This window comes from Tasmannia lanceolata, unplaced genomic scaffold (genome assembly GCF_043159265.1).
Source record: "Tasmannia lanceolata isolate RefF3 unplaced genomic scaffold, GAP_Taslan_0.1 ptg000015l, whole genome shotgun sequence".
Classification (NCBI taxonomy): Eukaryota; Viridiplantae; Streptophyta; class Magnoliopsida; order Canellales; family Winteraceae; genus Tasmannia; species Tasmannia lanceolata.
Window position 1 is genome coordinate 35,030,722 of NW_027518692.1, and position 144,179 is coordinate 35,174,900.

Genomic DNA, 144,179 nt, shown 5'->3' on the forward strand with positions numbered 1-144,179 from the left:
CAAAAAGAGGATTTCTATCCCCATGGAGAATAGCCCAAAGGCCCTACTCGAAAAGAGGATATGACATCCAGCAAAGATATCACAATCCACATTTTCTATCAGTTTCAAGCCGAACGGCATGTTGCCGCCACTTCAGGGAAGGTTTCTGGGCATCTTATCCCCCACCTGGGAGGGCTGTCTGTTTCCACAGAAAAATAAATAAATAAAAATTGATGAATAAATTCCGATTATTATACCATGTTTGCATACTAAAATAAATAAAATTGTCAATGTAATTAGAGGAAAAGTGCCTAGGATAAATGTCGAAAGCCTCGCTCCCCAAATATATAAACAAAAGGATCACACTCTTTGCCATTGCCTCGCTTTGCCTGCTTGAAAGTTGTATGCATTTGGTTTCACTCCACACGCCAAACGCTCAAATGCACCTGACTGATTTAAAAAAAGAAATTAGGAAAAACTTGAAAACTTACGCCATGTTTGCCAGCCATGTTAATATTTTCCATGGAATATTAATTTATCCAGTGGTGAGAGATGGGCATAGAGGGTGGGGGAGGGGGAGAATTGGCTGAAAACACAGGAAAAAGAAAAACTCTACTCAAAATGGATTTGTTTTCCTATTTTTCAGCCACTTTGGACCATCACCGGGCTCCTGTTTTCTCCCACTCTCTCTAAAACTCTCTCACTACTCGTTAAACTAATATTCCATGGAAAAGAATTTCATGGTTGTCAAACATGGCCTTAAACAGAGATATTATCCGCCAAGGAACTGGATTCAATAAAGAATATGCAAGAAGGCGTATGCGAACAAAAACTCACAGTCGTTCTGCGCTCGCTGCCCTCTTTATCTCCTTCACTCTCTCATCCTCTCCCTCTGAGATGAGTGAGGCCTTTAATCTGAAGTACCCAGAGCCGCTGTTTTACAAAACGGGCATATATTCTTCTGCATTAGCCATTGTTTAATACAGGCGGCATGGAAGTCATGGCCGCAGTCCAGCTTTCCAAGCTCGTCCCCTTCGACATATTCCTCCTGGGAAACATATTGTACGAAAAATGGGCATAGGTTTCAAAATGGTTAGAGTAAAAAACATCAAGAAGCGAACATATTCCTCCGGGAAAACAGATTGTACGAAAAATGGGCTTAGATTTGAAAATGGTGAGAATATAAAACATCAAGCAGCGAAAATATTCGAGCGACTTACTTGACAAATACAGCATGGTTCAACCTCTGGTGGTGCTTCTACTGCAATTGGCACATACTTACCCTGTTTCAGGCACTTCAGAACAGTTTCTTCATTCAATCCCGTGCTTACGTTTCCTATTTGTTCTTCCAGTGCCAATAATTCCTGAAAATTCAATCATCAAGAATGCTCAATACGTATGAATCTTTCATAGCACAACCATGTGATGGCTTCTTGTCCTTACCTCCATAGTACCGAATATTTGTCTCTGGAATTTCTCGGGAGGAGTGTATCTCGGTATATTTTAATTTTTTTTGTTATTTTCGGGTTTATATCAGGAAAATTGGGGAAACAAAACATTTATAAACACAATAATTTAAGGAAAAAGAAATAGGACAACAAACAATAATGTGAATTTATCGAGATTTTTTGGGGATATTTTTGTGCTAAAAATAAAACATGAAGATATCTCGGTATTTTTCAGAATCTTGGTAAATTTTTGGGATTTTTTCATTTTATCAAAAAATAAAATGCAGAATATCATGACATTTTCAAAAATAAAGGAGATATTTCTGACTATGCTTACCTCATAAGACATATTATCAACATCAAGCCGCATGTCTCTATGCCGGTCATGTCCGTCAGCGGTCCCAACAAATACTGACCGGTCAAGGATCAGAATATCCTGGCAAAACACCATCAGGACATAGGATTTCAGATGTGGATATATTTCCAGAACATGGAGTTTGATGTTAGTATGTCATTAGTTTCGCACTTATGATTCAAGTAAACAATAAATAAAATAGATTTGATTGGGTTAAATAGATGAGTTCTATACAGAACATAATAAGTTAAATAACTAAAGTACTAAGGCTATTCATATAAAGCAAGAAATAAAATATATAGGCTGGCTATAAGCGAGGGGCATGCAAAACATAGACGTTGAAATAACTAACCTCAAATCTTAAATTCTCTCCTCTGCGGATGAGATCCAATGCATTCCGTACCTGCTGTAGAAGAGGAAACTGAATTGTAAGCGCAAAAAGACCTCCAGAGTAACAAGAGTGCTAAACAAACAAAAAAAAATTAAAAAAATTGAAAAGATCAAATGTCAACATTGCAAACTTGAAATGGCAGGATACTAAACAATAAATTAAAATAGCTCAACAATTCAACTCAACTGAGCCTTTGTCCCAAACTAGTTGGGGTAGGCTAATGAATCCTTTAGAAAATTTTCATGAAGAAGGTGAAAGGATCTACGCTGCTAAAATGACTAGTGAATTAAAATAGCTATGATTTGCAAATATGCCGTGCAAATAGAACAAACAACTCAAAAGAATTAAGAGAAAAGTGTAAATTCATACCAAAATGCATTTGTGTAACTACTACATTTTCTCAGAAGATATGAATTAGAAGAACAAACTGTCAAACCCTCAACATTCTGATCTTCCAATAGAGCATTGTGCAACATGGCCTTCAGGACAATGGGCAGTATGATTAGTGTGTGCTCACTCATGGTATGTAATGTAAAATGGAATTAGCATTTGAATAAGTGTGATAATGAGCAGCTCTGCCTTCTGCTAAAATATATTGAACTTCATTAGAAACTATTCATGAAAGTCAGCTACATATCGAAACTCAAGTCTCACTAAACTTGTCTTCCTAAGTGATGAATTCGTTCGAGCCATGAGAGGGAGTTGGTCATTTGTCCAAGAGGCACTCATCCCTATTCAAGTAGATCAGTTGGTTGTTTCTCGTGGGTTTAGGCTCTCTGCCATCTCTTGATGAGGTGTTTTCCTGTGTACAGAGATCTATAAGGACAGATGGGTCTGGTGATTCCCCTGATGATCATTATGCGCTTGTTTCTCAGTTGGGAGCCGATCGTATTGGTAGTGGTGGACAACCTGGCTGTGGTTGAGGCCGTTGTGGCCATGGAGGTAGTCGCGATTCAGGAGGAGGCCGAGGCAGTGTTGGTAGTGGGACTCGCTTCTGCACGCGCTGCCTTATGGAGGGCCATTCAGTTGACTATTGATACAACTTACATTCAGAGTTACGGCCTTCCCATTATGCCAACCATGCCTTAGCAGGTGTGCCTGAGAGCTCAGCACTGCTTTCATCTGGTCAAGTCGAGAAAAATGATTCTATGATGGTGTGCTGAGATTCAAATGATGAGTTTATGCACATGCGAGACAAAGGCAAGCAACCAACATTCTAGGTCCTGGCTCATTGATTCAGGAGCCTCCAATCATATGACTGGTAAATCCAACATTCTTTCTTCTTTTCAGTCATACTCGTCACTAAGTCATAGCGTTACTTTAGCTGATGGGGCTGCATCCCCTGTTTCAAGGGCTGGTGTAGTCTCTCGTCACTCGGGCCTCATTTGTCTTCTGTTCTTTGTGTCCCGAAGTTCCCTTTTAATTTGCTCTCTGTTAGTCAGTTGACCAAATATCTAAACTATTATGTCTCCTTTTTCCCTTACTGTGTTTTTCAGGATCTGAAGACTGGGAGGAAGATTGGTTCGGGTAATGAGATAGATGGCCTTTATTATCTTGATCAGGGTAGTGATGGTACAACATTACGGAGTATTGTTGACTCATTTTATTGGCACTGCCGTTTGGGCCACCCCTCAGCTGAGAAGCTTCAAAAGACTGATTTCGTGTCTAGTCCAGTTCAGTCTTTTCAATGCGAGTTATGTGAGTTAACATCATCGTGTATATTTTTCCTATAGAGATGTTAATCGTGTTTCTCGTCCGTTTGAGTTAGTACTCTAATGTATGGGGTCCTTGCGTACCGATAATGCCAGAGATTATTTCTCTCTGTGTAATGGATTCCAGGACTTCTTGGATTCTCATGGCATCCTTCATTAGTCTTCTTGTCCCTATACCTCCCAGCAAAATGGTGTAGCTGAGAGAAAAATCAAATATCTTTTTGATATGGCTCGGACCATTATGATTCAGAAGAAAGTTCCCAGACTTTATTGGGGTGATGATGTTCTCACAGCGTGCTTCTTAGGGAAAAGTCTCCCTTCTTCTGTCTAAGTTGATCGGACTGCACTCTCTGTGTTATACCCTTCTAGTAATCTGTTTTCCTTGATACCACGAGTCTTTGGTTGTAAGTTAGCCCCTGGCGTTGACAAGTTAGATAAGTGCTACAGCCTCTCTTAAGGAGGACATCCATTTCAACTGATGTTACTTTCTTCGAGTCTACTACTTATTTTTCTGACTGTGACTGACTTTGTATGTGACTCTGGACTTCCTCTTCCTCTTCCGTTGGTTCCTTTAGATGCTCCCACTTCTAAGCTGCATGTTTACACTCGTGGCTCTCGTCGGATTGTGTAGCCTACTCTGAAACATCTTCTCCACCCGACTATTTGACTCTCCAGTCTGACAAATCATCTTTAGGTAACCAGCTAACAAACGCTACTTCTAGTTCTGTTCTTCCTAATTCTCCAATTGCTTTGCGTACTCATTCCAGCACATCCTTTTTCTCATTTTGTTTCTTATGACCGTATCTCACCCTGCTATCGTTCATTTCTACATAGACTGTCTTCTATTACTGTGCCTAAGTCTGTTACGATTGCTTAAGCTCATCCTGGTTGGTGTGCTGCCATGGATTCTCTCCACTCAAATGGCACTTGGGAATTGGTCTCTCTTCCTTCTGGTGCAGGCTGTCGTTGGGTGTTCATGATTAAGTATCTGCCTTATGGGACAGTCGAGAGCACCTGAAGGAGCGGCTTGTTGTGAAGGGATACACTCATACTTTTGGTGTGGACTATACTGAAACTTTTTCTCCTGTGGCAGAAATATAACCGGTTGGAGTTCTCATTTCTTTAGCTGTCAACCGGGGTTGGCCATTATATCAGTTGGATGTCAAAAATGCATTTTTGAATGGTGATCTTACTAAGGAGGCGTATATGGGGCAACCTCCTGGTTATGTTGCTCAAGGGAGATACGATCATCATTGTGTTGTTTTCGTAAAGCTATTTATGGGCTGAAACAATCTCCTCGAGCATGGTTTGGGAGATTCAGTGAGATAGTTTTGAGCTTCGGTATGAAGCAATGTGCAGTTGATCACTCCGTCTTTAGTTACCAGTCTCATACCGATACATTTTCTTGATAGTGTATGTGGACGATATTGTCATTACCGGGAATGACATGATAGGCATACAAAAACTAAAACTTTCCTTCAGAAAAAATTTTGCACCAAAGACCTAGGTCATCTTCGGTACTTCCTTGGGATTGAGAAAGCTTATTCTCTTGGTGGACTTTCATTGTCCTAGAAAAAATATTTGCTAGACATATTAGAAGAGACAGGTGCCTTATGCTCTGTTTGGATGCCGGGTTTTTTTTTTACCTGGGATTTATGTGGGTAAAGGTAGGAGACAAAAGAGGGGACAAGCATTAATTAGAGAAAGATATTATGATGAGTGGAGAGAGAGGGTAGAGAGAGAAAGAGAGAACACCATTTTCAAGAGAAGATTTTGCTGATGTCAGCAAGAAAAAGCTGATGTGACCACTAAAACTTTACCCACATAAATCCTGGGAACAAAAAAAACCTAGCATCCAAACAGAGCATTAGGGGTGAAACATGCTGCCATGCCTATGGACCCAAATGTAAATCTCTACCCAGATTAGGGAGAGATATTAGAAGATCATGACAGATACAGAAGACTAGTTGGAAAATTAATCTACTTGACTATCACTTGTCCTGATATTTCCTTTGCGGTAGGCTTGGTCTGTCAATTCATGAGCTCACCACGCACTTCTCATTGGGCTGCAGAGATTCAGATAATAAAGTACTTGAAGAGTGCCCCAGCGAAATCTATCATTGTCTCCAGTATTGTTATATATATTTTTTGAACGGCAGTCCACTTCATCGTCTCCTCTCCAGTATTGTTATATTGTGACAATAAAGCTGAAGTCCACATTGCCTCACCTCCAGTATTGCATGAGTGAACTAAACACATTGAAGTGGACTGCCACTTTATTCGTCAGAAGTTTAGAAAATGTGACATGCGACTGTGTTTACCGGATCAGGAGAGCTAGCCAATGTGTTTACCAAACCATTAGGAAAGACAAAGTTGAATGATATTTGTAACAAGCTGGGAATGTATGACATATACAGTCCAGGTCATGGGGAGTGCTGGATTTATCAGATTATACTGAGGGTATATTGGTCATTTCACGGGTATAACCCTAACTATGTACTCTCTCTCTCTCTCTCTCTCTCTCTCTCTCTCTCTCTCTCTCTCTCTCTCTCTCTCTCGCCAAGTCAACAGATACAATTGCCCATTCATTAGTATTTTTTTGTAGCACTAGTAGCCAAATATAGAGGTGGAGTGGCAATATCAGGGCCATGTCATTTTGGGCACCTTTTGATATGTGTGTGTGAGTAGTGCGAGAGAGAAACAGAGAAAACAAACGGGGGGTACAAAGAATTTGCAATGCCCCAAAATAATGTGCATAAGTTGAGATGGGTTTTGATATATGAGAAAATAAAACTCTTCGGTGCAGAAAATCTAAGCAAGTTTAGCAGATTCAATTTCTTAGGAAATTTCATGATTTATCAAACCAAGCATCATGTTTCAAAAAAAAAAATCACAATGGATAAATCAGATAGAAATCATACAAGTCAATTACCAGTGTAACGGCAACAATTATTTCAGGAACAAACCTCAGTTGATAGCCTCCTCCTCGCTACTGGGGCTGGCAGACTACGCAATGACGAGGGAACTCCCGGTACACCATCACCTTGTCTATCCATTGAGAACTCTGGCCTATATGGAGGATGCCCCTGATTGCCAGGATGACTAACTCCAGATGGAAGAACCATCATCTGTGAGGAAGTGGAAGCAACTGAACGCAGTAGAGGAAAAGCATTGCTCTGAGCTGGAGACTCAGTTCCAGTAGTTGGAAACATGGACCGTCGAACAACCTCTGGTAACCTGCGCGGATGCTGGCCTGGAGGACCTGGATTAGGTACCCAGGTAGAACCCAGTGAAGGACGGAATACAGAACTAGAGCCAATACGAGAAGAAGAAGCAATGTTTTCAGGTACACTTATATTCCTGTTGACCTGACTCCATTGTATTGGATCTTGCGTCAAATTTCTCATCGCAGTTGCCGGCACATACATTGGATGCTCCGAGACGCTTCTCGGCATGCTTCTCAAGTTTGGTTCCTCTCGTAAAGCAGACAGTCTTTCTCCTACAATGACAGGAGAATTTGAAGAAGTAATATTTGGCACAAGAGAATGGTGTGGATTAGGACCCCCAAAATATGGGTAAGGGTTCTCAGTACATCCAGGAAAATTAGGAATATGTGGCACAAGAGAATGGTGTTGAGGATAACTTGGAATGTTTGTTGTTGACCTCAAATCCAAGGACCGATGAAATGAGAGAAGCTGAGAAGGAGAATAAACAGGTGGCCAAACATCAGAACGCCTAACAGCATTTCCTGGGGGCTGTAGATTAAGTGTGGCAGAATCTTGTTGATGTGGAGGATTAATCCTCATTCGAAAATTCCTGTGCAAATTTTCTGCATTCCCAGCTGTACTACTTGAACCGTGATGATAGTCAGAAGTCATTCCTGCCCCATTGACACCAAATCTTGTGTTTAACTGCCCTTCATTGACACCAGAAAGATGCCCTGCAGGACTAGATATACTTGAACTGCTAGCAGCATCATGCTGTGCAGGAATGCCATGCCATACACTGTTCTCAGCTATACTTGAACTTCCACCTAAAGAGGGCTGCCCAGAAACTTCCTCAACGGCCTTCCTTTTGCAGGATAAACGCTGACCATCCGGTGAACAACCAAGTCTACCATCTCCATTTTCAGCAGAATAATCAACAGTTCCAGAGGCAGTCACAAGAGGGACAGTAGAACCACTAGCAGATGGAATCTGCTCAGTTTCTGATCCCATGACCTGGCCATCATTCCCAACAAATCCTGAATTGAGGTTCCGACTCTGAGGAATATCATCAGAATTAGAGTTTTGTAATAGCAATGGTTCATTCGCAGCTTGATTGCTATCAATGTTTATATTCTCACTTTCCAAGGAAACAATGTTGGCTTCATCATTGCCGGGCTGGCTTGATGTGTGATCACCAGAGCTTGATCCACCAAGATTCCAGTTATTCAAGTTCCCACTATCATGATTAACAGCATTCACATATGAAATATTTGTATCAGGAGAGAGAGGATAATCTACTAAACCCCGTCCGTCTACTGGATTTAGCAGGTTATTCCAATAGAGTTCCAGATCCATGTCAGCGTTATTTGAGGTAGACCCAAATTCAAATGTCTCCGGTAAGGACTGAACCGTACTCCTTTGCCCTTGCATCAGGGCTAGTATGTTTTCCCCTTGAAAACTGCATAAAAGGTAGTAGTGGGTCATGTATAACACTTCTTCTGTAGAAATCTAATTATGCAAACTGTGAAAAAGGAATAGTTGAGAAGCTCAGGAGGGTAGCACACAACACATAAACCAAAACCAAAACCAAAACATAGATGTAAAATGCTATGCAATTTGGAAACAGAGTATTTATGAGAAACCATAAGCCCCCAGGTAGGCAGGAAACAGGAAGGGAATTAGAAGGATTAGAAGCATATCTTTAGAAGTATACAAAAGAATGTGAACTTTAAAAATAAAAAATATGTTGGAGAACAACTGAACAAAAGAATGTGCTATTTATAAATGTGAAGCAGAAATCACAGGATGAAAATACTTGCAGGCTCACAGCTTTTTCAAACTTCAATTTTCAGGATTGAATATAAAATGCTCAAGTCACATGCGAGAATTTAGGTCATCCTGAACTAGAACTCATGTCCTCCATCAGTCCAAAGAAGTAAATAACAAATACATCAAAAACAATATCACGTCGGGTGCATGGAATGACGCCAAACACATGATATGCCATCACACTCCCTGATTAATCTGTAGTGATTTGCTTTTTGGCAACAACTTGCTGTGATCCATCCATAATGGTAAGCTTGCGGAATGCATATTCGAGAGTCATATACGGGAAAACCCATCTTGCAAATTTGTCAAAATTGTTTCCCTTGTTGATTTTCACATCTTCTTTGTTGGTTGAGATGTAAGGGTGTTCTTTATACAGATCTTTCAAAGCTTTTAAACCCACGACTTCTGCATATAGGAGCCCAAAGGAGTCATAAGCTGAACCGATGTATCTGCCACTAGATTATGAGAAGCAGACTTGTGTTTGAGCACGCAGAAGGTGAAGAGAGAATGGTACAAGACAGACAGAGAGGCCGCCAGAGAGATAGCATGACAGAGGCAAGGCATCGAAGAAGATATTACAGAAACCGCGTTGAAGGTAGCAAAGGAAAACCCGGACTTGTGGATCTCATCAAGCTTGGAGAGAGAGAGAGAGAGAAGGGGTTTCGGAGAATGGAGTTCGAGTTTTCGGAGTCCCTCGCGATGGAGAAATGCAGAATCGAAATTCCGGAAGTCAAGGAGGCCGAGAGATCCAAAGGAGCACAAAGGAGAAGAGATTAGAAAGGTTGCTAGCAGAAGAAAGGAGGGGAAGCTGGGAGATTGGAGGTGTTCCCGGTGCCATTTTATCAATTTCAGAAGACAGCTGGAGTGCCTGACGTGCTGGAAGATATGGACCGGATTCAACACCAACATCCCAGTGTCAAGGGCTAGCCAAAGAAGAGAAGATACCCTTGGTGAAGCTAAAAGGATTCAACTAGAACAGGATCATGATGGAACAGAAGAAATAGGGGAGCCAATAGAGCCTCTACTTCAAGAAGAGGAGCTACCTAGAGCTCCAGAAGATATTTGGGTAGACCAGATAAGAATACATCCCTGTTTTGGTGTTGAAAGTAGCATTTGGGGAAAACTAAAATCATAAATCCTTGGGGATGTACACGGGATACATCGTTGGCTGAAAAACCCTTGTTCGGCCCTAGGACGGATTGTCGCACACCGAATTGCGCGGGAGAAATAGTTATAACCCCCCCCCCCCCCCCCCCCCTTCGGTAGCAAATTCCGGCCAATGTAAGGAGTGGATCGAGGCGAGAGATAGTCCATTCTGCGAGATGGAGGAGTGGCACCAGAAGTTTAACAGAACGCTAAAAGATTAGTGGTGATCGGTGGAGGGTGTCCCACCTCAAGCTTCATTGGTAGAAAATTTCCAGAAGACTGGATGTCGAGTTGGTAGAATACTCGCCACAGATGGGTCGTGCGAATCAGGAAGCAGGTATGGGGAAGCTAAGGTTCTACTAATGAATTCTTCAGATGCGCCGGAATGCATTAAGATGCCGATTTCCATCGACAAGACAGTCTATTGAACGTTAGTGAAGAGATTAGAGAGCCCTCATAATCTTTCAAACATTCGGGAGTCCGAGATTCGAGTTCGCATGCCTCGTGTGCAGGAATCGGAAATCGGGAATACAATGGCGAGGTGGAGAAGATGATGGCGCAGGATAGTCCTGTGGCGCAAGTTAGCAATGATGTTGAATTGCTAACTTGCTCTAATTCTAACCCTTTGGTAGCATCACACGTGGAAAGCCTTCTCGAAGACAGTGTGGCGCAGGAGGGAGGTAGCGTGCTGGTTACATTGCAACGCATCTCGAGGAGGTCGCGGATAGCTATGTCACAAATATCTCCGATATTTTCAAACTATAGTGTTTTTATCGCGAGATTTTGATAAACGACAAAATCCCGAACTAATCCTCAGATTTTAAAAATATAGCGATATTTTCATTTTAATCATAAAAACATCCCGATAATATCACAATATTATACCGATATTTTTATGATATTTTTATTTTATATTTTTTTCTTAAATTTAATATTTTTTATATATTTTAAATAATTTTATTTTTACCGTTTATTTCCTGATATAAACCAGAAAAAAATAATAAAAAATAATATATCCAGAGCTTTACCCCTGCCAAGAAATTCCTGAGAACGACATTTGTGACATAGGCGGATAGCTCAAAGCATGCATATCGAGATACGTGTCCCTTAGAGATGTTCTTAGCTCGGCCTACTGGAAAATGGGCTGACTCTAGATTTGTTTATTGGGGCTTTCTTGAAGGGTTTGAGGCAGGCCCACTTCGAAAACCAATATACCCATCCCTCGAGCCCATTATCCCCTTTAATTTCTTTTTCCCCGTCGACTCCAAAAGCTAGTTTGGGGCTCTCTCGCACGAGTACGAATCAAGCAAGTAACAGAAGGTCATTGGTTGGATCACGATATACAAAATCGTCTGAGATCATAAAATCTCTCAATTTTCTGGATATAGAGGTCCATAACCCTCCTTTCTTTGAGTCCATCAGCGAATTCAGAGGTTTTCTCGAGGAGCCTGCATATCAGAAAGTCAGGGTTGCGATGGCTTCGAAAGAGGGGCCTAGATATGAGTTCTCGGATTATTCAGAAAATTCCCTCAGATCATCCCGAGAACTGTCGAAGGGTTGGGTCGAAGCATCTCAGATCTCAGAAAGTCAGGGTACGAGTTCTCGGAATATGCAGAAAATTCCCTCAGATCATCCCGAGAGTTGTCGCAGAGGGGCGGCTGGAAGCATCTTATTGCCCACGAATCACCTCAGACGGCAAAGTGGGTGGATTCAAGCGCTCACCAGAAGCTATATCACCGACAGATTCTTCCTCCGCCAGGTATTTTGAATTTGTCAAATAATGGTTCTCTTGGATTTTGTGCTCCCTTGTCTGAAATGCAGTTACAGTTAGAGGCACTCCTCCATTATCATCTGAGTTAAGAAGTGAGTCGGTAGATTATCCAGATCCTTATCCCCCCCCCCCCCCGCCGCCAGAAAAAAAAAAAAAAAAAAAAAAACCCTCAGGTAATCCAGGCTTTCAGTTTAGCCCTGGAGGATGTTGGAGTCAGGAAAGCGAGAAGCACTGATCTGAGTTATACGGAATCCATGGAAGCAAACCTGCTAGCAGTAATACCACATCGGGAGGAAGAAATCTTGCCCATAACATGGCAAGGTGCAAGGGAGGAGATTGTGGAAATATTTGTCACTCACTCACTACGAGTAAAAGGTTGGGGCTATCATGCATAGGTTTTGAAGAAAACTTACGGGCTTTATTTAGGAAAGCCGAGGAAAGGGAATTCAGCAATCGGGACACAGCAGATTCACAGGCCTTGGAGTCAACAAGAAGAACACTTCGAGAATTAGCTCAGTTAAAATCCCGAATTAATTATGACGTGTGCAGACTTGTGTTTAAGCACAAAAACCAAGTAGGCATGAAGTGCTCGGCAAAAGCAGTTTTTTTCTAACATGAAGAGCTTGGCTAACCTTGACCTTGGATGCTCCAAAATCTGGATTGACGGCGACTATTATCAATATCAATTGACTATACAATTCTCTGGCAGTTAATCCAATTGAGAACGATTTTCTTATGCGCTTTTCTATTTCTTTTTTTACGTTTTTACTTTCTTTGTTTTTTGGCTACCTTTAGGGGCCGTTTGGACACGCAGATTTTAGAAACTAGGTTTTGGGTTGAAAACAGTGTAAAAGAGAGTTCATGATCAAGCTGCTGCATGCTGTGCTGACAGCGTTTCTTGGATTTTAAGTAAGAAAACCAGGTTTTAGAAATCTCTCCTGCATCCTAAGATTTCTAAAACCTGGAAACATGGAGTGATCTGCTACTCTCTTGCTGCTAGAAAGAAGGGCAAGAAATCAAAAAATGACGGCTGGTCTCTTTCTTTTCTCGTTTCCCATGTACAATTTTGAGGAAATCCAGGTTTCTAAAATCCGACAAACGGCCCCTTAGCTTTGGTATTTCGTTTGTGTTCTCGCTTCTGAATTAATAAATTGTAAGTTCTAAGAGAGAGAGAGAGAGAGAGAGAGGGGGGGGGGGTTTGGGTAAGCTGGAATCGAACCTCCGACCTGTAGGTTCAAGAAAAAAAACTTTAACTACATACTTCTTCATCTTCTTCTTAAAATTAATCAATTAAAAAATTAACAACGGCGATAAATAAATATCTATGATTTGATAAACAATTGAAGATTAAAAAACAAGATAGGATAAAATGAAAAAGAAATAGGAAAAAAAAGGAAATAGAAGATACAAAAGAAAGTTCGATAGAATTTTCATAAAAAAAAAAAAAAAAAGTTCGTTAGATGTGTCAAGGATAATAAAAAAGTAAAACTATTGAAAGAAACTCTGATTCATATGGCCTAATCGATTATATGGACTGACTCCCTAGTCACCCCTGAACGTGCAAGAGCATCGGCCTCAGAATTAGCTGATCACCAAACATGAGTCAGCTCGACTCTATGACCCTCTAAAATGTTCTCTATCTCCTCTATGGCATCTGTAAATCTCCACGGCTATATAGTGTCGTCTCTCAACCACTTAATCACATTGAGAGTCTCCCTAATCATTTGATCTAACTGTGAATGCTCCAAAAGCTTAACTCCGCATAGATACTTCATGGCTACCAATACTTTCTTCCACATAGATACTTCTTCCACCTCTTCTTCCACAAATACTTCTTTTCAAACCTTTTAAACACCAGCTACCATAATGTTTTTCGTGGCTACCAACACAACGATTGAAACCCAACCCAACTACTACCAAATATCCCTAAAATCTCTATTGGGTCACAAAGTTTACCCTTTGCCTCAACGCCACCTCAAAACACCATAGGATTGCCTTCAAGTTAAATGCATACTCCAAAATTTCATTGCAAAAAGGTAAAATATCAACCGCAAACAGTAAGTGGAAACCTGCAGCTTAGACTCATCTACTTTTGAATCATTAATGAGCCTTCACAAACCTACTATGAGGCTCTACCAATAAAGCGAATAGAAGAGAGGTTAGAGGATCACTTTGCCTTAATTATATTGATCCCTTAAAAGAAACCATTGAGGGAAACATCTACTAGTATGGAGAACCATGCCATTAACATGCGCTCCCTCATCCAACTCCTCCATTTACCACCAAAGATCATTCCGCCTAACAAGTAACTTACAAATTGTTGATCATATGATTTCTCCATGTTTTTTTACAAACAAAGCATGCATGCATGAGCAATAGAGAAGAAATAACAAACAACACTCCAACAAGAATACTACCTTTACAGCTTCAATACAATACGAAATCCTACAACTTTCACCCAGCAAACAACCCCATCCCTTCATCACATGTCAACGATGTGATTTAATCTAAGCTACAAATAGAAATAAACTATTAGAGCTAAACTTTTCTCATCGGCAATGACAATCTATATACCGTGTGAACAGAGCATGAATGCATGAGCTATAGTTGCCACCAATAACAAACAACAATCCAACAAGTTTGTTAATGCTACCTTTTCAGCTTCAATACAACACAATACGGAATCGTACAACTTTCACCTGCAAACAACCCCATCACTTCATCAGATTGTCATCAGTGTGATCTAATCTAAGCTACAAACAGAAGAAGAAAAAAACTATTAAAAGCTAAACTTTTCTACGGCAGTGACAACCTAAATGCGGTCCGAACTGAGCATGCATACATGAGCAATAGTACCCACCGGATTCAACTTCAATACAATACAGAATTCAACAACTTTCACCCCTCAACCTGGATGAGCAAAAACCAAACTTCAATCACTATTAAACATGCAAAAAAAACCCCAAATAACAGAAAAAAATCCAACAAGTTTGATAATACTACCTTTTCAACTCTCACCCTCAACCCCAGCCTGAAAAACCAAACTTCAATGGCTGCAAACAACTCCACGACTTCATTAGATGTCATGCGATCAAATATAAGCTACAAAATATGCATGATCAATAGTAGCCACAAGATCAAAGCCACCAAAATCATCAGAACCTAATCATTTACATCTAGAATAAAACAGAAAATTAAAATAAAATAAAAAAATCAAAATGTGCAGCATTCATATTATCCATCCACATATGATATTCAAATGATCCGAGCTATACTCAGGAGATTTCAAGACAATCGGACAGTCATCAGAATTACCTTTCCTTAATCCTTACACAAAATCATCGATGTTGATGATGCTTAGATGCTAAGAAAAGCAAAGCGAGAGAGAAAATCAACAGATCAAAACATCAAACCCTAGAGATTGAGAGAGATACGGGAGAGAGAAAGAGAGAGATTCTGCATGCAGCATATATCTCAAGGACGGAAAAAATGAGAGAAGAAAGTGGGGTTAAAAAGGTAGAAATGAGCAGAGATGGGTACGCATCTGTCATGGGGGTGCATTTACCAATTAGAGATGACAAAATTTAAGTCGAACACCTCCCCTTGCCCGCTAAAATATCGCTCGCCCCCCCCACGCCAAATACCTGCTTGCGTCCTTTCGTTCCCGGCTGTCACTCTGTGTGTTCATCTTCGGCTACCAAGCTTCGCGATTGGACTTACAAATGCCCATCACACGCCATCCTACTTTCATTTCAAAACTATACAGGTGATCTAACGGTTAATCTTGTGGACCACCCAATGTATAAATCTTTGAGTGCACTGTTACCAACACTTGAGCAGTAGGTTTTATAAATGGGAGTTTTTATATGGTGCAAATGGAAGGTTAAAAAACAAGGTGAAGGAAAATAAATAATAAAGGAAAATAGTTTAAGGCCGACGGACGGCCGGGGAGCGAACGGAGAAGGAAGAATATGGATACAAAAATCTTAGGGCGGAGCTCAAATTTTAATATCCCCTCCACCCTCCCTGCGGGACTGCAAACTGACGAGTATCTGGGTAACCGTCGAGAAGGAGATTTTTTTTGTTTATTCTATCTTTTAACCCTCTCCGTGAACGCCTCTCTGCGAAACTAGCAATAATCTAGCTATCCCTAGATTCTCGGTTGTCGGTGCAACATCGCCGTACTGATATGGTCAGTGCAATTAGCGGCACGCTTCTGACATGTACTGGTTGAACCGATCATTAAATGTGCATAGCATGGTACAATAATTAGTATGGGTGTGTTCGAAAAGCTTCTGATTTTCTCCTAACTAAAATTGGTAAAAATGAATTAATGAGAATCTTCGGTGCCAAGAGAATCTTCTCTGGGTAACCGTTGAAAAGGAGATTCTTTTTGTTTATTTTATCTTGTTTTTAACCGTCTCCGTGAACGCCTCTCTGCGAAACTAGCAGTAATCCAGCTATCCCTAGATTCTCGGTTGTCAGTGAAACTGTTATTTGCGCCACTGTACTGATATGGTCGGTGCAATTAGCGGCACGCTCTTTTCATGTACTAGTTGAACCGATCATTAAATGTGCATAGCATGCTACAATAATTAGTATGTGTGTGTTCGGAAAGCTTCTGATTTTCTCCCAGCTAAAATGGGTAGAAATGAATTAATGAAAATCTTCGGTACCTAGAGAATCTTCTCTACGTAACCTTTGAGAAGGAGATTTTTTTTTTTGCTTATTCTATCTTGTTTTTAACCCTCTCCGTGAATGCCTATCTGCAAAACTAGCAATAATCTAGCTATCCCTAGATTCTCGGTTGTCGGTGCAACAGCTATTTGCGTCACCGTACTGATATGGTCTGTGCAATTAATAGCACGCTCTTGACATGTACTAGTTGAACCAATCACTAAATGTGCATAGCATGGTACAATAATTAGTATGGGTGTGTTGGGGAAGCTTCTGATTTTCTCCCAACTAAAATGGGTAGAAATGAATTAATGAGAATCTTCTCTGGGTAACCGTCGAAAAGGAGATTTTTTTTGTTTATTCTATCTTGTTTTTAACCCTCTCTGTGAACGCCTCTTTGCGAAACTAGCAATAATCCAGCTATCCCTAGATTCCCGGTTGTCAGTGAAACAACTATTTGCGCCGCCGTACTGATATGGTCGGTGCAATTAGCGGCACGCTCTTTTCATGTACTAGTTCAACCGATCATTAAATGTGCATAGCGTACAATAATTAGTATGTGTGTTCGGAAAGCTTCTGATTTTCTCCCAGCTAAAATGGGTAGAAATGAATTAATGAGAATCTTCGGTACCCAGAGAATCTTCTCTAGGTAACCGTTGAGAAGGAGATTTTTTTTGTTTATTCTATCTTGTTTTTAACCCTCTCCGTGAATGCCTATCTGCGAAACTAGCAATAATCCAGCTATCCCTAGATTCTCGGATGTCGGTGCAACAGCTATTTGTGCCGCCGTACTAATATGGTCGGTGCAGTTAGCAGCACGTTCTTGACATGTACTAGTTGAACCGACCGATCATTAAATGTGCATAGCATGGTACAATAATTAGTATGGGTGTTTTCGGGAAACTTATGATTTTCTCCCAACTAAAATGGGTAGAAATGAATTAATGAGAATCTTCGGTAGCGAATCTTACTTCCGTGAATAATCTCATAATCTTCGGTAGCGAATATGACTTCCGTGAATAATCTCATTTTTAAGCACATTAAAGGCAAAAGATGGAGAAAAGGCTTTTTTCGGGTAGGAGTTGCTACATAAATTTTTTTATTTTATTTTTTGCTTTTCTCATTCGTTGCAACTAGAAAAGCATGAGAAGCCTTTTTAAAGAATGATTACAAAAAACTGACGAGTCCCTACGTAACTGCTAAGAAGGGATTTTTTATTATTATTATGCATTGTTTTTCACCATCTTCATGATCGCCGCGTGTATGCCAAACCAGCAATAATCCAACTATCCCTGGATTCTCAAATGCACGATGCTGATATGGTCGGTGTAGGTAGTGGGCTCACTCTGGAGTTGTAAGAGTGAGGCTATACTAATTGCGCCAATAATTAGATGTGTGTAACATAGTATGATTTGCAAGTTGGAATAACAATTAATAATATAGAACAATAATTAGTACGAATGTGTTCAGCTAGGCTTTGAATTGTCTCTCGACTAAAATCGGTAGAAACAGATTAATGAGAATCTTCGGAAGCGACTCTGATTTCCCGCGAAGAATCCCATTTTCTAAGCACATAAATTGCAAAAAAAAAGAAGGGAAATGGGCTTGAATGGTAGAAGTTGTTGAACAGATTTTTTTTGCCTCTTCTCATTTATTGTGCCTAAAAATGTGGAGAAAGCATTTTTAAGAATGGTTGCTAAAAACAGTAACTACTGAGAAGGAGGACATTCATTTATTTATCATGCACTATGTTCACCCTCTTCGCAAACGTCGCCTCTATGCAAAACTAGCAATAATCCAACTATCCCTAGATTCTTGAATGCCAGTGCAATAGCCATTGTGTCACCGTACTGATATCATCAGTGTAGTTAGTGGGGCTCACTCTTGACTCCCACTCTTGGCAGAGCTAAGATTCAGTCCCTGGAGACGCTTTCCCATAGAATTGTCAGCACAGGCAATAGATCCAAAATCCCCGCCTCGCCTATAGCAAGTTTTGTTCATGCCGGATCTAGTACCTCAGCAGCCGTTGTGTAAGCTTTGATACTGCTTTCAACCCCCTAGGCATAGTCGGGGTACCATTATCTTTCATTATTGATTGTACCAATCAAGAAAGCAATCAAGTGCGTCCTTTTATACCAATGCTCAATAATGATAAAGAAAAGGAAGAGAATTCCAACTTCATAGCATCAATTCACAATGACTAGAGGAACTTGCAAACGAGATGAGATTGAGAAGGGGAAAGAGCCTGAGGCAACTACCTACTCTTCAGCAAAAAACTTGAAACTTGGAGAAGAGGAGATAGAAGAGCGAGCTAAGAAAGGATGCTCAGTTGACCCAGATTCTTCGGTTGGTTCAGCCCATTATGTCGATCCAACAGCTGTACAGCAGCAACGGGTAGTCGCAGCAACGGGTAGTCGTTCCACAGCCTGCTTCTGCCGCAGGGTCAGAACTAGCCACTTAGTGAGCTCCCCCACCACTACAATAGCAACCTTATCCTCCTCAAATTTTTATGGTAGCGATTCTGTGCTTTTTATGCAAATCGGCAGTTATTCCGCATCCTCCCCTTAATAGGCATACTAATAGGAGGAGGTGATCGACATTGGCAAGAGAAAGTGTTTTCCCTTTCGAGGTACAGGGCAGAAGAAGAATGGAACAACGAGAAAGAAGAGAACAGTTTTAGGAGAAACTAATGCACCTTCCTCAAAGAGGCAGGGAAGTAGCCAATATTTTTATCCAGTCCGTAGGAATCAATAGAAAAGGCATTTCTTGGTAGAGTGAAGAGATCTGCCATTTCTTGAAACCTCTCTTCTGATCTGGCTTCTTCTTGCTTATCATTCAAATCCCATAAGATCATTCTAAGCCATGCGGCTTGACACACAGGCAGCAATGTATTCTTATCAAAACTTGACTGATCTTCATTATAGATGAACATTATCAGTTTTGTGTTAGAGAGATGCATTAGAATCATACAAAAGTTTCTACTAGACAAAAATAAAGCAAAGCCCAAGCATCTCCTGTGTAAGCTGGGAATGGAAAAAAAAGAAGTGAATATTCTGAAATCTGAAGCTGTGCAGAACGGAATCACAGGGAGGGACTCCTCTTCATTATGAAAAAAGTTCTCTCAGGAGCTTTTCTTAGAGATATGCAGAAACGGGCAGAACGGGTCACGTTAAAGAACACCATTCTCCCTATTTTTTAACCTTTTCGTTCTCCACAACATAGAAAAAAACACAGAAATGCTGCCGAGAAAGGTTAACGACCGTAACCCGAGTTGCTTGTCATGATTATAACGAAGCATGAGGTTTTATTGTTCATGAAAACTACATTCGTAGCCGTGCTTGAGAGTTGTATTCATCCATTTAGACTCAGTTAGGCCCTTGGGTAGGAAAACCCGGTGATCCGACATTGTGAAAGAAAAGAAAAGAAAAAAAATAAAAGTCGAGGCAGACCATGAAGACAAGTTTAATTATCCAAAGCTTCGTGTCTAGACATCATCTCTCCATCTAATCTGAGGAGATCCGATGCTGAGGCAGACCTCAGATTGAGACCAAATCGGTATGGTTACTGTCGACTTCTTCGTCATCGTTGGTGTTTATTTTGGAGGTCAATTATCCAAAGCTTAGAGTCTATACATCATCTCTACATCTAATCTGCAGAGATCAGAAGCAATGGAGGCAAGTTCTTAATGTTCTAGCTAGCCCAAGGATGGCACTTTGTTCTGGGTGACGCTCTCTTTAGGCTCCTATCATGCCTGCTTGGCTTTACAATGAAGGACGCTGTGCTCTCTGTACTGCTACCCATCTCTTGGCTGTGGGAGCTCGACTCACCCTTCTCTTTCTCCTGCAACAAAAATTACAGAAGATTAAATTATCTTCTATGGATCAATCATACCTCGATTTTTTACATTAAACCAAATGGAATGCACCATAAGTGTAAATTCTGTACTATGTTGCATGGGTGTGGATATGTGTGTCGGAATCTGACAAGGGTCGACTAACCTAAAAAGAAGAATTCATGGATTCAGATAGTTTTGAATCATTTAGAAATGCCTTCTGCGATGGTCACTAGCAAATGCCTTGTAAATTTGTTGTAGAATTTATTAAAAAGAAGAAGATTAAAGACATCTAGAAGTGTCACAGTGAATCCTAAAGTATTGAAATCCAATAAGTTTCCGACACGAGTACTTAACCGATTCAGAAGAATCCATGTAACATAGATTATGTATTCTTGTCTTCCTAATATCTGGCAGACACAACAGATGAGAATACTAGTATGTCGGGAAAGCGATGAAAAGACAAAATAGTGTGCGTGCGTGCGTGTGTGTATGTGTGTTCATATATAATATATGAGAATTTATATGGTGGCCGACCGTGAAGTCCCGTCAAGGTGGTACATCAAACGTACCTCCCTTGATATTTGATCCAACAGCATCATCTTAAAAAGTGCGCTGTTGTTGGATTAAATATCAAGGGCGGTACCGTTTTGACGGATGGACACCATATAAAAACTCAATATATATATATACAGAGAGAGAGAGAGAGAGAGAGAGAGAGAGAGAGAGAGAGAGAGAGAGAGAGAGAGAGAGAGAGAGAGAGAGAGAGAGAGAGAGAGAGAGAGAGAGAGAGAGAGAAGAGTTCTTGCTAACGTTAGCAGCTAAGTTAAACAAGGGTGGGCCACATTGTTGGGGTGATCCTAAGCATTCATTTGAAAGGCCCCATCATGGATGGGGTGTGTACCAAAAATCAGCTTCATTGGATCATCATAGGATGTCCATTTGTTAGGGTGAAAATTGACAGATACTGTTTGTCCACTAATCTGCCCATTTTTTCACCCTACAAATGGACACCCTAAGATGATCCAATGGAGCTGATTTTTTGTGGACACCAAAAGGCCTTCCAAATGAATGCTTTGGATCCCCCAACAATGTGAGCCCACCTTGTTTTACGCTAACGTTAGCAGGTAAGCTTACATGCTAACGTTAGCAGAAACCCTTTCCTCTGCGATATATTCGGATGTTACACTAACGGAGGTTGGGTTGAGTTAGAATTGGTGATTTGAGGCGGGATTCTTTAACCGGTATATGATTTTATGGGCTGCCTAAAGAGGGTTGGTGGTTACTAGGATCCAAGGTAATGGAATTTGGAGTTTTCCAAACAGTGGGGATATCAGAGTCCATATATGTCTTCCATACCCGCACAGGTAAAAGAAATCAATTCAGAAAAAGAGAGGCAATGATCCAAATTATTGCATATGCACCAAACACTCAGGAGCATGTGCAATCACCATCTGAATACAATTGCCTGAAAGTTGAGCACCAAAGATTGGAGTACAGCTGGAAGTAGAGGATTAACAGTTACAACCTTCAACTCAAGGACTACTTTTCCTCTTACTCAAAAAAATCTAACCAGAGACAATCATTACAGAAAGAAATCCAGCAATTGCCTGAAATCATTCAAGAACGTCAAAGAGTGTGTTTGGATACACACCCAAGTTGCAATTGGGTACAATTTAGACCTTTCAAGATAGTGACTTGTGTGCTGCAAACTAAAAAGGCACAAATTGAAACCTCGAAACTCATAGTAAGGCTCTCAACCTTTTTAAGGGGACCAAAGCCAACTGCCCTAAAACACCATCTGTTATTCATATCGACTTATGTCTAAAGGCTTCCACGCCCAAAAAAATATTACAAGAGAATATGCATCAGGTTCACAATCTTTTCTTCTGTCGCAGAATTGCTAATCTCATGCCTTTAACTACTGTTTTGTCCAAATGCAGGAACCTTTAGCAAGCTTCATAACAGCTGCCTGAAATCAAACAGAGAAGAAAATCATGAAAATCATTGACACTAACTTACAACACAATCCAAGCAATGTAATGTAGGAACCAAAAACTCACATGAAATATGAAACCAATGCTGTCATTGCACTCCAGAAACTTTCTTCCACTGCCTCGCAATACTCATCTTCAAAGAAAATAAAAAAATTACACACTGTTCAAACAAGGAATGCGACCAATGGGATAAAGGACCTAGTAAGAACAATGTTCTATAACAAACGGATTACACACTTTTATCAGTAAGAAAACGTATAACTAACATTTCTAACTGCCAATGGTCCATAACAAATAGGTTACACTTATATCAAGTTAGGGAATATATGAACGAGATTTGGAATGTATTGACAAAAAATAAAAAGCTTGAGGAAGTTACCTCACAAGAAAGCACCTCACGAAGCAATATCTTCATCTTCATCTTCCTCTTGCTCTTCCTCTTGCTCTTCCATTATGTCTTGCACCTCCTCCACCACCACCTCTTACACCTATTAACACAAATAAATATTAATTGTGTTGGAACAAATATCTAGGGATGCTTAAGCTTAAAGAAAAACAGGATATTACAAACCTTTTGTTTCTTGCGTTTGTTTTCATTATTCGGGCAAGTCGTCGTATAATGTCCCTTTTTCCCGCAAAACGAGCACGTCCGTTGCTTTGGTTGTTCTTGGGTGATTTCTACCGAAGATTTGATCCGTGAAGCGACCCTTGGGCGGCCCTTGTCTTCACAACTTGTGGGTTTCGAATAGTTATCTCCGGTATTTGAGTGCACACAACGTTTGACAGCACATTGCTGCCAATGTTTGGCATTTGAATTTGCTTATCTTTCTTCTTTCGATCGACTTCCGCCAACAAGATGTTGGAAATTTCATTCAACTTGTTGAAAAGATCCTCATCATCAATAGACTCATCTTCCAGTCTTCGTAATTTTGCCTTATGGCACCACCTCCTAAACGGAGTAACACAATCCTGACGTGCTTCGTTTGTAGGAACTCTACCCGACACAATCCTGACGTGCACACAGCCTTGTTATGCTTTCCCACCAATTTCATCCATTCCTCCTCGCATTCATATATTTCAGTCGTTCTATATCAATGATCGTAATCCTTTGGAAAGTCACTGCCTAAAGTTCGCATGCCTGCCACATTCTCAACTAAGTGCTTACTAATGTGCCAGGAACAAAATCGGTGGTTAGTATTTGGGAAGACAGTCCTAATAGCATTCCCCATCGCAAGGTCCACATCGGTAATGATAGCCCCTGGAGCTCTCCCATGCATACATATCAACCACTGCTCAAATAACCAGGTGAAGGTATCCTCCTTCTCATCGGCTAGGAGTGCACAACCTAACAGGGTAGACTGCTTATGATGATTAACTCATGTAAATGGTGCGAAGGGGATCAAATACCTATTGGTCCTATACGTCATGTCAAATACGATAACATCACTGAAAAGAGCGTAGGCATCTCTAGCCCTCGAATCAGCCCAAAACATCTATCTCAAACAACCACTCGTATCCAACTCCAGAGCAAAAAAGAAGTCTGGGCCTTCTGCTCGTTTCTGTTGGAGTTGGTTGGCCATTATGTAAGTGTCTTCGCCCATATTGTTCTTCCTCTTCGCTTTCAAACAAGATTTCACTTGGTCTGCTGACAACAGACCGGATGCTCCATCAGATAGAACATTAACCATTTTTACAATACCAGCAATCCGCATCCCCATGGTATTAAAAGTATCTATCAAATTCCTACCGCTTCTAGTCTTATGGAGTTGATTGTGTGAGCGATGCATGCGTCTTCTAAGTAGGGAAGTAAGGTCATGGGAATGTATGTCCTGAAACGCTGTCACTTTCCACTTCCCATCTCTCACTTTTATCAATATCTTCGCTTCACAATCCACTCTCACAATGCGCCGCTCTTTCACTTCCTTACCATCCTGTCGCTTGTCATTAGGGTCTTTCTTTCCTTCCTTAGCGCATACAAAGGTCCTAGATATGACTTCTCATTTTTTCGACCTGGCTGTGGTGTGTTCTTATTCCAAAATCTTGAACCAAACCATAAGCATTATAAAAGTCATATGCATCCTCACTTCTTTCGAACTCTTGGCCAACAAATGGCTTATTCTCTATACCTTCCTCCACATTCACATCATCACCAACCTCTACAAAATTACTTTCATTTAGATCTTCCCCCTCGTCACCCACAATTAACCCATCCGCATCTACATCATTGATTGTCATGTCGAAATATTGCGACCTAGCATCATCATCAAACCCTGACGACTGTCCAACAGCATCTTCGACAGGAAACCTACAACCTTGAAATGAAGAATCATCCATTTACAGTATCTTCAAAAAAAAAAAAAAAAAAACATCCATCAACAAGGAAAAAGTGAAGGGAAAAATACACTTAGACCCCCTATGGTTTCTGACACATTCAACCTAACCCCTAATGTTTAAAAAGTTACATGTAGACCCCCTGTGGTTTCAATTTGTGTAAAGTAGACCCCTTCAGTTGACGGTCCGTCCACAGATTGAACGGTTAGGATGATCCTACGGAGCTGATTTTTTGGGCACACCCTATCTATGTCAAGGCCCATCAAATGAACGCTTTGGATCATCCAAAGAATGTGGGCCCACTATGTTTTTGGTAGTGTTTGGATTCGGCTATGGGGTTTGGAGGGGTGTATGTGGGGTCTTCATTAGCCTTGATAGTGTTTCAAAAGAGGGGGCCTACCTTACAAAAGAGGGGGCCTACCTTACACAAATTGAAACCACATGGGGTCTACTTGTAACTTTTTAAACATTAGGGGTTAAGTTGAATGTGTCAGAAACCAGAGGGGCTCTAAGTGTATTTTTCCCAAAACTAAATTTAAAATGCTCAAAAAGGGTTCGAACTACCAGCAACAGACCAAAAAAAGAAGGGACAAAACAAATATTAATTCAATGTATCGTCTGCAATCAGCCATCAGAACACATTATGCCCCAACTTACATGACATTTAATCCAATTCAGCAAAAATTACACACATACAAAATCAACAAAGCAACAAAAGAGCAGGTCAAATGAGAATGGAATTGCTAAGTTTGTTCTACTCTGAACATCAATGTCATTACAATCTGATCAATTGTATAATCTCAAACTTCAACTGCCAGTCAGCATGACATACATATGTATATGAATGTGCTATGTGTACGTATGTATGTATGCATGCGTGTAGGTATGTATATTTGTGGGAAATCCACACAGACCTTCTAATCGATGAAAGAATGGAATAAAAAACACTCAACAGTCATACACCGATCTAATAGAAATCAGCATCATAGACCTAAATCATACATCGATAAGTCAATATCTACAAAAGAAAATTTTCAGAGAAGCAGACAAAACATGGAAACAAAATAAGCATAAGAGAGAGGGGGAAATTATGTAATAAATTCAGTCATATAAGGACACATGGATGGATGAGCATATTCCTCATCATCTCCAAGATCTCAAACCAGATTTGCAAAACATCAATAGGCGTTGGGGAGAAGAAGGGAAAAGAGAAGAAAAATCAGCATAAAAAAAAAAGAGCATCACACCACATACCTTTGGAACCTTAGAAGGCGTCTGAAGATTGGAGGAAGAGGCGTTTTTTTCGCTTTTTTTTCTCTGTGTGAAACCCTAGATGGAGACGGAGAAGAGAGCTGGAGAAATTTTAGGCGTTTTTTGCTTTGAGAAAATTTAGGCGTTTTTGGTTTTACTCGTAAACCCTTCTCCGTAACGTATGTGGGGCCCCACTCGACGAACCAATAAGCGTGTATATAATGAGACGTCCGCAGAGAAGTTATCTGCTAACGTTAGCAGAAACACTTCTCTCATACACACACACACACACACACAGGGTTCTGTGCTAACCAGGGGGGGTGGGGGATCCTAAGCATTCATTTGGAAGGCTCCATCATCAATGGGGTGCCAACCAAAAATCAGCTCCATTGGATCACCATAGGGTGTCTATTTGTGGGGCCAAAAATGGACAGATACTGTTTGTCCACTATCTGCCCATTTTTTTGGCCCACAAATGGACACCCTAAGGTGAACCAATGGAGCTGATTTTTGGTGGACACCCTATCCATGAAAGGGCCCATCAAATGAATGCTTTGGATCACCCAAACAATGTGGGCTCCCACTGGCCACTGTATTTTAAGCTAGTATGTAGATAACTTTTCTACACTTGTGTGTAGAAACTGTTTTCTCATATATATATATATATATATATATATATATATATATATATATATATATATATACTAGTAAAAAACCCCATGCGATGCATGGGCAAATAAAGAACTGTACGGACCACATCATAGGTTGATCCAAACCGTCCATGTGATGAACACAACATCAATAGGTTGTGCCCATAAAATCATTTCCATAGGCTGATCCTAGCCCTTCAATCTGTAGAAGTTTCCATAATTAAAAAAGCATAGAGTGGGGTAGGATTGGAATTATGTGGCTTTCATGGGTGCCTTTGTTAAAAAGCATAAAGGAGGGGATAGGATTGAAAATATGTGGGTTGAATGGGTGCCTTTGTTAAAAAAAGTAAAAAAAAGTGATGTGTAATTCTCATAGAATTTTGGGAGAAATTCAAATAATTCTCTCCTTTTCTCTTTTGCTATATATATATATATATATATATATATATATATAAGAACAATATCTGTCCATTTTCATCCCAACAAATGGACACCCTATGGTGATCCAATGAAGCTGATTTTTGGTACACACCCCATCCATTATGGAAGCTTCCAAATGAATGCTTAGGATCACCCCCCAATGTGGCCCCACCCCTGTTTCCTGCACTCGAGCGTAGGAACCCTTTTCTCATATGTATGTGTGTGTGTGTGTGTCTATATATATACTAGTAAAAAAACCCGTGCGATGCACGGGCTTACAAAGAATTGTACGGACCACATCATAGGTTGATCCAAACCATCCATGTGATGGAACACAACATCAATAAGTTGTGCTCGTAAAATCATTTCCATAGGCTGATCCTAGCCCTCCAATCTATACAGGTTTCCATAATTAAAAAAGCATAAAGGAGGGGGTACGATTGAAAATATGTGAGTTGAATGGGTGCCTTTGTTAAAAGAAGTAAAAAAAAAGTGATGTGTAATTCTCATAGAATTTTGGGAGAAATTCAAATAATTCTCTCCATTTCTCTTTTGCTATATAGTAGTAGATATATATATGGAAAACGGTTTGTGCGCTCCAGCGCATACAGCTTATATTTATATATATATATGCGCTCAAGTGCACAAAAGAGGGTGGGCCACATTTTTGTGGTGATCGAAACCATTCATTTGAAAGGCCCTTACCTAGATAGGGTGTCCACAAAAAATCAGATCCTATGGATCATCCTAACCCCTTCAAAAGTGGAGGAAAAATGGGCAAATTTATGGACAAACAATGTCTGTCCATTTTCCCCTCCACTTTTGGAGGGGTTAGGATGATCCTATGGATCTGATTTTTGGTACACACCCTATCTATGGGAGGGCCTTCCAAATGAATGCTTTAGATCACCCTAAAAATGTGGGCCCTCACATGAGTTTTGTGCACTCGAGCGCATATAAGCTATATGCGCTCGAGCGCACAAACTGTTTTCCCTATATATATATATATATATATATATATATATATATATATATATATGAGAATAGTGTTTCTGAGCTAGAGCTCAGATAAGCTTATCTGAGCTCGAGCTCAGAAACAGGTGTGGGCCTGATGATGCCGAAATCTGCTCGTATGATGTAGCAGTGATAAAGATGATCCTGCAAGAACACTACACTCACAGAAAAAGTGTTATCGGGCCCGGAGTTGTGGCTCCGGAGGGCCACTTCGACACTCAAGTCAGAACTCAGTATCACAGGGAAAGTGAAGCGAAAGAGACAAAGCTTAGAAACGTTACCAACTCAGAAATCTGCTATGAGTGTGAGGGTCCCTTTTTATAGAGAGGAATCCATAACGCAGTAGGAAACATATTGTTTTAGGAGTCTTGCCTAATTGGTAGACTTCGCTGGGAGATAAGTTAATATCTATTCTTGATAGATATCCTATTTCCCTGAACAAGTAGGTTTCTTTTAGTGGGAATCCGTATAGGAGAGAAACTTTCCACCTCTCTCAAGAATTCCTTCCTGGGATAGTTTCCCTTACGGAGACGTTACTATTTTTAAGGAATAGGGAAGTATATCTCGAGATCTTTCCTTTTATCTCAACTGAGTTGGTTTCTAATTACATGAAGTGCCACGTGTTGTCTATCAGCGGAAGATACTGATTTTACCCCCAACAGGGCCCACATTGTTGTGGGATCCAAAGCATTCATTTGGAAGCCACTATCATGGATAGGGTGTCCACAAAAAATCAGCTCCATTGGATCATCCTAACCCTTCGATTTGTGGAGGGAGAAATGGGCAGATTTGTGGAGAAACAATATATGTCCATTTTCCCCTCCACAAATGGAAGGGTTAGGATGATACTATGAACCTGATTTTTGGTACACCCCCTATCCACGGTAGGGCCTTTTAAATGTGCTTTGGATTCCCCTTAAAAAAATGGACCCACATGAGTTTTTGACGCTCGAGCTCAAATAAGCTATCTGAGCTCAAGCTCAGAAACGCTATTCTCTCTCTCTCTCTCTCTCTCTCTATATATATATATATATATGTATATATAGAGGAAAGTGTTCTTCAGCTATAGCTTATCTAAGCTATAGCTCAAAAACACATGTGGCCCCACATTTTTTGGGGGATCCAAAGCATTCATTTGGAAGGCCCTTCCATGGATAGGGTGTGTACAAAAAATCAGCCCTATAGGATCATCCTAACCCAATCAAAGGAGGAGTGGAAAATGGACAGACACTGTGTGTCCATGTTGCTGCCCATTTTTCCTCTCAACAGATGGCAGGGTTAGGATGATCCTAGAGGGCTGATTTTGGGTACACACCCTATCCATTAATGGGCTTTCCAAATGAATGCTTTGGATCCCCAAAAAATGTGGGGCCACATGTGTTTTTGAGCTATAGCTTAGATAAGCTTATCTAAGCTATAGCTTAGGAACACTTTCCTCATATATATATATATATATATATGAGAAATTATATCATGCCAGATTAGGCATGACCTTGAAAAAAGCACCACCCTTGATATTTGATCCAACAGCAGCCCCTTAAAAGGACGAAAAAGGGGGCTGCTGTTGGATCAAATATCAAGGGCGGTGCTTTTTTCAAGGGCATGCCCGATCAGGCATCATATAAAAACTCTCTCTCTCTCTCTCTCTCTCTCTCTCTCTCTCTCTCTCTCTCTCTCTCTCTCTCTTATATATATATATATAGGGATTTGCTAGGGATCATCGCAGAAGCCAGCTACCACAGATGAATTAAATGAATAACACAAAATCTGTTGAAAAGTTAGCCTATGTGGCTGACATTTTTTTTTTTTGGATAGGTAAGCTGGGGTTAGGCAAGACCCCTACCAGATTTCATTAATAGAAGAGGAAAAGATATACATGAAGCTTGAACTCAACCCCTATGGGGAACAAAGAACCACAATACGAAAAACAAAAAATCAAAAATACAAGAAATGAACAAAAAACAGAAACACAAGAGCTCAAGAGAATCGCTGCCCCAATTCAAGATACAAAACAGAACACCAAGAAGCCAAAATAAAAAACAAACTACCAAAGAGCAAGACAGAAGAAGGCTCTGCCATACCTAGAAATGAATTCCTTAAGATTTTCTAGAAGTGAAGGACAGTTTGCAAGATGGAGAGGCTAGAATGAGAAGGGAGGGTGATTTGTCCTTTCTCTTTTGAACCGTTTTCCAAGATCCTAGGTCAGGATCCTGGATTGGAGTTAATCCATTCCCTGAATGGGTTTCCTCTTGATGGATGGAGGGACATTCCCTGCTCGATGAATTGCAAGTTTGATCATCAAGGACTGAGAATCTGTTTTCCCGCCTTTTACTTTGTGGAGAATGAAATCTGGCATCCCGGGGAGTTACCATAGGACTAACACTGCCGCATGGACGGAGATCCCTCTGAACAATTATGGGAATATGGCTAATTTTATCATCTTCAACCTTAGCTTTTTGGACAGGCCTCCAAACTTTTTTCACTTGCTCAATGACTGGAGTTGTATTGTGATCACAATTTTTTGAGGTATGGCTAAAATCATTGCAGCTGGAGCAGGCTCTAGGTTTCCATTCATATATAATTTATTGTATTTGTTCTCCCTTTGAGGTTTTGAGCTTTATGGAATCTGGAAAGTGCTGGGCGGCCTTGATTTGGATGCATAATCTCGCGAAGTTGAGCCTATGTGGCTGGCATTATCGTTAAGGAACTGGGAATACTGTTTGAGGAAAATGAAAACCAAACACGGCTGATGATTCAAGATGTAGACTCAAGAGAGAAGAATGGAACTACATCAACAAAACAAAAACAGAAGCGACTCAGGGAGCTGTGGGCATGTAGTTGATTTAGGAGGGGATACCACTGTGTTATTCAAAATGGAGATAATTTTTCAGGAATATATGGGGACCAGGGTCCATAGATAAGAGTCAAGCAGTGAGAATCATCATAGGGAAAGGGTGGCTGACATTATGGTTCACTTGTTCATTAGCATCAGTGATTCTAGTAATATGAATATGCCATCATTAATTCAAGTGGGAATGGATCTTAGAGTTGGCGGGGTCATCATTTCAGCCCTCTAAATTTGGTGTTATTTAATTTTCTGAAGAAGTATGTTCAATCAGCATGTGTGAAAATAGTACAGGACTATTTCTCTCCTGCTTCCATGGTAGGTTGAGGTCTGTTGAGAAGGGCAGGAGTGAGGCAGTTCCATCTCTCCATAGTAGTAGAAGTTCTACAGGGATAGGATCGCTGCCCCTGTTCAATTACTGGGGTTTTTGTTGTTGCGTCTATGGGTTGTAGCTGTATTGTGTTTGAATGTGGGGGACTCCCTGTTCCTATGTTGTAATCCGTTTACAGTTATTAATAAATTTGTTATCTTTCAAAAACTATATATGAATCAAGACAGTCCCAAACACAAGTTCTAGGTGGTTGTGCTGATCTTTCATTGTATCTCCCAGTGTCCTCACCCCCTGAGAACCAATCATTAATTGCCTTCTATTGTGTGATTCTCAATATCACCAAGCTCCTACGGAAGTATCACATAAAAGAAAAAAGGACTTTACAACCAAATGGGTTGCCTTGACCTTTATATTTATAAGGCACTCGAACTAAAACATGATAACAACAAATTGTGACCCTTAAAAATCAGGAACCAAATTAATTATTCCCAAGTTCAACAGCATGCATTAGGTTGTGAACCATTGGCTAGAACAAATCTTGATGGCTACTCGAATTTATCAATGATAAACCTCATCAAATCAAGCAAATAAAAAATCCATATAAAATATAACCAATACAAAAATTTTCAACTGTAAATGCATTTCTATTGACAATAAAACTTTAACTTGATTTAAGGTAAGATTTGCACCTCTTTTGAAGATTCAGAATCTCCTTTGGCCTTTTCATTAGCTAGATCCTTTATTTGTGGACCCTCTCGATGCGCACGAGACCGTTGCTTCATTTTTGAAGTTCTGTGCCTATATAGGGGGAAAACATTCAGATATACTAATATAAAATAAACATTAGCAAACCCAATTATTTCAGCACAGGATTTGCTCACAAAGATAGAATAAGATAGCAAATTATTAAATTAAGTTGACTATAATAACTGAGATCATACATGTGCTTATTGCATTCAATAGTGCTTGATATTCATGTATTAACTCAGTGGCAGTACTGCAACAATGTTAATAATACAGGCTAGTTCTGACAGGACTCAGTTGTTAGATTCTATTGATTAACTGCATTTTCAATGTTTCGGATATATTTATGGGGCCAACTCTTTTCTGAGTTTCACAAACTAAGGAAGATAGATAGGGGTTCTATCATGAACAAAGACCTTTGCACCACAGATTCATGCCACAAAAGTGAGGCTAAGGTCTTTGGCCCCATTGATAGTTTGGAGGAGAGAAGTGGTATGCTGAAAACATGACACAGCCTAATTATAATAGTTCTACAATCAAAGTTCCATTCTCTTAGGGATCTATAAATTCATCCCTTAGATCAACACAAGATCCTAACCAATTAATCTTAATAAAACTTATCAATCTTATTTTAGTTCTCTCTAATCACATAAATAAATAATACTCAAAGTTCTTACCCGGATTAGCAGACAAAGGCTCCGCGATCAATTCTCCGAGGTTGTTCGCACGTATCTCTCTTTCTTCTATGGCTGCAGAAACAATTAGGGTTGAGTTATGTTCCCAAATCCCTGCTAGTTTCTACTGAGTTTCGAACCATCAAATTTAGTCGTGCCGTTTCGGGGAGGTTCCGAACTTCTGATCCTGATTCCAAACCTTTCAAAGTCAATCTATTTCCAACATCAATTTCCTCAGGCACAACATTCTTATCGCAGATTTCCCCAGAAACCACGGAAACTACAGAAGGGTTTGGATTGAGATGCACTTCAGGGGTAGTGCCGGATTCTTCCAGATTAAAGCTCACACTTGCACCTGGAACCTGCACACCACCAAAGAGAAGATGCAAACCAAAATCCGAAACAAAATAATCAGCCGGCATACCTGCGAGAAACGCATCCTCCGAGCCACACCATGGACTGGGAACTGCTTTGATCTCCCAAGGGAAAGACCTGGTCTCTGTGCTGCCGCCTCCAGACTCCACCTCAACTTCCCATCTCTTAAAATGGACCAACTCATTCTCCCCCAAATCCAAAGCATCATTGACAACATTCTGTGTATCCCACTGTAGTACATTAAAGGATAAGTCTCCTTGGCCCCAAGATAAGACAGAACTAAAGGGAGCTTTCTTAGAGGCCTGCAAAGCTCGGGATGGCTGGCAACTGAAGTGCGAGCAAAACAAAGGAAGAACCATGTCCTTCGGATCCAAAAAATGATCCAGACCCTTAGCTATGACTTGCTTTCTGCCTCTGGGCCTCGCGAAGATCGGATCCAGACTGTTAACCCAAAGATCTACCCAGGCTCACTGAAAAAAGGCCCACTTACATAAGTCCACATGCACTGGAACATCATTCACCAAGATCTGTTTTGGTACAGTACTCTTTTGGTATGGTACTCTGGATAGTGACCGATTATCACCTTTCACTATAACGTTAATCTCATATCCCAGGCCATGTTGCACGACTGTCCTCAAGGATTGAATCATCCACACCATACAATTTCGAGAGCTCTGGACAACACATCCCCACCCTTGATTCTCTTGAAAGTTTTGAATGTCCATGCGACAGTTGTACCTCACTTCCCAAAAACCAGCTAAAGATGGTTGGGGGAAACACTCCACCTCTTCAGAGACCAATGGGGTATCGCATGCTCCAGACGCGTGATCGATAGCTATCATTTCCCTGGACTGACATTCTGCCAGGTTCTCCGTCCTACTCTGTATACTGGCACCGGCGCATGATAACCCACTTAATTTGAAATTGCTGGCGCATGGATTGCTAACCTGCGCCTCCTTCGTCCCGGCGCTATAGCCTGAGACTGTCACGAGCACTCCTTGCCACCACGCCTTACCTCCAATAAAACTGGATTCTTCAAAACCCTCCTCGAAACTTCTTCCAATGCTGTTTGGGTTCACTTTCACATTAATGGCCGTAATCCAAAAGCCAAACTCGTACACAAAAACAGGAAATCTGACTTTATTTGGGGCATTGCCGGACGACTATAATAATACTAAACCCCTGCAGTACGTTTTCATGGCGGAACATGAGGTGTCAACCGCTAAAACTTTTCCTAAACGACATCATACTAAACTGAAGTTGGATTCGCACCACGCTTGCAGAGGGATACCAGAGATCTCCCACCACGATGCCGAAGAGAGTTCCTGAAACTTAGAGTACCAAGGCTTTAATTCCTCAAAGGGAGAGGTTTCTACAGCCAACCAATTTCTGTACAGAGCTTCCGAGATACATCCATCCAAGGGTACAATCAGGATTTCCTTTGTATCCAGCTGATATAATGACATATCCTTCTCAACGTCCCCATTACTTTGAAGCCAGACCTTCATACAAGACAGAGAGATAGATTCCTTCTCCTTAAGTAAACCCCAGATGCCTCTCTTTGCTTCAGGAATTGACCACAGAGAGATTACATTCACCTACAGTATTTCTGGGATAGGATCTGACAACTCCGATTCAAATGTCTCGATTCCACAGCTACTAGATTGTTTTTCAACCATCTCCTGCATCGTCGTTTCCGTTTCCTTTTCTGCTACCTGAGAGATACTCCGCATTCGTCTCACTTCCTTCGTCTGTGAGTTACCCAGCGTCTGGTCACCGTTCGTCCATATTTTGCGACACTTCCAGCAACATGGTCTTCTTCGGAAGTTTATGAGCTCGCGTCTGGAACAGAGCCAATCCCCCAGTCTCCTCTCCTTTCTCACCCGTGCAGCTGTTTAGATTCTCTTGTTCCTTCTAGACTTCACTCCCTCCCAACTTTCAATCCTTGTTTGATCAGCTTGGAAGATCTTCAGAGGCTGTTTTGGTCTTTACCAAATCTCTCCACCCACCATTGATTCCTACCAAAACTAGAAAACCACCTGATGTTTCTTTCCCCCATCAAGGATACAACAAGAGAAACTACTTGCAAGTACCATACTATGGCTCAATTATAAGGTCTGATTGATTGGGTGCTCTACATTGATGGGGACCCTCCCTCACCCTTAGCAAAACATGTTACTCATAATATAGAATAAAAACTTACTTTCTCTTTGATTAATTCTCTTCTTCATCTTGGTAAATTACAGGTAGGCCTGATAGGTTTTCATACCAATGGGCTTGCACTGAAGAACTGTAAGGAAAAAAAATTACTTTAGAATACAATTAAAAACACTTCATTTCCACCATAAATTATGGAAATATGATTCATATATATAGCAATGCGCAAGTTTGTATAGTTCGGTTATCATATATGACAGAAAATAAAGATATGCTCATACAAAAGCATATTAGTAATTAGTCACATAATGTATGAAGATTAGCCTATAATCTATCCTTCTCTTGTTCAATTGCAAATGGAAATCATCATTAAATTTAGTAGTAATGTTATCTGAATTCCTTAGATGTTGACTGATGACATGCCAACAAATCAAAAAGCCCATTGAAATCTTAAAAGTTTGAGTTACTTTAAATAAAGCAAGGTTCCATGAAGTTTATGAATAGATTTTGCTTACGATCAGACAAAGTTTTTCATTGCTCAAACACCCTAGTGCAAATTGATATGTTGAGATTTAAAAAGGAAAAGAGAAAAAGGTCACAGAAACAAAAAAGTTGGCTTTATGAGAGGACAAAGTACAAACCAATCAAAATGAGGTCTTGATGAGAAAAGAAATTATGGAGAAAGAAGATGACTACGATTTTGGAAAATTATATATTTGACATAAAGAACAAATGGAAAAGTCGAGATTTTTAAAGAATTTAGAGCCTGAAGAGATAAAGAAGGAAGATGGAAATGTAAGAACTTGAAAAAATGATAAATACATATCCTCCCTTGCTCAAACCACTCTGATACCATGAAACTTTTTTGAGTCCACGAGGAAGAGATAGAGGACACCAAGAATAATACATTGGTGAAGATAATGTGTATATTGGCGAATACTACATATGATAGAGAAAAGAGTACCTACGTAATACCCGACCCCGCCAAGGGTCGATAATATAAATAAAGGGTTAAATAAAAAGAATAATGGCTGAATTTCGGGGACGAAATTCCCTTTAAGGGGGGTAGAATGTAAAGACCAGACCCTACTTGGGTCTTTTTTTTTTTGGTGTGTGTTTGGTTCAATGATCTGACCATAAATCTCTCGATCTATGGTCTTGATCATTAGTCTTGTGACCTTGGGTCACTCGGTTTAACGATTGCTTTTATTTAGGATCAATTTCTCTTTATCGACAGTCCCTCAAGTCCGATCTTAATTAGGAGCCTTTTTGGACCGTCGGATCAAGTGTTGGATCACTTGGATCAGTGATTTATCCTGAGTACATATCTCATCCTACTCTTTGAATAAAACTATTTCTTGATCATTTAAGATCAAGGAGTATGGAGATCAAGGCTCTCTTTGTTTCCCCTTTTTTTTCAAAAGAAAAAATCACAAGTATGCTATTTACATATAAAATCTTCCTTGGAATTTATGTTTTCCAACAAATCTAGTGGGCCACTTGGTTGACGAATTTCCCTTGGAGGGAAAAAGTGAATCACAATGTCTGACTTCTTTTCATCATTCAAAAAAAAAATTTGACTTCTTTTCCCTCCCATATTTGATTATATAATTCCTTCCAAGATTTGTTGGATACTCAATATTCCCTTTATCCAATCTTGTATTATCTAAAAAGAAAGAAAGAATATTTGATTGATATCTTGGGAGAGATCTTGTGAATAAAAAAAGGGAAGACTTGCTCACAAAGTTTCTTTCTCCCCCCCTTTGGACGAGTTTTCCTTATTAAAATAATGTACTTTATTATTTGAATCCGACGAGATTTGATTTGATTGGATCTTTAATATCTTGCCATGTTGGAAAGTTGACTTACTAATCTCTTTTGTAGCCAGATTTTATTCATTATCTTCCATTTTTAGTAATTGCTCATAATTCAAAAGGCTAGCTTTTAAGAGGGAAAATTCTCATGGAATCTTTACGTTTTGGTAGCTCTAATTAGGCAAGCACACATGTCAAAGGAATAAAATTGGAAAGAGTTTGGTAGCTATCCTTTTTGGTGGTGAGTTTCTTTTAAATAGAGAGGGAGCTCTCTCCATAGAAAAAGAAAATTCGTGTGGAGAGAGAGAGAGAGAGAGAGAGAGAGAGAGAGAGAGAGAGAGAGAAAAGAAGAGAGAGAGAAAAGAAAGAGTGAGCAGAGGAAGAAAGGGATGATCAGAGGAGAACCTCGCATTTTCCGGCCTTCCAGGTAAGTACGAATCCAAGGACCCTACTCCATCTTTCTAGAAATCCACCAAACACTTTTATTCTATTTAAAGAATCTGTTTTCCTGGAAACCAGAAATCCAGAAAAAACAGATTTCCAGAATCTGTTTCCTGGAATCCTGAACCCAGAAAACAGGTTTTCAGAACCTGTTCCTCTGGAAATCTCGATCTGGAAAACAGATTTCCAGAATATGTTCCTGGAAGACAGAATCCAGAAAACATTTTTTCTTAAAAAAAGTTTTAAACTTTTAGAATCTGTTTTAGTGAAAAATCTGCTATGATTTGGCCGACACTTCGAATTTATTGCTGACACACGTGTCCTGCCGTGTCCGACACGACACGCGTGTCGACCCGTGTCGACACTCCTTTGGACACTTTTATATTACTGCTATAAGTGTTGGAGTTAATGTGGGCGTGTGGTCACATTTTTTTGTCGTTTCAAGCGTGACATTCTGATCTATTGTTGCATATTGTGTTTACCTCTTTTATTATTAATTGTTCTTTTATTATAAACTCTTTTTTAGCTCTTCTATAACTAATATTTGTTGTTGTATCATATATATACACTTTCTATTTTAGCGGTGTCCCCGTTTCTAAATTTTGGGAGTTCGTCGTGTCCGACACTCCGTCTCCGTGTCGACACGTGACACCCGTGTCCATGTCCACAAATCATAGAAAATCTGTGTTTGTATGCTACAAACCTTGTATGTAAGAATCAAATTTTGAGGTACTGTCTTGAGGGTAAAAATCCATGTTGTATGTTATTAATCTCTTCTGTAAAAATCAGATTTTTGGGACTGTTTTGAGGGTAAAAATCCATATTGTATGTTATTAATCTCTTATGTAAAAATCAAATTTTTGGGACTGCTTTGAGGCTAAAAATCCATGTTGTACGTTTTTAATCGCACATGTAAAGATCGATTTTTTTTTGGGTCTAATCTGAGTAGGTATTCTCATTTTTATGTAAGATCGGTTTTAGAATTGTTTGTCCGTGTGTTTATGGATCTGGGACTGTTTATATATTCAAATACAATTCGGACTAGATTTGGAACCATTTGTGCGGTCTGTCTTCGAGTACAATTTGGGTCAGATTTGTAACTGTTTGTGCGAGTAGTATGAGTTTAAAAACTGGAGAGCAATCACACTGTTCGTGTGCTTTATCTTGGGAGCACAAATCTGTCCAGATTTGGGACGGGTTGTGCGTGAGTTTTTGTGACACACATCTGTCCAGATTTGGGACTGGTTGTGCGAGTGTTTGGAGCGCATATCTGTCCAGATTTGGGACTGTTTGTGTGCCCTATATCTGAGTGCAAATCTGTCCAAAGTTGGTACTATTAATGTATGCTATTTTCATATAAAAATTGGTAATATTTGATGTGCTATTTCCACATACAAGATAACCCATATAGGTACTATTTCACATGTGTTTTCATGTACAAAATGACTAGTTTCAGATATAGTTTGATGTGTTATTTCCTCAAACAAGATAATCCGTATTGGGTACTGTTGCATATATTTTTCATAAACAGAAATTGATCAAACTAGGTATTGTTTATGATATATTTGCATACGAACAGGACGAAATATGTACGGTTTGTGTGCACTATCATAAATAGAAAAATGATCAAAATAAGTACTATTGTGTGTTACCTTCATGTACGAGCATGATAAGAATAAGTACTTTTCGCATGTATTTTAAAAAAAGAGAGAGAGAGAGAAAATGATCAATAATGGTATTCTGTATTAAACAAATGTGATCAGTTTCAAGTATTGTTTTGGTGTAAATGAATATGTATGTATATCTATGCATATAGAGTTAAAATGGGGATTATTTTAGGGTAAGAATTAAGAACATACAGACATAGGTGACTTCCTTAATCTACCATAGGATAGGACTTGAATTGTTAAATAAATGGAAAACTTAGTATATGACTCCTTGGTTTCAAGCCTATTACTCTATCCTTCCATTTAGAGACCGTGCTGATTCTCTCACTTCACAGGTTTGGAAAGACAGGTGACAGCTGACCTAAACTTTATATGGTTTTCAATAAGGGAAGTAGATGCAATAATGTAGTTTCTTTGAATGATAGCATGTCATATACTTAGACCTGATGAAATGCGACACCACATTTACTTATTATACTCGTAGTATGTAATGATTTGAAACTTGTTGGTTCTTTTATAGAGATGTGATGCTATGCCTGTCGTATGATAGTAGGTCCTATGACTTAAAAAAAAGGAAATTATCATTATTATGTCATTGATTCAAAAAAAAAAAAAAAGAACCATTACATGAGCACAGTTAATGGTGTGGGTGATGGGAGGCCATTGAGCCAATCCCCAGATACTTAGACGACACAGGTGGTGAGTGCAACCCCTTATCGATGTGGAATCCTCTATGACCAAGAGTCCATGAGGCCGTAAGGTCTGTCGTAACAAGACCTCACGGCCACTATCTTCTTACAGGGAAGTGGGCAGTCCGTGAAGGCAAAGGTAACAGGCTATTGGAGCCGGAGTACCTTAGGTAGTCGTCTCATATTTCATGCATATTACACACTGTTTAGTTATTCTCCTTATTACTCATATTTCTATTATTCCAATTATCCTCTTGAGTTTTGTTCCTGCTTATTCTAGATTGTCATTCTATTCCGCAAACTATATTATTGCTTCACTCTTTTATTGATCTCTATACTTGTTTGGGAGGCTGAATGAATATGCTAGATCGTTGTATTTAATGTTGTTATATATATATATATATATATATATATATATATATATATATATATATAATATCTCAAGTTTTGTGGCAGTGGATGACGAAACTAATGTTGTTGGGGAGAAAAAAATTGTGTGCGCAAAGAGTCTGGTTTGGTCATGTGGCATTGACGGAAGCCCCGTCTTAGTTTTCTTTTAAAAAATGTTGATTTGAAAATCATATCAATCCATTTGAAACACCAACATTAGTTAAGAGAGTTTCGTCATCCACTGCCACAAAACTTTTCATCATCTTCTTCAATTCTACCCGGCCATAGTAAGTAAATCGTTAGTTCTTCTTCCTTGTTTGGTTTTATCTCATCAAACTTTGTTCTCTGGCTTGCTGCTCTTTAATCATCCTACACTGGTTCGACCATCCCATCCCAAATCTTCTATAAATCTTATTCTTTCCTGCTACAAGCCCCTGTCGTTACATCTCTCCAAAACTAATTGATGAAGATGCGGTCCAAGCTAAAAGACCCATATTTTCGGTGAGTCAGTTCCGGATTTCTGTTGGGAATAAACCATATGCTCCTCTTTTGTTGCCATTTGAGATGATATTTTTCTCTCTCTGAGAAATCCCTATGATATCCCATGATTATCTATACCCTTTAGAGAAGAGATGGGAAAAGACATGATCTCTGAATCTTTGCCAGAGAGGGTTTCTCACGAGATGGGGTGGGGATGAAAGGTGTGAAAATATCACCCATTTTATTTTTTTTGAATCCTACAGCCCCTCTGTTTCAATTTCTTAGCTGCATTTACATAACACCCCAAATATTTGTAATGACACCCCCTTGGAATGATTACCAATTTTTCTAGAAGGCCCAAAATAAACAACCCCAAAATTGATATTTTTACTCCCACAAAATCCGTGTTGTCATATTTTGCCCTGTCCTAGCCGCGAACCTTTCGTTGCCACTCATCTTATTTTCTTTTTCTTCAAATTCTCAAATCTTCATTTTTGAATTTCAGTTGAGGTACCTTTTCTTAAGGTGCGTGCTTGAAACAGTGCTCTACTCGGTTGAGGTACCTCGGTTTGAGGTGCGTGCCCAAGAGAGTAGTTTCAAATTCCCATGAGGATCGGTATTCTAAAACCGACCGATGTTGTCTTGCCCATCGTGGCCCTCTCTTGCCCATTCCGGCATTGGTCCATAGTGACCCATTTCTACTCGCCCATCAAGGCTTGAGTATCATCTAGCCTCGTTGAGGCTATGATCTATTGGCTTTTAAGCCCTCTTCATGACACATCAATAAAGCAACACCTTTTTCGGCAATCAACACGAGTCATCATCATCGGCAACATCTGTCATCATCATCAAGGGATCTTCATTATCAACTTTAAAGATTGTGCTATTTCCAAAGCAAGAAAGAAGAAGAAGAAGAAAAGGGTTGCAGAAATGGGATTGGGGTTTAAGGCTTTGAAGAGGCTCTTGCTTGTAGCAATTGTGATGGTCCTCTTGTTTCAGTGTTGCTTTGCAAGAAACACTTATAGGATGATGGTGAGACAACATTAGAAAGTCGCGTCTTGTGGTAGCACGGCTCCATCTCTGGCCAAATGAGGCTTTCGATATGGAAGGTTGCCGAGGATACAAGTTCCTCCATCTGGTCCTTCTCATAAGCTGTTGGAGAAGTTGGTAAGTTAACATGGTATCAGAGCCAAAGGTCTCGAGTTCAAACCTCCCGGATAGCAATAAATCCACATGCGATGGTCGGCCCAAAGTGGGACCACATGTGCCACGTGTTTGCCAAGTGGGCCACACGTGCGGGGGAGTGTTGAAGTATAAAAGATAAATAACGCCTTTCTCCAACAGCTTAAGCTTTTGGAGAAGTTGGTTTGTTAACAATAAGTAATTCATATAAATATAGTTATGTAACACATACTAGTATAGTATGACACATAATACACTAAATGGCAAAAAAATCTTTTTTAAAATTATTTTTGAATATTTTTTAAAAATTTTAAAAAATAACAAATAAGGAGAAAATATAACAAAAATTTTATGTATAAAATGGCATGGCTAAATCTAAACATCCTTAATTTTGTTATATTTTAAAAAAAAAATTAATGATTTTTTATTTTTAATAAAATACAAAAATTTTAGTTATAATACTATAAAATATAGTATATAAGTTATATAACAATACAAGAGTATGAATTATGATATTTACTTTACTTTATAATTTCCTTATCGATTCTTTTTTATGATTTTTAAAAATTATTTATTATTTTTTAATATTTTTAATACAAGGCCTAATGCTAGAGCCCCTTTACAAATGGGGTGCGCTACACAGTTAGCAGAAACGGCTTATTCAAAAAAAAAAAAAGCAATTTAAAACTCAATTTAATGGTTTGCCGTTTAAAATGCCGCTTAAAACTTTTCAGGTAAAAAAATACAGTTTTTTTTAGCAAAACATTTTAAACACGTTTAAAACCTATTTTTAACATATTAAACTATGATTTGGCTTACACTTTGAAATTCTTGTTGACACACATGTCGTGTCAGACACGACACGACACCCGTGTCAACACTCCTTTAGACACTTTTAAACGTAGTGCTTAAGTGTTAGTAACTTTATATGTATGTACGTGTATGAGTGTGCCACTATTTCTAGATTTTTAAGGGTTTCCATGTTAGATACCTCATATCCGTGTCAAAACTCGGCACACGAATCCGTATCCACAAATCATGATTATATGTACTTTCTATTTTAGTACTGTCTCCGTTTCTAAATTTTGCGAGTTCCCCGTGTCCGACACTCCGTGTCCGTGTCCACAAATCATAGGTATTAAACATGTTTTTTTGGCCAACTTTCCAACTTTACCCCAATAGTATTTTGTAAATTACAAAATTTTAAATGCATTTTTTTGTGTTTCTGTTTTTTTACTACGTTTTTTTAACCAAAACCATATTAAACTCGAATTTTTGTTGTCCTGTTTCATTGTCTAATCACGTTTTGCTAACTATAGGCCCCACTACCATTAGCCATATTAACGCCCTTATCATCATCCCCATTAGTCCTATTAACACCCCTAATAAAAATTAATGGCAGTTAATGATTCTGGTGTGCCATAAATGCCCTTCTTAGTGGGTTGTGCTAGCCCTATGAGTAAGGGGTGTAGCACCTTCTTTTGAAGCAAGCCCCTTATTAAATTAATTATTTTTAAAAATAAAATAAAAAATGACTTTGTCAATCAATAGACCAGGCAAGAATAATCACACACACACACACACACACATATATATAAATTATAAGCTAACATGCATCTATAATTAGTTTCTTTCCAAGAATATAGTTTTTCCTATTAAAGGATTTTTTAACAAAAATAAATAAAAATTTTAATTTTTGAAATGAAAAAATCTGACTACATCAATCAGTAGATAGGCAAGATCCTACATATAAAAAATAGAATCTAACATGAATATTTCATAATTTATTTTTTGAAAATATAATTTTTCCCAAATTTCAAAATCATAAATCCATGAAAAATGAACTAGCATGCACTAATCCATGTACAAATGCATCAAATCAACAAGCAAACAATTATGGTGTGCCACAAGTGCTCATTAGCCATAATAATGACCTTATCACGCATCCCCATTAGTCCTATTAACAAGCAAACAATTATGGTGTGCCACCTTGCTGAGCGAATGTTATAGTAGGTTGCTAGCCTTTGTCTCTCAGGCTCAGGAGCCTAGGAGCCTATCATACTCAGCACGGGACACAAGCATAGAATCATCCTGCTCTACAGGACCGAAAGGAGGCTGTGTACATCCCTCAAGCACACTGGCAAAAGCATGGTTAGCTGAACGAGAGGGACGTAACTCTGGGTGTCAATCATAACAATAATCAACAGTATGGCCCTCCAGAAGACAGTGTGTGCAGAAGCGAGTCCCTGGTCCACCAGGGTCATGACCTCCCCCTGAGCCGTGACCACCTCCACAGCCGCGACGACCTCGACCACAGCCTGAGCAGGCACCTCGGCCGCCACGATAAGTCCCCATCTGAATAACTAGAGCAGAACGATCGACAGGGGAATCACTAATCCTCATAACAATGTACACGTGAGAACACCTCATCAAAGGAAGGCAAAGTGTCTAAAACAACTATCTGTTGTCTAATCGGAAGAAACTTGGGCCCCTAAGGAATCCAAGTATTGGACCACCCTCAACTCCCCCTGATGGTAGCATTCGTGGTAAAGGGCATGTATATATCCAACTGCTCACATAACGTCACGAACTGAGAGTAGTGCTCGGAAATCGAGATATCATCACGTCGTAAGTGTAAGAGTTCTAAGTACACACCACTTACATGAGTAAGATTGTTCACGCCCGAATAAAGAGTTTCGGCGCTCTTCCAAACGGCCTTAGAGGAATGAAGATACATCATTGGCCCAACAATCTTTTGCTCATACTATTCCAGAGAAGAGTTTGAATAAGCGCATCCTCATGGCCCCACTTGCTATAAGACTTGTCATCAATAGGAGGAGCATCCTGTATTAGGCATTCAGATTTGCCCCTAGCCAGAAGGAAGGTCTCAATTGCCCAACGCCACAAAGGGTAATTCGAACCATCTAGCTTGATGGAAGTTTCATCGAGGTGGAACCAGAGGATGAGATAGAAGTAGGGCTAGCCATGAAAACACGAACAACGAACGATCAAATCATAACCAACAACGACGATGAGATAGCACACCACAACAACATGGAGAAGAAAAGGAACAATCACTAGGGCGATAAGAACTCAGCCCAACACCATCACGCGGCTCCGGAACATAAAAAGAATTTGAGGAAAGAAGCCACAACAATTGAAGAAAGAAAAATCAGCAACGACATCTGTCCGGAGCCGACAACCACATATTCGGAAGGAAGAAGGAGATTTTAGATCATCATAAGAGAATAGGAATAAGTGAGAAAACACAAAGAGCGTGGGTTTCAACTAGAATATGGTTAGTTTTGGAAGTTTTGAGAGTGGGGAGGGGGGCGGCAGATGTGATGGGTTTCCGAGGTTTGGGGAGGGCGTGAGGCTGAGGGGATTTGGGTTTTCGGGAGCCGAGGAGGGGTGCGACAATGGTGATTGGGGTTTCAGGGGTTTGGAGATGGGTGCAATTAAGGGTATGGGTTTCCGGCGGTTAAGGGAGGGGTGGAGCGAAGGTTTTGGGGTTCCGGGGGGTTGGAGAGGGGTGCGGTAATGTGGGTTGGGATTTTAGGCTTTGGATGGAAGGGGTGGGGTGGCATATTCGAGGGGGGGGGGGGGGGGGGGGCGGTGTGGACGGCGGCTTGTGTTAGGAGAAAACAAAAGAAAGAAGAGAGAAAAAGAGGAAAGGGAAGAAGGAAGAAAGAAGCTAGGGGGCGCACTACTTCGGAATGAACCTTAGGCTCTGACACAATGTTAATGGTGTTTAGTATCCATGGAAGAAGATGAAAGGAGAGGAAAGAGAGAAAAGAGGGATTGTATTCTCTCCCTCTCATAGTATGTGTTATATACTCAAGAGTCTAGGGTTACATGTGAGAAGACAAGAATACCCCTAATCGGGTACCCTAACTACACGCTCATTCAACATCAATAGGTAAATCATATTTGCTAACTAACAGAGTAAATCACATTTGCTAACCAAGTAAATTATATTCTAGAAAGGTTAGATATATTTGCTAAACAGAAGAAACACTTCCATGCTAAAAGAGAGCAGGTATTTAGGGCAATTTTGCAATCTTGGTTGCCCTGGACGGATGAGTACCCACCTCTGTTTGGCCAATGGTTACAAAAAGGGGATGTTCTCCATGAGGGTGCCAAACCCAGGTTTATTTTATCCTTGGATACACTCGCTATCCCCCGTTCGCACCAAGAACGACTCAAATGGGTAGGGTAATCAATCCCAAGGGTTTATTCAAGATAAAATTATCCAAGCAGGTTAGACAATGCATGGAATAGCTTATCCAAGGATTTCTATCTCCATGGAGAACAACCCCAAAAGCGCTGCTCAAAAATAGGATACTGAAATCCAACGGAAGATAACACAATACACCTTTTCTCTCAGTTTCTTGCCAAAAGATCGGAGAAGAAAGACCCCTTCCCCATTTTTATTCAAATCTCTTCTCTAGCTTATCCAAGGATTTCTATCTCCATGGAGTATAGCCCCGAAGGCCCTGCTCGAAAAGAGGATACTGACATCCAGGGATAGATACCACGATTTGCTTTGTCTGTCTGTTTCAAGCCAGAATACCGGAGAAAGGTCAACCCCTTCCCTATTTTTTCAAATATATTCCCTCGGAATAGCTTATCCAAGGATTTTTATCTCCATTGAGAATAGCCTCAAAGGCACGACTCACAATGAGGATACTGTCATCCATGGATAAATATCACAATCCTAGAATGGCCCAGAAACGGTAGGTTGTCGCTGTCGCCACTTCAGGGAAAGTTTCTGGGTATCTTATCCCCCACCTGATCATGGCCAAAAGGGAAATCCCAATGTCTGGGAGGGCTGCCTGTTTCCATAGAAAAATAAATAACTAAAAGTTTATGAATAAATTCTGATTATTATGCCATGTTTGCATAGAAAAATAAACAAAGTAGTCAATGTAATTAGAGGAAATGTGCCTATGATAGATGTCAAAAGCCTCACTCCTCATATATATAAGCCTCGCTACCCAAATATATAAACAAAAGGATAACACACTTCGCTATTGCCCCGCTTTGGCCGCCTCTTGAGATTTCACAATCAAAGCTAACAGCTTGCATGCACCTGACTTCAAAAAAGAAATTAGGAAAAATATTTTCCATGTTTGCCAGCCATAATAACACGCTTCGTATGCACCATGTTTGCCGGTCATAATAATATTTTCCATGGAATATTAGTTTAGCCCATGGTGGGAGAGGAGAAAGGAAGGTCGGAGAGGGAGAGAATTGAGAGGGCATGAGTGAGGAGATGGTGAGGAGTGGCTTAAAAACAGGAAAAAGAAAAAGTGAAAAACTCTACTCAAAATAGAGTTGTTTTTTCCTATTTTTCAACCACTTCAGACCATCTCTGCGCTCCTGCCTTCTCAAATTCTCTCCCTCTCCCACTCTCCTTACCCCTCTCTCACCACTGGTTAAACAAATATTCCATGGAAAATAATTTCATGGTTGTCAAACATGGTCTTTGTTAAAGTATAAAAGATAAATAACGCCTTTCTCCAACAGCTTAAGCTTTTGGAGAAGTTGGTTAGTTAACATGGTATCAGAGCAAAGGTCTCGAGTTCAAACCTCCCAGATAGTAAAAATCCACATGCGAAGGTCGGCCCAAAGTGGGACCACATGTGCCACGTTTTTGCCAAGTGAGCCACACGTGCGGGGGAGTGTTAAAGTATAAAAGATAAATAACGCCTTTCTCCAACAACTTAAGCTTTTGGAGAAGTTGGTTAGTTAACAGTCTTAAACAGAGATATTATCCACCAAGGAACTGGATTCAATAAAGAATAGGCAAGAAGGTTTTTACGAACAAACTCACAGTCATCTGCCCTCTTTATTTCCTTTACTCTCTCTTCCTCACGCTCTGAGATGAGTCAGGCCTTTAATCTAAAGTAACCAGAGCCGTTGTTTTACACAATGGGCATACATTCTTCTGCATCAGCCACTGTTTGATACAAGCAGCATGGAAGTCATGGCCACAGTCCAGCTTTCCAAGCTCGTCCCCTTCAACATATTCCTCCTGAGAAACAGATTGTAGGAAAAATGGGCCTAGATTTGAAAATGGTTAGAGTAAAAAAATCAAACAACGAATATTTTTCAAGTGACTTACTTGACAAACACAGCATGGTTCAACCTCGGGTGATGCATCTACTGGAATTGACACATACTTTTGCTGCTTCAGGAACTTCAAAACAGTTTCCTCACTCAATCCCGTGCTTACGCTTCCTAATTGTTCTTCCAGGGCCAAAAACTCCTGAAAATTCAATCATCAAGAATGCTCAGTGTGAATGAATATTTCATGGAAAAACCATGCGATGGCTTCTTGTCCTTGCCACCACAGTAACAAATATTTTTCTTTGGAATATCATGGGAAGGGTGTATCTCAGGATATTTTAATTTTTTTTGTTATTTTTGGGTTTTAATTGGGAAAATAAACTGGGAAAATAAAACATTTAAAAATATATGGAACATAGAATTTAACAAAAAAAATTACAACAACAAATAATATCGTGAATTTATCGAGATTTTTTTGTGATATTTTTGCACTAAAAATAAAATATGAAGTTATCTCGGTATTTTTCAGAACCTCGATAAAATTTTGGATTTTGTCGATTTATCAAAAATATAACAAAATATCACAACATTTTCAAAAATATCAGAAATATTTGTGACTATGCTTACCTCATAAGATATATTATTGGCATCAAGCCGCATGTCTCTGTGCCGATCGTAGGCGTCAGCGGCCCCATAAAATACTGACCGGTAAACGATTAGAACATCCTGGCACAACATCATCAGCACATAAGATTTCAGATGTGGATATATTCAAAGAACATGAAGTTTGATGTTAACATGTCATTAATTTTGCACTTCTAATTCAAGTAAACAATGAATAAAATAGATTTGACTGGCTTAGATAGATGAGTCATATACAGAACATAATAGGTTAAACAACTAACTAAAAAGGATATTAATATGAAACAAGAAATAAAATAGATGAACTGGCTATATGCGAGTCACATGTAAAACATAGAAGTTGAAATAACTAACCTCGACTCTTAAATTCTCTCCTCTTTGCATGAGATCCAATAGCGAGCGTATCTGCTGTAGAAGATGAAACTGAATTGTAAGCACCAAAAGACTTCCAGAATAACAAGAATGTTAAACAAAAAAAAAAATACATAAAAACAATTGAAAAGAACAAATGCAAACATTGCAAACTTGAAATGGCAGGATACTACACGATATATTAAAACACCTACGAATCATAAATATGTTGTACAAATAGAACAGATAACCGAAGAATTATAAGAAGAAGTGTAAATACACATCAAGAATGATAAAAGGCATTGGTAAAACTTCTACATTTTCTCAGAAGACATGAATGAGAAGAACCAAAAGTCAATATCCTCAACATTTTGATCTTCCAATAGGTCATTGTGAAATGTGGCCTTGAGGACAATAGAAAATGGAATTAGCCTTTGAATAAGTGTGATAATGAGCAGCTATGCCTTCTGCTAAAATATATTGAACTTCATTAGAAATTATTCATGAATGTCAGCTAAGTATCGTAACTCAAGTCCTCACTACACTTGTCTTCCTAAGTGATGAATTGGTTCAAGCCATGAGAGGAAGTTGGTCATTTGTCCAAGAGGCACTCATCCCTATTCACGTAGATCAATTGGTTGATCGTCAGGAGAGGAAAAACATTGCAAACGCCCTATCACATAAAGGTGCTAGCCCATAAATGCCCTTATTAGTATGGTACTTTTGAATTTGGGTTGGTTCGGCTCTCTACCTTATCACGGGGAATCACAGCAATAGAGGTCAAATGGAGTTGAAACCAAACGTAGGTAACACGGGGCCAGTACTTTGTGATTGAACCAAAGACCCGCTGCCAAATACGATTCTGTCCAACCGAAACAGGTCTTGCCCGCTCTTAATGCAACGGGAATGAGGATCATTTTGAAACTCTAGGAAAATGAGCGTTTGAGGGTGGGATCTATTTCACCAATGTTAAGCGGGCCTTTGGATATGTGAGGAGAGGGTGTTTTGGCTTCCTCAGGGCCTTGTAAAGCCTAACTTGCTTTAGCACCCATATGATGAATCAAGTTTGTGATAGGTGTAGGAGCTGGGTGAGGCGGTAGCAAAGCTCAGGTGATGATGCAAGAGGGCGGTGAGCATAGCAGCCCCCTAGGGCATGCTCCTTGTACAACTAAGAGGAGCTACTAAGGGACAGAATGGAATATCACATTTAGTTTAGAATCGGATTTGAAGTTCTTTACTAGGATTCGAGGAACGAGCTACCACGATTGATTAAGCGCTCAACATGCAGTTAGCTCAAAACATGTTGATCATGTGGCCGAGCAAAGTGCACCTATTTTAAGTGACTTAGCATCACTTTAGATAGAAGTATAATGGATTTCTAGCCATCCCTTGTGACTATAACGAAATAAATTGGATGGAAAAATAGAGGATCCAATAACAAAGGTTCTTTATCTTTTTGGTTATTTGTGTTACACCATGCATCTCTTGACTACAGGGGAATTTCCCATCAGGTCTAGAATACATGTTCCAGCGTCTGTGACAACATCATTTTGGTAAAGCTAATGCCAGAGGAATCATTACGGCGGGAGGTCATAAGCGTCTATAAAGGAATGAAAAAGACGTAGCTGGTAGAATTGCAACCATAGAATATGACCCTAATAAGGCTCTGTTTGGTTGCGCAGGTGTGTCTCGGAGAGTAACAGAATAAGAAGTCAAAGGGGAGGAGACAAGCATTTAATTTGTCTAGAAGAATAGTGGAATAGTGGTAAGTAGTGTTTGGTTGTGCGGTAGTTCTCTTGGAGAGTAGTGGAAAAGGTAGGGGTGTCATTACCAAAAAAATAGGGAAGAGAGAGAGAGAAGACAAGACCTTTTCCACCATTCTTCTACCAAAATTTTTACTTTTAGTTACAATTTGGTTGGAAGATGAGAAGGGACATTAGTGCAAAAAAAAAAAAAAAAAACAATAATCATGTCTAGAACATGTTGGGGAGTCAAATGGACTTCAATGTAATATTGGCAACCAAACATGGAATCGGCATTCATTGGCATTTGAAATTCCAATGAATGCCGAGCATTTGTGCAACCAAACATACCCCCATACACTGTGGGATGATGATGGTGATGAGAAATATTGTGCAGGTCTGGCACTTAAACTTGTCAGCCGTGTTAGCAGAGCACTAGAGAACTTTTTTGCATGTGGAAGCATGTTGGTGTTGCCGATGTCCTTGCTAATGAAGCTTGCAAATTGCAACATAACAAAGATTACAAAGAATGGAAGGGACATCCTAGACTTACTAGAGGTTGTGTTAGGTGTGATGCTTTTGGAATTCCTTCTGCATGATTCAAATGATTTTATTCATATTTTGTATTGTTAGTTTATCAGTTAGAGTGTGTGTGCATGTTTCAAGGCAAGGCAGACTCTGTCCCCGCCTTGTATAACCCTGTTATCATTGATAAAACCTACGGCTTCAAGCCGAGTACCCTAATAAGTTTCGAGCTAAAAAAATGTGGGAGTTTGTTGAACAGGCCTTGTACTATCGTAAATTTGGGGTGACAGAGATCTGTATGCCGCTTGCTACAAGACCAAGCATATGGCCATAGAAGAGGAACACTTATGAGCTGAAGGCACTCTTACGAGCTGAAGGCCTTCCCATTCTGACATGATCACCATGGTTTTAAACATCATCCAAAAGAAAACTTGCTTCTCTTCTTTGGCTTGTGCACCAGGCCCAACTCTGTACTGTCCACTCGATTGGTCACCACAAATTGAAATTGCCAAAGAAACCATTTCCAACAAACAAGCCCATCAACGTGTCACCAACAACCAAGCCAATCAATGTGTCACCAACAACCAAGCCCATCAACATGACACCAACAACCAAGCCCATCCACATGACACCCTCAGAGTGGAAACAAATGTCATATTTTTTTTCCAAATAAATGCAATGCGAAGGAAAATCACTGGCTCAGTCAAAATTTGATGGCTCCAAAGCTAACCCACTCAGTTTCAGCATCACAAACTAAATGACCTAAGTCTTATCCTTATCTGTCTTTGTTTCTCACCAAGAAATGGTTATTGGGGTTTTGAAAAAGTGCTCAAGCAGTCCTCTCCCACAAAACACATTAGCATTGACAACAAGGCCTCCCAAACAATCTCAAACCCAACATGTCATTCTAAGTTCCTGTGTCACATAACCCATCAACTTTACAAAATTACCAGCATGGAAGTTAAGAACTGAACACAGGTTCCATCCAATATAATAGCACAAGCCAATTATATGGATCCAGTTAAGAACAAAATTATCACAAGTCTTCTACAGCGTGCCGTCCTATGATTTAGTAAACACTTTGAATTTAATGCTGACACATATGTCCTGCCGTGTCCGACATGACACAAGTGTCCACTCATGTCGACACTCCTTTGGACAATTTTAAATGTACTACTAGCAGTGTTAGAGTTAATGTGGGCGTGTGGAGACGTTTATGTGCGTTAATCAATAATTTTATGTGTATGTTTGTGTCACCATTTCAAGATTTTTAGATATTGCCACGTCAGACAACTCGTATCCATGTTGAAACTCGACATACGAATCTACATTGACAAATCATGATTATAGATACTTTCTGTTTTAGCCGTGTCTTCGTTTCTAAATTTTGAGGGTTTGCCGTGTCCAACACTGCGTCAATGTCGACATGCGACACTTGTGTCTGTGTTCACAAGCACCTCCGAATTTCAGAATTGCAATAAAACCATACCCCTTTCCAATCTAACAAGTTGACAAGGATTTTGCAACCTTGCTATCTTACCTAAGCAAAAAAGCATTTGGAATCAGTTTTATTGAGTTTGAATATCCTAATTAAGGAAATTCAATTTTTTTCTAGGTTGTAGTGCAACATTCTTAGGCATGTAGAGCATTGAGACTCCATCCTAGAAATAGCAGGGTTCCAAATTCATTCATCTCACAACTTCGGGAAAGATCAAATGTCCCAATGATCAATCAGGAACAAAAACCGAAGGGGGGATTACCAAGGCCCTACTCCAATCCCAAGACCAATTGCTAGGGATTTTTAACATCGATCTATGATTTACGGACACGGACACGAGTGTCTCATGTCGACACGGACATGGAGTGTCGAACACGGCAAACCCCGAAAATTTAGAAACGGGGACACGGCTAAAATAGAAAGTATATATAATCATAATTTGTTGAAATGGATTTGTGTGTCGAGTTTTGACACGGATGAGTTGTCTGACATGGCAACATCTAAAAATCTAGACACCACCACGCGTACATACACATAAAATTATTGATTATTAGACAAATACGTGTCCACAAACCCACATTAACTCTAACAGTCCTGGCAATATATTTAAAAGTGTCCATAGGAGTGTCAACACGTGTGTTGTGTCGGACACGGCAAGACCGTGTCAGCAATAAATTCAAAGCATTCGTTAAATCATAGACATTGATAGTGGCTTGATTATATAAAAAAACAAGATGTGTGTGAGTGGAAAAAAAAATGAAATCACCACCCACAAGCAATTGCTAGTTGAAAAGGTTATTTCATAAAAAATAGAACCCAAAAAAGGGAGGCCTGAGAAGGCCAGAACAGCCAAGAAAGAAAATAAAAAGAAACTAAAATCACAAAGTAGGCAAATTATGCCAAACAGCAGCCTTTGTACAAGTTACACCAAAAATCGCATATCTATGTGCTTGAGAATTTCCTTCATGGTGACTATGGGAGAAGGAAGCTTCCAAAAAACTAGATAAAAGTTCTCTTTAAATAATCTCATAGAGAGCCAGGTGGGACTGGACATTCCCGAGTCAAGAAATGGAGGACTATCTGACCTACACCTTATTCGCCTCCCTTAGCACATGATGAAAACATAATCCAAAATTCCATATAGAGGAACAAATGTCTAGAGCTTCCTATATTGGATTATTGGATCAGCCAGTCCCCAAGGATTTTGCTGCCTCCTAGAAATCCGCCTTTTAGTTGCAATGTGCAAATCAATTTCCAAGACAAGGGACCCTATATCCAATAATGTAAATTACTTAAGCCGTGAAGCAATGAGATAGAACCTCAGCCTTGCTAGAACTTTTCAACCCAACCAGACCATAAAACACCAATCCCACCATCCCCCCTAAAGACACCAAAACTCCGGCCTCGGGTTAACATCAGACTAGTCATCAAAGTCCAGCTTCAGATGATTGACTAGGAAGGGCTGCTGCCACTTGACTGTGATCTTCGATTGAGAAACTTTGCCTTTTAAACTCCTCACACTTAGCCTAGAAGGATATGCAACATTTTTTTTCCCTTTACCGCTGTCCTCTCCTTTTGTCTTGAAATATTCCACTGTTGTATTCTTTCCAAATTGCTGGAGCAAATATGCTTATGTGGAAGAAAATCTACTCACCAAGAAAACTGTTCAATCACCACCTATTCCAATGTCAAACGAATAATATCTCAATACCTTCTCCAAAATGTTACTCTCCTATATACTACAATATCCGCTGTGGCAAGTATATCTAAACTCTAAAGTAAACCTTTCAAACACAATTATAAGTAAACAGAGAACATTTTCTTATATAAAATGTCATCTCAATAATTATATAAGAAAGGTGACAACGAAATTAATACCATTGAATAAAATTTCTTCTTCTGAACAAGGAAGTTAAAAAAATAAAAAATAAGTTGACATAATCCTTGCAAAATTTATTTTGATAAGTTATCACTAAGGTAGAATAAGCAGCTTGTAAAATTTGTATCTCAAAACTTAAAATAAACTATTACTATTATAACAGAAAATCAGTGTGCATAAATATGAGCGACTTAAACAAATTAAACCAAAATATTTATGGAATAATTTGGGATTTTACTTGTATTTGAATATGAAATAAAATAAGCTTTCCATAATATTATTTCCAATGGGAACGTTAATTTTTGAAACGAGTCCCAACGTCTAGGGCTGACCATAGAACCTACACATGTGATGCCTCCTAGAGCATGTGTCACGTGCCATTAAAGTTTTTTTAAGGCTCTCACATGCCATTAAAGTCTTTTCTAAGGCTCTCAATACCTCTAATTACAGATAGTCCGAACGACCAACAGTATGAACTCACCCAACCTAGCTTGGCAAGACGTTTTGGTGACAATGGTCCTATGTTCCATGAAGCCACATGAACAATGATACCATGTCACCATCATCCAACATAAAGATAAAATAGGTTGTTGCCTAGAAAAAGTCATAACCTTTACAGTATGAGAAGATTTCATGCAAATTAATTGGGTGACAAGTTCCCACAGCTCTTAAAACACCTCAGCAAAAAGTCAGCAACAAAAAGAGTAAAAAAAATAGCAAAACAGGCTAGCTGATGAAATCATCACGATGTCGTATAGATGTTAGTTCTTAACACACGCCAGCAGGTAATGATGCAAATGAAATGGACCCCCACAACCATAAGTATTGAGCTTTAATAGGGGTCTACTTAGATACGAAAACTTATAGGATAAGCTCTTCTCAACTAGCAAGTGATGATGCAGATTAATTGGAACCCCAACCATGAGTCCCACGGTCCTTAAGACACATCATTAGAAAGGAAGCAATAGGGAATTCAAAAAGTAGGTACAAATAGGCCCAACAAGTGATATCATGCAACATTAGGATGAATGTGTGGGGCCTGTTTGTTCCATTGGAAAATTTTGGGCACCAACAGTTTTTATATTTCTAGATTTAAGTTAATTAGAATGTTGCAGGGTGGAGTCCTAATAGATGTCTATATAGGAATGAATGTGATGGGGACCATCCTAAGGCCCATATTTTAATTTTTAAGTGTCTTTTAAGTTCTTAAGTTATAGGAAGGGTCTAACGATCTTTTTCAACCAATATCACTTGTTTCAAATGAATTACAAGAGTTTTAAATAGCCCCCAAAATAATGTGCATAAGTTGAGATGGATTCTGATATATATGAGAAAATATAACTCTTCGGTGCAGAAAATCTGGGCAAGTTTACCAGATTCAATTTCTTAGGAAATTTCATGATTTATCAGACCGAGCATCATGTTTGAAGAAGTTTTTTCACAATGGATAAATCAAATAGAAATCAGACAAGTCAATTACTAGTGTAAAGGCAACAATTAATTCAGGAAGGAACCTCATATACTGTTGGCCTCCCTCTCGCTACTGGGGCTGGCAGACTACGTGATGACGAGGGAACTCCCAGTACACCATCGCCTTGTCTATCCATCCAGAATGATGGCCTCGGATATGGCGGATGTCCCTGATTGCCCAGATGACCAACTCCAGATGGAAGCACCATTTCTTGTGATGAAGTGGAATCAGCAGAATGTAGTGGAGGAAAAGCATTGCTTTGAGCTGGAGACTCAGTTTCAGAAGTTGGAAACATGGGCCATCGAACAACCTCGGGTAACCTGCGCAGATACTGGCCAGGACAACCCGGATTAGGTACCAAGGTAGAACCTGGTGAAGGATGGACTACAGAACTAGAGCCAATACGAGAAGAAGAAGCAATGTTTCCAGGTACAGAATGTAGTGGAGGAAAAGCATTGCTTTGAGCTGGAGACTCAGTTTCAGAAGTTGGAAACATGGGCCATCGAACAACCTCTGGTAACCTGTGCAGATACTGGCCAGGACGACCTGGATTAGGTACCCAGGTAGAACCTGGTGAAGGATGGACTACAGAACTAGAGCCAATACGAGAAGAATAAGCAATGTTTCCAGGTACACTTGTATTCCTGTTGGCCGATAACATGCGTGGATACTGTCCCGGAGGACCCGGATGAGGTACCCAGGTAGAACTTGGTGAAGGACGGACTACAGAACTGGAGCCAATATAAGAAGAAGAAGCAATGTTTCCAGGGACACTTATATTCCCGTTGACCGAACTCCAATGTGTTGGATCTTCCATCAAATTTCTCATCACAGTTGCTGGCACAGACATTGGATGCTCTAAGATTCTTCTCAGCATGCTACTTGTGTTTGCTTCGTCTTGTAAAGAAGGCGGTCTCTCCCCTACAATAACAGGAGAACTTGATAAACTGGGAATATGTGGCACAATAGAATGGTGTGGATTAGGACCCCCAAAATATGGGTAAGGGTTCACAGTAGATGCAGGAAAACTAGGAATATGTGGCACAAGAGAATGGCGTTGAGGATAACTTGGAATGGTTGCCGTTGACCCCAATTCCAAGGAGGGATGAAATGGGAGAAGCCGAGAAGGCGAATAAATGGGTCGCCAATCATGAGAACGCATAATAGCATTCCCCGAGGGCCGTAGATTAAATGTGGCAGGATCTTGTTGATGTGGAGGATTAGTCCTCATTCGAAAATTCCTGTGTGAATTTTCTTCATCCCCAGCTGTACTACTTGAACAATGATGATAGTCAGAAGTTATGCCTGCCCCATTGACACCAGAAAGATGCTGTACAGGAGTGGCATGCCATACATTGTTCTCAGCTAGCTGTAAGGAACTTGAACTTCCATCTAAAGAAGGATGCTCAGAAACCCCCTCAACGGCCTTCCTTTTGCAGGGTAAACGTCGACCATCTCCACCTTCAGTAGAACCACCAGGAGATGGAATCTGCTCAGTTTGTGATCCACCTGGTTTGTCAGGATGAGGAGATATACCTGCTTCCATGACCTGGCCACTATTCGCAACAAACCCCGAATTGAGGTTTTGACTCTGAGGAATATCATCAGAATTAGAATTTTGTAATAGCCATGGTTCATTGGCAGCTTGATTGCTATTAAGGTTTATATTCTCACTTTCCAAGGAAACAATGTTCGCTTCATCATTGCTGGGCTGGTTTGATGTGTGATCACCAGAGCTCGATCCATCAAGATTCCAGCTATTCAAGTTTCCACTATCATGATTAAAATCATTTAGCAGGTTATTCCAAGAGAGTTGCAGATCCCTGGCAGTGTTATTCGAGGATGACCCATGGTCAATTTCAAATGTTTCAGTTAAGGACTGAACCATACTCCTTTGCCCTTGCATCAGGGCTGATATGTTTTTCCCTTGAAAACTGTGTAAAAGGTAAGTAGTGGGTCACGTATAATACTTCTTCTGTAGAAATCAAATTATGCAACCTGTGAAAAAGGAATAGTTGAGAAGCTCAGGATGGTAGCACACGACACATAAACCAAAACCAAAACATAAATGTAAAAAGCTATGCAATTTGGAAACAGAGAATTTATGAGAAACCATAAGATCTCAAATAGGCAGGAAACAGAAAGGGAATCAGAAGGATCAGAAGCATATCTTTAGAAGTATACACTGAGACTGTAGAGTGAACTACAAAAATAAAAAATACAGTGGAGAACTACTGAACAAAAGAATGTGCTATTTATAAATGTGAAGCAGAAATCACAGGATGAAAATACTTGCAGGCTCAAAGCTTTTTCAACCTTCAATTTTCAGAATAGAATATAAAATGATCAAGTCACATGCGAGAATTTTTTCTTTTTTTTTAAAAACATTTCGGATTCATACTAATAGGACTTATACAAATATCTTATATATGTGCTCACTGAATGGATAGGTCTATATTTCCTCTTGCCCCATCATTTTTGGCGATTAAAGCAATGAAGATGGCATACATATTTGTACTTAGAACTAGTAGAATCCATCGTAAAATTTCATCACTTCCAATAATCTTGGAGAAAGTCAAGGCAAAATCCGTAAGGACTTGGCGCTCCATCTCTATGCAATGTAGATTAGAGACTATCAATCTTATTTCCACCTCTCAAAAATGGGCATTCCAATATGTTAAATATGTTCACAGGCCTAAAGGGCATTTAGGTCATTTCAGTCACACACACAAATATAAGAATAATATACCGTGTGTGGAGAGACCAACATCTCTCTCTCTCTCTCTCTCTCTCTCTCTCTCTCTCTCTCTCTCTCTCTCTCTCTCTCTCTCTCTCTCTCTCTCTCTCTCTCTCTCTCTCTCTCTCTCTCTCTCTCAGTTAACATGGTATCAGAGCTCAAGGAAGATCCTCCCTAAAAGGTACCTTATCTAATTCTAAACCCTAAAACCGCAGACCCTTCTTTTCCCTTTCATTTTTTCAATTCTTTCTTCTTCTTTTTTAGGTTTTTAAACCTAGCCCTAACCACATCACCTATGTAACCCCAACCCTAGCCAAACCCTCCCGTCCACCCCCTCTATATTTTCGCCCCCCTCGCTTGGTCATTTGACAACCCTAAACCCTAAAACCCGTTTGTAATCCCTTTAAAACCCTAACCCTAGTTCTTTCTATTTTGTGTTTCCACCATACCGGTTTTCCTTTGTGACCAAATCAGCCCCTATTTGGCTCTTCTTCATGATCTAAACAAGTTTGCCACTCTCTTTGTCTTGTTATTGATGGCTTATGCGAGGGTTATTATTGGTATTTTCTTGTGGTGATTGATTTGTTGATGGTTTCGTGGAAGTGGTGGGGTTATTAATTGTTGGTTTCTCCGTGGTTGGTAGATGTTTCACCTTGTGATCTCTTGGCTGGTTCATTTGTGTGTGGTCCTGTTGGAGGGTGAGGTAGATGGTTGTTGATGTGTTGATGTCATCTTATCTACTGCTGGTGGGTATTGTGTTGGATGTTGTTGATTATTGCCGTGAGACCGAAGTGTTAATTGGTTGATTGTTGGTGGATGTGTGGGAGGTATTGTCATCTTACATGGGTTCTGTCACCTTCATTATGGTGGTTGTTTGTTGGTGACTGCTCCACTGTTGGTGGATGTGTTGGAAGCATTTTTGTGAAAGAGTAGCAGATGCTCACTGTTAGTGATTGCTTACATAGGTGGTACTTATTGTTGGTGTTAGTTGGTGATAGCATTGTTGCAGCTTGTTGTTAGTTGCGTCATGAATCATGCTGATTCATCTTCGCAGCAGATGGCCTCCCTTAAAGTTGATGGGACTCCTGTTTCATCTACGGTTCCCTCCATGAGCTATTCTCATATGGAGGCCCACTTAGAGTCTCCTCTCCAAATGACCTCTATTCGTCTTGATGGGAATAATTATCCTCCTTGGAAGAGGGCAGTTCGTATATATCTTCTGGGTCGAGGCAGGGTTCGTTTTCTTGAGCAGTCTCCTCCAGATGTGAAAGATCCCACTTATGCCGAGTGGGAACAAGAGAATGCAGTGATTAGATCCTTCTTATGGAGTTGTATGGATTCGCAACTTGCTGCTAATATGATGTATCTTGATTCATCTAAGGAAGTCTGGGACCAAGCTGCGATTTTGTATTCAGGAGCAGATAACATTACTCGCATGTGTGATCTATTCTCAGATTGGTTTAAATTTCAGCATAGTGACATGTCCACAATAGATCATTACAGCTCATATATTTCATTGTGCCAGCAGCTTGACACACTAGTGCCTTTCACGGTCGATCCTATCGTCCTTGTGGAGCGTCAGGAAAAACTATGAGTGGTTCGCTATCTTGATTCTTTAGAATCGGATTATCTTCAGATGAGACAGCAGATTTATAGTTCTGGGTCCCTTCCATCTCTTTCTGAGGCATTTTCTTGAGTACAGCATATGAGAACTGTAACAGTCAGTGATCGTCCTCTAAATGGATCCGCTTTGGCCACATCCACTGGGGGAGATCGTGGTCGTAGTTTTACTAGGCTTGGCCGTGGACGAGATGGAGGTAGCCGTGGCCGTTGTCATGATTCAGGGGGCCGTAGGTCTCGATATTGTTCCCACTGTCGTATGGAGGGACACATTATTGATTATTGTTATGATTTACATCCGGAGCTTCATCCATCCCAGTCTACCACCGCTTCTGTTGCTACATCTGATAGCCACCCCCATGCCTCTGTTACAGGATCTGCTCCCCCTGCTTTGCCACCTATTTCTGCTCCTGCTCCTTTGGTTCAGCGAGACTCTGTGATGATTGACCGAGTTGAGTATGAAGAACTTGTGCACCTAAGTGATCGAGGCAAGCAGCCCACTGCCACTTTTGCCCAGCCAGGTAGCTCATCTTGTTTTCTTTCTAGCAATGCTTCTGGATCGTGGCTCATTGATTCAGGGGCATCCCATCACATGACGGGTAATTCAAACTACTTACTTCTTTCCAATCAGCATCGTCTAGTACACCTCATACTGTTACTTTAGCAGATGGTACTACATCAACCGTCTGTGGGGTTGGTGTAGTTCTGATCTCTAAAGACCTCTGTTTTTCTTCAGTTCTTTATGTTCCTCAATTTCCTATTAGTTTATTGTCTGTGCGTCAATTGACAAAAACTCTGAATTGTTTTGTTTCTTTTAAATCTTTCTTTCCTTCTTATTGTGTTTTTCAGGATTTGAAGACTAGGACAAGGATTGGTTTAGGATTGTTTTTCAGGATCTGTTTCTTTCTTTCCTTCTGAATTGTTCTGTTTCTTCCTTTCCTTCTTATTCTTTCGTTCCTTCTTATTGTGTTTTCCTTCTTATTGTGATTCCTTTCTCTTTCTTTCCTTCTTATTGTGTTTTCCTTCTTATTGTGATTCCTTTCTCTTTCTTTCCTTCTTATTGTGTTATTCAGCTTTAATCCAATACAATACTGAATCCAACAACTTTCACCCTGCAAACAACCCCATCACTACATCAGATGTTACCATCTAATCTAAGCTACAAATTGAAATAAACTATTAAAAGCTAAACTTTTCTCAATGGCAATGACAACCTAAATGCAGTTCGAACAAAGTATGCATGCATGGCCACCAAATTCACCTTCAATACAATATGGAATTCTACAACTTCCACCCTCAACCCGGATGAGCAAAAACCAAACTTCAAGGTCCTTAACCCTGCAAGCAACCCATCACTTCATCCGATGTCACCGATGTGATCAAATATAAGCTACAAAGTATGCATGCATCAGATGTGATCTAGTATAATCTACAAAGTATGCATGCACGATCAATAGTAGCCAACAGATCAGAAAAAAATAACAGCAGAGGAAATAACAGGGGAAAAATCCAACAAATTTACCTTTTCAACACTGACCCTCAACCTTAGCCAGAAAAACCAAACTTCAATGGCTATTAAACCTGCAAACAACCATCACTTGATCAGATGTTACCGCTGTGATCTAATATAAGCTACAAAGTATGCATGCATCAGATGCTATCTAGTATAAGCTACAAAGTTTGCATACATGATCAATAGTAGCCAACAGATCAGAAAAAATAACAGGAGAGGAAATAACTGAAAAAAAAAATACAACTAGTTCGATAATAATACCTTTTCAACACTGACCCTCAACCTTAGCCAGAAAAACCGAACTTCAATTGCTATGAACCCTGCAAACAACTCTATCACTTCAGCAGATGTATATGATCTAATGTAAGCTACAAAGTATGCATGATCAATAGTAGCCACCATATCAGAAAAAATAACAGGAGAGGAAAAAAAATCCAACAAGTTTCATAAGACTACCTTTTCAACTCTCACCCTCAACCTGAAAAACCAAACTTCAATCGCTATTAAGGATTTAAACCTCACTTCATCAGATGTCACCCAATGCATGCATGATCAATAGATCACCAAAAAAATAACAGAAGAAGAACAAACAAAGGCACCAAAAACATCAGAACCTAATTACTAACATATAAAATAAGTAAAACAGAAAATAAAAAATCCACCAGATAATATTGAGATGATCCAGACTATACTCGGAAGATTTCAAAAGAATTACCTTTCCTTAATCCTTACACAAAAGCATCGGTGTTGATGATGCTCATCTGCTGAGAAAAGAAAGGCGAAAATCAACAGATCAAAACAACAAACCCTAGAGATTGAGAGAGAGAGAGAGAGAGAGAGATTCTGCATGCAGCATATCTCGAGGACGGAAAAATGAGAAAAGAGAGGGGGTTAAAAAGAGAAAAATGAGCAGAAGTAGCAATGCACCTGTCATGAGGGGTCCATTTACCAATCAGAAATGGCAAAAATTGAGTCCAACACCTCCCCTTGCCCGCTAAAATATCGCTCGCCTCTCACGCCGAATCCCTGCGTGCGTCCTTTCGTTCCCTGCTGTCACTGTGTCTTCATATTCTTCTACTACTGATCTTCGCGGTTGGAGTATAATATCCCATCACACGCCATCCTACTATACAATTCAAACTGTATATGCGATCTAACCGTTAATTTTGTGGACCTCCCACCCTAGAAATTTACGATTGGACTGCTACCATCACTTGAGTAGTGAGTTTTATAGATGGGAGTTTTTATATGGTGCAAATGGAAGGTTAAAAAATAAGGTGAATGAAAATAAATAATAAAAGAAAATATTTCAGGGCCGACGTAGTTCGGGGATTTTATTGGTCACAAAGAGGCGGAAAAGGAAGAATATGGATACAAAAATTTCAAGGCGGAGCTAAGATTTTCCATCCTTACGGGACTGACAAACCAATGAGTCTCTCAGTATGTGCGGAGGAGTTGTTTTTTTTATTCTATCTTGTTTTTAATCCTCTCTGTAAACGTCTCTCTGCGAAACTAGCAATAATCCAGTTATCCCTGCATTCTTGAACGTCGTTGCAACAGCTATTGCACCGTCGTACTGGATATGGTCGGTGCAATAAGCGAGCACGATATTGGCATGTACTAATTGCACAGTAGTACAGCAATTAGTACGGGTGTGTTCAGGCACATGAATTAATGAGAATCTTCTGAAGCGACTCTGACTTTCTACAGAGAATCTCATTTCAAGCACATTAAAGGCAAAAATCGGAGAAAAGGTTTTTTTGGGTAGGAGTTGCTAAATGTTTTTATTATTATTTTTGGCTTTTCTCGTTCGTTGCAAGTAAAAAAGTAGGGGGAAAGGAAGAATATGGATAATAAAGGAAAATATTTTTTTTTGAAAGTTGATAATAAAGGAAAATATTTCAAGACCGGCAAGTGATCGGTGATTTTATCGATCACTCTGGGATGGTGGAAAGGGAAGAATATGGATTCAAAAATCTCAGGCAGAGCTAAGATTCCAATATCCTTTCCACCCTCCTTGCGGAACTAACAATCCGATGACTCTCTGGGGAACTGCGGAGGAGATTTGTTTTATTATTATTATTCTATCTTGTTTTTAACCCTCTCAGTGAACCTGTCTGCAAAATTAGCAATAATCCCGCTATCCCTAGATTCCTGAATCAGTGCAACAGTTATTGCGTCATCGTACTGATACGGTCGGTGCAAGTGGCGGGCACACTCTTGACATGTACTAGTTAGACCAATCATTAAAAGTGTAGCATGGTACAATAATTCATATTGGCGTATTCAGAAAGCCTCTGATTCTCTCCCGACAAAAAATGGGTAGAAATGATTGATGAGAATCTTCATAAGCGACTCTGACTTTCCGTGAAAGAATCTCATTTATTAAACATGGTAGAGAGTGTTCGGCAATACTTCTCATTCTTGCCTAATTAGTCGGGCGGAAATGGACTCACAAGAATCATCGGAAGCTAGTCTTAGTCGCTCCAAAAAATCTCTACTTTTAGCCGAAACAAAAGATGGAAACTTGGAAACGGACCCAACTTGAGTCCGTAGCCGAATGAGGTTTTCGATAATTCTTCATTTTGTCATACTCGGCATCTAATAAACCGGGAGAATCCTGGAAAAGAATTGTTGCCGAACACTCTCTTAAAGGCAAAAAATGGAGAAAAGGCTTTTGGGGGTAGGAGTTGCTAATTAGTATTTTTTTTTCTTGGCTTTTCTCATTTTTTGAAACTAGAAAAGAAGGGGAAGCCTTTTTAAGAATGATTGCCAAAAACTATTGAGTCCCTACGTAAATGCTAAGAAGGGGATTTTTTTTTAATTTTGCATTATTTTTCACACTCTTCATGATAGGGCTGGCAATTTCACCCGAAAAAGCGGGGATCCGCCCCGCCCCGCCCCGTTTGGGGAGGGGATTCCCCGATTTGAAAGGGGAAGGGGAATATAAAAATTCCCCGGTGCGGGGAGGGGAAGGGGAAGGGGATGGAGTTGTCCCCGCCCCGCTAATCAATGCCATTTTTTTGTAAATTTTTAAGTGTTTTTTTAAGGAAAACTACTAGAAACTCTGTGGATCGGCTACAAGATTCCCCCAAACATAAACTTAGCTTGTCTTTTCCTTTTAATTAGCTTCTGAGAGCATTTTGGGAACTATAATAACCTTTTCACAGATGTTGAAATAATAAAGACAAGCTGAGAGCCTGAGATGCTGAGTGTATGCAATTATCAAAAAATCGTAGTGCCAACAGAATTTTAGGGTTGGATTGCAAGTTTTAATTTTCAACAAGAAAAATTTAGCTACTAGAAATTTGTTTCATGTCAGCACTAGACTGAATTGCAGTTAAAGAAATAAGTCATTTGTTGATTTTGTTCTCTTCTCCATTCTCATTTCTCATGCTCATCTGGGGGTTAACATGCTATACAGAATGAACTAATGAACATTATTTTGCGTGTGTGAGCGCCCACTTATGGACTTTTAAAGTTCATTGTGACTACTGAAATAGTTACTTTTTGCACATTGGCTGCCTGTTAATGAAGGTAATCCTGGTGCTCATTTCCTATTTATCATTCCATAATTTATGCAGAAAATTGCTGAAAGATGAGGTCCTGTTGTTATTTATGTTTGTTTGTCTCATCCATGCATTTCTGATTTTGTCTATCTGTTTGTTGATCACATGAATAGAATCATAGCATTCATCACAATATTGTCTGTAATGGACGTAGAAGAAAGAAGCTCTGTTTGCTGGTTTGGTTGGGTTCCAAAGAGGGGGCGGGGCGGGGATTTTGTCCCTGAAGGATGCGGGGAGGGGAAGGGGAAGGGGATTAGATATTCCCCGCGGGGAGGGGAGGGGGATTCCCCACCATCCCCGCAGAGGGGAAGGGGAAGGGGAGGGGGAAAATTCCCCGCAGAGGGGAAGGGGAAGGGGACCCCAACATCCGGCCCCGACCCGCCCCGTTGCCACCCCTACTTCATGACCATCGGTTGTATGTGAAAGGATTCTCAAATGCACGATACTAATATGGTCGGTGTAGTTAGTGGGCTCAATATGGACATGTAAGAGTGAGGCTAGTAATTGTGCCAATAATTAGATGCGTATAGCATATTGCGATTTGCAAGTCGGAATAACAATTAATAATATAGAACAATAATTAGTACGGATGTGTTCGGCAAGATTTTTTTACTATCTCCCAGCTAAAATGGGTAGAAACAGATTAATAAGAATCTTCGGTACCGACTTTGACTTCCTACGAATAATCCCATTTTCTAAGCACATAAAATGCGAAAAATGGGGAAACAAGCTTTCGAGGTATAAGTTGCTGAACAGATGTTTTATTTGGGAAGTGATATATCTGCCCTTTTGATCACCAGGAACACCCCCTGTCAGTGTTTGTGGCAATCAGGGGCATTGGATTCTTCTGACATAAGTACAACAGCCCCTCTTTTGTCATTGATACACTGACAGGGGGTGTTCCTAGTGATCAAAAGGGGCGCATATATCGTTTCCCTTTTATTTTTGCCCTTTTTCATTGTTGCACCTAAAAATGTGGAGGAAGCCTTTTAAGAGTAGTTGCCAAAAATTGATGAGTCATTACGTAACTCGTAACTACTGAGAAGGAGATTATTTATTTATTTAGGGCAGTGATAAATCGACTCCCCATGTGTCTATCTCTCCCCTCTTTCTCTCTCTAACCTAGAGGAGAGAGAAAGACACATGGGGAGTCAATTTATCACTCCCCTTTATTTATTATGCAATATTTTCACCATCTTCATGAACGCCGCCTCTATGCAGAACTAGCAATAATCCAACTATCCCAAGATTCTTGAATGTCAGTGAAATAGCCACTGCGTCGTCCTACTGGTATGTTGGTGTAGTTAATGGGCTTACTCCTGACATGTAAATTGCATTGATAATTAAATGTGTATAGCATGGCACAATGATTTGCATCTTAGAATAGCAATTAATAATATATAACCGTAAGTAGTATGGGACAAGGCTTATGGTTCTCTCCCGATTAAAATGGGTAGAATCAGATTAATGAGAATATTCAGAAGCAAATCTGACTTGTCGCAAAGAATCTCATTTACGACTACTTATAACTTCAATATCCTCTCCACCCTCCCTGTGTGATTGACAAACCGACGAGTCCATACATTACTGCGGAGGGGGATTTTTATTGTTTATCCTTCCCTATTTTTTCATCTTATCTGTGAATGTCTCTTTGCGAAACTAGCAACAATCCAACTATCCCTAAATTCTCCATCGTCGGTGCAACAACTATTGCATCGTCATACTGATATTGAGGGAGCGTAAAAGCCCCCTTTTCATATTTTTGTTAAGGACCACTATCTGCACTACCCTATTTCGACAATGACACTACTCTCTTCACCTTACACCTTTCTAACCAGCTGTCCGATGCTATTAAAACTACAAAAAAACCTCTCCGCAGCGGTCAAAAAGTGTAATACAAAGTGATTAGTGCCATCATCAAAATTTAGTACTACGGATTTCCATTTTCTTTCCTTAATATACCACACACTATCTCTCTTCCTTACCTTCCAAGCATTCCCAATCCCATCTCTTCACCTTGGCATTGCCTTTTATTTTCTTTGCTTTAATCACTCCTTAATTTTAAGCCACAATCTCTCTCTCTCTCTCTCAATGTGTCACGCCCTCTGTGGCATAGTGGGTCCCACTTTTGATTAATCCAGACCTTCCACTTGATAGCCCTAGCTTTGGATCTCAATGTGTCACAGCTGACTAAGCATTCCTTATCTATAATATGAGATTTGCAAGGGACCAGCACAGAAAGGCATTTCACGGCTGGCTGTTGCATATGAGAGCAGTCACACATGTCGCGGCAGTCCACATATTTTTTGCAGGATTTTTTTCTAGAGTGGATTTTTTTACAAGTCATGCATAGTATAGATGTGCCATCATTGTTTTAATAAGGCGACCACATTATTTTACACGCATATGACATAACATAGAATGGGTGGGGCCCACCATTTTACACCTCAGTTTTGGAGATGGCAGGGCTCACCATCTCTACCCAAACCCATGCATATGGTGGGCCGGATCATATATACTACCAAGTGAGCCCACAATCTCTATCCAAATCCACAAGGGCCCCACCATTTTACATTGTTTCGATAGGTAGGTCCCACCAACTCCACTCAAAGCCGGTGCATAGGGTGGGGCCCTCCATTTACACCATGCATGGCCAAGAATGCGAGTCTATAATATATAGTAGAATTTCTTAAGCATCCTGGATTGTAAAATCTTGGATTTTACAAGCTAAAACTTGGGTTTTATAAGCTAAAACCTAGATTTTAGGATACACCATATTAAACCTAAAATTGTTTCAGCTGGGATTGGATTTCAAGTGATTGAGAAGAATAGGAGAACATTACTTCTTCCGTGGACCCTAATGTCTTTAAAGGCAGAAGGTTTCATATATGACGTGATGCCAAAGTGATGGTTTTTAATGGCGATACACACAGAAGGTAAACGACTCGAGTTAAACGTTGATGCGCACATAATGCAAACGACAGTGTCAATGCACGCAGAATGCAAACGACTAGAGATCAATAGGTATCTGATTAACCTCTTGATAAAACAACACAAACAAGACAGGGAATTAAAGAGAAATGCTCACATGAGACAATGAATCCATTTCGTCGTGTCTTCAATTCTTGGAAAGAAACTACAAATACTAAAAAGTAAAAGCATTGTGCGAAAAAAATAAAGTACATGCTAACTAAGACGTGTTTGGTGTTGATTATCAGACCACTTCTCTCCGTACAGCCATATCGTTATACAGTTTCTCTCACAAACTTTTTTTTTTTTTTTTGAAATGGTAGAATGATTTCATTAGAAAAGGGAGCGGGCCGAGGAGGACCACTCCCGAAAGTACAAGAGAAACAATAAAAATAAAGATACAAAAAAACTCTCAAGGAGGGAGGAAGTCAAACCACTCCAATGTCATACGACTAACCCCACCCCTAGCCAAAGAATCTGCCTCCCCATTGGCAGATCTCAGAACATGATTGAAAACAATAGCAGAGCCTGAGATTAGATCATCTATTTCATCAAAGATAGATGAAAATCTCCAAGGAGGCAACACCGCCCCCTTCAACCATCGAATTACATTGAGTGAATCACCCTCCACAATAATGTGATCCATGCTCTCTCTATCAAGTCTTTTAATACCATGATATACCGCCTTTACCTCAGCCTCCGAGGCATCACATACCCCAAGAGGACCAGAATAAGCCCATACAACTTCGCTACAATCATCTCGACATAACCCGCCTACCTCGGCTGGGCCCGGGTTCCCAAAACTCGACCCATCGAAGTTAATTTTGAACATCCCAATAAGAGGAGCCACCCAATGCTGAGCAACCTGAGACCTAGCCTCCAAACTTCTCTCACAAACAAACTGTTTATGGCAGTTCTTTTTTTATTTTTCAGTAGGAACTTCCTCTTTGAATTTTGAATAAAACATCTCACCACTACTAAAACCTGGAATTTCAAAGGTCACAACTGCCTGCAGTTTTTTCCAGCAGCAACTTCGCCTCGATCATGCCACCAGTACTTGTAATTTCCACTTTGAACTTTGAATTTCAAAGGTCACAACAACTTGCAGTTTTTTTCCAGCAGCAAATTCCTCTTTGAACATATCACCACTACTTATAACTTCCACATGGAACTTTAAATTTCAAATGTCACAACTACGCACTTTCACTTTGAATTTCTAAGGACACCATATTTCAAAATAACCACCAAACATTGTCCCCCGGGGCACCTCGATGGAAGCTTCCTTCACAAATTTTCTCCAGCATCCAAAGGTCCATGGAATTTTTTTCACGGCGGCCAAAAGAAAATGAATTCAATCATCTTATTGGCTCTGTTTCTGCCAACGGAAAAGAAATTCCCCTTTCTCCTCGTTCAATCTCTTCTTCATCTGCTCATGTCTCCTTCATTTTTGCCACATCCAACAGAGTGTCTGGATCAATTCCCCCACCTGGGTGTGCGCTCTTTTGCCATTTCAAGACTCGACCCGATGATCTCAGTCATGTGTCCCAACCAACTCTTCCTGACAGGGATGGAGTCGTCCTCCTGTTGATTCCTCCTCTCTGTTCCTTCCCTCCACCGTTGCGGCTTATTTGAAGAAAGATGGCCTGAATACCTGCCATGCCGATTTTAGAAATATCACCTTCTTTGGGCTGCAGTCAGCCATTTGGACTCCCCATTTGCTCAGCCAGCACATTGGTAATTGTAACAGCCAATGAAAAATTCTAAATTACAATTGGAAAATTCGACTCTCCCTTACATATAATATACTAAATCAATGGACGATCGGGCGTTGAGGGATTAGGCAGTAAGGCCACTCTGCCACTTACAACACCCTCTTGTGTATTTAAGTAGTCTGTATATCTATAAATTGGAAGATGGGTCTGTAGCTCAATGGTTGAGGTTTTGTATCTCAAGAGGTTGCAGGTTCAGTCCCAGCTTACTTACCAAAAAAAAAAGGCAGCCCAACTGGATGCCTGCTAAACCAGCCTGTTCCTTCCTTTTCTGATTCTCTCTTCTCTGACCCTTGGCCACTATTGGCATAAATCTGTGCTGAATTCCCAGAGCGAAACTAAGCAACTCCAATTGATTCCGTTCTCCCCACTCCGATGGAAGGAGAATGAGAAGCGTTGAAGAACACTCCTTGAAAGTTTGTGTGGTAAGAATGCAGACGTTTCATTGCATTAGATTGAAATGTGTCAAACAAAATGATCTTCATCATAGATGAACATTACCAGTTTTGTGGTACAGAGATGCATTAGAATGATACAAATGTTTCTACTTAAGAGAAAAAAGAGAGAAGCAAAGCCCAAGAATCTCCTGTGTAAACTGGGAATGAAAATAAAGGGCGATGATTTGAAGTGATTTGACGTCAAAAAGTGTTAAAGTTGCCCACTTTTCACGCCAAATCAAGTTATTAGGGGAGTGTGCGCATAATGCAGGGGAGTGAAAATATCATCTCCCTATTCTGAAATCTAAGTCAGCGGTATTCAATTTCCATTCTCTAGGACAGGCAAAACTGGCAGAACAGAATCACACAGAAGAGTGACTCCGCTTCATTCCAAAAAAACAGTTCTCTCAGCAGCTTTTCGTTTGAGCTTTGCAGAAACAGGCGGACCGGATCACATTAAAGAACCCCATTCTTCATATTTTTTAACTTATTTGTTCTCCACAACATAGAAAAAAGCACAAAACCGCTGCCAAGTTAAAGATTGATGAGTCATTACGTAACTACTAAGAAGGAGATTATTTATTTATTTATTACGCACTATTTTCTCCCTCTTCATGAACGCCACCCCTATGCATAATTAGCAATAATCCAACTATCCCTAGATTCTTGAATGCCAGTGCAATAGCCATTGCGTCGTTGTATTGATGTAGTCGGTAAGCGAGAGGCTACTAATTGCACCGATCATTAAATGTGTATAGCATGGTACAATGATTTGCATCTTAGAATAGCAATTAATGATATATAACCATAAGTAGTATGTGCCTTATGATTCTCTCCCGATTAAAATGGGTAGAAACGGATTAATGAAAATATTCAGAACCAAATCTGACTTGCTGCGAAGAATCTCATTTTTATTCACATAAAGGCGAAAAATGTGGAAATGGGTTTTTTGGGTATAAGTTGATGAATAGATTTTTATTTTTATTTTTGGCTCTTCTCATACATTACACCTAACAAGGCGGGGGAAAGCAAGGTGGTGAAGGATAATAAATAATAAAGGATAATATTTCAAGGCCGACGGTTGATCGGGGATTTTATTGGTCACACGAGGGCGGAAAGGGAAGAATAGGGATACGAAAATCTAGGAGTGGAGCAAAATTTTCAATATCCTTTCCACCCTCCCTGCGTGACAAACAAAATCGGCGAGTCCCTACATAACCGTAGAGGAGAATTTTTTTTGTTTATCCCTCCTTACTTTTTCACCCTCTCCGTGAACGTCTCTCTGCGAAACTAGCAATAATCTAACTATCCTTAAATTCGCGATCATATGTGAAACAACTATTGCATCGTCGTATTGATATGATTGATGCAATTAGCAGGCATACTCTTGATGCTAGTGTATTTCCTAAAAGCAAGTTGCTATTGTATTGAAACCATTATTAATAATGAGAATATCTTATTTCATGCTAGAGTGTTTGCCCTAAAAATTCCATGGGCCTTTGGATGTTGGAGAAAATTGGTGAAGGGAACTTTGGATGCCGGAGAAAACTCTCCTTGTATAAAATATAAGACCGATATAATTATAAGGGATTTGCTAGCGTCCATCGCAGAAGGCATTTCGCGTCTATTACTCGTAGAAGAGGAGAGTTGTGTTAAATGAAACTTTGGAGAGTTTTAGCCTTCTCTCGAATTTAGGCGAGTTATCGATCTTGTTTTCTCCCTTATCTTTTTCTGAAGGCTTGGGAATCCTAACAACTGGTATCAGAGATAGCGATTTTCCATGTCTTCTTCAAGATGGCAACAGCTTCTAACAACACCAAGGCACCAACATATGTAGAGAGCTTGACTAGGCACTCCAGGCGGTTCAACAAACTGTTGATGGACACAGTCAGCTTCTCCGCGATCTTCAACTGTCGGTAGCTAACATTGGCACCCAACTACAGAACATTCGCGCTTCCATCCAAAATTATCAAGCTCCTTCTCATCCAGAACAACAACAATCAAATACCGGAGAACGTGGGCACAATGAAGAGATCCACCCTCAACTAAATCAAGGTGAGTCTAGAAGGAACAACCACCCTTTTAATCTCAGCCGTGTTAAGATCGATCTGACCAAATTTGATGGTACAAGCCCATCCGAGTGGCTTTACGTTGCTGACCAATTCCAGGCTATACATTAACTATCGGATGAAAATATGATGACTATGGCAGCCATCCATCTTATCAGTGATACAATTCCTTGGTATCAATGGCTTCTCAAAACGGTGTGCGCTCTTTTGCCATTTCAAGACTCGACCTGAGATTATCAGCCATCCGTCCCAGCCCGCTCTTCCCGACAGGGACGGAACCTCCACCGCCGAGTCTTCCTTCACCGTCGATTCCTCCTCGCTATTCCTTCCCTCCGCCACTTGGCCTTTTTGAAGAAGGATGGCCTGAATACCCACCATTCCGATTCTAGAAACGTTGCCTTCGTTCAGCTGCAGTCATCCATTTAGATTTCCCATTTCCTCCATTTCTTTAGCCAGCACATTTGTAATTGTAACAGCCAATGAAAAATTCTAAATTACAGTAAGGCCACTCTGCCCCTTACAGCACCTCTCACGTATTTAAGTAGCCTGTATATCTATAAATTGGAAGATGGGTCTGTAGCTCAATGGTTGAGGCTTTCTATCTCTAGAGGTTGCAGGTTTAGTCCCGGCTTACTTACCAAAAAAGGCAGCCCAACTGGATGCCAGCCTTAAAATATTAGGGTTTATGTGCAAATCATGATAATGGAGTGAATGAAGACAAATAAAACTCCTGGATCGAGGGTTTATGTTGATAAATAAACAAGGGTTTGAATCAAACCGTAATTTTCAGTTTTCAAGTCTGAAAACCCTAATTTTCAGTTGGAGTCACGTTAACAAAACCTCACGGGGTGTACTTGTCACGTTTTGACAGTCCGCGTCATTCAATTTCCATTATCCAGAGCAGGCAAAACGGGCAGAACAGAATCACACGGAGTGACTCCACTTCATTCCAAAGTAACAGTTCTCTCGGCAGCTTTTCATTAGAGATTTGCAGAAACGGGCAGAATGGGTTCGTAGAATGAAAAGACCGCTGATAATCCCGCAAGGATCCTTGTTGATGAATCCTCACTAAGGCTTCATCAAAATCCTAATAATCGTTGGGGCCAAACCTTACCAACAACGCTTTGGAGAACATCTCCTATGTAATATAATGGTAGGATCGCTCCATAGATTGGAACCTTTGGTTCGCCTCCCCCCTCTAGGTGGAATGAAGCGAGCAATACGCACTGATCTAGGGGTGCAACTTGGGTCGGGTTGAACACGAATTTGGGTTGGGTTGGGTTGGGTTGGGTTTTTTTAAAAATCGGGTTGGGTTGGGTTGGGAAAAACCAATCCGAATTGGAAACCAGGTTGGGTCGGGTTGGGGTGTCGGGCAACCCGACCCGACCCTTCCAAATCCAATATGTATAAAATCTTTACTTCTATGTTTGTTTTGTCATTATATAATTCAAATCTAGAAAGAAATAAAAAATTTGGTGAAAGTTGTCCTAATTAACCCTCTTATTGGGGACTAGGATGAGACGGAAATACAAAAATAAAATGGAGAAATCAAACAAATGGTGAAATCGGGTTGGGTCGGGTTGGCCTCAACCCGGCCCAACCCGACCCGAGTTGCACCCCTACGCTGATCCGACGGCATGTCTTGATAGCAAAAGAAAAGTTCCGCTCGATGAAGCCACTCTTTAGGTTTGATGCCAGCGTAGCTCGGAAAATCCAAGCGTGCGAAATGAGCCTGGATTGTGCCATTGCCCACACTAGTCCCGGTTTGCAAGTTGGGCGGTCGTTGCACATTACTTCTATGCGTGCCCTCACTCTCCTGTGGCATCACACCCTCACGGACAGGAATGCCCAAGGATGCCGGTAATTGTTCATTTAGCGATCTGATAGTAGCCATAGCTAGGGGTGCAACTTGGGTTGGGCTCAACCTGAACCTGATAGATTCAACCCGATTTTGGCTCGGGTTGGGTTGGTTTGGGTTAGGGTTGAGAAAAGCCAACCTGATTTAAATTCGGGTGGGTTAGGGTTGAGGCCTTGGCAACCCGACCCGACAAACGTCCTCTAATTTTATCATTATTTTCTCAGGATTATGTTTTTCTTTCTTGTATTTTTCTGTTTGGCCGTAGATGAACCCGAACCCAACCAGACCCGATTTGGAGGCGGGTTGGGTTAGGGTTGACCATCCTCAACCCAAGTAGCGGGTTGGGTCAGGTTAAGGTTGAGGGAATGCTATATCGAGTTGGGTTAGGGTTGCCCTCAACCCGACCCGACCCGAGTTGCACCCCTAGCCATAGCCACTGCCAAATCTTTGACCGTTGTAGTGAGCTCCATAGAGAGGCCGTAGTCTCATGTTCGTTGATTTCGAGAACATCAATCCTCTCCTTGTTCGTGGCATATACCGGTTAATATGATTCTCACGGGTTTCTTCGAGGGAAACCAACCTCCTAAGCCAAAGCTTGAGGAAAATGTGTCATGCCTTATTCAACCAACTAGTCCCTCCTATATAGAGAGATTTACAAAAGGAAACAGTTTCTCATAAACGGAGAGAATTACCAAAAAAGAAATAAATAATATAGAATTTCCCAAAAGCAATAAAATCTAGAAAGGAAACCTACCAAACTAAGGAGCTAAACATGGGATGAAATAAATGCTAAACATGGCATGAAATAAAAGAACATGGGAATGAGCATATTAAGAAGATCTTCTAGATCTTCTAGCCGATTTAGCAGGTCCATGATTGCTATCAAAAGACCGTAACCTGAGTTGCTTGTAGTGATAATTAAAAAGCATGGGTTTTTATTGTTCAAGGACACTACATTCGTAGCAGACTTGAAAGAAATCCATATGCATTCTTTGACTTGCTTGATGAGTTGCATTAGTCCATTTAGACTCGGATCGGCTCTCAAACCAGATGATCCGACATAGTGAAAAAAAAAAGCAAAGAAAAGTTGGGGCAGACCATATAGAAGCCTCACGGTTCACATGGTTTAATCATCCAAGGCATAGCGTTTGAACATCATCTCTCCATCTAATCTGCGCAAATCTGAAGCTGAGGCAGACCTCAGATTGAGACCAAATCGGTATCTGTTACTGTCGCCTTCGTCGTCGTCGTCAGTGTTTATTTTGGAGGTGACTAGTAATGGAGGCAAGTTCTTAATGTTCTTGCTGGCCCGAGGATGACAATCTGTTCTGGGTGATGCTCTCTTCAGGCTCCCATCATGCCTGCTTGGCTTTACAATGGAGGACGTCGTGCTCCCTGTACTGCTACCCATCTCTTGGCTGTGGGAGCTCGATTCACCGTTCTCTTTCTCCTGCAACAAAAATTACAGATGATTAAATTATCTTCTATGGATCAATCTACCTCGATTTTTTACATTAAAACAAATGGAATGCACCATAAATGCAAATTCTGTATTATGTTGCATGGGTGTGGATAGGAGTGTCGGAATCTGACACGGGTATTGAGTGTCAGATTCAGCTAACCTGGGAAGAAGGATTCATGGATTCGGATAATTTTAAATCTTTTACATGATAATATTGTCATATAATAGGCATTTTGGTATGTTAAGTAAATATATTGTTTTAATTCCATATATAAAAACTTACTGCTAGAATAGATAAAACTCAAAACATGTGATAATTGTAAATTATTTGTTGTAACATATATAAAAAATGATTACAAAGATCTAGAAGTGTCACAGTGAATCCTAAAGTATTGGAATCCAACAAGTTTCCGACATGGCTACTTAACCGATTCAGAAGAATCCATGTAAACATATATTCTGTATTTTTATGTCTTCCTAAAATCTGGCAGACGCAATAGATGTTGGACTCCAATTCAGAAGAATCCATGCACTTTTGCCAACAATGCCATCATGTAAAGGCAAATAGGGAAAAAAACTATGCATGTCGTGTTCAGGATATCAATGGAGTCTTGAATATTTATGGAAATATCTACAACTAAGGAGCAATTATCACATTCCATAATTCTCAATTTGATCACTGGTTTTACCAGCTTTCCTTGGTTAATGGGCAAAACTACAGTACAGGTTAGAAAACAATAAATGAGTCTGGTTCCAATGACAAGACGATTAGACCATTCCAGCAAGCATGTGCAAATGATCAAAAAACAAGAACTGGACTTGAACACAAATGTTCTTGAGTTCAACAGCATTAGGTTGTGAACCCGTTGGCTAGAACAAATTTTGATGGCTACTGGATTTTCTAAACGATACACCTCATCAAATCTAGAAAAAATTCCAGATAGAACAACCAATACAAAAACGTTTAACTTTAAATGCATTTCTATCGGCAATAAAACTTTAATTTGATTTATGGTAAGATTTGCACCTCTTTTGAATATTCAGAATCTCCTTTGGCCCTTTCTATAGCTACCTCTTGATGCGCACGGGACCGTTGCTTCATTTTCGAAGCTATGTGCCTATGTAGGGGAAAAGCATTCAGATATACTAATAAAATAAACATTAGCAAACCCAATTATTTCAGCACAGGATATGCTCACAAAGAGAGAATAAGATGGCAAATTATTAAATCAAGTTGACTATAATAACTGAGATCATACATGTGCTTATTGAACTTACTAGTACTTGATATTCATGTATTAACGCAGTGGCAGTACTGTAACAATGTTAATAACACAAGCTAGTTCTAATAGGACTCAGTTGTTAGATTATATTGATTAACTGCATTTTATATGTTTCGGACATATTTTCGTGGCCAACTCTATTCTATCTCCACCTCTTTTCTGAGTTGCAGAAACTAGGGAAGATAGGGGGTCTCAAACTCTATCATCAACAAAGACCTCTGCAAAACAGATTCATGCAACAAGAGTGAGAGATGGAGATCTTTGGCCCCATTGATGGTTTGGAGGAGAAAACCAATTTCTAAAGGCAGCCTCTATGAAAAGGTGAAAGGAAAATGGCACAGGAGGCTACCGTAAGTTCTTTCACCCTAGGGAAAGATTTCTGAGATGAGGATGGTTAAAAATGGGCTGCTAACATCTATAAAGTAGATTCACTCAGGAATAAATATGAAACGCACAGATTAGTTAATGTGATTCATAACCAAAAATATGGCAAGCGTAGGCTAAGTGTCAGAAGAATTCCGATACTGACCATTGTATTGTTTACCAATACAAGATCAATTCGTTCTTTTTTCTTTGACAGAGGGTCAGAACTTGATCTGCGTTCAAATCCTACTGAGAGGTCCACTAGAGACGTCTAGGAGATAGAATATTTTCAAGAACAAGCAAATTTTTCATCTCCATTCACAAGCATCCTTCCATGTTGTGCAATAGATCCATCGAAAGAATTCTCATCATTCTCGATTAGTTTGGTGTTTACTCTTATGGACCAATTTTGAATGCAAGGATACATGGATTGAAAGCCAGGGTTAAGAGCAAAAATAGAGGTAATAATGATTTTTTTTTCAACATATTGTTCAACATAAAATCTCAAATGTGTCTAGATCATGGAATACACATTCTTTTATTGACTAATTGAAAAACATTGCTTGATTCATGCAAGTAACGATCCATCATTTTTGAGAAAAGAAAGAAGGAAAATTTTCCTTTGTGACATAGTTTATAAACAGAACCCTGTCATTGATATGTTCATTATTTGACAATGGAAGGATTTCAGTCATCACAAGAGTTGACGAATTCCTCCATCACTTGGTCAGTGGCTCATTTGAGCAGCATCAGATGATCAGACTTCATTTATTAGTATGTTCTCCTCTTACCAGTTCAAGAATATCATGTACATAGCGAGTCTTCTGAGATTTGTATGATTTTTTTTTCCGCAGATTTGCTTTTGGATACATCATTGATTGGGTGTAGCATTCATGGCTTTCCATTTTAAATCTTTTGTCGAACTCACAGAACATTTGTACCAACTAACAGTCACAATGATTTCATAGCTTCTTCCACTTCTTGGTCCACTATTAAACAAGTTGCTTCTTTGTTTACTTCTTGGAAAATGTACACCACAGCAATGAAAAATAAATAAATAAATAAAATGTTGTGAACTCAACAGAATCTAGAGGAAAATGTGTGTGTGTGTGTGTGTGTGTGTTGGAAAATTGGGGACTAGGAATATTCCACTTTCCCCGCTTAATTCTTACTAGAGCTGAAAAAAGTGCTTCCATACTATTAGTAATGAGAAATTTCCACCCCCATCATACTATGACTGACGAAAGATGCAAGTCCCCAAGATAATCATGGGTAGAGCACGAGAAGACCACTTCCGAAAGAACTATGACTCGTACCAAAGAATTTCAGGGCAGAATTTAATTTTCATCAGTAATCACTTACTCGATTTTACTTCCTATGATACTTTTCGTACCACATATGTTTGAGGAGTTCTAACACAGAACTATGCCCCCCTCTATTTTTATTCTGCTTGGCCAAAATGGATGGTTTGTAGCTCTCAGGATGTACACTGAAAATACAGCATCCATATTTCTACCGAAATTTGTTCATTAATGTTGATGGAAATCATAAGTTGCTCTAGAATTTCCTTCCACTTTTAGTTTTCCTACGAGTTACAAGTAGCATTTTAAATTGCTATCAGAACACAAATGAAGCTTTACCTTCCACTAATGTCTACATTTGAAATATTCTTTCATCAGATTTAAATGCATGACATTCAAAGTTTATCATACAAAAATGTAGTAGTAACGTATAATAATTAGGAATTGCTTAAAAACAGAAAAGTAAAGAAATAACCATAATGATATTGATATTTACTCCTTAACAAAGAAGTTTTTATATAGATCCTTAGCAAAACTGGTACTCATAATATAGGATAAAAACTTACTTTCTCCTTCGACGGGATTGAGTGGATTTATTCTCTTCTTCCTCTTGTTTAATTACTGGTAGGCCTGAAAGGTCACACGCCAATGGGCTCGTACAGAAGAACTGTAAAGAAACAAGTATTACTTAGGATACAACTAAAAACACTTCATTTTCACCATAAGTTAAGGAAAAATAATTCATATATAGCAATGTCCAAATTTGCATTGCTGCGGTTATCATATACGACAGAAAATTTAAGAGATACTCATACAAAAGCATATCAGTGATTACTCACTTAATGCATGTAGATAAGCCTATAATCTATCCTTCTATTGTTCAATTGCAAATGGAAACTATCATTGAATTTAGAAGTAATGTTATCTGAATTCCTTAGATGTCAACTAATGACATGCCTACAAATCAAAAAGCCCATTGAAATCTTGAACATAGTCTGAGTTATCTGTAAATAAAGCATGGTTCCATGAATTTTATGCATATTTTTCACTTATAATCAGACAAAGTATTTCATTGCTCAAACACACTAGCGCACATTGATATGTTGAGATTGAAAAAGGGGGGAAAAGGCCGCACCAGCAGAAAAATGGGTTTATGAGAGGACAAACCAATCAAAAAAAAAAAAAAAACCACTCAAAATGAGGTTTTAAAGAGAATGAAAGATGGAGAAAGAAGATGACTACGATTTTGGAACAATTATATTTTGACATAAAGACCAAAAAGGAAAAGTTGAGCTTATTTAAAGAATTTAGAGACTGGAAAGAAAAGGATGGAAGAGGGAAAATGGAGGTCTCTGGAGAAGATAAGAACCTGAATAAATGATAAATGCATATCCTCCCTTGCTCAAACCACTCTAATACCATGAAGCTTTTTTGAGTGCTCAAGGAAGAGATAGAGGACACCAAGAAGAATAAATTGGGGAGTATAATGAGTATGTTGGCAAATACTACATATGATAGAGAAATGACTACCTACAATCACATGAAAACAATGAATGCTGCCACCCAAAAGATTTAGCACTTCCACCCAAGATTTCAAATGTTAATAATGCATTCTGGTCACCACAAAAATAGAAACAAGGTTTCGATCATACATTTAGGTGGAAATCTTGTAAAATCATGAACGTTTCTGAAAATCCATGTAAATGATAGAAATTTAATATGAAACTTAGAGAAATGCTAGAAAAATCACAAATACACATAAAAGCCATCATATAAGTAGAACAAACATCCAGAATGATTTTACAAGACCAAACACCTAGTGACATGCATTGTCACGCATGTCTAGAACAGTAAGGTTTATTCTAAACTCAAACCCACTATTTATACATAATAGATAACATAACACATTTCACATGTGATTCATATAGATATAATTATGTAACACATACTAGTATAGTATACCATATAATGCACTAAATGATTAAAAAAAATCCTTTTAAAATTATTTTTGAATATTTTATTAATTATTAAAATAAAAAGCAAATAGTGAGATAATATAACGGAAATTTTATGTATAACATGGCATGGCTAAATCTAGACATCCTTAATTTTATTATTTTTATAAATTTAAAGATTTTATATTTTTAAATTAAAAGTACAAAAAAATTAGTTATAATATTATAAAATAGCATACATAACAATACAAGAGTATCAATTATGATATTAATGTTCCTTTATAATTTCCTTGTCGATTCTTTTCTATGGAGAGGCTGGGTAATGAAGTGTGTATATTCTAGTTTAAGATTTGGGCAAGTCGAAACAAAGATTTCTCATTCAGCATGAACCTATTATCTCTATGTTCTTCGGCATGAAACGAGAACCATGCTGAAGATACACACTTCATTACCCACCCTCTCCACTTAACCCCAAGATCCAGAGAATTTGTGATGTGATCCGACCGTTGGGTCGCCATTTTCATTACTTGGCACACCACTTTTCTTTCTTTTTCCCCTTAGTCTGTTTCCCAATTTTACCCTTCATGTTATTGTTCTCCTTTTGCAGTTGAGGGTATTGCGGTCTTTTCATCTCCGCTTAAGTCATTTAAGTGACTTAAGAAAGAAAGAATGCTATTGGTTTGCAAGGGGGCCCACCACAAGCTTGTATAAAAATTTTGTGGGGAGAAGAAAACCTAGATTTTGAAGAATACGTGATTGCACAAGGAGCTGCCGACTCCCCCTATCTCCAAGACGCCATGGGTGAGTTCCCCATCTCTCTCTCTCTCTCTCTCTCTCTCTCTCTCTCTCTCTCTCTCTCTCTCTCTCTCTCTCTCTCTCTCTCTCGCGCGCCTTATTTCACTCCCTAATCCCTCTCTTGTCTCCCTCTTCCGGGATCTCTCTTTCCCGGCCTCTACCTCTCTTCTTCTTTGATCTTCCCCACTTCTTTCTCTTCTACTCCCTTCTTTTCCTCTTGGGCCCTCATTTGCACGGATTTGAGGTAAAGGACCATTACACTTGCCCCGAGAGATTTTTCTATATTATTTCAGCCCTATTCCCATGATTTTTGTCACCCTTTTCCCTTAGGATTGAAACCCTTGATTGTCTTACTTGTTTTAGAGCCACTTACCTCACATTAGTTTAGATTTTGGACCCTAGAACTTATTATTTCTTTTTATGGACAGTATGTACGCATAGTTTTCTTTTGATTCCCATCTTTTATAGTATGGAAGTTGTTGTATGCAAGAATTGCTTCAAGTAGAATCTTTCCCTATTAATGGTTTATGTCTAAGGCTAACTCTCATGATTTTCTATGCTGAAATTAAATTAAAGTAATCTTATATGGTAATCTTATATGCAAAGACCACAATATTTTGGTGGCATCCAAAAAGGCCCTAATTCTTTGACATCAAGCAATAATAGTTTGAAATAAAGAAAATTATTTTATCATGTTATTTTTTCTTATAATTGCACTTAATTGCAAGGATTCCAAACATAAACCCCCATAAAAAGTAGTTTAAAAGCATAAAAATTTCTTAATGTAGCAAGTATAGTGTGATTATGCATAGACGCCGAGGACAATTTTGGCAGATTTTGAAGCGATACACAAATCAGAAAATGTGGAATAAATTCATTTCAATGAGATCTATAAAAAAATCATTCATTTCCTTCTAAATATCAAAAAGCAAAGGCCCCAAATCTTCCACTTCTAAAACTTATCTAAAGAAAAAGATACAATGATCAGTCAAGTAATGCAATTGTATAAATTTTTACTTTAAAAAGAAAATTTTATGGCAGCAAAAAAGACTTGAGAAGTTCACCTCATTTTGCAGAGCAGAAGCTGCACTACCACGATACGTGGGGTGTAGAGAAAGAAGCATGGTCAAAAGCCCCAAGGAAGAGTTAGGAAAATCTCTGAAAACTTCCAGAAGACTAGGTTTGTATGGTTCCCGTGGCCGAAAGCTTGTAGATAACTTCAGTTTTCTCCAATAATCCTCTGATGGTGATCCACACAACTTAAAGATCCTATGAAGCTGTTCTACCTGAATCCGTCAAATAATTTGATAAATGAAGATTACAATTACAAAACCAAAACCATCATGCCAAACATATAAAATAACATATGATGCAAATGTGACAATGACTAAATGACCTTATGTGATCCAAATTGTCAAAAGTTCAAGTTGTATCCTGCATCAGTTTTTAAGGCATCAATACGATTTCATATAGATGCCGGGACCACATGAATTACATGGTGGTGTAACCGTGGTTTTCACCGAAACCGACACGAGCGATATAAATGTTCCTGTTTCTATCCCCAATGAAACACATACCGAAACCAAAACGCATACAAAAACCAACACCATAAGTATATAGTATGCTACATCGGTATGTGTTACATAGTTATATTATGTATAAATATTTATATGAATTATGTGTAAAGTGTGGTATGCATTGAATCATCAAACATGCGCGACATCGCATGTCAGTAGGTGCTCATTGTTGTGCTTTTGTGATGGTTTCTACATGTGTATTTGTGCTTATTCTAGCATTTCCTGAACTTTATCTTAAAATTCTGTCATTTGCATATGTTTCCATTTTCACTGATTTTATAGGATTTCCATCGAAATTTCTCACCTCAACCAAAATGTCACCCTTTTCATGGCTACCAAAACCGAAATTTAAAACCTTGAGTGTAACAATCCGAACCATTTTTTTCACTCTTACATTATTTCAATTGTTTTTCACCATTTTCTCTAGTGTTAAGGGTTAATGACCATACCCGACTAAGTGGTTTCAAACCCTTTCAAAACCATTAATGTTGTACAGTCAAATGCTAGAAGGATGCTTAAATTTTGACTTGCTATAAAGTTGTCCCCCCTCCCCCTCCCACCAAAAGAAATCTCTACCCCAACCATTCTAGCTTTAAACTTACGGATTTTAAAGATAGGACCCACTTTAATATGAGTGAAAATTTTAAAATACCAAATCTAACCTTATCTTATGACTTTAAAATCATATCACTAGAGAAGCTTCACAAAGTTCATATCACTAGAGAAAATATAACCACAATAAGCTTCACAAAGCTCTCCATTTAATGTCCCATGATCAGCAATAGATTTACCAACAAATAGTGAATAACTTTTTTACCTCTGTCCTACCAGGCATCATTGGCCTTCCTGCAAACATTTCCGCCAATAGGCATCCCGCGCTCCAAAGATCAATACCAACTCCATAATCAGTGGCACCTAACAGCAGCTCAGGAGCTCTATACCAAAGTGTCACAACCTTACTCGTGAGAGGATGCTTGTGGTTGGGATCAAAATAGTTTGCCAGTCCAAAATCTGCAATTTTCAACATCCCATTCTTATCAATCAACAGATTGGATCCCTTAATGTCTCTATGTAAAATTCCCCTCTCATGACAGTGTTGCAGGCCAGCAAGCAGTTGTTGCATATAAGACTTGACCTAAACAAAAAAGAATCAACTAAGTCTAGAGAACCAAGCATTTTATTTTCACTTTCTGAGGTCCACATAATCCAAAAGAGAAAAACCATAATAAATTGTAAGTGCAAGTATGAACAACCTGTGGTTCGGTGAGCTTCACATCAGGGCGAGAAATGATTCTCGCCAAGTCCGATGTCATAAAGTCAAAGACTAAGTAAAGGCTATATTGCATTCTTGATATAGCCAGTCCTTCGAGCTTGACGACATTCGGATGATCCAACTTTAGCAGAATCATGATCTCTCGTGCCATAAATTTCACGCTCTCAGATTCTGACGTGTCAAAGCGGACCTTCTTCAGAGCAACAATCTTGCCAGTATCTCGGTCTAGAGCTTTGTACACATTGCTATAGGTTCCCTGGCCTATCTGCAGCAACAAGATTCCAATTCAATTCAGGCATAGTTTTGCTTTTCACCCAAAAGAAATTATATCAAGCCTCAAATGCATAAATCAAGTGATATAATTCAACTTGAAAGAGGAAATCTTACAAAATGAAGTATTATATCATCCCAAGTTACACTATTGTATCATCACATGTTTGCCTGATAGGTCTTTATGCAACTGTTGAAAACATTCATATATGCGAACAAAGATCCAACTCTTCTATGTTTCTCTAACAGAAAAACAGTGCTTACATCCCTATCCATTTAGATTAAACTTGGGTCGGGCAACAAATGAAAATTTTGTTTAAAGGAGATGCAATTGATATTTGTTTCCTTCTTCCTTTTTTCTAGGTAAGAGGTGAAAGAGATCAAACACAATACTGTCGGGTTTTGTCTCGTTTCCCACTCCATGTGAGCTTCTCCTTGTAATAGTTAAATAGTGTAACTAGGAATGGTTTTATTACTAGTTGGACTAGGATAAAGAGTTAGTCTAGGTGTCTCCTAGTTAAACTGGAACTAGGTCTTGAGCCAAGTGTTGAAATTATATATATTGCAGAGAGAGGGAAAATATGAATGGGAAGAGTGAATAGAAAGAAAAAAGGCAGGGACGTGTGGGAAGTGGAAGGACGTTCGCTTTTGGACATCAGGTGCGCTTTTGGATTTGATCTTCTTGGGCTGTGAGTATGGAGTAGCTAAGGATTTGACTAAGGTTTCAATCCGTTTGTAATCTCTTATGTTTATTGCTCATAGTGGAAGATTGGTTGTCTCGCGTGGATGTAGGGACAATTGCAGAACCATGTATATCTAGTGCTTGTATTATCTTGTAATATATTTCTTGCTTATATTACCTTTCTATTACTTTGCGTGCAATCGGATCGGATTTTGCCTGTCAGATTTCTCAACACAAACCTCAAGTTTTCTATCTAAAGAAGTCTTCGATGCAACCTACAATATATTAGAAGCAAGAAATAAGAGCAACCTCTTCATTCAGTTTCAAACCAAAGCATAATAAAATCCCAGAAGGCATTTTTCAACATTCTTATATTATGAATTTTATTTTTCCAACTTCATCAAAATTCAACAATTGGTAAGGGTTGTGTCCATCTATACAAAGCAATTTAGGGATTCAATCTAGAGTAGTAAAGCTAGAGATTTTGAAGCTTGAGCTCACCTTATCAAGCTTGTCATAGGATTCAGCACCCTTTGGAACCAAACCAACAAGAGCTTCTCTTGGCACATTATCAATAAGCCACCGCGGCCACCCATCAACAAGCTCATCCCCTCCTACCTCCTTCGACGGCTTAATGCTCCGAGAAACAACGCCCGCATCGCCCCCACCAACACCCTTCTCTCCATCTCTCTCAACCAATTTCCCATCCCCTTTCCCACCATCCGCCACATCAGCTTTTGCACCATTACTAGTCTGTTCTTGGCGGGAAATTCTTCCATATTCCTTGCTTAATTTGCCTAATTGCCTCTGGACCATGTACTCATTCTCTACCTTCATCTTGGCCCGCCCTAGAGGTGGGGAATTCGTTGATGGCTTTCCTTGTACGCAACCCATCTCATTCCCGCTCGGTTTAACTTGGTCTCGTGGTCCAATCGATCAAACCCTTTTTTTCCTCTTCTTTGCTGGTATAATCGAGAGAGAGAGAGAGAGGGAAAGACGCCAAATAAGCCGTCCATGGTGGGTATTGGAATCTCATCTGTCTCTTCTTCAGTTTCTCCGCCAGGAAGAAGGGTTCCATTTCTTTTTTAACCAAAAGCTGTACGTGTCCTGGGCTCCGATGGGTTTTTCCAGCGGGAACAAACAAAAAAAGAGATCAAATTAGAGAAAAAAGAAAGATGATATTTTCACCCCCTCTGTATTACGTATTCGCCCCACTTATAACATGAACAGTTGGCAACTTTAACGCTTTTTGACGTCAAATCACGAGACAAGGCGGCGAATGCGTACTGCAGCGGTGAAAGTATCATCGATATGGTAAAGAGATGGTGGTTATTGCTTGTTAGGCTCATTCTTAACAGTCACATTTTGGGCCCCACATGTGTTACGGTACGGGATCAGATCCGTTGATCTGACTGGTGAACAGAATTGCAGGTGATCTTGTTGAATCCTTTTTCATTGGATCATTCTTAGCCCTCCGATTCAGAAAATCTTGTGTAATGCTCAATTAAGTAGAGCTAGATACTAGGTTTGGGTCCTGTAGCTCAATGGTTGAGGCTCTGAGGTCACAGTTTCGATCCACATAAATCAACATGGCTAATCAATTTAGACTCAGGGTCCGTATCAAAATCCAAAAGAAACAGGCCTAAACATACATTTTAGTCCATAATCAGTTTTGGACTCACAATCGGTATTGAGAACTGACTGTGGGTCCAAAACAGATTATTATACTCAAAATTAAGGGAAATGATATTCCCCGCCTAAACGGATAAAATCCCACCCTTTAACTGCTTTTGTGAGAATGGTTCACTGCTTGAGGATAAATTCACCCGCTTTAACTTTTTTCTTTGCCTTCAAAACTTAACCGATAACATTAAAGGGGGGGATTTTATCCGTCAGAAGGGGGGATATCCAGCTTAAAAGGACTGGCTATTAGGCTAGTTCCGAACCGCTATAATCCTAGGTCCTTAATTCATCAAGCTAAAATGCTGTTGACAACTCCACTTCTAGGGTTTCGCTAACAAACCTAAGATCACTGAATTTTACAGTTTTGTAACTTATAAGGGATGTTCGTTCAGCACTAGACAATTATTACATAAAGTCACTACAAACCACACCAAAATTTAACAGTTTAAGCATTTAAATCTAATATACATATATCTGAGTGCTTCTATGGAGACCGATTTGGGGATCTAGGGTGGAGTAAGGAATGTATATTACTCCACCCTAGGTCCCAAATTGGTCTCCTTGTCACTATTCTATCTGAAAGGACACTTTTGAGGATGGAATGCTTATGCTTTCCATTTTTCTGCCTAGACTTGAACCTAATCCAACTGTAACTAACTAAAAAGCACACATATGACGAGGGTTCTAAAGCCTTGGCAAAAGTAGTAAAGTCACAGCACTACTTGCCAATCCACCACAGTGCACAATTCATAAATCAATCCAATCTCAATTCTTAATTATGACATAAAAAGTATCATTTTTTCCCTACCAATCAACCATAAATCTTAGATTCTTAATAGGGATGTTCACCATGGGGATAACATGTCGAGAATTATTTAATCCTTGGATAGACATGGAAAAAAAACTGAGTATTGAAAATCTGTTGCTTACCGAAATAGAAACTAAATGCTGAAATCTGTAACAGAAACATAAACAAAATACTGAAATAAGTTGTCATTAAACTGATTCAAACATAAACCAGAATATACATGATATAGAAGTCATTTAGACTTAGCTGCCATGCCTGAAATCCACTGCTGAAAAGCCTATCTTCAACTCTACACTCTTCTTTCCATGTGTCCTTTGCTGTGTGATGGATAAGCAAAACTAGATGGGCTTGTGTTCTAAATGTATGGAGGAGGTTTCCTAATCCATCATGGAAAACCACCAAGGATGGTTCCCACGTCCTTTATAGGGCATGAAATACAAAATGTGTTTTACACTATTCCTTGTGGGAACCTTCTGGTGACAACTAAATTTGCCTGGAATTGCTATCCGGGTTCTATGGTAATTGGTTTTGACCATTGCAAGACCAAATCTCCTTAAAATCCGCCAAGACTAGCATTCTTTTATCCTTGTTGACCTTTGTTCTAGGATAAGTATTATTACAATAAAATTGGCAAACCACGGACAAGGTAATTTCAAGATTAGCTTATCCAAGTAGGATAGCCATCCCCATTGTGAACAGCTCCAATGGAATACGAGCAGTTTAGCCACAAAATAATAACCAGAACAGCACAATCATATCGACATATCGAGCTCTTCCTTTTCTAGTTTTCAGATCATCTCCCAACAACTTGGGCTGATGCTAATAGGGGAGAGAATCAGAGTTCTTACATGCTTTCACAAGGTTTCCCATTACCATATCTTAAATAGGTGAAAGGAAAATTGCCCCCAAAAGGTCTCTCCCAACTGATCAGAACAAAAACACCAGTGGTTTACACTATAGAAGAAATTGGACTAGACGAGTAATCTTAACCATCCAATCGAAACAGTTAGGATCATCTACAATAGGGTCGCTCACTTTATCACAAAATCATCCTAAATGTATGGCGATGGTGAGAACAGAAAATCAGTGCCCCACTCAACAAAAACTAAAGCAGAAAATATCACAATGAGATTTAAACCTGAAGCAAAGAAGTTGATGCTTTGGGTGTTTAACCCAACTGAAATTTGGGTGAAAACAGTGTATAAACTTCAATCCACAAAGCCAAACAATCATAATGCTGACATATTCATTGATCACTATATGTGTGCCAAAACAGATTTTGAAAGCTCAAGCAATTTCTAACATTTAACAAGCATATTACTGATTTGTTAGCATGCAATTTGTGCTACATAAGAGGGATTGGATGGTCATACAAGTTTGTGTACAGAGGACATACAACAAACCTGAAGGCCATCCTTTTCTTCCTAGAACTACATCAGAAAAAGCAAAATTAAAAATTAAAAAATAATTCTCTGTTGTACATTCAAATTTTGTTCTTCAGTTAGTGAGAGAGGGAGGGAGAGAATTCTAGACAGTGATTACTCTTCAAGGATGATGCCTGTTTCCTTGACCCACTTCAATGTACCATGATTTCCATGCGTCCATGTAGTGAGAAAAAAGCTCACTCAAAGCTGCCAAACAAACAGCAACAATTAAAATCAATGAACAAAGTCGTGTCACGAACTTCGATGTGGTATAACTATCACAGTAGATGTTAGGTGGAAGCTGTGTTTCAAAACATGGATGTGGGCAAAACGCAGCCAAAGAAAATACTAATCGACTTGGTACGATGCGATCAAGTACTCCGTTGACATGGCTGGATGCTCGGTTGTCAATGTCATGACTCGGGAGAGTCAAATGAGTTTTGATTGATTTTGTAGGGCACAATGCGGACCAAACAAGAACACAGCCAAAGTAAAAGAGTCTCAACTCGGGGCAGTCGAAGATAATGAGGGGGATTTTTGAAACTATGTATGGAAGAACATCATTTCCAGTTTCGCAAAGCAAAAAAACAATTGTTCACCCAAGTATAGGTTCATGATCAATGCCCTTGATAATGAGCCAATTTGGAAATAACAATGAGTAGTTAAAGAAAAATGGCGACAGTAAAAAAAATAATGTCAAATTACCTTGGTTGTGATAGTGAAGGCGGAAGGAAGAGGCCATGGTCTCCCAGTCCTGAACCTTTTTTACACCCTTCTCCGTGTCCACCACATCTAGCAAACTGACAGGACTAAAAGGGCCATAAACATAACCTTTGGAGCTTTGTTGTTGCTCAGTTTGATTATGATCACTCTTCGCCTTGCTTTTTATTTGCATTTTGGAAGGCTCCTCCTCATCAACAGACACCTTACTCTTTTTAAATTCAGTATTGGTAATATCCGTTCCAAACTCCCTTTTATTCGGCTGCTTCGCATTTGGAGACTTAGAAGAGGATATGGCATGTTTAGACTTCCCATTAATCCCCAACCATCTGAATGCCGGCTTCCTGGTCTCAGTATGATGGGTCTGCAAATCATTTAAAAACATAAACGGATATTATAAACAAATGAGCCCAATTTGAGTAGGAATCAAGGTCCGAATGTATGTTTTTTGCAGTTTTACCTTCTCAATGAGATTCATGGATGACAATACATTTGCAATGTCATATAATCGCCTAACCTTTGCTGCAGAATTATCTTATGAAAGGAGGATCAGTCACAGAGTGTGGTTTGGTTAATGAAAGGAGAGAATAGTGGGGGGGGGGGGGGGGGGGGGGGGGGGGGAAGGTTTAATACTTCTTATCTGTAATGAACTGTGGCAGTCACCAAGCAAGAACTTTGCAGCTTCATCGAGTGAGACCATATCCGCCTGAAGAAATAAAATGAGGAAGAACTAATTAAGTAGACCAGGAAAAATGGAAATTAATACGTGGAGGAAATTATAATCAGTGTTGAAACTTGACGACTGGACCAAGTTTGCTTACATTTGTGCTGAGGAAGAGCTTGACAAAATTCTGGGTGAGAAGGCCAAGTGATTTCTCTCTTCTGTTGTCTGCGGTAACAAATGTCACAATCAAATACAGTAGATGAATGATACTGGAGAAGAACCCACAAGGGATACTTGTGGATGATTAGACCCATTTGATGTAATAGAATCTAGTTAGAGGAATTTTTAGTGTTTACTGTTGCTTAATGATTTTCCTTTGAGCCCACTGCGAGGCCACCAACTGGCTGCTAGGATTCTCTAAAGGCAGCAGTTCTAGGCCATGGCATATCAAGTGTTTTTAAATTCATTTTCTTTATCGCCATTTCTGTTGGGCAAGCAGAGAGTTATTGGAGAAAAATAAGAATATAAGATACAAGGGAGAAAAAACCTCGAGACAGGAGGAGCCAGAAGAAGCTCGTAAAGATGGAAATACATGAAATGAGGCAAACCAAAATTCAGAGAATCTTAAAGCATCATCATCCAAATATATACAAATTTCTTGAGGGGAAAACAGAACTTCAAATAGCTATGCCTATAAGGACAAACCAATCATCAATGTGATTGCCTTCCCAAAAGATCTGAGAGATGTGCCAACCAAGAGAAGGAAAAAGACAAATAATTATATCCGCAATGGCAGGAGGTTTCCACAAAAGGTTTCTCTTTTTTTCTGGATAAACTTTAATGAGCTCGGAAACACACTATATTTAAATAGGTAGAGGGAAATTACGAGACTAAAAACATTCTAATTTATGATTTTAAGTGTTTTCCCAAATCGAATCTTATGGAAAACAATTCTAATCTTAAACTCAAATCTTTTCTTTCCCAAATTGTCCTACTTGAACTTTATAATCTTTGTATTAATCTTACACTTGACAGTTTCACTTGAATATTACAATTGCATCAAAGGATTTCATGACAGAACCATGACACATAAATGGACTTTTGTTTTAATTTTCCGAACAAGCCCCAATAACAGTTCCCTCGTTTGAATTGATCATTCGTAACGACTTTTAGGGCCCGTTTGGATACCTCATATATTGTCTTTGGATTTGGAATTGAGTTTTGAATACAAAATGAATAGATCCGGCAGCTCATGTTGAGGGAGACAGAGAGGGAAGGGGGTATTACCTATGGAGGGGAGAGGTTGAGGAGCAAAGAGGGTGAAGGAAACTCCCAGATCTGTGGATTTCCAATTTCTTATTTGCACAGCTTATTTGGAAATCTGATTTTTTTTCACTGTCAGTTGCTGAATTGGAAATCCAGGAATTTGATCGGATCCAAATTACAATGCAAAAAGGGCTGCAAATGTGAGAAATCCAAATCAAAATCTTCTTTGCATCCAAAAGAACCCTTAAGTTTTTCCAAAATCCTAAACCCTTGTTCCTTGGATTTGAAATATGTGACTGGCAACATGCTTCTATACCAAGGATCATTCTGATGCATCTTGTAGGAGTTTTGATGGAAGTTATCAATTCAGCGAGTCCTTAGAAACCCAGCAACAATCTTGAAGGAGCTTAGACAGCAGTGATAAAATGTAGGGGGTCCCTTAGAAACTCAACATAATTTTTTCTTTTCTTTTCCCTGAAAGATTTTCTTCAATTTCAGAAAATCAGAAAATAACTGATAATATTGCTTTTGGCATTTTACCATAATGTATTCAAGTATCATGTAATTGATGTTCAATACTTGGTGTTTGCACATCAAAATGTACTACCAAATTGCCAATTATGAACTTTTTTTAACAAAATTATGATACATGATAACTACGTCACTTATACATTATAATGTTCATTTTTTTATTTAAATGATGGAAGAGGATGAGAAACAGATGTTTAATTAATCATTATTTTTTCTTATCTTTTACATTTTGGTTCATATTATTTGATTTATTTGAATGGCAGATCATATTATTTGATATTCTAAACAAGCTAATAAAACATATGATGTAGAATCCAATATTGAGTTCAATTTGATCCTGTTGCAATTTAAGAGCCAACTCAACTGTCAAAACACAGGCACATCCACCATGAGCGTACGATGGGAAGAGTTCAAATTGTATAGCAGTCACATGTGAGGGCACCTGACTAGTTCATTGTCAACAGTCCCTACGAATGCTACACCCCCCAGTGATTAGGATTGTTCAATGGGTGAGTCTGTTGTGTGGCCCATCCATGATAGGGCTTACAATATGGTCAGTCCAGACCCAAATCACATAGCTATATGTATTCTGGCTATGCAGAATTGACTGCCCATATCTACTCTGGTTATACAGCATGAACCCAACTTAGTTCATTACCGACCATGAGTGTGTGTAAGATGAAAAAGAAGAGAAGAAGGTTTCAGAAACAAGATCTAACTGCCCGGTCAAGATACAGAATAAAATGCTTATGAGTAAGGGCATCTTTTTCCCCAAAGAAGCAAACAAAAAGAATAAAAGTAAGAACAATAATATAATTTAAGAAAGAACAAAGCATACCAGTTTTGATCTTTGAAGAGGAAGAACAGGACAAAGAATCCTTAAAGAGAACAGAGTCAGTGCTTGATTTATCTTGTCTACTTTTGCTGTTCTGGTTGAACAACTTTTCTTCTTCTTCTTCTTCTTCATCTTCCAAAACCTAAAATAGGAAGAAAAAATCAAATACTAAACTCGCAAAAAATATACATATATAAGTAAATTAAAGTCCAATTACAACTCCAAATTAGGGATACCACTGATTTGTCGCATGATTGTACAGTAGCATTGCATGATTTCTCCCTTAGCGCCTCTTTCTACATAAGAATTCAAACATAAAATTAGGGCAAATTTCCTGAAGAGACAAAATTACGTGAGAAAAAATGAATATAAAATACAAGATTACTCTAAGTTCTTCTAAAGCCTGAGGCATTCCAGAAAAACCCTTCCACGAGTACTGATTTTTAGCTTTTCTCGCTAAAACCTGCAAGAATCAAAGAACGAAAACCTTTTCAAAATGAAATAAATAAAATAGAGAGGGAAAGGAAGAGATCCAAAAGAGGAGATTAGAAAAGGATAAGACAAGATCTTACTCCAACACTTTCTAACACATTGACGATATCATAGATCCTTCGCCTCTCGACACCTGAAACCCCAAAAGAAGGTCAAAACTCAAACCGATCAAGAAAATGAAAATCAGAACAGTATTAAAGATCAAATTAGACCTAATCAACTCTGATCAAGAGAATGAAACAGAAGAAGAAGAAAATGAAAATGAAAAGAAGAATGGTATTAAGGATCAAATTAGACCTAAAACACAAAGGTATTAAAGATCAAATTAGACCTAATCGACTCGATCAAGAGAATGAAACAGAAGAAAAAGAAAGAAAGAAAATGAAAAGCAGAATGGTATTAAGGATCAAATTAGACCTAAAACAGAAAGGTATTCAAGATCAAATTAGACCTAATCCAGCCGATCAAGAGAATTAAATGAAACGGAAGAAAAAACAAAAATGAAAAGAAGAAAGGTATTAAAGATGAGATTAGACCTAATCGACTTGCGGCTTCATCCAATCCAACTGATTCAACGTCGTCTCGATTGTACAAGCTCAGGAAACTGCAAAATATTAACATAAAGTTGAGAAAAAAAAAAATTTTAAAAAAAGAAGAAAGAAAGATCTAAGAGGAGGAAACCCTAGAAGAAGAAATTACTTGGAGCACAAAAGGCCTAGAGATTTCTGCTTTCTGCTGTAGGTATGGTGTCTGCTTCCTGATTCTCGAAATGAAGTCATTCTTTTTTTCTTATAGATTTGCTTCTGATCCTTCGATTTTTCTCTAACAAAAGATGGATCTCAGAGAGAGAGAGAGAGAGAGAGGAGACTTGAAACGGAGGGAACTAAGACCGTTGGAAAAAACTGAGTGTTATTAGGTTGGCGCGTTTCGAAATTTCAAAATTTTAATATCTGCACCGTTGTGTTCAGATAATGGCACTGCTAACTTTGTTTTACATTTTTCTAGTTGGGTGTTGATAGCGTACGAGTAGTGCTGTTATCGAAATAGGGTTCTACGTATATCAGCCCACGTGTTGTTTTTGGGAGATAATAAATTGGGAAAATGACCAAATAGAAACAGTTTCTTCTGACTATGACATCTCAAGAGGGCTATTTTCTAAATCACCAATCAAAAGTGCATATGACTAAAATGCCCTTGACTCTCTCTCTTTCTCTCTCTCTCTCTCTCTCTCTCTCTCTCTCTCCCTATCAAATCACCTATTTGAAATGATTACATTTAGGGGAAAATAAATCCCAAAACCCACCTTTTTCCCTCTTCTTCTTCTTCCTCCCACCTACCCAAAAAACGTACGTATGAAAAACCCAAAAACCTCCATTTTTGAAACCCAAAAACCTCCATTGTTAGATGCGAAAAGCTCCATTCTATTGCTAAAAACCTCATATTTAGATGTGAAAGCCTTCCTAACCCTTCATTGCATTGCACAACGCCTCCATTTTCAAAAATATTGGAAAAAAACGTTATTGGATTTGGAAATCTGAAAAATCTTCACTAGAAACCACCATTCCATTGCAGAAAGCTTCCATTGAATGGAAAGGTGTGTATTTTTACCCCTCTCCCTTCTCTTTCCATTATAAGGCATGTTTATAAACTTGAATGAAAGTTTTTCATGTTAAACTACTGTCTTTCATTGCAGAAAGCCTTCAATCACTATTTAATCTTATTTAAATTACTTTAAACACTTTATAATCATTGTTATTTTACTGTAATCCACTAATTTCTTAAGTTAAACCACTATTTCACTACCATAAACCAGTATTGAAGTGGGTGTTTATAAGTGGTTTATATAGGTTCTTTGGGTAAGATTCCTCCGTAGTGATTTATAATCGTAAGTAGTGGTTTATTAAGGGTTACCAGTGGTTTAGAGTGTTTATAATTGTGATTATAAATGATTTATACAGGGTAAGAAGTAGTTTATAGTGTTTATAAGGTGTTTATATAGGCTTATCAGTGGTTTAGAGTTGTAGACACCCCATTTTGACCGTGCCCTAAACCCTTCCAGTTTTGCAAAAATCCCCATCAAATCAATGAGTTAGGGTCCCAAACTTAACCCTAGGCTAGCTTTGGGTCCCAGCTAGGTCCCCGCAAAATTTCGTCGAAATCCGATCGCGTTTGCCTAGCAAACGAGCTAAGACGGTGCTGTGGTGTAAATGCGCAGAAGGGGGGTGATTTATCCTGGGTGGGGCCGAACCTGGACCGAATGGGACAAAGGTTACGGGCGCGCCTTATCATTTTTGTGCGCCCATCAAATGGGGGTGCGGATATCAACAGGTTATTTTAACCTATATAAAAAAAATCAAAAACGAAAGGGAGAGAGCTCATTGGTAAAAGACAAAAAAAGATAGAGAGAGAGAGCTTCTCCTCCGGCAACGGTGCCGGAGCTCCGATCGGATCGGCCACCACCTCATCTTTGCCTCCATCCTATTTCTGCAACCCAACTCCTCCGACCACATCCCACCGGAGCCGCCCATATTTTCCCTCATCACCACCTCCGATCGAGCTTTCACCCAATCACAACCACCAACAGCCACCACCTCCATTGATTCCGGCAAGCTTGCCGGAATCCGATCACCACCGTCGAACCATCTCCACCTTCTCCTTCATTTTCCCCTTTTCTCCTCTGCAAAACCCAAACCACCACTATTCGGCCATTTCCAGCCCTACCACCCTCTCCTCCACCCCACTTCCAACTTCTTCTTCTTCATTTTATTTTATTTTTTTTTTTATTTTATTTTTAAAAAAAGAAAAAAAAAGAAAGAAGGAGAGATCTGCAGAGAGAAAAGAGAGAGAGAGAGAAGGATCTTCTTCTCCGACAGAAATTTCGTCGGAGTCCGATCATCACCACCTCCGACCGGCTGTGCCGGAATCCGGCCCCAACTCCGGCCACCCTTACGCTCAGGTATTTTCATTTTTTATGTTTATTTATTTATTTATTTTTAATTTTTTTTGTCGTTTCATCATTGCATGTTTGACTGTTCGTTGATTATTAATATTAAATTATCGAGAATAGTAACAGCTGTTTGAATAGTAATAGGATTAAATTTTTATTTTCGTGAATAGTAAAGGTTGCGTGAACAGTACCAGGTCGATTAATATTATTAAATCATTATTTTCGTCGATTAATATTATTAAATTATTAATTTTGTCGGTGATTAATTATTGTTTTTTGACCGTAATGATTATTTTATTTAAATTATTATTTTTGTCGGTTATTAATATTATTAAATTATTAATTTTTTTGACCGCGATGATTACTATTAATTAAGTATTATTATTTTTCTTTCGGTGGAATATTTAATTGTTATTTCGTTTCCAATTACCGATGTGGGACCCGTTTGTGTGGGGCCCGCTGATGTGGGACCCGCTGTGTGGAGCCCGCCGATGTGGGGCCCGCTGATGTGGGGCCCGCCGATGTGGGACCCGTTTGTGTGGGGCCCGCCGATGTATGAATAGTACTTGGTAGATCCTACTGTGAATAGTACTTTTGAATAGTACTTTTGAATAGTACTTTTGAATAGTACTTTTGAATAGTACTTTTGAATAGTAGCTTTTGAATAGTACTGTTGAATAGTAGCTTTGAATAGTAGCTTTGAATAGTAGCTTTGAATAGTAGCTTTGAATAGTAGTTGTGAATAGTAGTCGTGAATAGTAGTTGTGAATAGTAGTCGTGAATAGTAGTTGTGAATAGTAATTATAACAGTCTTCAGCACAGGAGTCAGTCCTTCAGTCAGTCCAGGAGTTTTTCCTATCATCATAGGGGTTAGGATTCTGTCCATCCTCTCATCAAGTCGTGATCTTTACCCGCTCCTGCAAGGTATAGGATGCTGTCCAACCCTTGCCGAGTTATTTTCCTGTTCGTTCCCCCGCAAAGCATAGGATGCTATCCAACCTTTGCGGGATTCCAGAAGTCTCCCTACCCGTATGATGATAGGATTTTATTCTCTGGTGTCAAAAAACAATAAAAACATTTCAAAAATACTTGAAAACAACAAAAACATTCCAAAAAACACTTGAAAATTCAAAAACATCTCAAAAACAATTCAAAATCCAAAAACATAATCAAAATCAAAAATCTCAAAAAATCTTGAGTCATGTGCAGAGTAGTTAGGAATTCGGTCCGAACTACGGATGGCTTGATCCCTAGCTGAGGGGTACGTAGGCAGCTCAGGCGTGCTGCTGGCACCCTGAGTTCAGTCACTCTTTTTACACCATTTTACCAACATTTCTCACCCTTCCTTCCGAACTACGGATGGCTTGATCCCTAGCTGAGGGGTACGTAGGCAGCTCAGGCGTGCTGCTGGCATCCTGAGTGCAGTCACCAACCTTTTTTTTATCACTCTTTATTTCTCACCTTTCCGTCCGAACTACGGATGGCTTGATCCCTAGCTGAGGGGTACGTAGGCAGCTCAGGCGTGCTGCTGGCACCCTGAGTTCAGTCACCATTTTTACACCCTTTCACCATTTTCAGTCACCATTTTTGTAAATATTTCTCACAACTTTCACCATTTTTCATAACTTCAAAACCTCCCAAAAATACAAAAAACTTCAAAACCTTTTCAAAAAGATCTTCCCCTAGAGTTAGGAGTCTGTCCTAGATATTTAGGGTGTTTTAGAGTTAGGAGTCGGTCTTGATTTGTATTGATGTGGTGTGTCATGTCGTGTGAGTGTCCCTAGAGTTAGGAGGCCTCGAGTCGATCGGTCAGACACTTAGTCGAACCGATGGCTAGACTAGGAAGCATATAGTCAGCCCATGGTTTTCTTTATGTTGCACAGCCTAGATACACATAGGATGTAGGGCCCACCTGCATTAGCTTAAGGCTAAACAACCTGCATTAGTTAGGACATATAGAGAGTCGTAAAAATCACAATCCACTTGAATTTAACCAATCGCACAAAAAGCTTTAAAAACTAGTCGAGTCTAGTTGATCGAGTCTAGGATAGCGGTCCTAGAGGTTTAGGCATTGTAGTTTAGCATAGGACACCGAACTACGTTGGCTCTGATTCTTCCCGAGGCCGGGATACGTAGTGCAGCTAGGATGGATGGCCATCCTGGTCCGAGTCAAGTCCTGCATTAGAATTTTAGGATTTGTCTTGTCGAGTCGTGTTGTGTTGTGTGTTTTGCTGTGTTTTCTTATTTTTATGTACAGATCTTATACCTTTAGCTGTAACATGCATGTGCTTGTCCACCAGAACTTAGACACCAATTAGGCATGTCACTCATAACCTAGCTATTCTTAGGCGACATATCTTTCATTTCTTTTGTGTGTGCTTCTTATTCATCTCCGAGACATGCATGATTAGCTAGACGTTATCTTGGAGATATTCGTTCCCATTTCGCATGATTTTCGCCCAAAAACTCTTCAAAATTAATAATAAATGGCATAAGAGACCAGGTGCTAGCACTTGGGCGAATTGGGGGCGCCTAATCCCTTCCCCATTCGTCATCAGGCACGAACCCTATTTTATATCTCTGGTTATCTGTTGCAACAGAGCACAGCATGGGATCCAGGGCCCACTTCCTTGGATGGCGACTCTTTCTTTATTCGAGGTGCGTCTCGAATCCGGGCTGGTCCCCGAATCGAGAGGTATCTCACTTCACATCGCCGCTCATGCTGTGAGGGGCACTCTTTCGAGAGTTCCTTGGCGGGGCTCTCCTTCACGTGGATGATCCAGAGACTCGCGCGGGGGCCCGTCCCCTCACGCCCGTCCCGGATCTGGTTCCACAGGCTGGCGACTCTGCTGGGGATTTCTTGAAACATTGCCTAACTCTGTAAAAATGCCATTGTTACTAATTTTGAGGAAATTTGGGCCAAAATCGAGTTAAATGGGAACTTTATCGTTAGAAATCCAGGGGCACCAAGTAGGTGCGTAAATAAAACAAGGGATTCACACACTGCACATCATGCATTGTCATATTCTTTATTTCTTTCATTATTTTCCTTATTGGCCTCAGGGAATAGATATGACGCGCACCAGATGGGAGCCGTTGTATCTATTTCCTAGCTATGCGCCGGAGCTGCAGCCGTAGACACTGGGTGTGCTGGTGTTCTACAGCAGCCGATGAGCAATGAACATACTCTGTATAATGCCGGGTGTGCTGGCGTTATACATCAAGGGTATGGTCATAGGCATAGTACCCTGCAGAAATGCCTGGGCCCTACTTTCATTTCATTATATTATGTATATATATTAGTTGCTCCCTTTAGAACCAAAATTAGGGAACCCTTGCTAGGACACTATATATATGTACTCATATAGGACGAACATGTGTTGCTCACACGTGTGGAGCCTAGAGTTAGGAGCTTTGTCCCCTTTGTAGACTAGGGTAGTTCATTTTGACATGGCTACAACGGTCCTAGTACACTCATCAGTCTGTCTTGAGTCGAGACTTCCTTGACTCCGCTAGTTAGACTAGGGTTGGTGCCCCTGGTTAGGATGTATATATATATATATATATGTATATATTTATTATTAGATTAGGGCTTGCTTCTTAGTTAGGTTTCCTTCTAATCTAATCAATTTTTCCCCATCTATCCATTCTGTGGATTATCATCAGATTCTTGGCTCTTTTAGTCATGATCTGTCTTCCGTGAGCTTGATCATTTGATTGATCCTGATCAGACCGTGTTCCACATGTCGATTGTGAGTCTATCTTGCCATTATCATTATCGGAGTGTGTGTTCTTGCTGAGAACCCTGCTTTATCTTGACCATGACGGCATACTCTTCATGTTTAGTTGCTGAGACCCTCCTAGTATAGCCGTCATGCTGCCAATTTTTTTTAGAACCCTTGAGCGTAATCATTATCCTTTTGGGTTCATTGACAAACCATGTGCTTACCTTACCACATCTCCTGGTATAGCCGTTATGCTGCCGAATTTTCTCCAAATACCTTGAGTGTGGTCATCATCCTTTTAGGCTTGTTGACAAACCATGTACTTGTCGTACCACATCTTCATGCACAACCGTTAAGCTGTCGGATTTTGATCCAAGGGAAGGATGTGTTGGCGCTACCTTTTGTCTCAACTTGCACATTACATTGCTATGGGATTAATTCTCATTGAGCCTAGTGTTTATGATGTCCATGACAGGAGTCTTAGTCACTCGTTTACCATCAACCCCAAAAAGCTTTCATCTCTAAACTCGCTTGGTCTAGCCCGCTATACCTTTTTCCTCTCACATTGCCCAGATGGCTGAGTATGCTGAAAGTCTCGTCTTGAGAGAAATGAGAGAGATGGTGATGACATCCATGACCTGATAGACGGGGATCCCCTCAGTCTTCTCGAACTCAAATGCTTCTGAGAACCCTGCACATAACCGTGTTGCACTTCTTTCACCCACCATGGGAACCATTCAACTCATTCAACCCTTCACAGATCTTACCACCTCTACCTATACCACCTCTGGGCTGGAAAATGATTAGGAAGGGAAAAGAAAAATGTCAGAGCTTGAACTCCTTGAAAACATTATACCAGAGAAAGCCTTGCCATTGTCAGGTGCTAAAGGACAATTTGAGCTGGATCAACAGAAACCAAAGAGGCCCTCTCTTCTGAGATTCTAACTCCAGGATTGCTCTCTCCAATCATTATCAATGAAGGCACGTTGTCCTTGAACTTTCAGCGCCAATCCGTTGCCTCCGATGAAGTGTCTCATCTTTGAAATTTGTTTGGAAGAGTGTATACCAACCCTCCTGTCAAAGTTGGTAAGCCTAACCATGCCAATATCAATTCTACGTACGTTGTGTTTATTGGTCTCTCTCATTGTGAGCCAATGTCCAATCTTTTGCTGAATTTGATGGAGAGCCTATCGTGGCGCATCAAAAATCATTGTATGTACTTCAAACATTCAATGAAAAGAACATTTGATTCCAGTGTCGTCAATATTCTCGTATATGTTCACTCTTGGATCTAATGTTAATAAACAAATTAAGACACCCTCCTCGAATGAGGATGCCGATGAAATTCTCCTCGAGATTTGAAAGATAATCAAACGAGAGGAAGAGCGTCGAGCAAAGCCACTTGAAGATGAAATTGAAATCCGAAACTCGGGAAATAAGGATTGGCAAAATCTCCCGAAGAGTGCAAAGAGTCGATAAACCTATTTAGAGGGTTCAAGGAAGTGTTGCTTGGTCCTATGAGGATAAATCAGAAGCGTGCCTTGGCACTGTTCAACGTGAGTCACCCTCAGCTTCAGACATCAGGTCGAAAGAAAAAAAAAAATTCAAATGAAGAATACCAGACATCAAATGCAATGAATGAAAAATTGAGAGAAGACTTTCAGACAACAAAGTCATGAGCATAGAACATGAACCCCAAGAAGAATGCTTGGGCTATAAATTGTGATGGAATTTCCAGTTAAAACATTCCAGGTGTAGGGGCATTCCCCACATCCAAGCAAAAAAATTAAAATCAGAATGAACAAAGAAAAATAAGATAGAATCCAGAGAAGAAAGGAGAAGGGAGCATGCCCCACGTCAACTCCTCAAGAACGTCAGAATCGCAGGAAGCAGAGTCGATAAATGGATTGAAAATTTCAAAATCATCTTCAGCATTCATAGAAGACCCAGAGCCGTAGAATCCCGAATATCAGTGCGAGATCCCAAAGAAAAAGTGGGAATTCAATCAGTCTAGCTTGCACAGTGCAGATGAAGTCTTGCCAGGAAATGCCGCCGGACTCCTCAAAAAAAAAGAGAAAGAAAAAAAAAAGTTCAAAGCCATTGAACCTTAGCCATTCAAAAAGCTTGTATGCCAAAACACCAGAAGGCCATCCTTGGACGCCTGAGCCTTAAATGCCAAAATCCCAAGTTTTTTTTTTTTTAAAAAAAAAAAAAATCCTTTTGCAAACACCTTTGAGCCTCAACAAAATCAAACATTCTTTTCAAACACCCACAAACCAGGGGTAGTTCGTTTCGAACTACGTCTGACCTGATCCCCAACTCTTCGGGGGTACGTAGGCAACCTGATCAATTCAGGTTCGGTCAACCTTGGGAATAAAAGTCAAATTATTCCCTTTCAACCTTTGGAATAAAAGTCACATTATTCCCTTTCAACCTTTGAGCTTAAAGCCAAATCATTGTGTTCCAAACCCCAGCGAACTACGCGGACCTGATCCTCCATTTTTGGGATACTTTAGGCAACCTGGCCGATCAAGGTTCGGTCGAAACTTTGAAATCCAAAAGAAATACCCAACCCTTTTGAATCCAAGCCTACCTAGAAAAGTCCTTCTGGTGAACAAGCAGAGGTTCAAAGTCAAGAAGAAAAAGAGACGGAGTCTGAAGACCCGCTAGGCTGAAAACCCGAGAGGGCGGTCTAGGCAAAATTTAGGGTCATTCACCCGCTAAGTTGACAACTGAAAAGTCAGCTTAGGCAAAAGTTAGGGTATCAAGCCCGCTGGATTGAAAACCCGAAAGGGCGAACCAGGCAAAAGTTAGGGCAAGCGGTCCGTCAGATTGAAAACCTGAAAAGGCAATCTGGTCAATGGCAATGACTTCCAACGAAAAAGCGAATCATCGAGATGGAGAAACAGTCTTCAACCAGGGCAAAATCTCGGAGTCCAAGTAGTGCCAGCAAGATTACTTTAACATTCCTCTAAACTAGGGGCATTGAAACCGAGCAATTTGAAAGGGATAATAACCATGACGGAAACACCGAAAGAGGAGAGTAGTGCCTCTTGACATGGTCTTCGAAATACTCTAAGAGTGGCTAAGCCATACCCTTGAAAAATAACACATCAGATCCAAGAGTGAGTCGAAAGCGAGTCGAGTCCTTAAAGCAAAAAGAGTCTTCTTTGATTGAGTCCTTGGAAATCTGTTCCTCCATATTTGTGTTCCCTCTCCTTGCAAAGTCCAAACTGTCGGGTGCTGGAAGAATGGGAGCGTGTCCTCCAAAATGCAAAGAAAATTCAGAGTAAATCCTGGTTTAGGTATCAGAAGGGGCGAGAGACATCTTATTCAAACCTACCAGAGACCTTAAGCCTCCAAAAGTGAGCAATGCAAAAAAAAGGGATTCTCAGACCCAGCCATCATGGTGATTGTCCTACTCTCTCCATACAAAAAAAAACTGTGCAACCTCAAGCCTTCATGAAATGAAACATCTTTTCTTCAACCATCATTGTCCTGCCTCCTTAAAACTCCTGTCATGGAAACACAATATACTAGGGGCATCTTTTATGACTCGCGTCATAAAAGATGTCAAGCACACAAAGGCAATCAGTAATAAGGCCTCCAGCAAGTTAAGATAAGAGGGGTACGAGCACATCTCAAGCCAAACCTCTAAACTCCTCAGTTGATTCCACTCTTCAGAAGAGTCAATTCTCCAAGAAAATCAGTTTCCCTAGCGAAGTCTAGAATTTGCTCACGCAGCCTTCAATCTCCAGCAAAATTCAGTTCTCTCAGAAGAAATGATCAATACTCAGAACCTCAGCAGATCATGTGAGTCTGGTCCTCAGCAAAGAACTCGCAATCCCATTTTCTCGGCAAGAGACAAAGCAATTTTCAAATGAATCAATCTGAATCAATAAATCAATCAATCAAAATCAAAAGAAATATCCATCCCTTCTGTGTAAGACCCCTGAGGCATCCCATCCGTGTAAGACCCCTGAGGCATCCCATCTGTGTAAGACCCCTGAGGCATCATCTGTGTAAGACCCCTGAGGCATCCCATCCGTGTAAGACCCCTGAGGCATCCCATCTGTGTAAGACCCCTGAGGCATCATCTGTGTAAGACCCCTGAGGCATCCTATCCGTGTAAGACCCCTGAGGCATCCCATCTGTGTAAGACCCCTGAGGCATCATCTATGTAAGACCCCTGAGGCATCCTATCTGTGTAAGACCCCTGAGGCATCCCATCTATGTAAGACCCCTGAGGCATCATCCGTGTAAGTCTCCCTGAGAGCACCTCACTAAAGTCTCCCTGAGAGCACCCAACCAAAGTCTCCCTGAGAGCACCCGCACTAAAGTCTCCCTGAGAGCACCTCACCAAAGTCTCCCTGAGAGCTCCTCACTAAAGTCTCCCTGAGAGCACCCACCCAAAGTCTCCCTGAGAGCATTCAACCAAAGTCTCCCTGAGAGCACCTCACTAAAGTCTCCCTGAGAGCACCCGCACTAAAGTCTCCCTGAGAGCACCTCACCAAAGTCTCCCTGAGAGCACCTCACTAAAGTCTCCCTGAGAGCACCCACCCAAAGTCTCCCTGAGAGCACCCCACCAAAGTCTCCCTGAGAGCACCTCACTAAAGTCTCCCTGAGAGCACCCAACCAAAGTCTCCCTGAGAGCACCCAACTAAAGTCTCCCTGAGAGCACCCAACCAAAGTCTCTCTGAGAGCACCCAACTAAAGTCTCCCTGAGAGCACCGCACTAAAGTCTCCCTGAGAGCATCCAACCAAAGTCTCCCTGAGAGCACCTCACTAAAGTCTCCCTGAGAGCACCTCACTAAAGTCTCCCTGAGAGCACCTCACTAAAGTCTCCCTGAGAGCACCTCACCAAAGTCTCCCTGAGAGCACCTCACTAAAGTCTCCCTGAGAGCACCCAACCAAAGTCTCCCTGAGAGCACCTCACTAAAGTCTCCCTGAGAGCACCTCACTAAAGTCTCCCTGAGAGCACCTCACCAAAGTCTCCCTGAGAGCACCCAACCAAAGTCTCCCTGAGAGCACCCGCACTAAAGTCTCCCTGAGAGCACCTCACCAAAGTCTCCCTGAGAGCACCTCACTAAAGTCTCCCTGAGAGCACCCACCCAAAGTCTCCCTGAGAGCACCCACCCAAAGTCTCCCTGAGAGCATTCAACCAAAGTCTCCCTGAGAGCACCTCACTAAAGTCTCCCTGAGAGCACCTCACCAAAGTCTCCCTGAGAGCACCCAACCAAAGTCTCCCTGAGAGCACCTCACTAAAGTCTCCCTTAGAGCACCCATTCCGCTGTTGTCAATCTGTCAAGATGCTGTCTTTTCAGATCCCGATTCAGGTTTGATCATGATGCTGTCTAATCATTCCGCTGTGTTCATCTGTCAAGATGCTGTCTTTTCAGATCCCGATTCAGGTTTGATCATGATGCTGTCTAATCATTCCGCTATATTCATCTGTCAAGATGCTGTCTTCTCAGATCCCGATTCAGGTTTGATCATGATGCTGTCTAATCATTCCGCTATGTTCATCTGTCAAGATGCTGTCTTCTCAGATCCCAATTTCGGTTTGATCATGATGCTGTCTAATCATTCCGCTGTGTTCATCTGTCAAGATCCTGTCTTCTCAGATCCCAATTTAGGTTTGATCATGATGCTGTCTAATCATTCCGCTGTGTTCATCTGTCAAGATGCTGTCTTCTCAGATCCCAATTTAGGTTTGATCATGATGCTGTCTAATCATTCCGCTATATTCATCTGTCAAGATGCTGTCTTCTCAGATCCCAATTCAGGTTTGATCATGATAACTGTCTAATCATTCCGCAACGTTCGTCTGTCAAGATGTTGTCTTCTCAGATCTCAATCCCGGTTTGATCATGATAACTGTCTAATCATTCCGCTTCGTTCATCTGTCAAGATGCTGTCTTCTCAGATCTCAGGTTTGATCATGATAACTGTCTAATCATTCCGCAACGTTCGTCTGTCAAGATGCTGTCTTCTCAGATCTCAATCCCGGTTTGATCATGATAACAGTCTAATCATTCCGCTTCGTTCATCTGTCAAGATGCTGTCTTCTCAGATCCCAGGTTTGATCATGATAACTGTCTAATCATTCCGCTTCGTTCATCTGTCAAGATGCTGTCTTCTCAGATCCCAATTCAGGTTTGATCATGATAACTGTCTAATCATTCCGCAATGTTCGTCTGTCAAGATGCTGTCTTCTCAGATCTCAATCCCGGTTTGATCATGATAACTGTCTAATCATTCCGCTTCGTTCATCTGTCAAGATGCTGTCTTCTCAGATCCCAGGTTTGATCATGATAACTGTCTAATCATTCCGCTTCGTTCATCTGTCAAGATGCTGTCTTCTCAGATCCCAATTCAGGTTTGATCATGATAACTGTCTAATCATTCCGCAACGTTCGTCTGTCAAGATGCTGTCTTCTCAGATCTCAATCCCGGTTTGATCATGATAACTGTCTAATCATTCCGCTTCGTTCATCTGTCAAGATGCTGTCTTCTCAGATCCCAGGTTTGATCATGATAACTGTCTAATCATTCCGCTTCGTTCATCTGTCAAGATGCTGTCTTCTCAGATCCCAATTCAGGTTTGATCATGATAACTGTCTAATCATTCCGCAACGTTCGTCTGTCAAGATGCTGTCTTCTCAGATCTCAATCCAGGTTTGATCATGATAACTGTCTAATCATTCCGCTTCGTTCATCTGTCGAGATGCTGTCTTCTCAGATCCCAGGTTTGATCATGATAACTGTCTAATCATTCCGCAACGTTCGTCTGTCAAGATGCTGTCTTCTCAAAATCTCAATCCAGGTTTGATCATGATGCTGTCTAATCATTCCGCTGTGTTCATCTGTTAAGATGCTGTCTTCTCAGATCCCAATTCAGGAATGATCAAGATGCTGTCTAATCATTTCGCTTGTCCCAGATCCAAATTTAGGTTTGATCATGATATTGTCTAATCATTCCGCTTTACAATCTCCAAATCCCTGAATGGCTTAAATAGATGCTGTCTAATCATTCCATTCTGCATTGTGTGAGAGTCTGTCTCATTACCACTTGAGAGTCCATCTCAGTTTTCTTTTCGAGATTCTGTCTCGTCAATTCATCTTATCATTCCTTCTCGATGAGAATGTGTCTCGTCGATCCATCTCGCCACCCTTTTGCATCCCTTCTGTTCGAAATCTTGGGCCAGTCAAAATGTGTTGTCTGTTCAGCTTTGACATTCGCGCGACAAGCGCGCTCTGCCAAAGAGGGGCATCTGTAGACACCCCATTTTGACCGTGCCCTAAACCCTTCCAGTTTTGCAAAAATCCCCATCAAATCAATGAGTTAGGGTCCCAAACTTAACCCTAGGCTAGCTTTGGGTCCCAGCTAGGTCCCCGCAAAATTTCGTCGAAATCCGATCGCGTTTGCCTAGCAAACGAGCTAAGACGGTGCTGTGGTGTAAATGCGCAGAAGGGGGGTGATTTATCCTGGGTGGGGCCGAACCTGGACCGAATGGGACAAAGGTTACGGGCGCGCCTTATCATTTTTGTGCGCCCATCAAATGGGGGTGCGGATATCAACAGGTTATTTTAACCTATATAAAAAAAATCAAAAACGAAAGGGAGAGAGCTCATTGGTAAAAGACAAAAAAAGATAGAGAGAGAGAGCTTCTCCTCCGGCAACGGTGCCGGAGCTCCGATCGGATCGGCCACCACCTCATCTTTGCCTCCATCCTATTTCTGCAACCCAACTCCTCCGACCACATCCCACCGGAGCCGCCCATATTTTCCCTCATCACCACCTCCGATCGAGCTTTCACCCAATCACAACCACCAACAGCCACCACCTCCATTGATTCCGGCAAGCTTGCCGGAATCCGATCACCACCGTCGAACCATCTCCACCTTCTCCTTCATTTTCCCCTTTTCTCCTCTGCAAAACCCAAACCACCACTATTCGGCCATTTCCAGCCCTACCACCCTCTCCTCCACCCCACTTCCAACTTCTTCTTCTTCATTTTATTTTATTTTTTTTTTTATTTTATTTTTAAAAAAAGAAAAAAAAAGAAAGAAGGAGAGATCTGCAGAGAGAAAAGAGAGAGAGAGAGAAGGATCTTCTTCTCCGACAGAAATTTCGTCGGAGTCCGATCATCACCACCTCCGACCGGCTGTGCCGGAATCCGGCCCCAACTCCGGCCACCCTTACGCTCAGGTATTTTCATTTTTTATGTTTATTTATTTATTTATTTTTAATTTTTTTTGTCGTTTCATCATTGCATGTTTGACTGTTCGTTGATTATTAATATTAAATTATCGAGAATAGTAACAGCTGTTTGAATAGTAATAGGATTAAATTTTTATTTTCGTGAATAGTAAAGGTTGCGTGAACAGTACCAGGTCGATTAATATTATTAAATCATTATTTTCGTCGATTAATATTATTAAATTATTAATTTTGTCGGTGATTAATTATTGTTTTTTGACCGTAATGATTATTTTATTTAAATTATTATTTTTGTCGGTTATTAATATTATTAAATTATTAATTTTTTTGACCGCGATGATTACTATTAATTAAGTATTATTATTTTTCTTTCGGTGGAATATTTAATTGTTATTTCGTTTCCAATTACCGATGTGGGACCCGTTTGTGTGGGGCCCGCTGATGTGGGACCCGCTGTGTGGAGCCCGCCGATGTGGGGCCCGCTGATGTGGGGCCCGCCGATGTGGGACCCGTTTGTGTGGGGCCCGCCGATGTATGAATAGTACTTGGTAGATCCTACTGTGAATAGTACTTTTGAATAGTACTTTTGAATAGTACTTTTGAATAGTACTTTTGAATAGTACTTTTGAATAGTAGCTTTTGAATAGTACTGTTGAATAGTAGCTTTGAATAGTAGCTTTGAATAGTAGCTTTGAATAGTAGCTTTGAATAGTAGTTGTGAATAGTAGTCGTGAATAGTAGTTGTGAATAGTAGTCGTGAATAGTAGTTGTGAATAGTAATTATAACAGTCTTCAGCACAGGAGTCAGTCCTTCAGTCAGTCCAGGAGTTTTTCCTATCATCATAGGGGTTAGGATTCTGTCCATCCTCTCATCAAGTCGTGATCTTTACCCGCTCCTGCAAGGTATAGGATGCTGTCCAACCCTTGCCGAGTTATTTTCCTGTTCGTTCCCCCGCAAAGCATAGGATGCTATCCAACCTTTGCGGGATTCCAGAAGTCTCCCTACCCGTATGATGATAGGATTTTATTCTCTGGTGTCAAAAAACAATAAAAACATTTCAAAAATACTTGAAAACAACAAAAACATTCCAAAAAACACTTGAAAATTCAAAAACATCTCAAAAACAATTCAAAATCCAAAAACATAATCAAAATCAAAAATCTCAAAAAATCTTGAGTCATGTGCAGAGTAGTTAGGAATTCGGTCCGAACTACGGATGGCTTGATCCCTAGCTGAGGGGTACGTAGGCAGCTCAGGCGTGCTGCTGGCACCCTGAGTTCAGTCACTCTTTTTACACCATTTTACCAACATTTCTCACCCTTCCTTCCGAACTACGGATGGCTTGATCCCTAGCTGAGGGGTACGTAGGCAGCTCAGGCGTGCTGCTGGCATCCTGAGTGCAGTCACCAACCTTTTTTTTATCACTCTTTATTTCTCACCTTTCCGTCCGAACTACGGATGGCTTGATCCCTAGCTGAGGGGTACGTAGGCAGCTCAGGCGTGCTGCTGGCACCCTGAGTTCAGTCACCATTTTTACACCCTTTCACCATTTTCAGTCACCATTTTTGTAAATATTTCTCACAACTTTCACCATTTTTCATAACTTCAAAACCTCCCAAAAATACAAAAAACTTCAAAACCTTTTCAAAAAGATCTTCCCCTAGAGTTAGGAGTCTGTCCTAGATATTTAGGGTGTTTTAGAGTTAGGAGTCGGTCTTGATTTGTATTGATGTGGTGTGTCATGTCGTGTGAGTGTCCCTAGAGTTAGGAGGCCTCGAGTCGATCGGTCAGACACTTAGTCGAACCGATGGCTAGACTAGGAAGCATATAGTCAGCCCATGGTTTTCTTTATGTTGCACAGCCTAGATACACATAGGATGTAGGGCCCACCTGCATTAGCTTAAGGCTAAACAACCTGCATTAGTTAGGACATATAGAGAGTCGTAAAAATCACAATCCACTTGAATTTAACCAATCGCACAAAAAGCTTTAAAAACTAGTCGAGTCTAGTTGATCGAGTCTAGGATAGCGGTCCTAGAGGTTTAGGCATTGTAGTTTAGCATAGGACACCGAACTACGTTGGCTCTGATTCTTCCCGAGGCCGGGATACGTAGTGCAGCTAGGATGGATGGCCATCCTGGTCCGAGTCAAGTCCTGCATTAGAATTTTAGGATTTGTCTTGTCGAGTCGTGTTGTGTTGTGTGTTTTGCTGTGTTTTCTTATTTTTATGTACAGATCTTATACCTTTAGCTGTAACATGCATGTGCTTGTCCACCAGAACTTAGACACCAATTAGGCATGTCACTCATAACCTAGCTATTCTTAGGCGACATATCTTTCATTTCTTTTGTGTGTGCTTCTTATTCATCTCCGAGACATGCATGATTAGCTAGACGTTATCTTGGAGATATTCGTTCCCATTTCGCATGATTTTCGCCCAAAAACTCTTCAAAATTAATAATAAATGGCATAAGAGACCAGGTGCTAGCACTTGGGCGAATTGGGGGCGCCTAATCCCTTCCCCATTCGTCATCAGGCACGAACCCTATTTTATATCTCTGGTTATCTGTTGCAACAGAGCACAGCATGGGATCCAGGGCCCACTTCCTTGGATGGCGACTCTTTCTTTATTCGAGGTGCGTCTCGAATCCGGGCTGGTCCCCGAATCGAGAGGTATCTCACTTCACATCGCCGCTCATGCTGTGAGGGGCACTCTTTCGAGAGTTCCTTGGCGGGGCTCTCCTTCACGTGGATGATCCAGAGACTCGCGCGGGGGCCCGTCCCCTCACGCCCGTCCCGGATCTGGTTCCACAAGAGTGTTTACAAGTGGTTTAGATAGGGTAAACAGTGGTTTATATAGGTTACACAGTGGTTTATATAGGTTACACAGTGGTTTATATAAGTTTATCAGTGGTTTAGACTGTTTATAAGTGGTTTATGTAGGCTTATCAGTGGTTTAGAGTGTTTATACATGGTTTATACAGGGTAAGAAGTAGTTTATAGTGTTTATAAGTGGTTTATATACGTTTATCAGTGGTTTAGAGTTTTTACAATTGGTTTATATAAGGTAAACAGTGGTTTATATAGGCCTATCAGTGGTTTATACTGTTTATAAGTGGTTTATGTAGGCTTATCAGTGGTTTAGAGTGTTTATACATAGTTTATACAGGGTAAGAAGTAGTTTATAGTGTTTATAAGTGGTTTATATAGGTTTATCAGTGGTTTAGAGTTTTTACAACTGGTTTATATAAAGTAAACAGTGGTTTATATAGGCCTATCAGTGGTTTAGACTGTTTATAGGTGGTTTATGTAGGCTTATCAGTGGTTTAGAGTGTTTATACATGGTTTATACAGGGTAAGAAGTGGTTTATATAGACTTACCAGTGGTTTTAGAGTGGCTTATCAGTGGTTTATAGTGTTTATAAGTGGTTTATAGTGTTTATAAGTGGTTTATATAACCCTATCAGTGGTTTAAAGTGTTTATAAGTGGTTTATATAGACTTACCAGTGGTTTTAGAGTGTTTATAAGTTGTTTATTTAGGATTACCAATGGTTTAGAGTGTTTATAAGTGGTTTATATTGGCTTAACAGTGGTTTATAGAATTTATAAGTGGTTTATATAGGGTAAGCAGTGGTTCATATTTCCTTGTCATGACTTAGTAGTGGTCTATAGTGTTTAAAAGTGGCCCAAATTGTCTTAGTAGTGGTTTATGTTGTTTTATGGAGATTTAGTAGTGGTTGAAGTTGTGCATAATTCTAAAATGGCAGCTTTACTTGTTAATTGGAATGATTTTTTTTCAATTGGTTATTTTGACAATGGTTTAATTTTGTGTAAACAGAAGAACGGTAGAACAAAGAGCTTCTTTTATCTTACACGTCGACGGCTTTGTAAAGGATACGGTATCATTTCAATACGTCGGCGGGAAGAAGTTGCCTGTAATTGTGGGTCGAAAAAAATTGTGAAAAAATTGGAAGTAATTAAGGATTTAAACCAAACTTTAGAGCTATAAACCATACAAATCTAAGAAATTAGGGGTTCAAACAAAAATTTACGACTTTAAACCATATATTTCTAAAAAACATAACCAAACTTTAGGGCTTTAAACCATAGATTTCTAAAAAAAATTAGGGTTTTAGTTGCTGATTTTCCAAACTGAAAGAGAGAGAGTACCAACCCTAACTTATTGGTTTGAGTCTAAACTGATTTGGGAAAATTATAGAGTTTTCTAAACTGATTTTCCAAAATATACGATTTTCTCAACTAATTTGGTAAAATATAGGGTTTTCTAAACTAAATTTCTAAACCAAACTTGAAGGTTTAAACCAAAAATCTGTGAAAAATTTGGAGAAAATTAGGGGTTTAAACCAAACTTTAGGGCTTTAAACCATAGATTTCTAAAAAAATTAGGCGTTTAAACAACTGAGAGGGAGAGACTACCAACCTGTGAGAGGAGGTTCACTCAGAATAAGAGGATACCGGAGAGAGGTGCACGAACCTGCGGGGCATTGTGACCCTCTAATGAACGATTGGGATCATCCCATGAGAGAAAGAGGGCATTGTGGCCCTCTAATGGACGGTTGGGATCATCCCATGAGAGAGAGAGGGGCATTGTGACCCTCTAATAGACGGTTGGGATCATCCCATGAGAGAGAGGAGGGCATTGTGGCCCTTTAATGGACGGTTGGGATCATGCCATGAGAGATAGGGGGCATTGGGGCCCTCTAATGGACGGTTGGGATCATCCCACGAGAGAGAGAGAGAGAGAGAGAGAGAGAGAGAGAGAGAGAGAGAGGGGGGGCATTGTGGCCCTCTAATGGACTGTTGGGATCATCCCATGAGAGAGAAAGAGAGAGGAATTGTGGCCCTCTAAAAGACGGTTGGGATCATCCCATGAGAGAGAGGGGGGCATTGTGGCCCTTTAATAGACGGTTGGGATCATCCCATGAGAGAGTGGGGGGCATTGGGGCCCTCTAATGGACGGTTGGGATCATCCCACGAGAGAGAGAGAGAGAGAGAGAGAGAGAGAGAGAGAGAGAGAGAGAGCCCTCTAATGGACTGTTGGGATCATCCCATGAGAGAGAAAGAGAGAGGAATTGTGACCCTCTAATTGATGGTTGGGATCATCCCAAGAGAGAGAGAGAGAGAGAGAGAGAGAGAGAGAGAGAGAGAGAGGTGACGGTATTTTAAAATGAGGGTATTTTTTACTAAGGGTATTTTTGTCACATAAGCATCCAAACCAGTCAACATCACTTCTATTTGGTGATTTAGAAAACACCACTCTTGAAATGTCATAGTCAGAAGAAACCGTTTCTATTTGGTCATTTTCCCTAATAAATTCGCACACATTGTAGGATTATTCGCAACCCGGAACTTGAATTGACGTCAAAAAGCGCCAAAAATGAGGGTTATGTGAATAAACGCTTTTTTATATGTCAATTAACGTTAAAGGGGTGCGAATAATCCTACAGTGGCTACGAATTTATCATCTACATTTTTTAAAAATTTTGGTTTTAAGATGCCGGGGGAGTTCAAATTTTTTTTTTTAATTGCAGAGATTTTTCCCGGCGGTAAAATTAGGATGCGGGGCACGTGGTCCAAATGATACTATGATCAAGACCGTTGATCTGGATGTGTCACGATCAAGTTTAGATTGTTAGATCGAGGGCTGTCATTATCAATGGCCAAGAGAAACAGGCCGGTCTTTTGGTCATTAGTTGGACCATCCGATCAGAGGGTAGTTGTGTCTTTGTACAAATCTCTTTGGTCAATAATTGAAAAGGTAACTTTGACAGTTAATTTTAGAAACTTTTTTTTTTTACTTCTAGTAAAAAAATTCTAAAAATGATTCATAAGATAGTAAGGCCACGTTTGGATACCCACAAGATTTAGATTTGGATTTCTCACATTTGCAGTTGAGAATTAGAACTAGATCGGATCCTTCAATTTCCAAATCGGCTACAACAGTGAAAAAAAATTGATTTTCAAATCTTTTCTGGGAGACACTTGTCATTATTTGAAAAACTATATTTGTGGCAATTACCTTCACGCTGCTGCTGCTCCTGGACCATGAGCATGAGGCTGATTGATGTATTTTGTATCCAAAACTTAAATCCAAACTCCCTCCCTCCCACCTCGTACAACATGAGCATGAGGCTGATTGATGTATTTTGTATCCAAAGCTTAGTTACCCTTGTTTTATATTATCTCTAGTGCCATTATCCATAGATACAACTGGGGATTGGTTTTTTATTATGAACTCTGACATGTCAAATCTCCAATTTAAATCATCAGTCTTCACTCATCTTTCTTATTGCTCTACGGGTCTTCTTCTTCTTCATTTGGTTCATGTTTCAATCTTTGTGCTTTGATCCATGCTTTCATGCTTCATTTTGACTTTACACCCTCGAGTTTATCATTCCTCTTACTATTTATGTATACTTTGCCACATAAAAGTTTTATACAAAGCAGCGGTTGGGATTGCCCATCAAGTTAATGGTTTGGATTCCGGGCTGTTAGACCAAAAATCGGTAACAGGTACAGCAGTGGCGTAAGAGCTGAGAGCGAGCGACGAGGGAGGTTGAGTATGAGTCCTGCGGTGAGTGCTTAGTCCTGCACAAGGCAAGCGAGGTCAGAAGACCAGACCGGGTTTTACTCCGGACAGGCCCTTCGACACTCAAGTCAGTATGAGCAGGAGTGAAGGGGAGATGTCTTAAGAGTTTAGGGAGAGAAGGGATTTTCGCATTACCCATCAGTCTGAGCTTTAGTCCCCTATTTATAGGGAAAATCTGTTGAGGTGTCCTGGACAGGTGTCCAGGACAGGTGGCGGCCTGTGAGAGGCTGGATCTCACCTACTCTGAACAGGTGGCAGCCTGTGAGAGGCTGAGTCTCACCTACTCTGGGACAGGTGGCAGCCTGTGAGAGGCTGGGTCTCACCTACTTTGGGACAGGTGGCAGCCTGTGAGAGGCTGGATCTCACCTACTCTGAACAGGTGGCAGCCTGTGAGAGGCTGAGTCTCACCTACTCTGGGACAGGTGGCAGCCTGTGAGAGGCTGAGTCTCACCTACTCTGGGACAGGTGGCAGCCTGTGAGAGGCTGGTGTTTTCACACCCCATCAGTTGCCCCCCAGTTTTCCAAGTCATTGAAGGACTTGGGAAAGTGTGATCACTCGTTTTTCTGGATGGGGAGACGTTGTTCGGGGGTGAATCGAAGAATTTAGCACGGAGTCCGGAGTTCGCAGTCCGGATTTCGGAGTTCGGAGTTCGCAGTCCGGCGTCCGGAGTACGGCTTCAACCGGACTGGTTCCTGGCGCAACACAGAGTCAAATATCCAGTCCGGAGTTCGCAGTCCGGAGTCCGGAGTTGGGAGTTCGCAGTCCGGAGTACGGCTTCAACCGGACTGGCTCCTGGCGCAACACAGAGTCAAATATCCAGTCCGGAGTTCGCAGTCCGGAGTCCGGAGTTGGGAGTTCTCAGTCCGGAGTACGGCTTCAACCGGACTGGCTCCTGGCGCAACACAGAGTCAAATATCCAGTCCGGAGTTCGCAGTCCGGAGTCCGGAGTTGGGAGTTCTCAGTCCGGAGTACGGCTTCAACCGGACTGGCTCCTGGCGCAACACAGAGTCAAATATCCAGTCCGGAGTTCGCAGTCCGGAGTCCGGAGTTGGGAGTTCTCAGTCCGGAGTACGGCTTCAACCGGACTGGCTCCTGGCGCAACACAGAGTCAAATATCCAGTCCGGAGTCCGGAGTTGGGAGTTCGCAGTCCGGAGTACGGCTTCAACCGGACTGGCTCCTGGCGCAACACAGAGTCAAATATCCAGTCCGGAGTTCGCAGTCCGGAGTCCGGAGTTGGGAGTTCGCAGTCCGGAGTACGGCTTCAACCGGACTGGCTCCTAATGCTTCATAGAACGCGTTATATCCAGTACGGTTTTTTCCGGACTGAATTTTGTCTTCTAGCGGCCAGTTCGGTGCGGACCGGACTGATTTTTGTCGTCTTGTGAGAACGCGTTATATCCAGTACGGTTTTTTCCGGACTGAATTTTGTCTTCTAGCGGCCAGTTCGGTGCGGACCGGACTGATTTTTGTCGTCTTGTGAGAACGCGTTATATCCAGTACGGTTTTTTCCGGACTGAATTTTGTCTTCTAGCGGCCAGTTCGGTGCGGACCGGACTGATTTTTGTCGTCTTGTGAGAACGCGTTATATCCAGTACGGTTTTTTCCGGACTGAATTTTGTCTTCTAGCGGCCAGTTCGGTGCGGACCGGACTGATTTTTGTCGTCTTGTGAGAACGCGTTATATCCAGTACGGTTTTTTCCGGACTGAATTTTGTCTTCTAGCGGCCAGTTCGGTGCGGACCGGACTGATTTTTGTCGTCTTGTGAGAACGCGTTATATCCAGTACGGTTTTTTCCGGACTGAATGCGGAGTGCGGAGTGCGGAGTGCGGAGTGCGGAGATCCATCTTTGGGACGTGAATGTTTACGCGCGTGCTTGATCGTATTGATGGTGGGAGAATGTGTCCGTCATAAATAGGGGACACGTGGCGCAATCCGGATGGCCTCGAGATGCGTGCATCGCATTTATTACCCCACCGCCTCTGAAAAACTATATAAGGAGGTTTACCCCCCTTCACTTTTTACTTTTTACCTTTCATCTTTTTTCTCTTCTTGCTCTGGGAGTTTCCACTTCTCAGTTCGCAGCTCGCAGTCCGCAGATCGCAGATCGCAGTTCGCAGCCCGTAGCTCGCAGTCGCGTTCCAAGATCTTTTAAGAGCTCCACTCACCGGTATTCCTCTCAGCCCTTCCTTTTACTATGTGTGGTACCCTGATCCCGCGAGAGGGGTGTGGGGCGCGAACCGCCACGCGCTCTCTCTTGGTCTCTCGTATCCACGCGATTGGCGTGTGTTTTTAATTGTTGATTGTAATTCGTCTTTTATGTGAACTTGGGATCACTAAGGCAATCCGAATTCCACACGAAAGAGACTGACAGAGTCGCCACCTAAATGTGGGATCTAGGACCCGAAATTAACCAGAAATCTAGACTCGCTACCTGGTTACGAGAATGGAAGGTATGGGGATTTATCCACCACATGCACCATTCCTGCCCGATAATCGGTCTTCGATTCCAAAAGCTAACTCTTTTGAATTTATTTTAAATGGCTCATTCAGCTCTATGTTTATGTGCGAACTAAGTGACATGCATCCTAGAATTCTAATTTCAATGGAAAGTCCTAAGTGATTTGATTAAGCATTTACAAGAATATTAATATACAAAACACCACAATTTGTTTGTGGTGCCGACTCGCGGGTGGTATGCCGTCAGACATCCAAGCTGCCTACGTACCCAAGCCTCACTGGGATCAGAGTCGACGTAGTTCGGTGCACCTAAGCTAAGTTACATATGCCTAACTCAACTAAGACACCGACCTAGACGGGATTGACTGTTTCAACAGTTTTAGGAGAAGTTATTTAATTCAAGTTGAGGATTTTATTATCTTAGGATTTCATCGAAGATGCTATATGATTCTTATCTAAATGCAAGTTGTCCCTTAGACTAATGCAGGTTAGCCTACATCCTAGTTTACTAGGCTTGTCCTAGGGAAAGATCGGGTGACTAGTGTAACTAGACCTATGGCACGGTTGCTATACATAGCAAACGTCCGTGATGAGGCTGGACTCCTAACTCTAGGACTCCCTAAAACCTAAGACTCCCTAAAACTTAGGACACGACACGACACCGGTGTTCCTAAATTGGGCTCTAAGGGTCCTTACGACGGAAACCATAATCCAATGGTTCCGAGAGACACGAGATGAATCGAGATGATGAATAGTGTGAGGGAATGGGAAAGATAGAGAAAGGTGCGACTGAACTTGGGAGTGCCAAATTGCCTACGTACCCCGTGATGGGGATCAAGCCACACGTAGTTCCACTGGGGAGGTTGCTTGGATTTTGGAAAACAGGTTTGGTATTTGGATCAGGAATCGGGTTTGTATTTGAGCATTGGACTTGAGATTCAAAAACATTGATATAGCAATGGGATTTTGGAATTGGGAATTTGCATCAAAGAATTGAGCATATTGGAATCATCAAGGGTTTGAATTTTCGGAATTCAAAGTGGGCGGGCTTATGAGATTCGGCCAAATGGATTCAGACATGCGACTCGGATTGTGTTGGGATATGACTTGGTTGGATTGGGTTAATGGTTAGGGTCAAGTGAGTCGGGTCTAAGTTAGGAGCAAACCCGAGACTAGCCATGGTCTAACTAGGAGGAAGCAGGGTACAAACCAGGGTGCGGAACAGGGTGCACCAGGGTGCGAACCAGCAGGGAACCAGGGTGCGAACCAGCAGGGAACCAGGGTGCGAACCAGCAGGGGAACCAGGGTGCAACCAGCAGGGAACCTGGGTGCAACCAGCAGCGAACCTGGGTGCAACCAGGGTCTAACCAGAGTGCGAACCAGCAGGGAACCAGGGTGCGAACCAATATCGAACCAGGGTGCGAACCAGTAGGGAACCAGGGTGCAACCAGCAGGGAAGCAGGGTGCGAACCAGTAGGGAACCAGGGTGCGAACCAGTAGGGAACCAGGATGCAACCAGCAGGGAACCAGGGTGCGAATCAGTAGGGAACCAGGGTGCAACCAGCAGGGAAGCAGGGTGCGAACCAGTAGGGAACCAGGGTGCGAACCAGTAGGGAACCGGGATGCAACCAGCAGGGAACCAGGGTGCGAATCAGTAGGGAACCAGGGTGCAACCAGCATCGAACCTGGGTGCAACCAGCAGCGAACCTAGGTGCAACCAGGGTCTAACCAGAGGCTAACCAGGGGGAAAACAGACCCTACATGCTTCCTAACATGGTTTTTCTTTTAAAGTAAAAGATATGCATGAAAACAGACCCTACATAGAATTGAAATAAATGCCTACCTCTTTGGAAACCCACTTTGTGTTTGATTTTTCTTTGATGGTAATTCCTTGAAGATGATTCCTTGCTTGATAATGACTGCTTTTGATATATATCACCCAACGTATAAAATCACCCGATCCGGCAAGGATGGCCGAACCCTTGAAGAGATGAGGGAGAGGGATGAATTTTCTAAGAGAGGGGTTCTTTTTCTTCTTTTTCTTTGGATGGTGGGATGAGAGGGTATTTATAGGAGAATGGGATAGGAGGTTAGGTGAGGTTAGGTGAGGTTAGGTAAGGTTAGGTGAGGTTAGGTAAGGTTAGGTGAGGTTAGGTGAGGTTTGGGTGGTTAGGATGAGAGGAGAGGTTAGGTGAGGTTAGGTGAGGTTTGGATGGTTAGGATGAGAGGAGAGGTTAGGTGGTTTTGGATGGTGAGACCCAGGTCAAGATCTGTCATTGATCTAACGATTTACGGAAATCGGGTCTCGGAATGGAATCAGGGTCCGGGCTATGAAGTGACCCTAGCTTATTTTGTCCCGATTGATGATCCGTAAAGTCAGATCAAGATATTAATGACCTAAAACATATAAATCAATGATAGAGGGGGTTCTCACATGGATTTAACACACTAATTTATTTGTTGATTAAAACAAAACAAAATGGGGTGTCTACAGATGCCCCTCTTTGGTAGAGATGACGTAGTCATTGAATACCAAAGTTAAAAATGACAGAACCATTTTGCGTAGCTTTAATCGACAAAGGACTCTCTTAGACACAACGCACCTTAACATAATGCAAAACCTTAGATGAAACCCTAGAACTTGAATAATAAAAAAAACTCGATGCGGCGCCGTTCACAAACGGGCAATTAGAGAATGAGATATCATTTTCGAATGGATTCTGAAGGGAAAGGACAAAGATCGCTCTCAAACAGTTTTTAGAAGGAGATGAGACGCCGCTCACAAGCGGGTTCAACGAGGATAAGAAGCATTCCCAAATGGACTTGGATAATGAGGCACCGTTCACAAACGGCCTCAAGGAGGATAGAAAACCATTCACAGATGGACTCGAGAAATGAGGCACCGTTCACAAACGGGCTCAAGGAGAAGACAAGACCATTCACAAATGGACTCGAGAAATGAGGCACCGTTCACAAACGGGCTCAAGGAGAAGACAAGACCATTCACAAATGGACTCGAGAAATGAGGCACCGTTCACAAACGGGCTCAAGGAGGACGATACCATTCACAAATGGATTCGAGAAAAGAGGCACCATTCACAAACGGACTCAAGGATAAGACAAGACCATTCACAAATGGACTCGAGAAATGGGGCACCATTCACAAACGGGCTCAAGGAGAAGACGAGACCATTCACAAATGGACTCGAGAAATGAGGCACCGTTCACAAACGGGCTCAAGGAGAAGACGAGACCATTCACAAATGGATTCGAGAAATGAGGCACCGTTCACAAACGGGTTCAAGGAGAAGACGAGACCATTCACAAATGGACTCGAGAAATGAGGCACCTTTCACAAGAGGGCTCAAAGAGGACATGAGACCATTCACAAATGGACTCAGAAAATGAGACACCGTTCACAAACGGGTTCAAGGAGAAGACGAGACCATTCACCAATGGACTAGAGAAATGAGGCACCATTCACAAACGGGCTCAAGGAGGACATGAGACCATTCACAAATGGACTCAAAAAATGAGACACCGTTCACAAACGGGTTCAAGAAGAAGACGAGACCATTCACAAATGGACTCGAGAAATGAGGCGGCCCCGTTCACAAACGGGCTCGAAGAATTTAGAGATTTTTTATGAACTTGAATTTGACGTAGGATTGGATTTTTTATTTTTTATTTAATTAAGGATTTGGATTTGATAATTTTTTTTTATTTTTGGAAAATGAGGTACCGTCCGCAAATGGGCTCAAGGAGAAGATGAGACCATTCACAAATGGCCTCGAGAAAAGAGGCACCGTTCACAAACGGGCTCAAAGAGGACATGAGACCATTCACAAATGGACTCAGAGAATGAGAAACCTGTTCACAAACGGGTTCAAGGAGAAGACGAGACCATTCACAAATGGACTCGAGAAGTGATGCACCTTTCACAAAAGGGCTCAAAGAGGACATGAGATTTTTCATGAACTTGAATTTGACGTAAGATTGGATTTGTTTGAATCGGGGATTGGATTTGATGAATTTTTTTTTTTATTTTTGAGAAATGAGGTACCGTCCGCAAACGGGCTCAAGGAAAAGACGAGACCATTCACAAATGGCCTCGAGAAATGAGGCACCTTTCACAGAAGGGCTCAAAGAGGACATGAGATTTTTCATGAACTTGAATTTGACGTAAGATTGGATTTGTTTGAATCGGGGATTGGATTTGATGAATTTTTATTTTTGGGAAATGAGGTACCGTCCGCAAACGGGCTCAAGGAGAAGACGAGACCATTCACAAATGGGCTCGAGAAATGAGGCACCGTTCACAAACGGGCTCGACGACACAAGATAGCTTTGATTGATGAATTCAACAATGAAAAATTTAGAGATTTTTATGAATTTGAATTTGATGTAGGATTGGATTTTTTGAATTGGGGATTGGATTTGATGAATTTTTGATTTTTTTGAGAAATGAGGCACCGTCCACAAACGGGCTCAAGGAGGACATGAGACCATTCATAAATGAACTCAGAAAATGAGGCACCGTTCACAAATGGGCTCAAGGAGAAGACGAAACCATTCACAAATGGACTCGAGAGATGAGGCACCGTTCATAAACGGGCTCAAGGAGAAGACGAGGCCATTTGCAAATGGGCTCGAGAAAAGAGGTACCGTTCACAAACGGGCTCGAAGAATTTAGAGATTTTCCATGAACTTGAATTTGACGTAAGATTGGATTTGATGAATTTTTTATTTTTTTGAACTCAATGAAATCGGGGATATTATGGATCGTGCCCGACAAAGATGTTGGAAACTAGGACTTTGACGAATGATGAAACGGCAAACCTTTGGAACGAAGAACCATTACTAGCAAGAATGGATTAGGAACATTTTTATGAAACTTCAACAAGATTTTTCTCAAAGAGACTGCTGGTCTTGTCTTCTGGGGATTTTGATAACTGAAACCTTGAACAAGACATTTGAGATTGGTAATTTAGAACAACGACTCTCTTGGATATTAACATGGAAAAGCGGGATCTGCTTCTTGACAGGTGTTTAGATAAACATTTCTTGACCAGGATAACTAACCGGAAGGGAATTATGAATTTGAATGGTTCATCTTTCTGAGAAATTGGCTCAACCACCATTGCATCTGAGGTTCTTCCAAGCTTAAGGTGCCTTCCTGGGGTATGATCTTTTTACGGAAGCTGGGCTTTCTGATGTTTCTACTTCTGAATTTTTCTGAGCTGATCTTCTTTGAAATGAAGTTGTTTGACTAAATTCTCGAGCTTTTTCAGGTATAATTGCAGGGAGCTGCCTAGGCCTGGCCTCCTTCACCAAGACAGTTACATCATTTGGACATAGGAACGACAATTGACTCTTTCTAAAGAGAAAACTTAGATGAAAGGCACTACTCAAAGGATTGAGCAGCCCTGAAGGAGTGAACTTAGAATAATAAAGATTGACTGACTATACTGACAAACATAGTGATGCTTCTGACTTAGTTAATGTTTTGTTTGGTAAGTCTATCCTTTCAAGGAATAGTTTTTCAATTGGTAAACACCGGACTTCTTCCTCGAAACAGTAATGCCTCAAGAATTTAATTACGACCCCTAAGATTGCTTAGCTTCAATGCCCCCAGTTTTGAGGATATCACTTGAATTTGCTTGAACTTCAGTTGATCTTCAGTCTTGATACCGGCTGTTGCCTTCTTATACTGATTCTCTTACCGTGACCAAGTCACCTCTTCAGGGTTTTTAACTTGGCGGACCGCGCTAGCCTTAACTTTTACCTGAACCACCTTTCTAGGTTTTCGATCCAGCAGGCTATCCCCTTAGCTTTTGCCTAAGCCGCCCTTTCGGGTTTTCAACTTAGCAGGGGAATGATCTTAAATTTTGCCTAGACCGCCCTTTCAGGTTTTCAGTCTAGCAGATCTTCAAACTCCGTTATTTTTCTTATTCATCATCATTTCATTTTTTTATTGTATCTCAGGACCTAGCTCATTAGTTCTGAACACCAGAAGGACTTTTATAGGTAGGATAGGGCTTTTCAAAGAATGGCTTAAGGCTCAACAAAGATTTCGACCGAACCTGTGAACAGGTCGCCTACATATCCCAAGGTAGGAATCAGGTCGTGTGTAGTTCAGGGCGAATGCCCCTAGTTTGAAGATCAATTGTTTGAAGGTTAATTGATTTTTTTCCTTTTTTCTTTTCTTTCTGGAACAATTAACTTCTCTTCTTTTGGAACTTGTCCCTCTTTTTTTTTCTGGAACGATTGATTTTTCTTTTTCTTTTTTTTTGAATCGACCGAACTCGGTTTAACCGAGCTGCCTACGTACCCCAGTGTAGGGATCAGGTCTCGCGTAGTTCGGGGCGGATGCCCCAAGTTTGATGGGTTTTCAAGAAAATTTGATTTAGGCTCGAAGGGTTTGCAAATCGGTATTCTTTTGACATTGGGTTTTGATTTTGGGATTTAATCGGCCAAAGGAGGCCTTTCGATGTTCAGATTGGGAATCGATCTAGGTTACTAGAGTCCCTCTGGTACTGATTATTTTTTTTTCTCTTTTGTTTTTTTTTTTTTTCGCGGAGTTTGACGGCATTTCCAGGTAAGAGATAATGGATCTTCTTCTTTCAAGATTCTAATATGTGCTTTTGACTTTCATAGAGCGAAACTTGTTCTTTGACATCCTCCATCTATGGATTCGTACTCTCGATATCTGATGATCACTTTTCATTGTTTGCTTTTGAACTTTTCATCTTGAATTTGTTGGCTTTATGAATTTGAGAACCAAGGTCATTGATTGGAAATATGAAAGTTGTTTCCACTCTATGCCCCTTGTATAGCATATATCTTCTTACTTTCTTCATTTTCTTTGAGCTTTCCATCTATGTCTTGCCCCTGGTATCGGTTGTAGCTTTTCTAGACAATCTTCTTATTCTTGAAATAATTTTATCAATTCTTCACACTCTTTAGAGGGTAATGTATTTTCAATCGGCATTCACTGAATCAAAGTTTCAGTGCCAGTGTTTATCATTTCAATTTCATCTTTGAAAGGTTGGGATTGGCGCTCCTCCTCTCGTTCAAGTAATTGCTGTGACTCAAGTGGAGTTTCGTCAATTTTGTCCTCATTTGAGGAGGGAGTCTTATTTTAAGACCAGAAGCACACTTAAGAACAGACACAAGTGAACTTTTTGGAACTGACTGAAATTTTATTTAAAGAAAAGCTATTACATCAGACGACCTATCCTGAACATGCTCACGATTCACAACTCTAAATAAGAAAGAGAAACAGAAGATAACTTGCCTGGACTAGGCATTGACCTTTAACTGTAAGACCGGACTCAACAATTATACTGACCATGATGACTGACTCAACATAAAATAGTAAGTGACTAAAACTTTAACTGCTGCAACTGTTTGGCGTTGAAGGCTCGGCGAAGGCTGGTTCGTTCTGAACATCATCATGGCTGATACTTTCAATTTTGGACAATGATGACTGATTCGCATAGGGAAATGCCCCTAGCTCAATGATTCTGAGAGTGAACTCTGAAGGACTTAGCAAAATAATCTTGAAAAAGGTAGCCCCTAGAGGAGGAACAGACCAGGGGTACAAGCAAGATTGGATTATCTGGACCAGGCATGATCAGATCATGAGAACGCATAATCGAAAGATTGTGAGATTCTGCATCTGCCAGTTAGGGGATGGCATGAAGATACGATCGAATCGTATGACAGAAGAACGAAAGACGCACGATCAAAAGATTAGATGAGATAGCATAAGATTGCTTTCAACGGATAGATCATGAATGACTAATCCTATGAGATCTTTGAAAATTATGGGATTTATATCCTAACCCAAAGGGAAATTTTTTTTTTTTTTTTTTTTTCACATTTTATCAGTGTTACCTGAAGGCATCAACCCTAATCCTAATCTATCGGAGTGGAGAGAGGATCTCGACTCATGACTTTGTTCGTGTATCTAAGGACCGATCGTAGCCATTGGAAGATGGACTACGGCCTAATCTAGACACAAATAGGTAGGATATCCTAAACTAGGCTCACACACGTGATGCACATGTGTTCGTATACTACATGCATGTGTGGGTTAATCTAGGGGTAAGGCCAAGAGTTCCCTTAGCGCGAATCCATGTTCGATATACTGTACCAGTGTCCGGCGTATCAGTACGTGAACAAGAGATCCGTTTACGTACCATAAAGGTACTAGGCTAAGGGTGGAATGCTTCTCTAGCACAGAGGCACCAGGTGATGAAATCCCAGTCAACCATGCTAGATAACACTCCGGGTTCCTAAAATAGGATGCGTGTGCACGTGAGATGCAAGGGTTTAGATGCAAGTGATGTAAGTGTATGCAATATGTTTGCGCAATCTACGATGCCTTCAGGTTTTGTTAGATTAAGTTCAAGTAAAATGTGATGAGAAAATAAAACAAGACAAAGTAATCTATCAAGTATAGAGTTTTTATGAGCCAGTTAAATTAAATTCAAATGAATTATCTTTTGAAATTTTAATGAAGTTAGGTGATCCCCAGCAGAGTCGCCAGACTGTGGTACCCTGATCCCGCGAGAGGGGTGTGGGGCGCGAACCGCCACGCGCTCTCTCTTGGTCTCTCGTATCCACGCGATTGGCGTGTGTTTTTAATTGTTGATTGTAATTCGTCTTTTATGTGAACTTGGGATCACTAAGGCAATCCGAATTCCACACGAAAGAGACTGACAGAGTCGCCACCTAAATGTGGGATCTAGGACCCGAAATTAACCAGAAATCTAGACTCGCTACCTGGTTACGAGAATGGAAGGTATGGGGATTTATCCACCACATGCACCATTCCTGCCCGATAATCGGTCTTCGATTCCAAAAGCTAACTCTTTTGAATTTATTTTAAATGGCTCATTCAGCTCTATGTTTATGTGCGAACTAAGTGACATGCATCCTAGAATTCTAATTTCAATGGAAAGTCCTAAGTGATTTGATTAAGCATTTACAAGAATATTAATATACAAAACACCACAATTTGTTTGTGGTGCCGACTCGCGGGTGGTATGCCGTCAGACATCCAAGCTGCCTACGTACCCAAGCCTCACTGGGATCAGAGTCGACGTAGTTCGGTGCACCTAAGCTAAGTTACATATGCCTAACTCAACTAAGACACCGACCTAGACGGGATTGACTGTTTCAACAGTTTTAGGAGAAGTTATTTAATTCAAGTTGAGGATTTTATTATCTTAGGATTTCATCGAAGATGCTATATGATTCTTATCTAAATGCAAGTTGTCCCTTAGACTAATGCAGGTTAGCCTACATCCTAGTTTACTAGGCTTGTCCTAGGGAAAGATCGGGTGACTAGTGTAACTAGACCTATGGCACGGTTGCTATACATAGCAAACGTCCGTGATGAGGCTGGACTCCTAACTCTAGGACTCCCTAAAACCTAAGACTCCCTAAAACTTAGGACACGACACGACACCGGTGTTCCTAAATTGGGCTCTAAGGGTCCTTACGACGGAAACCATAATCCAATGGTTCCGAGAGACACGAGATGAATCGAGATGATGAATAGTGTGAGGGAATGGGAAAGATAGAGAAAGGTGCGACTGAACTTGGGAGTGCCAAATTGCCTACGTACCCCGTGATGGGGATCAAGCCACACGTAGTTCCACTGGGGAGGTTGCTTGGATTTTGGAAAACAGGTTTGGTATTTGGATCAGGAATCGGGTTTGTATTTGAGCATTGGACTTGAGATTCAAAAACATTGATATAGCAATGGGATTTTGGAATTGGGAATTTGCATCAAAGAATTGAGCATATTGGAATCATCAAGGGTTTGAATTTTCGGAATTCAAAGTGGGCGGGCTTATGAGATTCGGCCAAATGGATTCAGACATGCGACTCGGATTGTGTTGGGATATGACTTGGTTGGATTGGGTTAATGGTTAGGGTCAAGTGAGTCGGGTCTAAGTTAGGAGCAAACCCGAGACTAGCCATGGTCTAACTAGGAGGAAGCAGGGTACAAACCAGGGTGCGGAACAGGGTGCACCAGGGTGCGAACCAGCAGGGAACCAGGGTGCGAACCAGCAGGGAACCAGGGTGCGAACCAGCAGGGGAACCAGGGTGCAACCAGCAGGGAACCTGGGTGCAACCAGCAGCGAACCTGGGTGCAACCAGGGTCTAACCAGAGTGCGAACCAGCAGGGAACCAGGGTGCGAACCAATATCGAACCAGGGTGCGAACCAGTAGGGAACCAGGGTGCAACCAGCAGGGAAGCAGGGTGCGAACCAGTAGGGAACCAGGGTGCGAACCAGTAGGGAACCAGGATGCAACCAGCAGGGAACCAGGGTGCGAATCAGTAGGGAACCAGGGTGCAACCAGCAGGGAAGCAGGGTGCGAACCAGTAGGGAACCAGGGTGCGAACCAGTAGGGAACCGGGATGCAACCAGCAGGGAACCAGGGTGCGAATCAGTAGGGAACCAGGGTGCAACCAGCATCGAACCTGGGTGCAACCAGCAGCGAACCTAGGTGCAACCAGGGTCTAACCAGAGGCTAACCAGGGGGAAAACAGACCCTACATGCTTCCTAACATGGTTTTTCTTTTAAAGTAAAAGATATGCATGAAAACAGACCCTACATAGAATTGAAATAAATGCCTACCTCTTTGGAAACCCACTTTGTGTTTGATTTTTCTTTGATGGTAATTCCTTGAAGATGATTCCTTGCTTGATAATGACTGCTTTTGATATATATCACCCAACGTATAAAATCACCCGATCCGGCAAGGATGGCCGAACCCTTGAAGAGATGAGGGAGAGGGATGAATTTTCTAAGAGAGGGGTTCTTTTTCTTCTTTTTCTTTGGATGGTGGGATGAGAGGGTATTTATAGGAGAATGGGATAGGAGGTTAGGTGAGGTTAGGTGAGGTTAGGTAAGGTTAGGTGAGGTTAGGTGAGGTTTGGGTGGTTAGGATGAGAGGAGAGGTTAGGTGAGGTTTGGATGGTTAGGATGAGAGGAGAGGTTAGGTGGTTTTGGATGGTGAGACCCAGGTCAAGATCTGTCATTGATCTAACGATTTACGGAAATCGGGTCTCGGAATGGAATCAGGGTCCGGGCTATGAAGTGACCCTAGCTTATTTTGTCCCGATTGATGATCCGTAAAGTCAGATCAAGATATTAATGACCTAAAACATATAAATCAATGATAGAGGGGGTTCTCACATGGATTTAACACACTAATTTATTTGTTGATTAAAACAAAACAAAATGGGGTGTCTACACTATGTCTGATAGTACTTCCGATTCCGAGTCCGGTACGGGGTCCTCCACTAGCAGTATTTCGGAGTTTAGGATGCCTCAGGAGCCTTTTTTGGCTAGTCCGTCTGATAGGATAGACCTTGTAGATAGTGACGACGGAGGGGATAGGGATGAAGTGATCTTAGATCTGAATGCCACTCCACCCTTGACTGGCAGTCTCCCGCGAGCAGGAGGGAGTGTTGAGAGCGACGTTGCTGAAGCGTCCACAACATTCCTTCCTGGCCGGGCCGTGGAGGTGATCGCTAGAGCGCGGATGGATGCCGATCCAAAATACAACTTGCGAGCTCTAGTCGAGGAGAACTACCTCACCAGGTCTATGCTGGGAGATATCAGGGATAAATACTGTGTGCCCCCGAGATTTGAGCTTAGGGCAGCTATAGAGGGAGACAGAGCCTGCAACGAGAGCCAGGATCTCTGTATTTATGAGGAGTCACTGAGGGCAGGACTCCGATTTCCGTTGCACCCCTTTTTCTCAGCGGTGCTGCGATACTACGGACTAGCCCCGGCCCAGGTAGCTCCGAACTCATGGAGATTATTAGTTGGGTTTTTATACCTCGTCCACGGTCGGTTAGAGAGGAGCGTGACTTTGTCACTGTTCCGTGCTTGTGCACACCTGAAGAAGCATAAAGAAGGGGGCTGGATCTACATTAGCCAGCGCCCTGAACGGAAGATAATCACTGGCATTCCTTCGTCGATTCACTCGTGGAAGAACAGATTCTTCTATGTTGTGGATCAGGAGGCCAGTGAGCCCTGGTCCGTCCCTCTAGTGTGGGACACTCCAGATACCTCAAAACTGAGTCGAAAGCCGCTCCTCGAAGGTGAGGACAGTATAACATTCGCCTTGATGCGGAAGGAGATTGAGCAATCGGGCCTCATCCGTTGTAAGGAGTTTTCTGAAGAGGCGATTCTGGTCGGGCTGGGCGTGAGTGCCGCGACTCCAGAACGTATGTAGCTAGACTTGTCTATGCAATCTGTTTATTTTTATTTTTTTTTATATACTTGCTTCTGACCGTTGGCTGCTCATTTGTCTTGCAGAGATGAAGAAACAATCAACCGTCGAGAAAATCAGGCAGGGAGCTCAACCGCGGGCACAAGAAGGTGCTCAACAGGCGCAGCAGGAGCGCCAGAAGAGAAAAGCGACTGTGCTGGGGAGTCCGGCCCCGTCACAGGGCATTCCTCCCCCATCCCAGAGGCCCAAGACTAAGGTGAAGCTAGTAGGCCCCTTTGCTCAGGGCGGTGGCTCTTCTAAGTCCGGTGGTGCTTCTACCGGAGCCGGTTCTGGGGCTCGCCCTCCTGCGGGGATTAGTGAGCAAGTCTTTCGACCCAATTGGGCCGTTCTGAAGGATGACACTGCCTTAGGCGAGAGCCGGGTAGTAGCAGAGCTTATGAGCAAGTGTTTGCTGCAGAAGGACAAGCAACAGGTCCTTTACGAGCCGCCAGCTACAGGAGAGGAGGCTGTGTTGTCCTCCGCTTACCAGGTAAGGAAGTAGTGCTTTGATTTGCTAACTTTCTGCCCATTTCTTCCTTTCACCATACTGATGCCTGTTTCTTTCTGTTCTTTCTTCAGATCTTGCTATACTATAATGACCTCAAGGAGAAGAGTAAGAGCTTCTCCCAAGCCATTACTTCATCTGAAGAGGTGAACGGAAAGTTGGCCGCTGAGGTGCAGGAGCTTCAAACGAGCATTGGGCGAATAGAGGAGGAGAAGAAGATGTTAAAAGAAGATCTGGCCGCAGAGAAGAGGAAACTGGCCAAGGCTGCTGAAGCCATGGAGGCTCAAAGAGGAAGGGCCACTGACAGGCAGGAGAAGGCAGTAAAAGAGGCCACAGAGGCAAAGGAGGCTGAACTTTTCAGCCTGTCGAGCGAGGCTTACAGTCTTGGATACTACGACTGCCTCCAGGAGCTCCAGGCCTGCAATCCAAATCTATTGATGCAGAACATGACTCTCCCTGCCAGGCCGAAGATTACTGATGAGGAGCCAGATACTCCTGCTGATACTCCTGCTGACATCACCTCTCTTCCAGATGCTTAGAGATTTTTTTTTTTTTGTTTTGTCTTTGTTTTGACCTCTTTTTGTAATGGTCCTTGAGACCCTACAGCTTTTACCAGCATGTTTAAAGTGAATTTTGTAATGGCCCTCGAGGCCCCACATATTCTGATCAATGAAATTTGTCTGTCTCTGATACTTCTCAGCTGAGTGATTTGCTTGACTTTGTCTTTTTATTTTGATAACCTGTGAGTGAGGCCGTTGATGGTCGAATTGCGACGAACTGGTCTTTTAACAAGTACCCAAGTTTTGTGAACTGGGTTTCCAGTGAGTACCCAAGTTTTGTGAACTGGGTTTCCAGTGCGTACCCAAGTTTAAGAACTGGGTTTCCAGTGAGTACCCAAGTTTTGTGAACTGGGTTTCCAGTGCGTACCCAAGTTTTGTGAACTGGGTTTCCAGTGCGTACCCAAGTTTAAGAACTGGGTTTCTAATGAGTACCCAAGTTTTGTGAACTGGGTTTCCAGTGCGTACCCAAGTTTAAGAACTGGGTTTCCAGTGAGTACCCAAGTTTAAGAACTGGGTTTCTAATGAGTACCCAAGTTTTGTGAACTGGGTTTCCAGTGCGTACCCAAGTTTAAGAACTGGGTTTCCAGTGAGTACCCAAGTTTAAGAACTGGGTTTCCAGTGCGTACCCAAGTTTTATGAACTGGGTTTCCAGTGCGTACCCAAGTTTAAGAACTGGGTTTCCAGTGAGTACCCAAGTTTTGCGAACTGGGTTTCCAGTGCGTACCCAAGTTTAAGAACTGGGTTTCCAGATATAAAAATGACACTGAATTTGCAAGAAGATTATTTATTCATAATAACAAATATACAAATTTACAAGATCACCTTTTCACGCCGGATAATTCGACTACTGATAATATTTCCTGAGGTTTTTGGAGTTCCATGCATGAGGTAATAGGTGCTCCTCCAGTGTCTCTAGCCTGTAGCTTCCTGGCCGGATAACTTCCTTCACTCGATAGGGTCCCTCCCAAGTTGGGGAAAGTTTCCCTACTTTCGTCGGCTGGGAGACGGCTGCCTTTCTCAGGACCAGATCCCCTGTCCTGAATTCTCTGGGGCGGATTTTGGAGTCGTGATAATTCGACACCTTCTGCTTATAAGCGGCGACCCGGATTCGAGATTCCTCCCGGATTTCTTCTAATAAGTCGAGGTTGGCGCGGAGTCCGTCGCTGTTCAGTTGCTCATGGAAACTGATGACTCTGGGAGATGGGGTGCCTATATCAACAGGTATCACGGCTTCAGTTCCAAAAGAGAGGTTGAATGGTGATTCACCAGTCGTCGTGCGAGGAGTGGTGCGGTAAGCCCACAGAACATGGTAGAGCTCATCTGCCCATCGGCCAGCCTTTTCATCCAGCCTTTTCTTTATCCCTTGAAGCAAGATCCTATTGGTTACTTCTGTTTGCCCATTGGTCTGGGGGTGAGCAACCGAAGTGAATCTCTGTTCAATCTTTAGGTCAGAGCAGAACTTCCGAAAGTTCCGGCAGTCGAACTGTTTGCCGTTATCTGTGATTAAGGCACGGGGAATCCCAAATCTGCAGACCACTGCCTTCCAGAAGAAATTCTGTATATTCTGCTCAGTGATCTGGGCTAGAGGTTCTGCCTCCACCCACTTGGTGAAGTAGTCGATTGCCACTACTACGAATATGCGCTTTCCGGAAGCCGGTGGAAAAGGACCAAGAATGTCCATCCCCCATACTGCAAAAGGGAGTGGACTGATAATTGGGGCCATCGCCACAGCAGGCTGGTGGATGGTGGGGGAGAATTTCTGGCACCTGTAGACACCCCATTTTGCTCTGCTTTGATTAAAAAAGAAATTAGGGTTTCGCTGTCAATTTTTCAGTGTTTTGTATTCCGGTGTTCGTCCCCTACGCTTTCTCAAATCTTTCTGGTCATTTCTGCAATGTTCTGTTTTTTTCCGCTAAAGTGCGGAGAAGGGTTATTCGTGAGAATCCGAGCAAGGGAGAATTTGTACCCGTTTGGTGGGCCCGCATTGAACATTTGTTTAAAATTGAATCAACCGGGGGCCCACATTATGGGGCCCACATTGTGGGGCCCACGTTGTGGGGCCCACGTTGTGGGGCCCGCGTTGTGGGGCCTCAATGGGGCCTCTTGTGAGGCCTCTTATGAAGAGCAATGATGGTAGCTCTCCACTAAGACAACATGATGGGCCCTCCACTAAGAACAATAATGATGGATTCTCCACTAAGAAACATGATGGGCCCTCCACTAAGAACAATAATGATGGATTCTCCACTAAGAAACATGATGGGCCCTCCACTAAGAACAATAATGATGGATTCTCCACTAAGAAACATGATGGGCCCTCCACTAAGAACAATAATGATGGATTCTCCACTAAGAGGGACAACATGATGAGCTCTCCACCAACATATCTCTCTCTCTCTCTTTCTCTCCCTATATATATCTTCCTTCCCATCCATAAAAAAAAAAAAAAGAGAAATTTATCTTCCACTATCTCTTTCTCTTCCATTATCTCTTCTAATCACTCCCTCCAATCCCTTTCCTCAATATATTCTTCCATCCCTCTCCCTAATATTCTTCTTCCATTATCTCTTCACTCCCTCAATCACTCCCTCTAAACACTCCAGAGAAAGCGAAAGACGGCGGAGCGGATCGGCGGCGGCAGGATTTTTTATATTTTTTTGGATTGGGCGGAGATCTTCACCACAGGTAGGTGCATTGTTCTCAAAATATTTCTGTATTTTTCCGAATTTTTCTGATTTTTTCCGCAAATTGTGTTTTAAAAATGGAAAACTCTTCAAAAAACATCTTTTGACGAAGAAAAATTAAATTATATACCAAACAGATTCTAAAATTAATGAAATTTCGTGGGAAAATAATATGTTACTGATTCATTTTACCATGAATTTATAAAGATTTTTGGAGTTTATTTGGTATATTATTTAATATTTTCTTTGAAACTTATCAGATTTTAGGAGACTTTTTACTAACATCAGATCATCATTAAAATTCATAAAATTTTTACAGTAGTCTTATCTTCCATATTACTTGTTACTGTAAAATTTTCGTGTTATTTGGATCTGTTTTAATATGGGATGTAGTGTTAATTTATAATCTGGTCTGGAAATTGTAAAATCCGAAATTGGTAGTAAATAATTTCTAAAATTCATGAAAATCTCACTGCATGCTATTTTGATTCATATAGTATTTCTGTAGAAATTTCATAGAATTTAGAGTGGTATTTCTACTAGTTTATGTGTTAATTGTGCAATCTGGACATTTAATGGATTAATCAAGATTAAATGTGAATTTAATGTAAAAATATACAAAACTCATCATGTAAGCTACATACATTTTCATCTTGCTGCTGTAGAAATTTCAAATCATTTCGAATTTATTTGCAACAATTTCACTTGTAAAACCGCTCATATGCTTAAAATTGATAAAATCCATGGAAAATTCGAAATTAATTGAAAATCATATAAAAATTCCTAAAGAACTTTAAAATTCTGTCAAATGTTCACTCCTTAATCCATTAAAATAGAAATTTTAGGATCTTTAGATTTTCCTGGAAAAATGGCCAGTGCATCCATAATCGTATCCCAATTGCAACTTGATCTTTGACAATTTGAATATTTAAGTTATAGCATGTTGTTGGCTCCGAGGTTATTGTCCACGGAAATCCTGAGATTCTGCCAGGCAATAAGATGCTATAACCTAAGTATTAAATTGCACAAGGAAAGAGCGCACGATTCCCTCCTTTGGATGCCATTCAAGGCCGAAATTGGTGAACCCTAGAACCATTGGTAATCCTTAAATGTCTAGAAACTGAAAATCTTCGAAATCTGAAACTCATTAACCTCGAGAACTTAAATCGATTTATCTTGTGTCTTTCGGAACCATTGGATTATAGTTTCCAATCTAAGAACCATTAGAGCCCAATTTAGGAACACTGGTGTCGTGCCGTGTCCTAGGTTTTAGGGAGTCCTAGAGTTAGGAGTCCAGCCTCATCACGGACGCTTGCTATGAATAGCAACCGTACCATAGGTCTAGTTACACTAGTCACCCAATCTTTCCTTAAGACAAGCCTAGTAAACTAGGATGTAGGCAAACCTGCATTAGTCTAAGGAACAACTTGCATTTAGATAAGAATCATACAGCATCTTAGATGAAATCCTAAGATAATAAAATCCTCAACTTGAATTAAATAACTACTTTTAAAACTGTTGAAACAGTCAAATCCGTTTAAGTCGGTGTCCTAGTTGAGTTAGGCATAAGTAGCTTAGCTTAGGTGCACCGAACTACGTCGACTCTGATCCCAGTGAGGCTTGGGTACGTAGGCAGCTTGGATGTCTGATGGCATACCACCCGCGAGTCGGCACCACAACAAATTGTGGTGTTTTGTATATTAATTTTCTTGTAAATGCTTAATCAAATCACTTAGGATTTTTCATGAAATTAGAATTTTAGGAGAACTTTCACCTAGATTAAATCCAGACAAATTAAGAAATCAAGATACACATTTAAGATTCACATTGAAATTAGATCATAGGATGCATGTCACTTAGTTCGCACAATAACATAGAGTTGAATGAGCCATTTAAAATAAATTTAAAAGAGTTAGCTTTTGGAATCGAAGACCGATTATCGGGCAAGAATGGTGCATGTGGTGGATAACTCCCCATACCTTCCATTCTCGTAACCAGGTAGCGAGTCTAGATTTCTGGTTAATTATGGGTCCTAGATCCCACATCTAGGTGGCGACTCTGTCAATCTCTTTCGTGTGGAATTCGGATTGCCTTAGTGATCCCAAGTTCACAGGAAAGACGAATTCAAATCAACAAATAAAATGCACACGCCAATCGCGTGGGAACGAGAGACCAAGAGAGAGCGCGCGGCGGCTCGCGCCCCACGCCCCTCTCGCGGGATCTGGCTCCCACAGTCTGGCGACTCTGCTGGGGACCACCTAACTTCATTACAATTCCAAAGGATAACTCATTTGAATCTATTTTAACTGGCTCATGAAAACTCTATCTCTTTTATGCTTGTTAGATTAGTTTGTCTTATTTTATTTTCTCATCACATTTTACTCGAACTTAATTTAATAAAACCTGAAGGCATCATAGATTGCGCGAACTTATTGCACACACTTACATCACTTTCATCTAAACCCCTGCATCTCACATGCACACACGTCCTATTTTAGGAACCCGGAGTGTTATCTAGCATGGTTGACTGGGATTTCATCACCTGGTGCCTCTGTGCTAGAGAAGCATTCCACCCTTAGCCTAGTACCTTTATGGTACGTAAACGGATCTCTTGTTCACGTACTGATACGCCGGACACTGGTACAGTATATCGAACAGGGATTCGCGCTAAGGGAACTCTTGGCCTTACCCCTAGATTAACCCACACATGCATGTAGTATACGAACACATGTGCATCACGTGTGTGAGCCTAGTTTAGGATATCCTACCTATTTGTGTCTAGATTAGGCCGTAGACCATCTTCTAATGGCTACGATCGGTCCTAGGTACACAAACAAAGTCATGAGTCGAGATCCTCTCTCCACTCCGCTAGATTAGGATTAGGGTTGATGCCTTCAGGTAACACTGATAAAATGTGCAAAGATTAAAAAACTTTCCCTTTGGGGTTAGGATTTAAATCCCATTCATTTCCAAAGATCTCATAGGATTAGTCATTCATGATCCATCCGTTGAAAGCAATCTTATGCTATCTCATCTCATCTCGATCGTACGATTTTTAATCTTATATTATCTGATTTGATCGAGTATCCATACTTCCTTTATATTGGTAGGAACTCATCCTAATCTCATGTTCATGTAATCCTGATTATCCCTGTATCCTTTCTCCTGGCTTACAGACACCATGTCTACTCGTACAATTCTTGATTGGATCCGTGGTACATTAAGAGAATCCCATATCTATGCCATAAGTGAGCAAGAGAAAAATCTCTTCGGTTACGTGGCCACCATCAAGCTCGATTGGGGATTACTCTATGCTGCATCAGAGTGTTGGGATCCCGATCATCATGTCTTCCGTTTTGGCAACCAAGAAATGTGTCCCACCTTTGAAGAATGGTGTGCCTTATTGGAATATCCTGTAGATGGCCCTCTGGTGAAGCCATCTTACGTGTCGGATTATCGTCCTTTGTTCCTTCGCTTGATGAATAATCCAGATGAATCCATGAACTCTTTCATCAAAGACCAGGAAGTGTCCATGCAACAACTGATTGACATTTACCCTCCTGTTGGGCATATTGGTGCTGTTGATATTCAAAAAGCCCGAGGTCGCGCTCTGAGATTCTGCTCCTTTGCTAGGTTCCTCACTGTCCAGCCTTCTCGCTGTGCGTCAGCTGTTCTCTTGGACCTCGTTGATCAGATGGATCGTGGCGCCAATCCAATTCCTACTATGCTTGCAGAAACCTTCAATGGATTGGATGAGATGGCTCGTCTTCGTGCCAGCTCAGGTCCAGGCTCTTATGTTCGATCTTTTGTTGGGTCCTTCTCAGGATGTCCTGCATTACTTCACGTGTGGTTATGCCACAAGCTAAAAATTGCAGCTCCTGTGCATTTTGATCATACGTTATACACCTTCAGTGAATGGCGTCATGATGTTTCTTTCAATCATAAAGGCGATTGGGCTGAGTGGTTGAGTTCTCGCCATGAAGATCAGATTTATTGGCAAATCCCTGGAATCCAAGAAGCTGTCTTCAATACTGGAGAAGCTAACTACGTTCGCCTTCTTGGCCTCAAAAAGACTTCCTTTTATATTCCTGCCAGGATTCAGCGTCAGTATGGAAGGGAGCAATCCATTGTGCCTCCCCTTCGTCATTTCTATCCGCCTGAGGATCTCAAGCCCAAGATTGTCAAAGCCGTTTCATCTGCTTGGGATGTTCGAGTCATCAAATCTTGCAAGGAGTCAGTTGAGGAAGATAGTCGTCCAAAGAAGAAGTCTAGAAAGAGTGCTTAATGTCATGTTTTCTCTTATCAGTCTATCTTTGAAAGATCGAACCATGTACTCAAGCTTTAATGATCTATCAATAAAAGTTCACCTTTTTCTTTCAGTATCTTCGTCTATGCATACATCAGTGTCTACTTCTTTCTGATTTTAAATATGTCTTTCAAATATTACAGGGCCGTAGACACCATAGCTAACCCTAATACTCCTTGGGTTCGGGTCTCTTCTCGATTACAGAGGAAATCTGTATCCCCGCCACCTTCTCTGAGAACCCCAGCATCTCATTCTTTCCCGTCCTCATCCTCACCAATGGCAGAAAACCAGGACAGTCCTCCACTCGCTGCTATCACCGATACTCTTACCTTGATTCTCCGGCAGCTTCAAGAACTCAAGGAAGAGAACCAAGTTATCAAGGCTCAACTTTCTGAGAAGTTCGGACAATCGTTGTCCAAAGATAAAAGGCCCATGCACCATACAGCTACTTCAGTCGCACCTGCCCAGCCGGCGTTTATCCCCATTACTGATAAAATTGAAGAAGATCTGGAAAAAGAGCAGTACAGTCAGGACCACAGTAACCCTTCTCAGTCCATGGTTGATAAGTCTGTTATGGAAAAATTAGAAAGTCTTACCAGGAAGGTACAAGACATCCAATTTCAAGACCAAGGTGGTTTCAATCCGAGTGATCTCACACTGTTCCCAGAAATCCGTCTCCCAGCCAATTTTCAAATGCCGGACTTTGATAAATATGATGGTGTGGGTTGTCCAATTACACATTTGCAAATGTTCACCATCATGTGTCAGCCTCAAGGCTTATCTTCTGAGCAAATGGCTCAATTGTTCCCGGTTTCCCTGACCAAGGTTGCCAGGAGGTGGTTCATGGTATTGGACAAGACTCGTTACAGGACATGGAAGGATATCGGTGAGCAATTCATCAGGCAGTTCAAATATGATGACGGGACAGAAATCACTAGAAAGGATTTGGAAAGAACCAAGCAAGATTCAAGAGAATCTTTTCTGATTTTTGTGAAAAGATGGAGGAGAATAGCAGCTCAGATGATGGAGCGCCCGTCTGAGGAGGAGCAGGTCCAGATAATCATGAAAAATATTTCCCCCCAGCTCCAATATCACATGTCATTACAATATTACCCGGACTTCAAGCACTTCATCGTAGCTGGCACCCAAATAGAGGAGGCTATGGCTCAAGGTGTATTCAACCGTAGCAACCCAAACCCCAGAGATTTCAAAAAATCCCCACCAGCCCAAGTCAGTAGTATCTCCCGTTCTAATGCTCAATCCTCTAAATCCCAGGAACCTCTAGTAATGGACTATGTTCAACCCGCGACCGCACCTCGGCAACAAGCCCGGGTAGAATTTACTCCTCTTCCCATTCCATCTTCAGAGGTGCTTAAGCAATGTCTGGCTTCAGGTCGCATAACCCTACCTGCCACCCGGCCTCCCCCCAATCCTTTACCTGCCAATTGGCGAGCCGACCTACACTGTGAGTATCACAGGGGTCCTGGTCATCTTACAGACAATTGCATCGCTTTGAAATTCAGAATCCAAAAACTTATTGATGAAAAAGTCATTGCATTCCAGCCAAGACCCAATGTTACCCAAAACCCGCTACCTGGTCATGCTAATCCTCCCGATGCCGTTAATGCCATAACCATAGGAGATCCTGAGTTTGACCCTCTCACCCTCATATGTGCTTTAGAACCCGTTTCTGAACCCCAAATCATCTTCTGTGATGAATCGTACCTGAGAGAGTCTGTACCTCCCTTGGTAATCACCTATGAGCCACAAGACCCTCAAATTATCACCTATGGTGAGCCAGAATTGGATGAAGTCAGACATGTGACAAGGGGTGGAAGAATTTTCAAACCTGCTGAATTAAGAGTCGAAAATCCAGGGGCATTGGCTCGAGGAGAGGAGCCGCAATACGTGAAGGACCCAGATGATGAAGTTGTTCAGCAGTTGAAGAAAACTCAGGCTGTCATATCTGTTTGGGGGTTGTTGATAGCATCGAAGAAACACAGAGAGGCTGTGTTGAAAGAACTGAATACCACACAGGTGTCCTCAGAAATATCTCCAGAGCAACTAGCTGAAGTTGTCGCTCTGACACACGCCACCAGGGCCATTAGTTTCTCAGACCAGGAGCTGCCTCCTCAAGGTCGGAATCATGCTAGAGCTCTTCATGTCACTGTTGTTTGCGAAGGCAAGAAAGTACCGTCTGTGCTGGTAGATAATGGATCCGCGTTGAATGTATGTCCATTAAGAACTGCCATTACCTTGGGTTTCGGTCCCACTGATTTTGCCGAATCAACCCTTGGTATCCTCGCATATGACAATACCCGCAGAAATGTGGTCGGAGTCCTTACCACCAGGATCGTTATAGGCGGTCAAGAATTTGAGGTGGAATTTCAAGTTATTGATATCAAGGCCTCGTTCAATATACTTCTGGGACGACCCTGGTTGCATAAGGAAGGTGTTGTTGCCTCAACCCTTCATCAAAAACTGAAGTTCATTAAAGAAGGAAAATTGATCACTGTCAGAGGCGACGAAGAGCCAGAAATAGGGCAGATAACAGGAGAAACTCGGATCCTTCCAGTTACAAAAGCAGATGATTACAACTTGAATGGTTTCGCATTCGATGTTACTGCTATTTCCTATGAAGATGCCTCTCGGGAGGAGTTGTATTTGCCTTTTGCCATCAGTCCTGTGGTTGCCAAGATGATGAGAAAAATGAACTACTTTCCGGGTATGAATTTAGGCCGTGATCCAAGCAAAGCGTCTCATTGGCGCCCAATCAAAGCAAACTCTGGAGTTTTCGGTCTAGGGTATATACCTACTGAGGAGGAGGAGGAATCCATGAAAGAATTGTTGAAATTGAAGGAAGAAATCCGCCGCACTGGAAGGGTACTCCCAATGACTCCATATTCCTTATCAATGAATGGTCACTTTATCAAAGAAGGTGAGACTTCTCCATACTATGGGTTTTCTGAACCATGGTATGACTCAGTAACAGGGATCATGATACCGGGTTTTGAAATATTCAGTGGCCTTGCTCTCCCAGAAACAGAACCGCCGGTATATTGTGTTGAAAAAACCGTTGAGGATTGGATAGTCTGCCTTGAGCCAGATATGTTGGGGTCTTTGTTCGAAGAAGATGTGCCTGATGTTGTTTGTCAGGAGTTGCCCGTTTTAGATCATTCTAAAAAGCAAGAAGAGACTGACTGTGAAGATGTGCTAGTGGCGGTTATTCAGGGCGATGCTGCCTTTACTGAACCTCAGAGTCAGATTGCACCTGCAACAGAAAATCTTTCCAACTGGAGTTCCGATATTTTTCCATCTTATTTTATGGCTAAGGCAAGTCTAGTCAAGCCAACTGAATCAGTGTCAGTGCCTAGTCCAGGCGAGTCGTTTTCTGAGTTTATTTACTATATGAATCCTGAGCCTGTTCAGGATGAGTCCAAGAATAATGATGTAATTTCTTTCAATTCAATGAAATCCGATTCTCAGTATGTCTCTGTGTTTGCTTCTGACTTTAATAATGATAACACTCCCTCCTCAGACGAGGAAGAAGGGATCGACGAAACTCCCCTTGAATTGCAGCATATGCTCAAACAAGAGGAGGAACGCCGAGCCCAGCCTCTTAAAGATGAAATCAAAATTATAAACATCGGAACAGAAGATTTAATACAGGAAATACGAATTGGAAATACTCTATCCTCTGAAGAGCGCGATGAATTAATAAACCTACTTAAGGAATATAAGGAAGTTTTTGCCTGGTCCTACAAAGATATGCCCGGGTTGAGCGAAGACATTGTTCAGCACAAGCTACCTTTGTTGCCAGGAATTAAACCTAAAAAGCAGAAGCTAAGGAGAATGAAGCCCGAGTGGGTCTTGAAAGTAGAAGAAGAGGTTACTAAGCAGTTGAATGCTGGGTTCCTACAAGTGGTGGAATATCCAGAATGGCTTGCAAATATAGTACCTGTACCGAAGAAAGATGGAAAGGTGAGAATGTGTGTAGATTTCAGAGATCTGAACAAGGCAAGTCCGAAAGACGATTTCCCTCTACCACATATCGATATCCTGGTAGACAATACGGCCGGGCATGAATTACTATCCTTCATGGATGGTTTCTCGGGCTACAATCAAATTAAGATGGCACCCGAAGACATGGCTAAAACCTCGTTCATTACACAATGGGGGACATATTGCTATCGGGTAATGCCATTTGGTCTTAAGAATGCTGGTGCAACATATCAAAGAGCAGCTACAGCTTTACTCCATGACATGATACATCGAGAAGTCGAAGTTTATGTCGATGATATGATTGTAAAAGCCAAGGAAAGGAGAGATCACATCCCGAACCTCAAGAAGTTCTTTGAAAGAATACTCAAATACCAGCTTCGCTTGAATCCTAGCAAGTGTGTATTCGGGGTTACCTCTGGTAAGTTGCTTGGATTCATGGTGAGTCAAAGGGGCATAGAGGTGGATCCTCAGAAAATTAAGGCTATCCAGGAGATGCCGCCGCCTAGAACCGAGAAGGAAATACGGGGGTTCCTAGGAAGGATACAGTTCCTAAGACGATTCATCGCTCATCTGACTTCAACTTGTGAACCTATCTTCAAGCTATTAAAGAAAAACTCTTCCAAAGAGTGGACGGCGGAATGTCAACAGGCCTTCGAGAAAATAAAGCAAAGTTTGTCTGAACCACCGATAGTAGCACCAGTAATACCGGGGCATCCATTGCTGCTTTACTTGTCAGTAACAGAAACCACAATGGGCTGTATGTTAGCACAGCAAGATCCAGAAACCAAGCATGAAAAGGCTGTATACTATCTTAGTAAGAAGATGTTGGAGTACGAACAGAAGTATACTGTCCTAGAAAAAACCTGCTTAGCTTTGGTTTGGGCTACTCAGCGACTCAGGCATTACCTTTTATCACATAAGGTCTTGCTCCTATCAAGGATGGATCCTCTGAAATATCTCTTTGAAAAACCAGCCCTGACAGGTAGGACTGCCAGATGGTTGTTATTGTTGTCTGAATTTGACATCACCCATGTAACCCAAAAATCAGTAAAGGGCCGAGCCATTGCTGAACAATTGGCAGAAGCACCCCAAGAAGAAAATCAGCCTTTTAAGACGATGTTCCCAGATGAAGAGATCATGATGGTAGAAGATGAATATCCAGAAACTGGTTGGACCCTCTATTTCGATGGAGCAGCAAACCAAACAGGGCAAGGAGTAGGGGCATTGCTTGTGTCACCCCGAAATGAGCATGTCCCCCTTGCCGTTAAGTTACAATTCAATTGCACCAACAATATGGCAGAGTATGAAGCATGCATTGTTGGGCTTGAGGCTGCATTGGCCTTAGGCATAGAGAATCTTGACGTATATGGAGATTCAATGTTAATCATTTGCCAAACCCAAGGAGAATGGAGAACCAAAGAAGAAAAGTTGCTGCCATATCATGAATACTTGGATGTTCTCGCTAAGCAATTCCAGCACATCACTTTCAGTTATTTGCCAAGGTTGAAGAATAGATTCGCCGATGCCTTAGCGACGTTAGCTTCTATGATTGACATACCTCACAATATGAAGATGAGGCCCATCACGGTTCAAGAGCAATGGGCTCCTGCATATGTTGATGCTATAGAGATAGCTGCAAGATGTCCCGATGGTAAACCATGGTATACGGACATAAAGAACTACATCTCGGGCCAGGGGCATCCCAATGAGGCGTCGAATAAGGAGATAAGGACTTTGCAGAGATTGGCAGTTAACTTTGTCATTTGTGGAGGAGAGCTGTATCGACGGTCCTTCGACGGAATCCAACTCTTATGTGTCACTGAAGATCAGGCAGAAGAAATTCTCGCAGATGTTCATGAAGGGGTGTGTGGACCTCATATGAATGGGAGGATGTTGTCAAAGAAGATCCTACGTCTGGGGTACTATTGGCCAACATTGGAAGAAGA

The 144,179-nt window shown here is 40.8% G+C and overlaps 5 protein-coding genes and 1 long non-coding RNA gene across 20 annotated transcripts; 2 read left to right on the forward strand and 4 right to left on the reverse strand.

Moving 5' to 3' along the window:
• Positions 1-201: 201 nt before the first annotated feature.
• Positions 202-15,534, reverse strand: LOC143846843 (putative E3 ubiquitin-protein ligase HIP1). Of its 8 annotated transcripts, none has more exons than XM_077355433.1 (10): positions 15,154-15,534; positions 14,842-14,891; positions 14,651-14,748; positions 14,492-14,537; positions 6,852-8,550; positions 2,135-2,185; positions 1,765-1,863; positions 1,200-1,343; positions 817-1,027; positions 202-429 (listed from the first exon to the last, which is right to left on the reverse strand). In XM_077355433.1, the coding sequence occupies exons 3-9, from the start codon at positions 14,676-14,678 to the stop codon at positions 890-892; spliced, it is 2,205 nt and encodes a 734-aa protein (XP_077211548.1). In that variant the 5' UTR covers positions 14,679-14,748; positions 14,842-14,891; positions 15,154-15,534; the 3' UTR covers positions 202-429; positions 817-889. The 8 variants fall into 8 exon arrangements, with proteins under 8 accessions (XP_077211548.1, XP_077211547.1, XP_077211544.1 ...); XM_077355432.1 differs by having other exon boundaries at positions 202-425; positions 2,135-2,188; positions 15,154-15,533; XM_077355429.1 differs by having other exon boundaries at positions 2,135-2,188; positions 15,154-15,533.
• Positions 15,535-21,945: 6,411 nt separating this feature from the next.
• Positions 21,946-62,357, reverse strand: LOC143846842 (uncharacterized). 7 transcript variants are annotated; one of them, XM_077355424.1, is made up of 16 exons: positions 62,306-62,357; positions 62,111-62,169; positions 61,859-61,917; positions 56,023-57,977; positions 48,868-48,921; positions 48,499-48,597; positions 47,927-48,070; positions 47,636-47,836; positions 46,772-46,891; positions 35,183-35,269; positions 32,608-32,966; positions 31,876-31,984; positions 22,916-24,656; positions 22,724-22,832; positions 22,411-22,477; positions 21,946-22,319 (listed from the first exon to the last, which is right to left on the reverse strand). In XM_077355424.1, exons 4-8 carry the CDS (start codon positions 57,883-57,885, stop codon positions 47,699-47,701), a joined length of 2,298 nt encoding a protein of 765 aa, XP_077211539.1. In that variant the 5' UTR covers positions 57,886-57,977; positions 61,859-61,917; positions 62,111-62,169; positions 62,306-62,357; the 3' UTR covers positions 21,946-22,319; positions 22,411-22,477; positions 22,724-22,832; positions 22,916-24,656; positions 31,876-31,984; positions 32,608-32,966; positions 35,183-35,269; positions 46,772-46,891; positions 47,636-47,698. The 7 variants fall into 7 exon arrangements, with proteins under 7 accessions (XP_077211539.1, XP_077211542.1, XP_077211538.1 ...); XM_077355427.1 differs by lacking the exon at positions 46,772-46,891; XM_077355423.1 differs by having other exon boundaries at positions 22,916-24,649; positions 32,608-35,269.
• On the forward strand, positions 59,744-60,310 carry LOC143891963 (uncharacterized). The gene has a single exon (XM_077396450.1). It carries the CDS (start codon positions 59,744-59,746, stop codon positions 60,308-60,310), a length of 567 nt encoding a protein of 188 aa, XP_077252565.1.
• Positions 62,358-75,283: 12,926 nt separating the features above from the next.
• LOC143846845 (putative serine/threonine-protein kinase At1g54610) lies at positions 75,284-86,637 on the reverse strand. The gene is made up of 7 exons (XM_077355437.1): positions 85,984-86,637; positions 84,511-84,795; positions 84,075-84,392; positions 82,745-82,966; positions 79,497-79,597; positions 77,011-77,101; positions 75,284-75,971 (listed from the first exon to the last, which is right to left on the reverse strand). Exons 1-7 carry the CDS (start codon positions 86,374-86,376, stop codon positions 75,648-75,650), a joined length of 1,734 nt encoding a protein of 577 aa, XP_077211552.1. The 5' UTR covers positions 86,377-86,637; the 3' UTR covers positions 75,284-75,647.
• LOC143846847 (uncharacterized) lies at positions 81,613-85,671 on the forward strand. The gene is made up of 3 exons (XR_013234865.1): positions 81,613-81,686; positions 85,164-85,223; positions 85,369-85,671. It is a non-coding gene; the product is annotated as an uncharacterized LOC143846847 (long non-coding RNA).
• A 2,391-nt stretch (positions 86,638-89,028) lies between the features above and the next one.
• Positions 89,029-94,834, reverse strand: LOC143846846 (E2F transcription factor-like E2FE). Of its 2 annotated transcripts, none has more exons than XM_077355439.1 (11): positions 94,605-94,834; positions 94,442-94,509; positions 93,986-94,038; positions 93,799-93,876; positions 93,650-93,709; positions 93,417-93,555; positions 90,939-91,006; positions 90,751-90,823; positions 90,578-90,639; positions 90,103-90,481; positions 89,029-89,604 (listed from the first exon to the last, which is right to left on the reverse strand). In XM_077355439.1, exons 1-11 carry the CDS (start codon positions 94,682-94,684, stop codon positions 89,519-89,521), a joined length of 1,146 nt encoding a protein of 381 aa, XP_077211554.1. In that variant the 5' UTR covers positions 94,685-94,834; the 3' UTR covers positions 89,029-89,518. The 2 variants fall into 2 exon arrangements, with proteins under 2 accessions (XP_077211554.1, XP_077211553.1); XM_077355438.1 differs by having other exon boundaries at positions 89,033-89,604; positions 90,578-90,651; positions 94,605-94,830.
• Positions 94,835-144,179: the final 49,345 nt, after the last annotated feature.

Coding starts and splice junctions, on each gene's coding strand:
- LOC143846843 (XM_077355432.1), bottom strand. CDS start 14,678: ATGCATGCTCAGTTCGGACCGCATTTAG. Junction 14,538..14,650: donor TCAGTTCGGACCGCATTTAG/GTTGTCACTGCC, acceptor GGTTGTTTGCAG/GTGAAAGTTGTACGATTCCG. Junction 1,028..1,199: donor AACCATGCTGTATTTGTCAA/GTAAGTCGCTCG, acceptor TATGTTTCCCAG/GAGGAATATGTCGAAGGGGA.
- LOC143846842 (XM_077355427.1), bottom strand. CDS start 57,885: ATGCAAGGGCAAAGGAGTATGGTTCAGTCCTTAACTGAAACATTTGAA. Junction 48,071..48,498: donor CCAATAATATATCTTATGAG/GTAAGCATAGTC, acceptor TTGAATTTTCAG/GAGTTTTTGGCCCTGGAAGA. Junction 47,837..47,926: donor AACCATGCTGTGTTTGTCAA/GTAAGTCACTTG, acceptor TCTGTTTCTCAG/GAGGAATATGTTGAAGGGGA.
- LOC143891963 (XM_077396450.1), top strand. CDS start 59,744: ATGAATCATGCTGATTCATCTTCGCAGCAGATGGCCTCCCTTAAAGTT.
- LOC143846845 (XM_077355437.1), bottom strand. CDS start 86,376: ATGGGTTGCGTACAAGGAAAGCCATCAACGAATTCCCCACCTCTAGGG. Junction 84,393..84,510: donor TGAAGCTCACCGAACCACAG/GTTGTTCATACT, acceptor TTTTTTGTTTAG/GTCAAGTCTTATATGCAACA. Junction 77,102..79,496: donor CAATCCCGTCGAAGGAGAAA/GTAAGTTTTTAT, acceptor TCCCCTACATAG/GCACATAGCTTCGAAAATGA.
- LOC143846846 (XM_077355438.1), bottom strand. CDS start 94,684: ATGACTTCATTTCGAGAATCAGGAAGCAGACACCATACCTACAGCAGA. Junction 91,007..93,416: donor CTCTTCAAAGATCAAAACTG/GTATGCTTTGTT, acceptor TTGTTACCGCAG/ACAACAGAAGAGAGAAATCA. Junction 89,605..90,102: donor CCTTCACTATCACAACCAAG/GTAATTTGACAT, acceptor TTTGTTTGGCAG/CTTTGAGTGAGCTTTTTTCT.